Source organism: Homo sapiens, chromosome 8 (assembly GCF_000001405.40).
Source record: "Homo sapiens chromosome 8, GRCh38.p14 Primary Assembly".
In the NCBI taxonomy this organism is placed as follows: Eukaryota; Metazoa; Chordata; class Mammalia; order Primates; family Hominidae; genus Homo; species Homo sapiens.
In genome coordinates this window covers 105,108,548-105,252,726 of record NC_000008.11, presented here as the reverse complement: position 1 = coordinate 105,252,726, position 144,179 = coordinate 105,108,548, and the positions used below count along the sequence as shown (strand labels likewise).

Sequence of the window (144,179 nt, the reverse complement as noted above, 5' to 3'; positions counted from 1 at the left end):
AGACCTCAAACCATGAAACTACTATAAGAAACCAACAGAAAAACTCTCCAGGATGTTGATCTGGACGAAAAAATCTTAAGTAATACCCCATAAGCACAGTCTACCACAGCAAAAGTGAACAAATGGGATCAAGTTAAAAAGCTTCTGCACAGCAAAGGAAACAGTCAACAAAGTGAAGTGACAATCCACAGAATGGAAGAAAAGATTTGCAAACTACCCATCTGACAAGGGACTAATAACCAGAATGTATAAGGAGTTCGAAAAATTCTATAGTAAAAATTCTAATAATCTGAATAAAAATGAGTAAAAGATTTCAACAGACATTTCTCAAAAGAAGATATACAAATGGCAAACAGGTGTATGAAAAGGTACTCAACATCATTGATCATCAGGTAAGGGCAAATCCAAACTACAATGAGATATTATTTCACCCCAGTTAAAATGGCTTTTTATCCGGCCGGTTGCAGTAGCTCATGCCTGTAATCCCAGCACTTTGGGAGGCCAAGGCGGGTGGATCACTTGAGGTCAGTAGTTTGAGACCAGCCTGGCCAACATGGTGAAACCTGTCGCTACTAAAAATACAAAAATTAGCTGGGCATGGTGGTGCGTGCCTGTAATCCAAGCTACTCAGGAGGCCGAGGCAGGAGAATCCCTTGAACCTGGGGGGGCAGAGGTTTCAGTGAGCCGAGATCACACCATTGCACTCCAGCCTGGGTGACAGAGTGAGACTCTGTCTAAAAAAAAAAAAGGCTTTTATCCAAAATCAGGCAAGAAAAATGCTGGTGAGAATGTGAAGAAAAGGGAACCTTTTTACACTGTCAGTTTGAATGTAAATTATTACAACCACTATGGAGAACAGCTTGTAGTTTCCTCAAAAAACTAAAAATAGAGCTACCATATAATCCAGCAATCCTCCTGCTGGGTGTATATCTAAAAGAAAGGAAATCAGTATACCAAAGAGATACCTGCACTGCCATGTTTGTTGCAGCACTGTTCACAATAGCCAAGTTTTGGAAGCACCCTAAGTGTCCATTAGCAGATGGATGGATAAAGAAAATGTGTTACTTATACACAATGGAGTAGTATTTAGCCATAAAAATAAATGATATCCTGTCATTTGTAACAACATGGATGGAACTGGAGGTCATTATGTTAAGTGAAATTAGCCAGGCACAGAAAGACAAACGTTGCATGTTCTCACTTATTGGTAGGAGCTAAAAATAAAAACAATCAAACTCATTGAGATAAAGAATAGGATGTTTATCACAGGCTGGGAAGGGTAGTGAAGTATGAGGGGAATGTGGGGATGGTTAATGGGTACAAAAAAATAGAAAGAATGAATAAGACCCAGCATTTGCTAGCACAATAGGGGGACAATAGTCAGTAATAATTTAATTGTAATTTTAAAAATAACTAGAAGAGTATAATTGGATTGTTTGTAACACAGATGAGAAATACTTGAGGAGATGGTTACCCCATTTTCTATGATGTGATTATTAAACATTGCATGCCTATATGAAAATATCTCACATACCCTATAAATACATACACCTATTATATACCCACAAAAATTAAAAATTAAAAATTTAAATAAAAGAAATGACTGGAAGAGAGATGACTGGAGCTGTATTGTTCCACAAAACCATCAGAGCGTTTATTTATTATAAACTAACTAGACCTAGCAGACATTTATAGAAATCCACCCAACAAACTATAAAATATCCATTATTTTTAAGTGCACATGGAACACTCTCCATAAGAGACCAAATGCTGGGCCATAAAACAAGTCTTAACAAATATAAGAGGACAGAAATTATACAAAGTATGTTCCTCGTTTAGAATGGAAAAAAGCTAGAAATCATTAATAGAGAGAAATTTGGAAAATTCAGAAATAGTGGAAACTAAACAATACACTCCTAAATTACCAAAGGGTCAAGAAGATATCACAAAGGAAATTAGAAAATACTTTGAAATTTACGAATGTGAAACACAACACACCAAAATTTATGAGATGTAGCTAAAGCAGTGCTAATAGGGAAATTAATAGTGATGTATGTCTATCCTAGAAAAGAATAAAGATCTAAATCAATAACTTAGCCACTTACCTTCAAATACTGGAAAAAGAAAAACAAACTAAATAAAAAAAAAACAGAAGGAAGAAAACAAAGATTAGAGCAAAAATTCATAAAGCAGGGAAAGCTACAGAGAAAATCAACCAAATCAAAATTTCATCCTTTGAAAATGATAAAATTGAGAAACCTTTAACTAGACTGACTATAAAACGATGAGAAAAGATTCAAATTAGTAAAATCAAGAATAAATGAAGGACATAATTTTAAACCTTACAGAAATAAAAAGGATTATAGAATACTATGAATAATTTTATGCCAAAAAAATTAGATGATTCAGATGAAACAAATTCCTAGAAAGGCACAAATTGCTGACACTGACTCAAAAATAATAGAAAATATAAAAATGCCTGTAACATGTAAAGAAATTGAATTAGTAATTTTAAAACTTCCTATGAAGAAAAGCTTAAGTGTAGATGGCTTCACTGGTAAATTCTACCAAACTTTTAATGAAGAATAAATTCTTCACAAACTCTTCCAAAAAATGGAAAAGGAGATAACACTTTCCAATTAATTCCACAAAGCCAATAGCACTCCAATGCCAAAGATATGAACAAAAAAGAAAGCTATAGGCCAATACCTTATGAATATAGATATAAACTCCATCAACAAGATACTCTAACTCCAAATCAAACAACATATAAAAAGTGTTATATATTATGACCTAGTGGAATTTACCCCCAGGAATGTGAGGTTGGTTTAATATCCAAAATCAATTAATATAATGTGCCATATTAATAGAATGGAAGACAAAGCCGAAATTGTCATTTCAAAAGATGCAGAAAAATCATTTGATAAAATCCGACATCCTTTTATGTAAAACAATCAACAAACCACGACGAGAAGGGGACTTCTTCAAGCTGCTAAATAGAACCTATAAAAAGCTTTTGACACTAAAAGACTGAAGTTTTCTCCTTAAGATCAAGAACCAAAACAAGGACGTCCACTCTTGCTACTTCTACTCAGCATTGCACTAGAGGATGTAGCCATTAGGGAAGAAAAAAAAAAAGGCATCCAGATTGGAAAGAAAGAAACGAAACTCTATTTGCACATGACATGATCTTCTATACAGAAAGCATGAAGGCATCTAGAAATAAATATCTATTACAGCTTAATACACAAATTTAGAAAAGCTACAGGATACAAGAACAATTATATTTCTATATGCTAGCAGTAAAGCATCTGAAAATTAAAGTCAAAAATCAATTATGTTTATATCAATTATATCAGAAAGAATATAAAATATTGCAAAGACTGGTGGAGAAGTCTTTTCAACATATGCTCCACTTATCACTGCCTGCTCCCCTCAGTATAACCAGTGTTCTTCAGTACTTTGGCAGTTTGAGAAGAAAAAGGGTGATACATTTACTTATATACATTGTACTAACAGAAAGTATAAAACTAATTATAAATTTCTCAGAAATTCAGGAATGTCTCATTATATCCTAATAGATAATAGGAACTTGAAGACTACACATACTCCAAAGTCATGGCATTTTGTATTTACCTTGGCTTACATTCTTTTAATAAAATACAATGGTAATGGCCTTATGTTATTTATTCATTATTTTTAATGTTTCTATTTATTTACTATATTAAATTAAGTGTTTTTTACATTGTATTAGTATGGTTTTGATTAACAAAAGAGAATCCACTCTAAATATTTCAAGAAGGAAGGGCTTTAACACAAGTATTAGATGCTAATAAAACCTTTGGACGTGCTAGAAGATGAGGTTTGTATTAGTTTTCTAGGACTGCCATAACAAAATACCACAGACTGGGTGGCTTAAATAATAGAAATGTATTTTTTCACTATTTTGGAGGCTGAAAGTCCAAGATCAAGGTTTTGGCATGTTTGCTTTCTTCTGAAGCCTCTCTCCTTGGCTTGCAGATCTTCTGAAGCTTCTCTCCTTGACTTGTGGATGGCTAACATCTTCCTGTGTCTTCACACGGTCTTTTCTCTGTGCATGTACGTCCCTGGTGCTCTCTGTTTTCCTTCCTCCCTTCCTCCCTTCCTCCCTTCCTCCTTTCCTTTGACAAAAATCGGACTCTGTCACCCAGGCTGGAGTGCACTGGCATGGTCTCGGTTTATGGAAACCTGCACCTCCTGGGTTCAAGCAATTCTCCTGCCTCAGCCTCCCGAGTAGCTGGGATTACAGGCACCTGCCACCATGCCTGATTAATTTTTGTATTTTTAGTACAGACAGGGTTTCACCATGTTGGTGCCAGGCTGGTCTCAAACTCCTGACCTCAAGTGATCTGCCCGCCTCGGCCTCCCAAAGGGTTTAGATTACAGGTGTGAGCCACTGCGCCTGGCCTCTCTGAGGATTTTAATTTCTCCTACTTATAAGGACATCAGTGAGGTTGTATTTGGGCTCAAACAGCCTAATTTTAACTTAGTTGCCTCTTTAAAGTTCCCATGTCCAAATACGGTCATATTCTGAGGTATTGGGGGTTAGAGTTTGGAGGTACTGGGGGGTTAAGGATTCAACAGAAGAATTTTGAGAGGGCATAATTCAGCCCTCAACAAGGTTTGAGAAACTTGTCTGTAATCAGAAAAATAGGCAGTTGCAAAAATCGCAAGACATCGCCACCAGCAACGTCAGTTCCCAAAGCACCAAAGTGGATAATATACAGGAGAAGGCCTGACAGTCACTGCAAGACCTCATGTCTGCTTTCTGATTAAGTTCACATAGCTGCCTGCCTGCCAATGTCAGGACCAATAAAGGTTTTAGTTTTTCCTTCATTTTCTATATCCCATGCAAGCACCTTTTTATTTTTATTTATTTATTTTTTTGAGACAGAGTCTCGCTCTGTCGCCAGGCTGGAGTGCAGTGGTGCGATCTCGGCTCACTGCAACCTCTGCCTCCCGGGTTCAAGTGATTCTCCTGCCTCAGTCTCCCGAGTAGCTGGGAATACAGGCTCATGTCCCCACAACCAGCTAATTTTTATATTTTTAGTAGAGACGGGGTTTCACCATGTTGGCAAGGATGGTCTCGATGTCCTGACCTCGTGATCCGCCTGCCTCAACCTCCCAAAGTGCTGGGGTTATAGGTGTGAGCCACTGTGCCGGGCCACAAGCATGTTTTTATAGAAGATCTAAACCAAAGCTTTGCTGGAAAGGGAGTCTCAGAAACGCAGGTTCAAAAATCAAGCCTATATGATATAGGAAAGAGCTTAGAATGACATCAATAGACAATATATGACAAGTCTATTCATTTGGAAAGTCAGTATCCATAAACATCTTTCTATCCAACAATGGCAACAACACTATGCTGATGATAAGAATATTCCTTATACAAATAAAGATGCACGTACTCTCTCAACGAAAAGAAGACACAAAGTTATTAACAACCACTCTATCCATCTCTGGTTAATGATTTTTTCTCTTTGCTACTCTGTATTTTTAACTACTTTTGTGTATTCATTTGAAAGCTCCATTTTACTTTTTGATATTTGTTCAGGACTATGTTATATGGCACTTACCAACATATTTTCTATAAAATAGTAAGGGAAAGAGACTAAAAAATTGTCGAGATATATATATATATATGTGCATTAATCTGTACAGACCTCTGTAACAAAATACTACATACCACGTAGCTTATGAATAACAGATATTTATTTATCACAGTTCTGGAAGCTAGGAAGTCTAAGATCAAGGCACCAGCAAATTTGGTTTCTGGTGAGGGCCTCCTTCCTGGTTTATAGACAGCCATCTTTTCACTGAGATCTCACATGGTGAATGAATTTCCTCTGGCCTCTTTTATAAGGGCACTAATTTCATTCCTCACCCTCGGCAGAGCTCTCATGACCTAATATCTCCCAAAGGCTCTATTTTCTACCCATACCACCTTGGGGGTTAGGATATTCACCTAATCTTGGGGGAAAGATTTCCACCTTCCACCTTAGGGATTATGAATTTTGGAAGGACACAAATATTTACACTATAGCAGCATGTATATATGTATGTGTATATGTATACATGTATATATGAATTATATAATTACTAGTTATATAAACATATGTTTATAATTAATAATTTAAAAATCAAGTAAATATGCATACCTTTTATAGTTCTCATTCTTGTAGCTGAAGGTGAGAACTTAGTTGGTAGCCTTAACATCCTTCCTCCACTGCATTCCATGTTCCCATTGCCTTTAGATGATACTCTAGTTGATAATGGCTCTTTGCTTTGTAGGGTGACGAAATCCTCTTTCCAGAGGGCGTTAAGTCTTTAGTGGTCTTTCTGCATTGGGTTGTGTACAGTGTTCTTCCACTGGTATATAAGATCAGAGTCCAAAGCTGAGCAGACAGAAAGCAAGACATACTTTTAGGATTGGTCAAAAGGGTTAGTACTGAGAGGAGGCATTCCCAGTTCCACTCTTTGTTTAAGGACCTATGTATCATGAGAAAAAAAATGGCATCTGATATTGGTTACTTGCTTGGAGTATATTTTGCATATTGTAGGAATGAACCCCAGATAATGTTGTACTTCACTTGGTGTCATAACTGAGTGTTCAATAATATATTCCCCCATTTTATTAAGCCAGTTGCTTATAGGTATTTGAATCCATGATAAACAAGTCAATCCTATAGATATAAACCCATTAATACACTTTTTTTCTATAAAAATAAGTTCCTTGATTAGGAGGCAATGTTGAGTGGGATGTCATGTCAATGAATAAAATTGTATGTGTGTCTATAAAGAATGACGCTGACAAAAGTTCTGTTCATGGGAAAGTCAACTTTATATAATATAGTAAAGGTCTATTTTGTAATGGGGAATAATTGCTGCAACCTCCATGTCAGACAGGATACAATGTAATTAATCTAGGTATACTGGCTGGCCAGTATACCTAGGGAATGACATCTTATTGGGGATTTAACATTGGTCTCTGAGGCTGGTAGGTTGGTTACTCATCTAATGTGATTGTTAGCTCATCCTTGGTGAAAGGACACCCATGTTACTGAGTGCATGTCACTTTGTTCATGAACTCATTAATTTAGCTCTGTGATAACTGGGGAGAAAGACTGACTGACATGGGTGAACTGCTCCACAATGAACTTTCATATGAGACACAAATATCCTCACGCTCTGGCCATTGCAAGAGATCACAAAATTTTTCCCGGACTTTCTTATTGTTTCATAATTTGATGAAACCATTAATGTGTTGATTATAATCAGAAGGTTATGATCTGTTCTTGATAGGTGCAGTATATGTATATGTGGGATCTGAGATTGAGGAATTTTTATTCCAGTTTTCACTTAAAATCTAATATGACATGTTTTGTTCATTTTTTGTAACGTACATATAAATGGTAAAAGTAGTGTTTTGCTCAGTACTGATGGAACAGCAGCTATGTATGCAATAAGAAAGTGCATCAATTGTTGCATCTGAATGCCAATTCAAACACTGCTTTATTCTAAGAAAGGTTAAATTGGCCACCAATGACATATATTATTGCCTGAATTCAAAGTTAAAAACAACAGTAAAGTAATTAACAGTGAAAGTCATTAAAATTGTTAATAACTAATATTATTAACAGGGAAATTTATTAATATGAAATGATGGGCACAAATAATCTGTCCTCTCAATTAACTTCCCATTTACGTGGGCAGTAACGCAAGGCATGGTTATTTCATATTGAATAAAATTATCTATCAAGTATAAAGATGATCAGAGGTAAAGGATAAAATATAAACATTTCATCCAAAGTCTACATTATTCCAGCAAAAAACCACTTTCATTACTTCAAGAAGCTTTGTCATCAGTGCAGTCAGTATTTTAAAAGCCTAAACCTATTATTACTTGATATTACAAAATATCATGCTTTCTAATGTTGAAAATATTCAGGCTTTATTACAAGACTAACCTGCTGTCATTTAAAGTGAACATGAACATGTACTCTACTAGTATCATGCAGTATAATATCAGGTTTACTTAAGAAAGAAAAGTAGCAGCGTTTACATGATCCCCCCAAATTCCATTATTCCACAGAGTGTCATAGTTAGGCACTTAGGTATACCTGGACTAAGAATACCAAACAATGGGCTCCAGGAGATGACCACCCTCTTGTAACAGGTTACATATTTTGAGGCACAATGGAGCAGGAAATATCTGGGCATCTATGTGTAGGAAATTTGGAGTATTTGGGGGCTGATAAAAAAAATGATGATGAGGTGACAATAGCACACACAAGCTTTAGCTGGGTGATACTTTCATAGATTTGCATGTGAGAAAAGTCCCGTAATACTTCTAGGGGATATAGCTCAAGAGAGGACTGCCATCCAGAAGGGGAGGAGGTCAAGGGAACTTCCAGGGGGGAGAGGGATCAGATAGGTGGTTCTATGTCTAGGTGATGTCACTTGGCAGCATGACAGAGTATCTCTAGGTCAGAGAATTCTGAAGGGCAGCAGCAGCTTGGGGTTTTCATAGCCCCAGAGTTTGTCTTATCTATAGCTAGCAGATGGCGAGTATGCTTCTTTGTGGGGTATTGAAGCTCTAGATGGCCATAGTTCTGCTTATTTGGGCTATGTTTAAAACAACTGCATGTATAAAAATTTAAGTTTGATGGTGTTGGCCAGTTTTTGAGCGAACTGTTCATAGCCTGCTGTGAAGAAGTAAATAACCTAGGGACCAATATACAGAGGCTGCCTTCGGCTTATTTATATAACACTGTATAATAATAAAGAGGTGGTTGACTGAGAGAACCACTTCCTTAGAAAGCAGTAGCCTCTGGAGTGCAGTACCTGGTGTCAGCATGATTTTCAATTGTCCTCCGATCTGCCAAACCAGCTCTTAGACCAAATTAAAGTCTGGGGCCCACCTAAATTAGATCTTCTCATGCTTGCTTGCCCCAGTTTGACTCTTTTCCAACACAATGTTTTCTTTATTAGTTTAAGAAAGAAATTGTTAATATACTATTGATCACATTCAAAAACCCCATTCAAATGTTACAACAAAACAAAATAAATTATTTCAAGATCATAATGTAATAGAAGAATGCAGTAAGGCCACAATAAGTATTACTTGAACAAAGAGAGTAGTAAATTATTTGTTGCTATTTCTTACACTGAAACATTCCACTATCTAGCTTTTGAAAATGACTTACATAATGGGGTTGCAGATTTACTCACATTACTACTTAGATGTGTAAATCTTTAATTACCAATATGAGTAATTATATATGAGCATATATTGAAGATATATTTATATATTAATATATGTAATGTATATTTATATACTAATATATTTAATGTATATATTTATGTTTTATATATTTTAATATTCAGTTTATTATATATGTTACATACAAATATATATCACTATAAAATACTGTATATATTTTAGTATTTAACATGTATTTTATGTATTTCCCTTTAAATTAATTATAGAGAGAAAACACATATTTTTCTGTAATTGCTCTGCTCTTGCTCCCTTTCTATTGCATAGGAAAAAAAAAGAAAAAACCCTCCAAATGTTGATATCTTATCCTTTTCCAATTCAAAGGGGCTTTTAAGTTGTAAAAATGATATAGTTCATATTTATTCAGTAAATAATATTTAAAACTTTACATATTTACTAAATGTAGAAATTATTAAATTTATTAAATATATAAATTATTAGTCACATAATAAATTTATTAGATACTCATAAAATATATATTTTATCTATACCATAATCATACATACTATATGACTATATGCTTTATATTTTATATATTTTAATATTTACTCTATTTTTATATTTAGAAAATATATATTTCTCCATAAATTACAGAGAGAAAAATATCCAAGTTATTATAGAAAAAGTAATTATAGAGCAATTATTTAATTATAATTAACTAGTTAAGAAATTATGAATTAAACTAAGAAATTAATTAATTATAGAGAAAAAATATTTTTCTATAATTGCTCTACTTGTCTCTAACTGCTCTGTTTCCTTCATATAGCACAAGGAAAGAAAAAGCATTTCAAGTGGACTCTCTTCCAGTTCAAAGGGACATTTTAAGTTTTAAAAAGTCTCTACTGAGTAACAACTTAGTAAGTTCAAAGTACAGCTCCTCTTCAGACACAAGTCTCCACTGGCCCTCCTTTTCAAGATGTGGTCTATAGTCACTGGAGATGCTGGTTCTTGTGGCTTTCAGCATGGAGAGCGTCATATCTTGTGCTTTGTCCTGCCATCATATGTGGACATCTCCATCCCATCCTCTTCCTTTTTGGGGTGGCATTGCCCAGCTCTCTTCCCTGGGTCTTCATCCCATTTAAGTACAGATAGAAATGGTCTACTCATTGGGGAGTATCCAATAATGTTCCTTTTTCATATTCTTGTAAATACTGCATCTGGCAAAGCACTGAAATAAGTTTTTTTTTTTTTCTGGATCTCCTTTCAACCCAAAACTCCAGAAATAAAATACTTGCTACAATTATTGACATTCTATATCTGATTTTCAATCTATAAGATGTAATGAGTAAGAAAACAAACTGAGTCTAGGTGGAACATATTTCAGATGGGTCAATCCTTATTCCCTGAGCCTAAAACCTCTGTTGGAGTGTCCTCCCTAGCACAGACTTCTGGTAGTGGGGAGGAGTCTTCCCTTCATGTATCTCTAGTCCCCTACTTGTCTAGATGGCTGCTGCATGTGGCATCCTCCATAGTCATCAAAGCAATTTTTCTAAAAATTTTAAAACATAAGTGGCCTCCTTTGAGAAGTATGAAAGTGCTTCTCAAATTTGTAGCTTTCATGAACAACTTCATAATCATTAGCCATATATGCATAGCACCAATTTTAAGCAAATTAAAAACAAGATTAATTACATGTTTTTATAATAAAATTAGACAATGTAAAGACAAATTAATAATAATTATTTCATATAATTAAGAAGACAGCTATTGTTTGCACTCTTTCACTGAATTATGTACTTTGGCTCTAATAGGGTCTGCTAGTTGTCCATCCAATATTCATTCTCCCTTATTCTTCACTAACACAAACCAGATTTTGTAGAGATGGCAATATATTCAGCTATAAGAGTTACATTTCGCAGTGTCCCTTGCAGCCAGGCGTAACACTGTTCTGATCAATGAGATGTTTGGTGGGTTTTTGGAAGGATCATTAAAAAGGTGGCTAGCTCAGTTAGCACGTACTCTTTTCACTCTTTGAAATTCATTCATTATGTGTGAAAGTTGACATTGTGGCAGCAGCCATCTTATAAATGCTCATGAATAAAAGGCTAAGAAAATATAAGAGAACTTAGTCCTGAAACCCTTAAGCAGGATTATACTAGCTCTGGCCAAGTTAACTTTAGATTCCTGTTCTGTGAGAGAAAATTAAGCCCCCATTTTGTTTTGTCTACTGTTATTTAGGTTTCTTGTTGTATTTGGTCAAACACAATCCTTAACTAATACAGATTCTATGAAAGATAGGTTAAGACTTTTGGGTCCCCTTTAAAATTGATTCACTGGGGACTACCTCTTTAGTTTTGAATCCTAAAGAAGGTGAAAAGACAGAAGATGGAAGGTGTTTGGAGCTCAATGGCCTCAATGGTCTCAAACCACTACTGTATTAAAATTCTTCAGTAACAAATACCTGGGATTAGGGTGGCTGTCCCTATGAAGCTTTAGCACTGAATTCCAACTTTACTTTGGTTAAACATTAAATTAATGTTTCCTAAAGAAAGGTAGTAGGGTACTCTAGGAGAGGTTCATATGTCATGACTGTGTGATTAGATCTAGGATGCATGCAAACAGTGGTGTTGACAGGGATACATTCCAGCCTATTTAAATTACTGGCCTAATTTGGTTAGCTGTGTAGAACATAGAGAACTTAAATGATCATCTCAATTTATTTCCTGTGAGCTGACATCTACAGGAGAGAGAAGCCTAACATTGATGATAGCTGATGCCTCTTACTTCTGAAGCTGTACCATCTAGATCTCCCAGACTAAGTTTAGAGCTTTAAGGTTAATTATGATTTAAAAAATTTTTTTAAAAAGATGAAAAGGCAACTCCAAGATAGGGGTACCATTTTCTTTTTCCATGAATGAGATGAGATTGCGTTTAGGATGAGCAGCGTAAAAGAAATCAAAATATTCCTTGAACTTTAAGGGAAAAGAGGTCTGGAGAAGTTCCATTGTCCCAATTCAAGGCATTCTGAGACCACATTAAATAATTTCAAATTAATGGCATAATTTCTAAGTCCTAGAACCTAGAAATTTCCCCAGAAATCAGGCAAAATGCAACTTTCCATTATTACATAGCCCTACATATACACATAAAAATTGGTTTTCTATAAACCAAATTCATATTCCTGAGATTATTTCAAAAGCCAAGAGTAGTTTTTGGATCAGATTTCAAAAAGTAGAAATTATCAAATACCTAGGCTTAATGAGAACACATTGAATAAATGTCTTCATGTGCCTAAAGATAAGGGCTGATTTTATAAGGCTGCACATATCAGGCTAGAGTACCCACTACAAATAGAGATAGATCCTGACAGGATTTCTACTCTCATCACTTGTCCTCACAATTACAGAATACAGAATACATTTTTGAAATTTAGTGGTTTCCATAGGAGCTTTATAAAGAAATATTTCCAGATTGTTAAGATACTCAGTGACCATGTTAGGTTAGGAGTTGGGCATTGCAAGTAAAATGGAGGAAGCTCACAGTATAATAGGAATTCAGTGTTCCCCCATCTCTATTCCCCTTAGCTTCTTGAGATATTCAGGAAGATGTGGAGGAAGGCCTCTAACCTGTTGGTGCTTTAGTGGATTACATAACCCCTGCCTCCCCTTGGCTGATTCTTGCTTTTCATTATCTATAAAGCTGCCACCTTTGACTGCCTGAGGGCAGTAGTCTGTCAAAACAAGGAGAGGGAGCACAGGGTGATATCTGCTGCCAGGTGGGGTGTGTCTAGGGGTGGCATTTAGTAGTCTATTTACAAAATAGATTTCCTGGCCTTAAAATGGGTAGTAACTGATAAGTTTTGGGACTATGTATATGGAGTGTTTTTTAGAAGTGTGGGTTGACAGCAATCAAATTACATATGTGCTCAGAACAGATAACATAGAACAGGCTTGAGTTGCCATAATAGCTCACCAAGATTTTGTCATTAATTACCGATAAAGTTGCAGCAACAGAGAAGCGTGTGTACTTTTCTTCTGACCCCTTCCCAAGGTCATTAATATTATCTTCAGGGATCTAGTCATAGTCATTTGAGGAGTCTCAAAAAGATAGTGCCCATTCTAAGGGAGGAATGGATGTTAGCTTGGGGATGTCTTCCAAGCTGAGCTTATTATAGCTGTCAATTGTGTCACCATGGGCAATTTGTCACCTCCTTAATTGGGAGTGAAAGTATAGAGAAAGGCACAATGACCTGACCATGGGTTAAAGGATGTTATAAAAGGAAAGAACCAAGGACTTTTGTCTGAAATCATCAGGTTTTCTTGGAGGGCATTTACATGTTGCTGCAAACATGATGAGAGCTGCTCAACTGAAGGTTACAGTGACCAGAATAAGGTTAGTAGAAACAATTAGTGTTGCCCCAGTGAGAATATTTCAGGGTGATGGTGGCTCCATTGGCAGGCAAAAGAGTCTAGAAAGGCTCCAGAAAATTATTTTTTCAAGATAGCAGAGGACATGAATTCCAAAATGTAAGACTTTTCAATGCGTTGTGAGCATATGATGTAAGGGTTCTGTACGTTGGTGTAAGTACCACAAATGAGCAGATTAAAATAGGAAGCCTCCTATAAGGTATATTGGAAATATCCTGGGAGGCAGATTAGTATCTGGTCCAGTAGTTCTCAAACTTTAATGGGCATCAAAATCATTTGGAGGGCTTGTTAAAATGCAAAATCTTGGGTACAATTTCAAAAGTTTCTGTTTCAATAGATTAGAAAGAGAGCTTGAGAATTTGCATACTTAAGAAATTCCTAGGTGATGCAACTGCTGACTCTCCATGAGCAACAACTTGATGATCACCTGTCTAGATTCTTGTGCCACAGTTAAGTGAATGGCCTAAAATATATTTTAAAATATTCTGTACTTTAAAATCCTTGTTTTTTTTTTCTTTTAAGGGGGAAAGAAGTCTTGAGTAAAACCTATTCAATCTTAGAAGTCTTGTGTATTGTATAACTGCATTCATTACGGCAATCTTATTGGCAAAAGTATGGAAAGTAACAGTTGATCTCTTAGCATGGTCTTTGCACACATTTTGTCTTCACAACAACCCTGCAAGTTGAGTACTCTTATAATAAGTGCATAGGAAAGGTAATATAAACAACTTTCAAAACCAGTTTGATCTTAAAGTTCAAGTTTTCTTCCACTGTGCTACTTTATTTCCTGGATTTAGAATGTTATATATTGAATGTGTGTCTGATCAAACTTTTCTAAGTGTGTACCATCATTTCCACCATTGATTATTTCTCTTATTTGAGAGTTTTATATTTACAAAAAAGCAACTTAGAGACTTCTAGTTGTGCCAAGATGGAGTATCCCCTTCCTCCCGTGTCCTCCCTCTTTTACCTGAAGAGGTATAACAAAACCAGAAATAACAAAAACCATATATAACGAAACAAACAAGTATAGGAAGTCTCAGAAAAGTAGAAAAAGAAGGTGGGCTTCCTAGGGACCTTTAGATTTGAAGAATGGCATGGCAATGAGTTCCCTGTTTTTCCGTATTTCCTCTCATATATCTCAGGCAGGATGCTACAGAAGATCCCAACTCAAACTTCCAACAATAAACAGCCGAACAAAAAGTACAAGGACAAATGCCAACACTGAGATGATTCTGATATTGGAATTATCTGCTAATAATTTCAAAGCAGCTATCATAAAAATGCTTTAACAGGCAATTATAAATTCTCTTCAAATAAGTGAAAAAATAAAAAAAAAAAATCCGAGTAAGGATATAGAAATTATTTAAAAATTAAAATTATAGAACTGAAAAATACAGTAACAGAAATTTAAAAAAAATTCTTACTGGATAGTGCTCAGTAGTAGAGTGGAGATGACTTGGAGTGGAGATGTACTTGAAGACAGAAAAATAAATTAACCCTACCTGAATTACAAAAAATATACTGAAAAGAAATAGAGTTTCATGAACCTGTAAGAAAGTGACAAAAGAACTAAAATTTATATTATTGAAATTCCAGTCAGAGAGAAATTAGAAAGTAGGGTTTAAAAAGTATTCATAGAAATATCAACTGAAAATCTCCCAAATTTGGTGATAGACATAAACCTAGAAACAAGTAGCTGAGCAAACCCCAAATATGATAAACACATAGAAATTTATGCCAAAATGGCATCATAATTAAACATCTCATAACTAAGAACAACAACAAAAAAAAAACAATGAAATTAGCCAGTGAGAAAAAAAGCACTGCTTACAGGGCAGAACCAATTCAATGATAGTGAGTTCTCTGAAGCCATAGAGTCCAGGAGGAGGAAGTTTCACATTTTCAGTTACAAAAAGAAAAGAACTGCTAACTATCAATACTATATCTGACAAGAATATCTTTCATAAGTGAAGGGAAAACAAAGATGAAGGAAAACTAAGATAATTTGTTCTTAGAAAACCTACCCTTAAGAAATGGCTAAAGGAACTTCTCTGAAGAAAAAGAAAATGATAAGAAGGTTTAAAATTCCAGAAAGGAAAGAAGAACCCCAGAATAAGTAAAAACAGGGTTAAATAGACTATCCTGCTTTTTGTGAGTTGCTTAAATCATATGACTGAAGCAAAAATTTTAACATCTGATGTGGTGCTTAATGTATGTAGAAGAAATACTAAAGACAATTATATTTTAAAAGTGGGGAGGGTGAAGAACCTAAATGGAAATAAGATATTGACCCTTCATTCTAAGTGGTGGTAAAACATCAACACTGGTAGTCTGTAATAAGTTACATATATATATTGTGATACCTAGAGCAACCACTAAGAAAACTATACAAAGCAATATACTCAAAAACATTATACAAAAATTATTACGGAGTCCTAAAAATACACTCAAACTATTCATAAAAAACGTAAAAAAAAGAAGCAGAGGAATAGGAAACATGTGAAATATATAGAAAATAAATAATAAAATGGCGGAATTAAGCCCTAACATATTAGTAATTACCTTAAATGTATATGGTCTAACTACATGTATTTTTTAAAATAAATTTGGATGACAAATTAAAAATTTAAGATACAATAATATGCTGTCTAAATGAAACTTGCTTCAAAGATAATTACATAAGCAAATTGAAAGTAAAAGGATAAGAATAATATACCAGGTGTACGTTAATTTAAGAAAAAAGCAAGGGGGCTATATTAATATCAGTTAAAGTAGTCTTCAGGGCAAAGAAAATTCCTAGAACAAAGAAGATTATTACATAATGATCAAATGATCAATACACCAGTAAGACATAAAAAATCTTAAATGTATACAATTCAAAGAGTAGCATCTCAAGACCCAGGAAACAAAAACTGCCAGATTTGAAGGAAGAAATAGACAAATCTACAATTATAATTACAGGTTCCACACACCATTTTTAGCAATTGACAGAAGTACTAGAGAAAATAAGCAAAGAAATAACAGAACTGAACAACACTATCAATCAACAGTACTTAGTGGAGATATATATATATATATAGATATAGATATAGATATAGATATAGATATAGATATAGATAATGATATATCTCCAGTGTGTTAGTTTGTTCTCTGTTCTCACAATGCTATAAGGACATATATGAGACTGCATAATATGTATGTATATATAACACTCTACCACCAGTAGTATAACATGCTACTGTTTTTCAAGAGTGTATTCATCAAGATAAACCAAGTCCTGGACGATAAGATAAATCTCAACAAACTTAAAAAAAAGAAAATCATACAGAATGTGTTATTTAACCATATGAAATTAAACTAGAAATCAAGAACTGAAAAATAACAAAAAAGTCTCTAGACGTTAGAAAATTGAAGATGAGTATTCCAAATAATATAAAGCTCAGAAAGGAAGTCTCAAAGGAAATAAAAAACACATATTGAATAATAATGAAAATATATCAAAATACGTGGGGGCACAGATAAAGCAATGATGTGAGAGAGACTTATAGCATTAAATGCTTACATTAGACAGGAAGAAAAGTCTCAAATCAATACACTAAGTCCCTGGCTCAAAATGCTAAGAAAAAACAAAATTATCAGAAATCAAGAAGAGAGGAAATAATAAAGATAAAAACAAACATCAATAAAATTGAAACCAAGAAAAACAATAAAGAAAATAAATGGAACAAAAAGTTTATGTTAAAAGCTAAATAAAATTCATAAATCTATAGGAAGACTAATGCAGATAAAAATAATCAATCTCAGGAATGAAACGGGATAGCACTACAGATTCTCAAACCATTAAAAAATAATGGAGTACCACAAACAACTTTACTTCATAAATTTGACAACTTAGAAGAAAGAAATCAATTTCATAAAATTGCTACCTAATGAACAATCAAAAAACAACTTGAACAATTACATAACCATTAAGGAAATTGCATTTCCAACTTAAAACCTTCTGGGAAAAAATCTCTTGGCCAAGACAGTTTCATGAGAGAATTTTACCAAATATTTAAAGGAGAATTAACACCAATATTATACAATCTCTTACAGAAAATAGAAGAAAAAGAAACCCTTCTTGCTTCATCTTACAAGGCTAGAAGTATCCTGATACCAAAACCAGAGACAATACAAAAAAGAAGAAGTAGGAGAAGAAGGAGGAGAAGGAGGAGGAGGAGAAGAGGAAGAGAGGAAGAGGAAGAGAGGAAGAAGAAGAGGAAGAGGAAGACTACAGACCAGTACATCTCAGGAATTTGGACATCAGAATTTTCAATAAGATATTACCAAATCTTGTCCAGTGTGTTAGTATGTTCTCTGTTCTCACAATGCTATAAGGACATAATGAGACTGCATAATTTATAAAGGAAAGAGGTTGAATTGACTCAAAGTTCCACATGGAGGCCCTCAGGAAACTTACAATCTGGCAGAAGGGGAAGCAAACACATCCTTCTTCACATGGTAGCAAAAGGGAGGAGTGTGCAGTGAAGGGGGAAAGGCCCCTTATAAAACCACCAGATCTCATGAGAATTCACTCATTATCATGAGAACAGTATGAAGGTAACCACCCCCATGATTCAATTACCTCCCCACCACCAGGTCCCTCCTATGACACGTCGGGATTATGGGAACTACAACTCAAGATGAGATTGGGGTGGGGACTCAGCCAAACCATATCATCCAGCAATGTATAAAAAGAATTACCTGCCACGACCAAGTAAAATTTATTTCAGGCCTGCAAGTCAATTTCAGGATTTGAAAATCAATCAATCATATGGTCATATTAATTGATAGAGAAACAGAATTTGACAACAATTCAATACTCGTTCATGATTAAAATTCTCAGCAAACTAGGAATAGAGGGGAACTTCCACAACTTGATAAAGAGCACCTACATAAAATATATAGCTTTCATTGTATCTAGTGGTGAAAGACGAAATGCTTTGTCTCTAAGATTGGGAACAAGACCAGATGTCCACTGTAACTACTCTTATTCAATATGGTACTGGAAGTCTTAGTGACTGCAAAAAGGCAAGAAAAAGGAAAAATAGTATAGAAATTAGAAAGTAATAAAACTCTCTCTATTTTCAGATGAAATAATTGTCTACATAGAACATCACAAGGAAAAAAATGAAAAAATAGAACAAATAACTGAGCTTGGCAAGATTGCCAGGTGCACATTCAACATACAAAAATCAACCACATTTCTACATACTAAAAGTAAACATGTGGAAACAAAAATTAAAATCACAATGCCATTTGTAATCCCCCAAACATCAAATACTTGGGTATAAGGTTAACAAAATATGTGTAAGATCCGTATGCTGAAAATTGCAAAAATGCTGACAAAAACAATCAAAGAACATGTAAATAAATAAGTGATATACTATGTTCATGGAATAGAGGTCTCAACATAACAAAGATGTTAATCCTTTTGAAATTTATAGGTCCAATTAAATTACTGTCAAAATCCCCATAAATATAGGCATAGACTAGCTTATTTTCAAATTAATTTGGAAAGGTTCAGTCCCCAGAATAGCTAAAATCATCTTGACAAAAAATTAAGTGGGAAGATTCACTCTATCTAGTATTAAAGCCTAATACTTAGCAACAATAGTTAAAACAGTGTGGCATTTGTCGAGGGATAGACACATAGATCAATGCAATGGAACAGAGTACAGAACCCAAAAATAGACTTACACAAATATGATCAAATTACTTTTGACAAAAGTGTAAAATAAATTTAATGAAGGAAGAAGAGTCTTTTCAACAAATTGTGTTGAAATAATTGGGCACCCGTCAGCCAAAAGTAGTCTTTGACCTAAACCTTATATCTTCTAAAAATTGACTCAAAATAGATAATGGACATAATATAAAATATAAAACCATAAAAGTTTTAGAAAACAAGATAACTCTTTGGGGATCACAGGATAGACGATGAAATATTAGACTTGACATCAGAAGCACAATCTATGAAAGGAAGACTTGCTAAATTGGATCTCTTCAATATTCAGAACTTTTGCTCTATGCAGGATCCTGCTCAGAGAATTAAAAGGTAAATTACAGACTTGGAGGAAATATTTGCAAACAATGTATCTGACAAATATATCTAAAATATATTTAAAAATTCTAAAATCTCAACAGTAAAAAATAGTTAGGAAATTGGCAAAGAACCTGAATAGACAGTTCACTGATGCAAATAAACACAGGAAAATATGTTTGATATAATTGGCTGTTTTATACATAAAAATTAAAACCACAATAATGTATTTACACACTTATAAGAATGGCTAAAATAAAAATAATATTACCACCAAATGCTGGCAATGATATGGGGAGGCTAGATCACTCATCTGTTGCTGTTGGAAATGCAAAATGGTTCCTGGGGAACTATTGTGAAGGAAACAGTTTAAATGCCCAAGATCCATGTTAGAGTCTTTTCAGTCAAATATAGTTTTAATATGAGTAGAAACTTTGCCTCTTATTCATCAAATAATCTTATTAATTCACATTTATTTGAACACTAACTATAGCCCCTTCAATAAAGTCATAATATTCTCCAGTTCCATGATATCATAAGCAGAAATGGTGTGCATCCTTTCCAGAGTTAATTTCCCTAGCAATGCTGGATCCTAACCTTTATGTCTTTTTAGGTGCTTCACTTCATCAATTATCCACTATCTCTGGTATTTTAAATTTCTCCTTCTCTAATAGCTTTTAACCTACAACTTATATATTTACTGAAACCTCTCTCTAAATTTTGTATCCTTCTCCAGTTACTCCTTCTTTCCTTCCCTTTTCAGTCAAGCCTTTAAGAGAATGGTCTACTATCACTGTCACACATATCTTACCTTAAATTAACTGTTTAACCCACTGCAGTCTGGTTTCTGCTTCCCAACACTCCATTGAAACTGATGCCTCAAAGGTCACCTATAATCTCTTAGTTGCTAAATCCAACTCTCCATTCTTATCTTACTTAACATTTAACACTTACTTAACAGCAGAATTTGACCCATCGACCAATGTCTCTTTCTTTAAACTCTCTTCCCTTAGCCTTTGGGATATCTCCTTTTCCCTTTTTCTCCTTTTTTTCTGCCCTCTTTGGCCCATTCCTTCTCTGTCTCCTTCAAAGGCTCTCTTCATTTTATTCTGTTAAATATTGGTGTTTCCCAGAATTATTTAATTACTTATGAGAATTATTTACTTATGAGAATTATTTAATTACTTATGATATACTTTCTTGCTCTCCAAATTCTACTTCCTTGTCTCACTTACCCCACAACCTTTGTCTCACTTACCCCTCAACCTTAGACTGTCATTTCTGCTGGTGGTTCCCAAATTATCTCTCCAGACCAGCTGTCTTTTGAGCCATAAACCCAAGTACAATTTTGATGTTCCTTGAGGATTTCAAATTCAAAATCCCCAAAGTGAATTCAGGCTTTCAACTACTCTTCCTCCTGTATTCCCCATTTTGCCATTCACTCCCTGACTCCTTCCAAATATCTTGGAAATGACATATGATTTCTTTTCCTCTTATTATAAAATCCTGTTGATATAAATTTCTTAGTGTCTTTTGGACTTCATCCCTTTATCTCAAAAATTAGTCTTTTAAGTTAAACTACCATTTATTTCCCTTAGTTTAGTTCTTTCTTCCTTAGTTTAGCCCTACCATTTTCTGAAGCTTATATGTCACAGTGTCCAGTGTTAGTTTTCTACAATAAAACTATGACCAAATCATTTTCTTGTTTTGAAACCTAAAATAATATCATTTAATATAAAATTCAAACTACTTAGTAAGTGAGGTATACCGAAAATAGTAAGTAAAGCATACTTTGTGATCCTCTGCTGCTTACTTCCTATGCCATTTGGGAACACTTTTAAGTGATGGAAAGTCTGATTTAATAAAAATCAAATATATAGGCATATTTTATTCATCTAATAAGAACTCTGGAAGTAGGCAATGCTGATGCCACTCAAGAACGTCATCTACTATGCATGATCTTTTTATCATTCTCCAGCTATAGTATGTTGCTTTATTGTCTCATGGACACAAGAAGACTACTTTAATTTCAGGCATAATATCTGTATTAAAGGCTGAAAGATAAATGGAGAGGGATGTGCTAGCTACATTTGCTCACTTTATCAGAAAAAGTAATTGCCTTTCTAGAGGTCCTTAAAATACTTCTACTTGTTTTGTATTGACTATAACTGGGTCACATGGCAACTCTTAGTTGAAAGAAATCCTTGGGAGAAATCATCTCTTTAGGTTTTCTAGCCTCGAGGTGGAGGCAAGCTAGGAAACAGGGAATCAAAAATTGTGCAGGCAATCAATTTCTTGTTTACCAAGTAATGTTTCCCCAGCACTCACCTTTCTCCTACATGCATATCCTTACATTCTAGTCATATTTAAATATTTGAGGTTCTTGGAAGCATTTTTTTTTCACTCTGTCTGCTTAGAAAACACTGCCATTTTTTCTGCCCCTTACTTGGCTAACTCATGCTCAACCCAGTTGTCATTTCCATATATCAAATAATTTCCCTGGTACTTCCAGTTGGCTTATGTCTCCTATAGTTTCTGAGAGTAGCATTGTGCTTTCTTGTAGCATTGTAATCATGTAGGTAATTATTTTTTTCCCCTTGGTAAGTCCAAATTCCTTGAAGGTAAAGACGATTTATTTTAAAAAATGAGTATATATATACACACACACATATATATATAATTTGTGATTTTAACCATTTTAAGAGTACAATTCAATAGCATTAATTACATTAAAAATTTTGTGCATTACCACTCCCTATTCTGAAGATTTTTCATCACCCCAAACAGAAACTGTACTGATTATGCAATAATTCTCCATTTCCTCCTTTCCCTAGTCCCTGATCACCTCTAATTACTTTCTGTCTCTATGAATTTGCCAATTCTAGATATTTCATGTAAATGGATCCAGAAACCATCTGTTGGTTGGCATCTAACTTTCTAACTCATTGCACTTCACATAATGGATTCAAGGTTCATCCATGTTGTAGGATATATTGGAAATTTATTCATATTTATGACTAAATGGTACTATAAATCACATTTTGTTTTCCCCATTCATCTCTATTTCTTTTCTAAATCTTCTATATCTTAATATCTTAGCACATTGCCTAGTGCCTAGTAGGTACTCCTTAATGTTTGTTGAATTAGTGAATGAATGCCAGATATTATGCACCTTTTATTTATTGTCATAAAAATATGTTGAAAATCAATATTATGTATAAGTTTGCAGTTACAATTTTATAGTGAGAAAACAGGGAGTGAAGTAACTGGTCATCTACACCATTTCTTTCCCTAAAGAGAGACAGGGAAAGGAGCAATTGACTAGAACATGCACAGTTGCCTGAGGCTTGCTTTTATGATACAGCTTTGATCTATTGCACAGGTAAGAGGATAGTGCTTAAAGGGCAAGATTTAAGATAAACACAGGTTATAGAAGCTTTTGATACTGTTGTTAAAGAGTTCAGACTGTTTTATGGAAAACAGGTCAATTTTAAGTATTTTGAGGAAGTGCGTTATATGATATGGTGTGTATTCTAGGAAATTATGGATCATATATACAAGGAATTAGAGCTGTAATTCATATTAATATGTGCATCAGTCTGTGCATGGTGATTTTCTACCTGAAGAGTTTTACAGGAGCAGTAGTTAATAGAGAAGTTCTTAGAGACCCACTAGTAGAATTCCAAGTGATTTTGATAAATTCTGTGTTTTCATTTTCTTTATTATTAAGCCAAATCAGTCTTCTGAAACCATGCTCGAACTGAGTATGAGACTCATCGGCAGGACCAAAGTGTTCTGTCAAAAAAAAAGCAAATAAGTACTTCTGGTGCTCCTTTCTGTTATTTAATCAAATAGTAGAAATATATATGCATTCTATTGATACAGGAAATATTTATGTTATATGTGTGTTGCTTAATTGCTTGAATACTCTGAGTGTGTTTTAGTATGATGGCTTATATAAGAACTAATTTTTCTGAATAATAAATAGTAGGCCTATAGTAACTTAGAAAAAAATATAGCTTGTACATCTGAGATTTTGCCAAAGAAAAATGAAAATTTCCAGGGCTTTCCCTAATTTCAAAGTGTGTTGACATTTGTAGCCAGGAGAATGGTGTGTAACACAATGGAACACTTGACTATTTAGATTAGAAATGACTTTCAGATATCATTCCCTGCTCTAGATATTTCCAAAATATGTTCTTCAGAGTAATAACTCTGAGCAATACATCCCGTAAAAATGTCCTACTGTCAATTATATGAGAAAGTGTAGGTTAAGATTTATGTGAAGACAAACCACCGCCAAATCTCTTACAACAAATGTTTACTTTTAATTCACATTCCATGTTTATGGGGGGTTAACTGTTACTTTGCTCAAAGTCATCTTCACTGCATGGCACACACTGAAAGCAGTCCCTATTTGGAACACGGTTGGACTCATGATGAGCTACATAAGTGGTTCTTCAAGTTTAAGCTAATAAGTGACAAGGATTTTTAGCTGTTAACTTACGATTGAAGCTCTTTTCCACAAGGAAGAGTTGTCACTGAGAAATGCTTCTATAGTCAAGAACTATAATAATACATTTCTGACTGCATTTTTCAATAAGATGCAGTTATTTTACTCAGGTCTAGGTGAATGATGGAATATGAATGGTAGTGATGTGTATCAATACATCACCTATAAAATCTCTCATGAAGTAATCTCCGTGACCACTCTCCTCCCACTTGGACATCAACTGGGTTTGATGTCCAAATTGGAGAAGGAGAGAGGTCATGGAGATTACTTCATGGAAAAACCGCAGATTGAAGATGCCGAAACCTCCACCTGCACAGATATTAGAACAACTCCCATCCTTGACTGATGCCAGACTTGTTTCTTGACTTGCTCTGACCAGAAGTGATGTGTGTCACTTAAAGACAAAACCTTAAAGAACCAGTGACTACAATGCTATACCACCTTTTAATTGGATGGCTGACTCCTTTTCTGGTAACATTAAGGACACCATGATCAAGAACTACATTTTTATTTTGTTAAACTATTGCAGAAATGACTCTAAATGAATTTCCTTCCTCTAGCCTGACCTCCTGTACATTATGACATTGCTACTGGGGTTTCGTCATGTGGATACCCAACTCAAAAACGTATTTTCCATTTCCTGTACAATTAAGAAGAAAATCACATGTCCATTATTACAAATGCCCTCTATTTGGCCACACTAATGAGTACCTTTCATTATTTATGCTGAAGAATACTTCACAGTGGTTATTATTCTCTACATCCTTTCAGCATGGCCTTTTAACTGAAGCAAGCCCCCAATTCTCTATTCTCATAATCTCATAGCTTGATGATGATACCAGAAGCTTGGCCTTTATATTGTCCAGGCTATGAATCTTAACTCCCTGATGAGACCATAGGCTCTTAAACAACAGGAAATGTAGCATGTAGATCACCTAAAATCTGGCAGGCTTATATCTCAGAAAATGAGCAATAGAAAATTTTCTTTGAGACATCCATTCTTTATTCAAACATAGTATCATGTAATATCAATAAAATGGCTTATCAAATATAGAAGAGTTGAAAATAAAATGAAAAATTAATATTATAAAATATTTTATAGTTTTATTAAATATCTTATAAATTCATTTATATGTATATTTGAATGTGAATCTAGCTTGTCTCCTTGTTCCTACATTGTCACACATACTACAATTTGAAAGTGCAGAGGAAATGTAATTCCTTTAATTTTTCTGCAACTAATCTGGCCTTTCACTTACAGTCCACCTTTCTGCAGATTAATGGGAAACAAAAATTAACTAAAACTTTCATCAAGTAACTAAAACAGACTTTTCAATCAATACTTACCATTTTATTGAATAAGAATACCCAAGTTCTCAGATAAACCTCTGTATGCCACTTCTTTCCCCAAGATGATGTCCTGTGTAGGTGCTGGAACTTGTGACCTGGCCACTTGGTATTTGTTTGGACCTAATAGCCTTCCTGTCTGACTTGAACTGTCTCAGTCTTTGCTGACAATGTAGACCTCTCTAGAATGTGGCTGAGATTAAATTGCTTCCTAACTCTTCAACTTTGGTATTAGGTGCCTTATTCTCACTCTCACAAACCTCTCTGGCAAGCTTTTCATAGTTAATTCTGGAAAAAAGGGTGGCTCGGGAAGGCAACATTTCAGGATCTCCTTTTGACTGACCATACTGTCCAGGCAAGTTGACCTTAGATTGGTCTAAGGCAGTCTTCAAAGGGACTTCTTCCCAGACTCTCGAATAAGAAGCAGAAGTTGAGAGGTGAAGGGTTCCCTTTTACCCTATGCATTCCTTTTACTTATGTATACAGCCCAGAGAAGGGAAACATCCATGTACCTTAACTATACTTCTTTGCATTCCTATATCTCTATTCTTTCTCCTTCCACTAGTCTCCAAAATTGAAAGAGGTGGGCTTTTCTTCTATTATCCTTCCTTTTCCAAACTTCAGCTAAGCCATAATGGTGGCCAGGAATATCTCCTTGACCATGGGAGACTTCTATAAGCATGGGTTGTACAGGTCTGGCTGTTAATGATAAAGTGAGAAATAAATCTCGGAAGTTGTCTTTCAAGATAATAGTCTTTCTGTTTAATTCTATTCTGACTATCACAAGCTGGGTGTGTCATAAACTTTTGTCTTTCTCTTTGAGTGCTTCTGCAACATTTCTAACATCTTCTGTCTATCTGGATCATTCCTCACATGCAAACCCAGAGAGATGAATGCCTAAGGCCAAGAAAGTGAAGGTCATGTAGCCAGCAACGGGAGGAAATTACATTAAAATTTACAATTATTTTCCTTGTTTGAAAGGACTTAAACACATAGTATATAGTTTCATTTTCCCACTTTTAAGATTGAAATTTTCCATACTGTACTTAACTCTGAAAACACTCTCCTATTTCATGCCCATTATTCAAAATCATCTCCTCTCTCAAATTTCCCCTTAAAACTTCTCTGAATCCTTTAAAAAAAGCCTGAAGGTTCTCTCTAAAGACAAGAAAGCAGGTTGAATTTAAATAAAAGACATAATAAGATAGACCAGGCGTATGGGAAGAAAAAAATTAATAAGTTCACCTCTTTCAAGTAGCTTTCTCCATCAAGTTTTTACATTTTAACTCCTTGTTTTATTTTTATCTCTAGTGTAGAAATATTCTTCATGGATTGTAATGCTTTTCATTTTGAAATACATCAAATTCATTTCAACTTCTACTAATAATAGTAGTAAATTTAAAACAAAATGCCAGTAAATGTCACATTGAATTTCCTTCTTACTCAAAGGGAGATAATAAAGCCTTTTCCAAGACCTTCTCAAGGAATCTATGAGGATAAAATGGATAAAGTTTTAGGATGATTTAAGCTTATTAGGCAAACAATATAAAATATAATAATTCACTTCTCCTCAGAGTTCACACTTCCCTGGACTCATTTCTAATTCACTACACTTTTAGACTTTTGGGGTCTCTCCTGTTATATCTGTATGCAAAATAAAACCACATAAATTGTTTGGGTTGTAAATAGGTTTATTAAATAGTTAATAACACTTAAGCAGAAAGTAAAGCAAAGAAATACAAAATTAAGGATTGTATGATCTTTGAAACATTTATTTTTATTGCAGACAAACATGTATTTGCTACGAATGTAATTTATGTGATATTCAGATTTTTCTCCTTTTAAGTTTTAATAAAATTTTTAGTCCAGAAATAAATTTCTACATTACTGACATGGTTTATGGTACTATTTTTAAGTAAGTCCTTGGCTTTCACAGCAGGTTGTACTGGCTCTGAAGGCTACTAATATCAGGTTATAAAAAGGCAAAGGTGTTTTTCAATTTCAAGTTTGTTAAATCATGGGACTGAACATGAATTACATCTTACTTTTTTATAATAGAGAAATATAGGCAGTTAGCATGGTGTATTTTATGATACACCTATTATGCTGTATCCCAGGGAGTTTTAAATAACTTAAAAATAAATAATGTTCTTTTTACATTTTGAAAAATTAAAAAGCATTATAATCATCACTAAAAATGATGCAAGATGCTACACTCAAATGATACTCCAAGGAACACTTTGTTTATAGCAGATTCTAAACCAGAGCTCTAAAAATTACACATCTTTTAAAGTCCCAAAATATACATCATATGAAAGTTTTCTTTTTGTTTTTGTCTTCTTGGGATCTATTTAACACTTGTTTTAGATCGAAGTCAGTGAGGTAAATGTAGATCTGCCATTTATCCCCCATGTTAGAGAAACAAGGTGTTAAAAATCTCCCTCTCTTTCCCTGAATGGTCACACTTTCAGATAAAATAACTGACTCTAATGTAAAAATATTGGCAGCTCCCAGGGTTGTGCTTCAAGCCGAGTCTGCTGGGCGTGGAAAGAAGTATGCAAACCTTTCCAAGTGAGCCTGGAGGGGCTTGTTTGGCAGGATTCAAATCTCTGGCAAATGACTGGCTGCAGCTCTGATCAAAATAAATGTTAAGCAAATCCTAACTTATTTAGAAATATGTGTCTGACTTTTCTAACACCAGTGTCTCTGTACCTCCAACTGCTATGAAAATGTCCCTACTGCTAAAATATCAGACAACACTGTATTCACTATTACCTTCCTTTCCAGCAAAACCTTATGATCTAATACATGCAAACTGTGTGCTCACAGTCCTCACAATGTATATTTTGGCAGCAAAACCAAATAGCCATTATTTATGTGTTAATTACCTCCTTCCAAAAAATTCTACAAAAGCAGGGGTTCTTTATTTTATTTATTTATTTATTTATTTATTTATTTATTTATTTATTTATTATTTATTCATTTAGAGACAGAGTCTTGCTCTGTCGCCCAGGCTGGAGTGCAGTGGGGCGATCTCAGCTCACTGGAGCCTCTGCCTCCTGGGTTCAAGCAACTCTTCTGCCTCAGCCTCCCGAGTAGCTGGGATTACAGGTGCATGCCACCACGCTGGCTGTTTGTATTTTAGTAGAGACAGGGTTTCTCCATGTTGGTCAGGCTGGTCTTGAACTCCTGACCTCAAGTGATCTGCCTGCCTTGGCCTCCTAAAGTGTTGGGATTACAAGCGTGAGCCACCATGCCTGGCCAGTTCTTTGTTTCTTAATTTGCTTGGGTTTTCCACATAAAGCATTAAAGAGTCATATTTAAAGTATAATAATACCTAAATACCCCTCTCACTTGCATACTCTCTGTTCTTTTCCTTTTCTCCATCTCTTTTGCTCTGCTACAGACGCCCTAGTCTACTTCTCACCTCAGAGCTCTTGTACTTAGCTATTCTTTCTGTCTAAAATGTGCTTCCCCCATATTAATTCATTCAGATCTCTGTTCAAATGTCACCAACTCAGAGACATATTGCCTTCTGATACTGTGTTGCTTTTCTGATCACCGTGTTGCTTTTCTCCGTCCCTGACACTGTTTATTTTCCTTTACAGCATGTGTAGCTGACACTGTATTTATATAACTTTTAGTATACTTTAAATTGAACTCCCACTTTCATTGAAATGTAAGTTCCCTGAGGCCAGGGACTTTGTCTATTTTATCCATTACTGCATCCACTGTGCACACTGTAGATGCTTCATAAATTACAGTCTAATAAAGGAATGCTCATTATTAAAGTAGAGATAAACTGGATATGAAAAATACAAAAACTGGAACTATATAAATGTATAAACAATAAAGAATATTGTATATGCTTTTAAAATACTTATTAAATACCACAAAAAACCCACAGACTTGCCCTGTAATGCTAGTTGTAAATCCATTCTAGTTTTTCTTTCTTTCTTTTTAAATGAGTTGTATGAGTACAAGATGAATCTGTACTCATCTTGTACTCAAGATACAAGATGTACCTTGTGTTGGATTCTACTTAGAAAAGAATATTAAAGCAAATATCTAATGCATCCAGCAAGGAACTTGTAGTTTTGGAATAACATCATTTAAAAATATTTCTGTGAATTGAAGTTCAAAATTCTTTCGAAAGCCTTGAAGTGTTTTCCCGTTTAAGATGGTATAGAGGTAACTAGTGCTATGTTCCTGGGCGAATCTTACCCCTACTGGTCTGTGGATAGCATAGGATCATCAGTGATGCATATGAAGGCAGATGTTATTACTAGTGACATGGCTGGCCTGGCAAACACAGCAATGTTTATAATATGCCTTGAGAAGGATCAGAAGACTTTTTGTTACCGTCGTTGTTCCCCTCCTCCCTATTCTCACTTCTTTGGGGACATAAACTTAAATCATCTTCAGTTTAACATTTTAGGGACACAGTCAAGGGTCTGTTTTCACTGAAAAGCACACCAATACTCAAAATATTTCCATCAATTCCCAGTGCTTACTCACAGAATGTTTTCTTCATTTCTGTGGCAATGCATATACATGCTGCTACAATATTGTCTTTATGGGACATTTACTGTGTAGTTCTGCTTTTCAGAGGCACTTAGAAAATGCCTTTTTGATGATCATTAAACTGTGATTACTTGGCATGCTAAGATTTATGAGATTCGCTCAAGTAGGTTATCATCAAGCATTCTCTATTTTTTAAGTGTTCTTATATTTGTCAGTTCAAGGTTATTCAGAAAATGCAAATGACTCAATGAGATTTATTGGTTAAACTTGCAAGAAAATATTCTGTGTGGAGTACTACTCAGACAAGTGCATGCATATAGTGTACAAAGACTTAGATAATTGATTATAGATATCAGCAATACCATTTTATTTATATATTTGAAGAGTGAAGGTCATATAAACTTAATAATGAAATTATTGAAAAATGGAAAAGTTGCCCAGAATGTCACTCTATTTAAATATTATTGTTAGCATGTTGGTGTTTTTCTTCCAGTAATTGTGTGATCATTCTATCTGTTGACAGCATATATATAATTTCATACCTGATCTTACTTATCACAACATGAGTGTTGTGATACATACGTGTTGTTTCTACATGTTAGTGTTTTAACCTTTGCTTTTAGTTAGTGTATTCACTTTGCTTTTGGAATAATATCACATCAAGGTGATGTACTTTACCATTCCCATCATTGAATATCCAGATAGATTCTTATATCGTGCTATTAGTACATGATAATAATCACTGCATATTTAAGCAATAATTAATATCTTTATTCTTGAAGATATTTCTCTGCAGTTTGCATTGCTATTTCCTTTGGATAGATCCCCAAATAGGGTATTATTTGGTCATTAGTTAGAGATATTTTTATGAAACATTATACAATGCTTTTAAATAATTTTATGATAGCAGCAACGTTTACATGCTGATTTTATCATGCTTTTGCCATACTGATTATTATCATTATGGCTTATTGATATATTAATTTGAATTTTTTTAGGTAGAAGGAAAATTGATAAGACTGAACATCTTACATATGCTTGGTTTCTAGTACTTTTTATGTGTTATTTATGTGTTACATGTGTGACATGTCCTTTGCTTATGTTATTATGATTGTTGTACTGACTATATTATACATATATTGCAAATTTTTGAATTTCTACATTAAAATCTCTTGATAAACACATTATCAGAAAGTAATTTCTAATCAATTTCTATAATCTCTTCATATTGATAAAAAGGTAAAACATTTGTCCAATAACTTCCCAGATAATTTTTCACTTTTTGTTTCTATTATTTTACCTAGAGAAATTTAAAATGTTTACATATTAAAAGATTTTCATGAGTAATTTGCTATCACCTTAATTTAGAAAATGTCAATGCTTCCAATAAGTGTTTATCTTCTGTTTCATTGCATTTGAAAGAGAATTATTTAAAATGTACCTAAATTTTTTTCTAGCATACGTTATAAAGTGAGAGCTTTTAAACATTTAAATATTTCGAATCAGTTCTTCCAACATAATTCGTTTCCCATCAGTTTGCCTTGCCTTCATTATCAGCTATTAAAAACTTATGAGCCAAAGAATCTTTTTAGCCAAAGAATCTTTTTCTTGCCTGTATATCCTATTCTACCGGTTTCATTTCATATTCCTGTGCTAGACCCCCAGTTCTTTAACTCTTGCAGTTTATAATAGTCAATATCCTCTATTCTCACTTTTTTCAGGTTTTTCTCTTATAATCTCTCAAATTATCTCTCAAGTAAAACTTAGAACCTTTTAAAATTGTTGTACTTTACAAGAATAGAATACTGTTTTGTGTGTGGAGATAAATTAGATGTCTTCAACAACAGTGTATCCTATTCTTTGTGAATTTAAACATTTTGAGATACATTATTCTTGTACAAGAGAATACAATATATATATGTATATATATATAGGTGTGTGTGTGTGTATATATATATGTATGTATATGTGTGTGTGTATATTCCCAACTCTTTTTAACCTGAGCCCTTTTTTTCTTTTTCTTTTTTTCTTTCTTTTTCCTTTTTTTTTTTTTTTTTTTTGAGATGGAGTTTCGCTCTTGTTGCCCAGGCTGGAGTGCAATGGCATGATCTCAGCTCACCCCAACCTTGGCCTCCCGGATTCAAGCAATTCTCCTGCCTCAGTCTCCTGAGTAACTGGAATTACAGGCATATACCACAATGCTCAGCTAATTTTGTATTTTTAGTAGAGATGGGGTTTCTCCATGTTGGTCAGGCTGGTCTCAAACTCCTGACCTCAGGTGATCTGCATGCCTCGGCCTCCCAAAGTGCTGGGATAACAGGCGTGAGCCCCTGCGCCTGGCCTCTGAGCCCTTTTTTTCTTTCTCCAACCAAATATAAACATATTTTGACTTTTGTTACACCAATTTCTTTGCTTTTCCTTATAGGTTTATCATCTAGGTTTGAAATATTAAAAATATGTTTTAACTTTTACTGTTTTAAAACTATATATACATTTTCTTAAGTCTTTTTTAACTTAATCTTAGGTTTGAGAATTCCATTCGTGTGTCTGCAACCTATGTGGCTCACTCATTTTCAGTGCTTTATACTATTCCATTTAAATAAATAATTTATTTATCAAGTCTATTTTTGGTACAATTTGGGTTGTTTTTTCATTGTAGCAATTATAAACAGGGCTTCTCTGAACATTCTTTTGCATGCCTTCTGGGGCACATATGAAAGTATTTCTCAGGAAGGTACAACTAATAAAGAAATTGCTGGGTCACAGAATATGATTAATGGTTATTGACAAATTGTTCTCTAAAGCATTTGTACAAATTTACATCTCCACTGGCAAATTTGTTGTTTCTCTTTTCCTCAATAATGTTGGTATTCTTAGACTCTTTATTTCTCTATCTTCTATATGAAAAACAAAATGATAGCTCATTGTGGTTTTAGTTTTTATTTCACTGATATGAAGTTACGAATAGTTTCATGTTTTTATTGGCCCTTTGTATTTTTTATGCAAAGTATTTATTCAAATCTTTTTTTTTAAAAAATTGATTCTTATGAATTCTTTATATATTCTAAATGTTGGTCTTTGCTAGGTACGTGTAACTGGTGACATTTGATGAACAGATCTTCATTTTAGTGTAGATACTTTATCAACCTTTTATATTAAGGTTATTGCTTTTTAAAATTGCTAGTTAAGAAATTATTTCTCACTCCTAAGGCTAGAACATTAATCTACCTGAAATTAATTTTTGTTTAATTAAAAATGATTTTTTTTCCCTAGAGCCATTTAATGCAAATACTTTCCTTTAATCAATACTCTTCATGCTATCTTCATCAATTATCAATTGGTCTGTTTCTGGGCTCATTTTTTTCTGTTTGATTAAATTTTCTCTCTTTGGGTTAACATTAAATTTTTCATAATTTATATTGACTTAGGGTAACTTTTGATATCTTCTTCCTATTTCTGAATTCTTTCTTTCCAAAGTATCTATCCTATAATTGGCCCTTTGCCTTTCCATATAAATTTTAGAACCTGCTTGCAATTTTCAAAATAATTCCACAAACCCCTCAAAAAGTAGAAGTTTGATTGAGATTATATAGAATCAATATGTGTGGTATAGATTTTCATTTTATGATACTGAGTCTTCGAATCTAAGAGCAAGCATATTGCTCCATTTATTTACGTCATCTTTAAGGACTCTTGAATCTAGTTTTATAATTTTTTCACAAGAGTCATGTACATCTTGGCAAGGAAATTGCTAGTGAAAGAAGTGAGAAATGAGCAGATTCTGCATATACTTTGAGGATACTCCGATAGTATCTCTACTGGGTTGAATGTGGAGATTAAAAGAGATTTGAGCCTAAACAACTGCATGGATTGAGTTGACACTAACTAACATTGGGAAGGCTATGTAGAGATGGTTTTTGAGGAAATTCCACCAGTTCAGTTATCTGCATGCTAATTTGATAATGTTTCCAAAAGAACTTCCAAAAGGAAATATCAAGTGAGTGGTTTTGTATACAAATCTGAGGTTTATGAGAAAGGTCATAGCTAGAGATACAAATGCATGAGATGATTTCAAGACAGAGTAAAACTACTATTTTTATTTTTTAATTTACATTTTTATTTTAGATTTGGGGGTACATGTGCAGGTTTGTTACAAGGGAATATTGTGTGATGTGAGGTTTGGGCTTCTATTGATCCCATCGTGCAGCTAGTATCTAATAGCAAGTTTTTCCGCCCTTGCTTCCCTCTCTCTCTTCTTCCCTCCCTCCTTTTCATGTCCCTGGTGTCTGTTGTTCCCATCTTTGTGTTTATGTGTAGCCAAGGTTTAGCTTCCACATGTAAGTGAGAACACGTAATATTAGGTTTTCTGTTTCTGTGTTAAGCTACTTAGGATAATGGCCTCCAGCTACACCCATGTTTTTGCAAAGAAAATGATTTTGTTCTTTTTTATGACTGCATAGCATCTCACAGTGTATATGTACCACATTTTCCTTATGCAGTCCAGCAATAATGGGCACTTAGATCGATCTCATGACTTTGCTATTATGCATAGTGCTGCAATAAACATAAAAGTTCATGCATCTTTTAGGTAGAATAATTTATTTTCTTTTGGATATACACCCAGTAAAGGAATTGCTGGGCTCAACAATAGGTCTGTTTTTAGCTGTTTGAGAAATCTTCAAACTGCTCTCTACAGTGGCTGAACTAATTTACATTACCACCAGCAAAAATAGACACATAGACCAATGTGACATAATAGAGAACCCAGAAATAAAGCTGCAAAACTACAACCAACTTATCTCCAATAGAGTTGGAAAAAATAAGAAATGGGGAAAGGTCTGCCTATTCAATCAATAGTTCTAGGAAAACTGGCTAGCCATACACAGAAGAATGAAACTGGGTACCTACCTATCACCAGATAGAAAAAATTAACACAAGATGGATTGAAGACCTAAATGCAAGACCTGAAGCTATAAACATCCTGGAAGAAAACCTGGGAAATACCTTTCTGACAAAGAATTTATAACTAAGTCCTCAAAAGCAATTGCAACAAAATAAAAATTGACAAGTGGGACCTAATTAAACTAAAGAGCTTCCACACAACAAAATAAATGATCAACAGAGTAAACAGACAACCCACACAATGGGAGAAAATATTTGCAAACTACGCATCTGACAAAGGGCTAATATCTAGAATCTATAGGGAAACTAAACAAATCAAGAAAGAAAAATCCAAATAACTTCATTAAAAAGTGGGCAAAGGAGATGAACAGACAGTTCTCAAAAGAAGACAAAGTAAAAGTACTAATTTTAAAAGTTATAGTGTTTAGGGAAACTAAAGGGGACAATTAGCATCCAGGGGATGGCCACCGTGGACCCTTGGAGGGGGCCTAAAGAGGCAAGAGAGGGAGTAGTTGCTTGAATCCTGATGAGAAACATATCTAACATCTACCTATCTATCATCAATCATCTATCGCATATCTATAATCTATCATCTACCTACTTATCTCATGGTTTTAGTGTTATTGATTGCTGATTGCAATTATAGGTTGGTTGTATCTCCTTTGCACTCCCTTCAATGGGAACCAGTATTTATTGAATATTGGGGTTGAAATAACCCCAGTATTTTAACGTAGGTTCTTTTCTGTTTTCCCTAAGTGTCGGCTGGTCTGAGAAATAAAGAGAAAGAGTACAAAGAGAGAAATTTTACAGCTGGGCCTCTGGGGGTGACATCACATGTTGGTAGGTTCCATGATGCCCCTTGAGCCACAAAACCAGCAAGTTTTTATTAGGGATTTCAAAAGGGGAGGGGGGTACGAACAGGAAGTAAGTCACAAATATCACATGCTTCAAAGGGCAATAAAAGATCAAAAGAGCAGTAGGGCAGAGCAAGATCACAAGGCCAGGGAGAAATCAGAATTACTGATGAGGTTCCATGTCTCGCTGGGCACGCATTGTCTTGATAAACATCTTAACAGGAAACAGGGTTAGAGAGCAGACAACCGGTCTGACTAGAATTTGCCAGGCTGGAATTTCCTAATCCTAGCAAGCGTGAGGGCACTGCAGGAGACAAGGGCATATTTCATCCCTTATATTCAACTGCATAAGACAGACACTCCCAGAGTTGCCGTCAACAGACCTACCCCTGAGAATGCATTCCTTCCCCAGGGTTATTCCTTGCTGGTAAAGGAATTCAGCGATATTTCTTCTATTCACTTTCTGCAAGAAGAGAAATATGAGTCTGTTCTGCCCGGACCCGCAGGCAGTCAGACCTTATGGTTATCTCCCTTGTTTCCTGAAAATCGCTGCTAACCTGTTCTTTTTTAGGATGCCCAGATTTCATATTGTTCAAACACACATGTTTTACAAACAATGTGTGCAGTTAAGGCAATCATCACAGGGTCCTGAGGCAACATACATCCTCAGTTGACAAAGATGACAGGATTAAGAGATTAAAGACAGGCATAGGAAATTATAAGACTGTTGATTGGGGAAGTGATAAATGTCCATGAAATCTTCACAATTTATGTTCAGAGATTGCAGTAAAGACAGGCATAAGAAATTATAAAAGTATTAATTTGGGGAACTAATAAATGTCCATGAAATCTTCAAAATTTATGTTCTTCTGCCACGGCTTCAGCCAGTCCCTCCATTTGGGGTCCCTGACTTCCCTCAACACTTTGTATGTATCTCTTCCTAAACCCTTTTCTTCTCTTTACTTTTGCTTCATTTTTTCATCTTTATTTATATTATTCTCTGTCACCTGCTGATCTTTCCATGATTTTTCTTTGTGCTCTTTTTAATATACTTCTTATTTCCTAAATGATTTAGCCTGTTACTTCTTTTTTTTTTTTTTTAACTGAATTCTGTTAGCCTTTTTTCACATTTTCCTGTTATGTGGTCATCTTTTCTCAGAAACTTTGTATTTTTGTATTTCATGTTCCTGTTTAGCAGTGGTTATTTCACGTTTTTATTTTCTTTTGTTTTTAACTCAGATTGGAATGTTTCATCTTGCTTTTTACCTCCTTAGTAGAAACATTTTACCGATGAGTTTTTATCACATATAAGAAATATATATTGCTATTTTCCTTTGTTTAATTTTTTTTTTTTAGTTTAGAGGCAGATTAAATTTATTTTCTGTAACTTATATTTGAATAAGATGCATTTTTGTAGATTACCAAAGAGTAATAAGGAATAAGTACGGATATTTCTTCAAGATATAAAATTGTGCTAGTTGTCTCCCCCTACTCAGGACATTTTCCATCATTCTCCATTCCGCTCTCACCCCCAGCATGTTCACCTGCATTGACTTTATCAGTAACCTCCCTTGAATTTGGTTACTAGTTGGATTTAGCCAATACAGAGCTCCAGTAGGAGACTGGAATGAGGAAGAACAAAGAGGCCAATGAATTATTCCCCTGACTGCTTCCTGTGGAAGTCACATTTCATCTCAAGGCAGCTCTTTCTACATGTCTCTCTCTTTCAAATTCTGGAAACTCCTACCATTAGTTGCCCCTTCAGGCCAAGGATGATAACAGCTGTTGTAAATAGTCCACACCCTTGAAAATAGTTCCTTGATTAAACTCTCCTCATGTTACCCATTTTGAATAGGAACCTTGCTGACCCTTATATTTGAATAGGATGCATTTTTCTAGACTACCAAAGAGTAATAAGGAATAAGTATGGATATTGCTGATACAACTCTAGTTCTCATTCCTACAGCAAATAACTTAAAATATGTCCCTTTCCTTCATCTACTCATTCCACGTAGATACTTTATGCCCATTTATGATTTTCTCAGTTTCTTTAACTATATATTTAGTTCCCACTATATATATACACTATATATAGTACCCTATATATATATTCTATATATATATATTCTATATATGTATTCTGTATATATATTCTATATATATTCTATATATATATTCTGTATATATATATTCTGTATATATATTCTGTATATATATATTCTGTATATATATTCTGTATATATATATATATATATAGTACCCTAATAGCATCTCTAGTTCATCACCTGCTTTCTTCCATTTTGCTTAAATTCCATTTTGCTTGAAATAGTCATACTCAACTTTCTTTGCTTGCAACAAATGAATATTAACTTTTGCAGTCAATGATAGTACATTTTCTTTTTGCATCTAATAACGAGGTAGAACAGTAAGTGAGATTTACAATTCCATAGTCTCAGGAAACAATGACTGCTATGTCACAGAACTTAATACTGAAATTTTTAACCAGTGCAATATGGTTAAAAGAGAAAAATATTAATTATACTCCTTAGGATAACGCTGCAGAGATTTTTTTTTTAATGGGGTTATTGCATTCACTATGACCACATACTTGGTGTAACTCCACTTTTTTTGAAATGCTGGATGGTAACATTGATAATAATAGTAAAAACTCAATTTTTATCAGACACATCAAAACTTTTATAATGTTATTGTACTTGAGTTCACTATATATCATTAGACGTATAAGACGTGGTCCATTAACATTTGCTAGATTTTGAATGTCCCATCTTGTTTGCAATCTTTCAAATATAGCCTTACTCACATGTGGTGAGAAACATTTTCAAAGTTTCACTCATTTTATTCTCAATATATTTTCCAGTCTTAGACTAGTTTTTTTTCAGGAGAATAAGAGATTCCCTTTAGGAAAAAATGTGCTGGTTAAAATTAACTGGTTCAATATTTTAGAGGATAGTATTATATTCACATTAATTCTTTAAATTCAGACTCAGGCAAAAGCGGCTAATATTGCCTTCCATGTAATTAGTTATTAAGGCATGATAGAGTGCATCAAAAATACCAATCTGAAAATTATCAATGTAATTAAAATGGTATGGATGTAGGGTATAAGTAATTTTATTTTAAAATGGTGAGTTTTGAAATTTTTAAAGGAAATATTCTCTGAAACTTTAGAAAGTATTACTAAGTATAGTTCTAAGTGTTCTTTTCTTTGTGCCACGAACTATAAATTTCAATTTAAAAATTTTTAAAAATTTAATATATATGGTATTTATATACAATAGAATTGTAGTCAGTAATAAAAAGGAATAAAATATTTACACATACATATAACATAGATGAATCTTAAAATAATTATGCTGAATGAAAGAAGCCAGGTTAATAAAAAGAGTACTTATTGTGTGATTCTATAGATGTAAAATTCTATAGAATGTAAATTAATATATATTGACAGCAGATCAGTGATTGTCTTGAAGAAGGAGAAACTACAAAGGGACACAAGAAAACTTATAAATAATTGTTTTATTTATTATATTGATTTTGGTGATTGCTTCCTGGAATATTCAAATATTAAAATTCATCAAATTGTACAGCTTAAATATGTATGTTTAGTGTTTGTCAATCATGCCTCAATAAAGGTGTTACAAAGAAAAAATACAAAAGAAGGAATTCCATTAGTAAACACAATGGTATCGCTGATATAAGACTAAATCTCTTGCTGTAATAATTTCTATCAGAGTTGGATAAAATATATAAAACAAGTGTTTGCAGGTACTGAGAAACATCATTGGGAGAAGGTCAGCATACACACTAAGCTTCACATTCACCCCACTTGTCTCCTTGAGGGAATTGCCAAAATATGACCAAAGAAATAGAATACAGCAGCTTTACTGAGTGGATGATACACATACTGGATTTTGGGGCTGCTAAAGCAGTTGTAATTTTAAGGGCAGAATACGGAGAGGATGAAGCCAAACTATGCAAAAAGTTTCTCCTTGCATCATTGGTAACTCTTAAACTGCACATACCAAAGATGAGACCCATGTGAGACCTAGGAGCAATGTTTGCTATGAAGTTGAGAGCTAAGCAGAGACTTCAGAAATCACATGTTTTGGAGAGACATTGAAGATCAGCTCCAGCGAGTATAGAGACCTTGATGAAGAGCCTAAACATTGAGGTGAGATCCCAGAAAGGTCATTCCCTATGATTAAGGGCTACACAGTAGGAGTAAGGGAAATAGAACCACTATTTCAAATCCCCAAACCAAACTTTGACAGCATCAATGTGATCTACTAGTAATTGATCTACCACCCAGAATAAAAATAAACACTCTTTAGTGGAAAATAACATAATCCAGAATTCTAACATGTAACATTAACAATGCCTAGCACACAATTTAAAAAGGATCAAGTGAATAGTCTATAACTGCTAAATACATCTGACATTGAGATGTTTTTGAAAAGGATTAAAAGCATAATAGAGGAGAAGACAGAATTAATGGTCAAGGACAGATACAGAAAATACCTAAAAAAAAAAAAAACACACATATAACTGAATGTAAAAATGAGGTAAAACTTAGGTAAAAGGTCTAACATATGTGTACGCTTACTTTCAAGAGGTGAAAAGAAAAGAAATGGAACAGAAACAATATTTGGCAAAATAACTGCCCCCACTGCATCCCCGCAATTTCCAATTCTGATGAAGGCATTAACTCATAAAATGCTCTGCAAATCCTAATCGTCATAAGTAAATATCAAATTAAATTACTAAAAAATAAAACTTAAGTAAAAATATTTAAAATGACCATAGAACAGAGTCATATTTTCTTTAGAGGAAAAAAAAACTAGAAAGAAATAATTTTCTTAACAGAACCTTTGGGAGCCAGAAGATGATGGAATTGCCTCTTTGAAATGCTGAAGAACCAAAAGGAAAGCAAAACAAAACCAGAAACCTTAACTTAAATTTCAATATGTAGTGAAAAAATTCTTTACAAATAAAAGCAAAATAAAGATTCCCTCAGACAAAAACTGAGGAAATGAAATATTAGCAAATTTGCACTAGAAAATCTACTGAAGAAAGTTCTTCAGTTGAGTAAAATGATTCCAGAGAACAGAATCTACGTGAAAAAAAAATAATAGCACCAGAAAGGGTAGATATGTGGAAAAATATATAAGATTTCTTACTGTCTAAAGCAATGGTAACCACAATCTCTAAGGGACCTAAAAAGTATGAAAGTAAAATACATGGCAATAGCCTAAGTGTTTAAAAAAAAAAAAAAGGTATGTTTAAAAAACAAAGGTAAATAGATCTAAACAACAATTTAGTAAGATTCTTTCTTAGAAATATGATAAAAATATAAATTTATAGAAGTTTTTTAAATAAAGTAAGGAAACATTAGCAATTTCTAAAGAAACAATAAAAATACAATAATAAGACAAAAGACATAAAAAAGCTAATTTAAGAAATAAAATGGCTTTGGGAGGCTGAGGCGGGTGGATCACGTGGTCAGGAGTTCAAGACTAGACTGGCCAATATGGTGAAACCCCATCTCTACTAAAAACACAAAAATTAGCCAGGCATGGTGGCATGCCTGTAATACCAGCTACTCAGGAGGCTGAGGTAGGAGAATCACTTGAATCTGAAAGGCAGAGGTTGCAGTGAGCTGAGATTGCACCACTGCACTCCAGCCTGGGCAACAGAGTGAGACACCATCTCAAAAAAAAGAAAAAAAAAGAAAAAACAAATAAAAATGGAATACAAATAAATCACTGATTTTAAAAGGAAAGAAATAAAGAAGAACAAATAATAGATGGTATAAATTAAAACAAAATTATTAAGATAGTAGACTAAAATTCAACTATATCAATAATTGCATCAAACATATTGATGGAATATGTCAATAAAAAGACAAAGATTGCCACATTAGCCTTTTTTTTAAAAAAAGATCCATCTATATGCCATTTACAAAGCATGCTCTTTTTTTTTCCTTCAACTTTTAAGTTCAGGGGTACATGTGCAGGATGAGTGGGTTTATTACATAGGTAAATATGTGCCATGGTGGTTTGCTGTACAGATCATCCCATCACCTCTGTATTAAACCCAGCATCCATTAGCTATTCTTCCTGAGGCTCTACCTCCCCCAGCTTCCACAAGCTCCAGTGTGTTATTTACCCTCAATTGTCCATGTGTTCCCATCATTCAGCTCCTACTTATAAGTGAGAACATGTGGTGTTTTGTTTTCTGTTCCTGTGTTAGTTTGCTGAGGATAATGGCTTCCAATTCCATCCATGTCCCTGAAAAGAACATGATCTCATTCCTTTTTATAGCTGCATAGTGTTCCATAATGTAGATATACCACGTTTTCTTATCCATTCTATCACTGATGGGCATTTAGGTTGATTCCGTATCTTTGCTATTGTGGATACTACTGCAATGAATATATGCATGCATGTATCTTTATTATAAAATAATTTATATTTTGGGGGGTATACACTCAGCAATGGGATTGCTGCGTCAAATGGTATCTCTGCCTCTAGGTCTTTGAGGAATTACCACACTGTCTTTTACAATAGTTGAACTAATTTACACTCCCACCAACAGTTTAAAAACATTTCTTTTGCTCTACAAGTACTCCAGCATCTGTCATTTTTTAAGTTTTTAATAATAGCCATTCTGACTGGTGTGAGATGGTACCTCATTGTGGTTCTGATTTGCATTTCTCTAATGATCAGTGATGTTGAGGCTTTTTCCATATGTTTGTTAGCCACATTTGTGTCTTCTTTTGAGAGGTGTCTGTTCATGTCTTTCGCTTAGTTTTTAATGGGGTTGGTTTATTTTCTTGTAAATTTGCTTAAGTTCCTTGTAGATTCTGGATATTAGACCTTTGTCAGATAGATAGATTGTAAAAATTTTCTCCCATTCTGAAGGTTGTCTGCAAAACATACTCTCTAAATATAAATACAGACAGTTTGAAACATAACTGATGGAAAAGTTGTGCCATAAATACATTATTCAAAAGAAAGCTAGTGTGAATATATTATCAGTCAACATAGACTTTAAAGCAAAACATATTAAGAGAAATAAAGATATTTTATAATTATAAAATATTTTATAATTATAAAACATTTGAATCAATAGGAATATTTAACAATTTTAAATTTGCAGGCACTTGAAAACTGCTTTAAAATATGTAAACCAAAAGTTAAGATTTAAAATGATAGACAATCCAAAATCTTAGTTGAAGAATTTAACACACCTCTCTTAATAACTGATAGAATAGGCAAACAAAAAAAGAGCAATAAGGATGTCAAAGTTTTGAATAATACCATTAACCAACTTGATCTAATTGGCATATTCGAATATGCCAATTAATTACAGAATATACATGTTTTTCAAGTACATTTGAAACATTTATCAAAATGGATCATAGAGCACTTATGCAAGGCTTATACATTTCAAAGGCTTGATATAGTGCATTTTTTTTTTCTGCCACAGTGCAGATTAATTAGAACTTAAATTATAGGAAAAAACTTGGAAAATTCATATTATGGGACAGCAAATATTTCAAAAGCAAAATAGAGTTCAGGACAAATGGAACAACATCTTCACAGTGCTGCTAATGAAAAGCTGTCAAACTAGAATTCTGTAATTTATACTCATTCAAGAATGAATAAATAAAATAAAAACATTTTTGCCGAGAAAAATATCAGGATTTTCAAAGGACATATGTTAAGAGTTATAAAAATTCCCCTTGAAGGAAGAATTTTATGCCAAATTTAAAAAAAAATCATGAACATTCTTCTAGCCTTCCACATAGGAAAGGGGAAATACACAACTCCAGCCCACTCCAGCCATCCTGCTCCACCTAAGTGGCAAACAAAGCAGCAATAGAAAACAAAAAAACCTGAGAAATAACAGTGAAGTTTACAGACCAGGGGCACAGGCTCACCAAAAGATGGAGAATTAATCATAAGATAGACTGATAAGATTCATGCCAGAGTCAGATATGGCAGGAATGTTGGAATTATCAGGCCAGAAATTTTTTTTTACACTATGACTAATGTGCTAAGGGAGTTACTGGAAAAAGTAGATAGCCTATGCAACAACAGAATGAAAGCAGAAGATAGAAATTCTAAGAAAAAAAAAAAGAAGTGCTAGAGATTAAAAAAAATGTAATTGAACTGAAAAATGCTTTTGATGGGCTCATTAGTAGACTGGACACACCTGAGGAAAGAGTCTTTATGCTTGATGATATGATAACGGAAACTTCCAAAACTGAAAGGCAAAGAGAAAGAAGAATAGAAACAGAAGTACAGAATATCCAAGAACTATGGAACATGTACAAAAAGTGTAATGCATATTTAATGTTGATACCAAAAGAAGAAAGAGAAAAAGGAACAGAAGCAATATTTGAAACAATAATGACTGAGAATTTTCCCCAAATCAAGTGGATGATTGGATAAAGAAAATGTGATATATAAATGTGGTGTGTGTGTGTGTGTGTGTGTGTGTATATACACACACATACATATATGTTAAAAAATAACAGATGTTAACGAGGATGTTGAGAAAAGGGAATGCTTATACACTGTTTGTGGAAATGTCAATCAGTGCAACCTCTATAGAAAACAATTTGGAGATTTCTCAAAGAATTAAAAATAGAACTACCAATGGATCTGTAAGTTTCTTCATCCAATCATCCAATAATGGACACTTAGGTTGATTTCATGTCTTTGCTATTTTGAATAGTGCTGTGATAAACATATGAGCACAGGTATCTTTTTGATTTAATGATTTCTTTTCCTTTTGTTATATACCCAGTAGTGAGATTACTGGATCAAATGATAGTTCCATTTTTAGTTCTTTGAGAAGTCTCCATATTGTTTTCCACAGAGGTTGTACTAATTGACATTCCCACCAACAGCATATAAGCCTCCCCTTTTCTCCATATCCTTGCCAACATCTATTAATGTTGACTTTTTAGTAATAGGCATTCTGATTGTTATAAGATGCTATCTCATTGTGGTTTTAATTTGTACTTCTCTGATGATTAGCGATGTAAAGAATTTTTCATATGTTTATTAGCCATTTGTATGTCTTCTTTTGAAAAATGTCTACTTCTGTCCTTTGCTCACTTTTTAATGGAGGTATTTGAATCTCTTTTGTAAAGTTGCTTGAGTTTCTTTTAAATTCTGGATACTAGTCCCCTGTCAAATGCATAATTGGCAAATATTTTCTCTCAGTCTGCAGGTTGTCTGTTCATTCTATTTTTGCTGTGCAGAAACTTTTTAGTTTAAGTCAGTCTCATTTGTCTGTGTTTTGTTGTTGTTGCATTTGATTTTGAAGTCTTAATTATGAATTCTTTGTCTAGACCAATGTCCAAAAAAGTTTCCCCTAGGTTTTCTTCTAGTATTTTTATAGTTTCATGTCTTATATTTAAGTCTTTGATCTATATTGAATTGATTTTTGCATATGGTGAGAGATAGGAGTTCAGTTTCATTCTTCTCCACATGGCAATCCAATTTTCCCAGCACTATTTATTGAAAAGGGTGTCCTTCCTCATTACATATTTCTATTTACTTTTTCAAAGATGAGTTGGCTGTGGATATGTGGCCTTAGGAAAAAATCATGAAATTCATATGGAACAAAAAAAGGAGCCTGAATAGCCAATATACTATGCAAAAACAACAAAGCTAGAGGTATCACATTACTTAGTTTCAAATTATACTGCAAGCCTATAGTAACCAAAACAGCATGGTATTGATATAAAAATAGACTGATATAAAAATATTCTGTTCCACATCAATGGAACAGAATAGAGAAGGCAGAGGTTAAAAAATAAAAGAAAACAACCTTAGCTGCAGATAGGCAAAGATAAAAATTACATCTTACTTCTTAGAAATTATGAAAGCAAGAAAAGAGTGGAGTGAAATATTTGGCATTAACAGAGAAAAACCACCAACCTAGAATTCTGTACACTGCAAAATTATCCATCAGAAGTGAAAGAGAAATGCTTTCTTAGATAAACAAAAATTGATAGAACTATTGCCAGTAGACCTGCCTTGTGAGAAATGTTAAAAAGAAGTTCTACAGAAATAACCAAAGTAATATAGATCAGAACTTCAGGCCCACATAAAGAAAAGAAAAACATTGGAGAATGAATAAGTGAAGGTAAATAAAAACTTTTACTTTATTTGTCTTATTATTGGTTGATATAACAGATAACAATTTTTGCAAAAAATAGCAACAATATGTACAATTATGTACGCTTATGTACATGTATACAGGCATACGTCTTTTTATTGCTTCCCTTTATTGTGCTTTAAAGATATTGTGCTTTTTACAAACTGAATGTTTGTGGCAACTATGTATTGACAAAGTCTATTGGCACCATTTTTCCAAGAGTATATACTTATTTTGTGTCTCTGTGTCACATTTTGGCAATTCTTGCAATGTTTCAAACTTTTTCATTATTATTTTATCTGTTCTTGTGATCTGTGATCGGTGAACATTTATGTTACCATTGTAATTGTTTTGGGGTGCCACAAACTGCACCATATAAGAGAGTGAAATTTATTGATAAATGTTGTGTGTGCTCTAATTGTTCCACCAACTGATCGTTCCCTTGTCTTGTCTCTCTCCCTTTTCTTCAGCCTCTCTATTCTCTGAGACACAATATTGAAATTAGGCAAATTGTTACCTTACATGACCTCTAAGTATTCAAGTGAAAGGAGGCATTTCACATCTCCCACTTTAAGTCAAAACTTAGAAATGATTAAGCTTAGGAAGGAAGGCATGTCAGAAGCAAAGACAGGCTGAAAGCTAGGCCTCTTGCACCAGCTAGTCAAGTAGTGAACACAAAGGAAAAGTTTTTGAAGAAAATTAAAAGCACTACTCCAGTGATCCCAGGAATAATAAGAAAGCAAAACAGCCTAATTGCTGATATGAAGAATGTTTGAGTGATCTGGATTGAAGGTCAAATCAGCATCAACATTCCCTTACATGAAAGCCTAGTCCACACCAATGCCCCAACTCTCTTCAATTATATAAAGACTGAAAGAGGAGAGGAAGTTACAGCAGGAAAGTTGGAAGCTATTATTGATCGATTCATGAGGTTTAAGGAAAGAAGCCATCTCCGTAACAAGAAAGAGCAAACTGAAAAAATGATAAAGTATAAGAGGCAAGTTATCCAGAAGATCTAAACAAAATCATTGGTGAAAATCTAAACAATAGATTTTCAATGCAGACAAAACAGTCTTCTACTGGAAAAAGATGCCATCTAGGACTTTCATAGCTAAAGAGAAATCAATCTGGCTTCAATGCTTCAAAGGACAGGATGACTCTCTCATTAGGGGTTAATGCAGATGGTGACTTTAAGTTGAAGCCAATGTCCATTTACTGTTCCAAAATTCTTAAGGGTCTTAAGAATTGTGTGAAATATACTCTGTTTGTGTAACATAAATGGAATGACAAAGACTATATGAGAGAACATTTATTTGGAGCATGGCTTATCCAATATTTTAAGCCCACTGTTGAGACCTACCGCTCAGAAAAAAAGATTCTTTTCAAAATATTATTGCTCATTGACAATTCAGCTGGTCATCTAAAAGCTTGGATGTAGATGTGCAAAAAGATTAATGTTTTCATGCCTCCGTAAGAGTGTTTTCATGCCTGCTAACATAACATCCATTCAGTAGCCCAGGGATCAAGTAGCTTTCAAGTCTTATCATTTAAGAAACACATTTTGTAAGATTATAGTTGCCATAGACAGTTATTCCTCTGATGGATCTGGACAAGGTAAATTAAAAAATTTCTGGAGTTTACCATTCTAGATGCTACTAGGAACATGATTCATATAAGGAGGTCAAAATGTCAACATTAACAGGAGCTTGGACTAAGCTGATTCCAATCCTCATGGATGACTTTGAGGGGTTCAAGATTTTAGTGGAGGAAGTAATTGCAGATGTGGTGGAAACAGCAACAGAACTAGAATTAGAAGTGGAGCCTAAAGATGTGACTGAATTGCTGCACTCTTATGACCAAACTTGAATGGATGAGGAGTTGCTTCTTAAGGATGAGCAAAGAAAGTGGTTTCTTAAGATTGAATCAACTGCTGGTGAAGATGCTGTAAACATTACTGAAATGACAACAGAGGACTTAGAATATTACATCACATATTTGATAAAGTAGCAGCAGGGTTTGAGAGGATTGATTTCAATTTTGAAAGAGGTTCTACTATGGGTAAAATGCTTTCAAATGGCATTGCATGCTACAGAGAAATCTTTCATGAAGGAAAAATTAATTAATGTAGCAATTTTCATTATCACCTTATTTTTAAAAATTGCCACAGCCCACCCCAACCTACAACAACCATTACCCTGATCAGTCAGCAGCCATCAACACTGAGACAGGAACTTCCACTAGCAAAATTATTATGACTCACTGAAGGCTCAGATAATTACAAGCATTTTTAAGCAATAAACTTTTTTTTTTTTTTTTTTTTTTTAGACAGAGTCTTGCTCTGTCGCCCAGGCTGGAGGGCAGTGGCGTGATCTCAGCTCACTGCAAGCTCCACCTCCCAGGTTCACGCTGTTCTTCTGCCTCAGCGTCCTGAGTAGCTGGGACTACAGGCACCCGCCACCATGCCCGGCTAATTTTTTTTTTTTTGTATTTTTTAGTAGAGATGGGGTTTCACCGTGTTAGCCAGAATGGTCTCGATCTCCTGACCTCGTGATCCGCTCGCCTTGGCCTCCCAAAGTGCTGGGATTACAGGCGTGAGCCACCGCACCTGGCCTCAATAAACTATTTTAATTAAGATTTGTACATCATTTTAGATATAATGCTATTGCATACTTAATATACTACAGTATAGTGTAGACATGACTTTTAAATGCGCTCAGAAACCAAAAAATTCACGACTTGCTTTATGTGACATTTACGTTGTTGCAGTGGCATGGAACTGAACCTACAATATCACCAAGGTATGCCTGTATATATGCTTTTGTATGTTCATGTATAAGTAAAATAAATTACAGCAATGATACAAGGGACAGAAGGGAGAAATTTGAGATTTTTTTTAAATTACAAGGCACTTGCATAACCCATGAAGTGGTATAATGTTATTCAAAAGTGGACCCGGCCAGGCACGGTGGCTCACGCCTGTAATCCCAGCACTTTGGGAGGCCTAGGTGGGCAGATCACGAGGTCAAGAGATTGAGATCATCCGGGCCAACATGGTGAAACCCCATCTCTACTAAAAATACAAAAAATTAGCTGGGCATGGTGGCACGCTCCTGTAGTCCCAGCTACTTGGGAGGCTGAGGCAGAATTGCTTGAACCTGGAAGGCAGAGGTTGCAGTGAGCCGAGATCATGCCACTGCACTCCAGCCTGGGGACAGAGTGGGACTCCATCTCAAAAAAAACAAACAAACAACAAAAAAGTGGACCTGTATTAGTTGTTGCAAAAGTATATTGCAAACTCTAGTGCAATGACTAAAAAAATATAAAAAAGTATAATGAATATTTCAAGAAAGGGGAGAAAAGGGAATAATTTAAAATGCACTTAAAACCACAAAAAGAAAAAAAATGTGGAAGACAAAAATAAGAACCAAGAACAAGTACAACAAATATTAAAGTGCAAAAAGTACAATAGATATTAATACAAATATATCAATAATTATCTTAAGTATCAGTGGCCTAAATACATCAAAGAAAACACAGAGATTGCCAAATTGGATCAAAAACAAGACTCAACTATATGTTGTCTGTAGGAAACCCACTTTAATTATAAAGACACATATAGATAAAAAGTAAACAAAGATATGCCATGCTAACAGTGACCAAAAGAAAGAGTAGTTTCAGACAGAGCTGACTTCACTGCAAGGAAAGTTGTCAGGGACAGTGGAGCATTACCTAATGATAGTTGGGCAAATACTTAAAAAAGACATAATGATCCTTAATGTGTATATGTATGCACTTAACAATAGAACATCAAAATACATGAGGCAAAATCTGATATAACTGTGTAGAGAAATAGATGAATTCACTATTATAGTTGGTGACTTTCACACCCCTTTGTCAGAAATGGACAGATCCAGCAGGCAGAAAATAAGGATGGTCTAACTGAACATCATTGTTAATAAACTGTATTTAACTGAGGTCTATAGGCCACTTTATCACAAACAGGAGATTATCTTCTTCTCAAGTTTACGCAGAACATTCACCAAGACAGACCACATGCTGGATAAGAAAATAACACCTTAACAAGTTTAAATGAATATAAATCATACAATATTCTGTTCTACCACAGTAGAATTAAACTATAATTAATAACAGAGTAGCATGGAATCTATGAATTGCTTTTGGCAGTATGGCCATTTTCACAAATTGACTCTTCTTATCCATGAGCATGGAATGTTTTTCCATCTGCTTGTATCCTCTCTGATTTCCTTAAGCAGTGGTTTATAGTTTTCCTTGAAGAGGCTCTTCACTTCCTTTGTTAGCTGTATTCCTAGGTATTTTATTCTCTTTGTGGCAATTATGCATGGGAGTTCATTTATGATTTGGTTTGTCTGTTGTTGATGTATAGGAATGCTTCTGATTTCTGCACAATGATTTTGTATCCTGAGACTTTGCTGAAGTTTCTTATCAGCTTAAGAAACTTTTGGGCTGAGTCGATGGGGTTTTCTAGATATAGGATTATGTCATCTGCAAAGAAAGATAATTCAACTTCCTCTCTTCCTATTTGACTACGCTTTATTTCTTTCTCTTGCCTGATTGCCCTGGCCAGAACTTCCAACATTATGTTGAATAAGAGTGGTGAGAGAGGGCATCCTTGTCTTGTGCCAGTTTTCAAGGGGAAAGCTTCCAGCTTTTGCCCATTCAATATAATATTGGCTGTGGGTTTATCATAAATGGCCATTATTTTGAGGTATGTTCCTTCAATATATAGTTTATTGAGAGTTTTTAACATGAAGGGATGTTGAATTTTATTGAAGGTCTTTTCTGCATCTTTTGAGATAATTATGTGGTTTTTGTCTTTAGTTCTGTTTATGTGATGAATTACATTTACTGATTTGCATATGTTGAAACAGCCTTGCATCCCAGGGATGAAGCTGACTTGATGGTAGCGTATAAGCTTTTTGATGTACAGCTGGAATCAGTTTGCAAGTATTTTATTGAGGATTTTTCCATCAACGTTCATCAGAAATATTGGCCTGAAGTTTTATTTTTGTTGTTTTTGTTGTAGTATATCTGCCAGGTTCTGTTATCAGGGTGATGCTGGCCTCATAAAATGAGTTAGGGAGGAGTCCCTCCTTTTCATTTCAGAAGAAACAGTACCAGCTCCTCTTTGTACCTCTGGTAGAATTCAGGTGTAAATGCATCTGAACCTGGGCTTTTTTTTGGGGGGTTGGTAGGCTATTTATTACTGCCTCAATTTCAGAACTTGGTTTTGGTCTATTCAGGGATTCAACTTCTTCCTGGTTCAGTCTTGGGAGAGTCTATGTGTCCAGGAATTTATCCATTTCTTCTCGATTTTCCAGTTTACTTGCAAAGAGGTATTTCTGCAATCTATCCATCTGACAAAGGCCTAATATCCAGAATCTACAAGGAACTTAAGCAAATTTACAATTTTCTTGTAAATTTTATTGAGGATTCAATAAACAACTCCATTAAAAAGTAGGCAAAGGACATGAACAGACATTTCTCAAAAAAAGACATATATGCAGCCAACAAACATGAAAAAAAGCTCAGCATCACTGTTCATTAGATAAATGCAAATCAAAACCACAATGAGATACCCTCTCACGCAAGTCAGAATGGGGATTAAAAAGTCAAGACACAGCAGATGCTGGCAAGATTGCAAAGAAATAGGAATGCTTTTACACTGTTGGTGGGAATGTAAATTAGCTTAACCATTGCTGAAGACAGTGTGGTGACTCCTTAAAGATTTAGAACCAGAAATACCATTTGACCCAGCAATCCCATTATTGGGTATATACCCAAAGGAATATAAATCAGCCTATTATGAGATACATGCACGCATATGTTCAGCGCAGCACTATTCACAATAGCAAAGACATGGAATCAACCCAAATGCCCATCAATTATAGATTGGATACATGTGGTACATATCCACCATGGAATACTATGCAGCTATAAAAAGAAATGAGATCATTTCCTTTGCAGGCACATGGATGGAGTTGGAAGCCATTATCCTCAGCAAACTAACACAGGCACAGAAAAACAAACACCACATGTTCTCATTTATAAGTAGGAGCTGAACAATGACAACATATGAACATAGGGAGAGAAACAACACTCACTGGGCCTGTCAGGAGAGGGTGGGTGGCAGGGAGAGCATTAGGGCAGAGAGTTAACGCATGCTAGGCTTAATACCTAGGTGACGGGTTGATAGGTGCAGCAAACTTCCATGGCACACGTTTGCCTATGCAACAAACCTGCACATCTTGCACATGTATCCCAGAACTTAAAAATAATAATAATATCGAAAAAAACAGAAAGTTATCTGAAAAATCTCCAAATATTTGGAGATTAAACAACACACCTCTATGTAACCCATGGATCAAAGAAGAAATCTTAAGAGAAATTTTAAGATATGTTGAACTAAATGAGAATGAAAATACAATTTATCAAAATGTGTGGAATACAATGAAATGAATGTTCAGAGGAATATTTATAGTATTGAATACATGTTTACAGAAAAAGAAAAATGTAAGATTAATCACTTAAGCCTCCACCTTAAGAAACTAGGGGAAAAGGTTTAAATTAAATCCAAAGTAAGGAGAAGAAGATAAATAATAAAAATTAGAGCAGAAATCAACGAAATTGAAAAAATAAAACCAATAGAAAAAAATCAACAAAACTGAAAGCTGGTTCTTTGGAAGCATCATTAAAATTGATAAGTCTTGGGTGGGCATGGTGGCTCACACCTGTAATTCCAGCACTTTGGGAGGCCGAGGTGGGCAGATCACAAGGTCAAGAGTTTGAGACCAGTCTGGCCAAGGAGTTCGAGACCAGTCTGGCCAACATGGTGAAATCCAGTCTCTACTAAAAATACAAAAATTATCCGGGCACGGTGGCACATGCCTGTAGTCCTAGCTACTCAGGAGGTTGAGGCAGGAAAATTGCTCAAACCCGGGAGGCAGAGGTTGCAGTGAGCTGGGATTGTGCCACTGTACTGCAGCCTGGGCAACAGAGAAAGACTCTGCCTCAAAACAAAAGAAAAAATAAAAAAAATCGATAAGTCTCTAGCCAGGCTAACAGAGAGAAGGGAAGAGGGAGTGGGAGAAGAGGGAGGCAGAGGGAGAAAGTAAGAGAGAGAGAGAGAGAGAGAGAGAGAGAGAGAAGACACAAATTACTAGTATTGTAAGATCACCACAGATCCTATTGAAACTTAAAGGATAATAAAGAATTATGAACAACTCTATACCCACAGATTTTATAACCTAGATGAAATGAGCCAATTGCTGAAACATATAATATTACAAAATTTAATCAAGAAAAAGTTGACAATATGAGCATGGCTAATCTAGTAAATAATTTGAATCAATAATTTATTGCCTCCCAAAATAGAAATCACCAGGTCCAAACTGTTTTATTCATGAAGTCTACCCAACATGTAAGGAAGAATTATGCCAATTTTCTATAATCTATTCCAGAAGATGATGCAGAAAAAGTATTTTTGAACACATCCTGTGACACCAGCATTACTCAAACACCAAAACAAGACAAAAGGCATCACGAGGAAAAAACAAACACACAACCAAGCTAAAGACCAATATTGCTCATGAACATATATGCAAAAATTCTCAACAAAATATTAACAAATCATATCCAGCAATGTCTAAAAAAATTGTACACCATGACCAAGTGGGTTTTATACCAGGTATGCAAAGCTGATTTAACATTTAAAATAAAATAATGCAATGTATCATATCAACGAACTAAAGAAGAAAAGCCACATGATTATATCAACAAATGCAGAAAATGTATTTGACAAAATCCAACACCTATGCGTGGTAAAAACTCACAGCAAACTAAGAAAAGAATATTTACAAAAAATCTACAGCTAACATCATATTTATTGGTAAGAAACTTGCAGATTTTCCACTAAGATCAGGGAGAAAGCAAGGATGTCTCCTCTCAGCACTGCTTTCTACTATCATACTGGATATCTGGCTAATGCAATAAGACAAGAAAAGGAAATAAAATTGGAAGGAAGAAATAAAACTATGGTCACAGATGAATTGATCATCTATGTAGAAAATCCAAATAATCAACAAAACTCCTGAAACTAATAAATAACTAAAGTAAGATTGCAGGATACTAGGTTAACATACAAAAGTTAATCACTTTTCTACATATAAACACAGATGCAAAAATGTACAAGTGAAACTTGAAATTAAAGACACTTTACCATTTACATTAACACCTCCCAAAGTGAAATACTTAGGTATAAATCTAACAAAATATGTATAAGATCTATGTGAGAAACACTGTGAAATTCTGATAACACATATAAAGAATAACTAAATAAATAAAAAGATATACCATGCTCATGCATAGGAAGGCTTAATATTGTCAGTTCTTTTCAAGTTGATCTATAGATTTGATGCAATCTCAATTTTAAAACTCAGCAAGTTATTGTGTAGATAACAAACTGATTGTAAGGTTCATATGGAGAGGCAGAACACCCAGAATAGCCAACACAATGTTAAAGCAGAAGAACAAAATCAGATGGCTGACACTACATAACTTCAAGATTTACTATAAAGCTACAGTAGTCAAGACAATGTGTTGTTGGCAAAAGAATGAACAAGTAGATCAATGGAACAGAATACAGGGCCAAGAAATAGGCCCACATAAATATGGTCAACTGATCTTTTGCAAAAGAGTGAAGGCAATACAATAGAACAAGGATGGTCTCTTCAACAAATGATGCTGGAACAACTGAACATCTACATGCAAAATATAAATCTTAGATACACACTTAACATCTTTCACAGAAATTAACTCAAAATGGATGATCAACATAAATTTAAAATACAAACTATAAAACTGTAGAAGATAAGCTAAAATAAAATTTAAATGATCCCGGAAATAGTAATGACTTTTTAGATAAAACACCAAAGGCATGATCCATACGAGAAATAATTGATAAGTTGGACTTCATTAAAATTAAAAACTCCTGCCTTATGAAAGACAATGGCAAAAGAATTAGGATAAGTCACAAGCAGTGGTGACTGAGGTGGTTGGGGCAAGATGCATGAGGAGGTTGCTTGGAAGGGATCAACCAGGGGACATGGCATCAGTGGCTGGAGGCAGCACTTGAGCTTGAAAGATGGTGCTTGTGAAGACTCTGGCTGCTTCTCCCCTCCCCACCAGTAGTAATTTCTGGAGAAAACACATTCACAGTTAGTACTTTCTACAGATGCTAACATTTGGTGAACAGTTGCTCTTGGTCACAAGATTTAGAAGACACAATATCCATCCTCCTAGATTGGTTCTCTTTTCATATGGATCTTCTGTTTCTATGATTTTTTAAGAGAACTTTTTGGGAAACATTTTGGATTACAATTGTTCATCCTTATCTATGCAAAGAAAGTAAAGCTATTGTTGGGATTTTTAGGAGCTTTTCCTAAAATGATTCTCATATACCTTAGAAGTGCTTGAGGAAGAGTAATGAAGGCGGCATGAACCCTTAATCTCATGGCTGCATGCACAGTCATTGTTGAAGCAAATGCCTACATAATTTAACACTCTTGGTGTGTTAAAGAAAATAAGTTTGCAAATAAGCATATTAAGTCTACTGATGGAGCCTGTGGGCAGTGAATACATGAGGACTCTGATCCTAGAGGCAAACAACAAGATGCAGAGGCTGGAAAGCATATAGAATCAGGAAAAAAGTTGTCTAAAATGACCCACAATGTTATGAAAAACGTTAATGTGATTGGCTAAGGCCTGAAGGATCTCTTCCAGCACCAGCACAGGAGGACATCAGTGTCTCCATACCATGTGCAGCAAATTCAGGCCAATCCAGAACCTGAAATGGATCTGGAAAGCCAGAATGCATGTGCTGAGACTGATGGTGTCTCCACCCACTCCACAGCTCTGAATCATGTCCTACAGAAGATTAAAATGCCACCTTAGATGAAGAGAGGAACAAGCCTGCGTAGTAGGTAGGACAAGCCAGAAGCCCCAAGGGAAGTTCCCAAATCAGGAAATATGGCTAGGAGATGACAGCTGTTATGCAGTCAGGTCAACCCAGGTCTTCATCCACAGCTGATGCCCCTATCAGCTTCACTATAATGGAAATAACATGTGCTGCTGCTGCTGCATGTCTGCCAAGAGAGGAGGGAACTGCAGAGTGGATTAAGTGGTTGGAAGTAAGCAGCCTCACTCAGACATCCAGTGCAGTGGTCTCCAGTACTAATGACAGCATTCACACAGACTCCATGGATGGAACAGCAGACCCTCAGTGAAAAAAAAAATCCTGCTATTTTTCACCTGCAGCAGAAGATCCTGATGCTCACATAACAGATCAAGATTGCACAGCCTGGGATGACAGCATTGCTGAGTACTTGAAGCTTGCCAACAGCTCGGACAAGTAGTAGGCTGGCTGAATCAAGCAGGACTTCGAGAAGAAGAACCAGAAATCTGCCCAAATCATCCTCCAGGTACAAAAGAAGCTTGAGCACTACCACAGGATGCTGTAAGAGGTGGAGTAGAATGGGATCCCCCAGCAACCAAAGGATGTCTTTAGGAACATGCAGCAGGGTCTGAAGGATGTGGGAGTGAAGGTGACTGGCTTCAGTGAAGGTGTGGCAGGTGGTGTCAAAGGTAGATTTTCCAGTTTCTCTCAGGCCAGCTATTCAGCAATAGGGACCATGGTCTCAAAACCCAGAGATTTTGCCTCAATGATTTGGAACAGATTTGGCAGTACAGACGACATCTGTAACCTAAAGTACTGTTTAGAGGTAGGGCAAGTGGATGATGAGGGGAAGGCTTTGGGAGTGATTTTGAACTTTCAGTGATGCCCACAATATGGCAGTCAGGAAGATTGTCCTAGGACTATTTTAGGCTCAGTGGGAGTCAACAGCACCACTGGTGGCATAACTGTAGGAACATCCAGCTCCAAAAAGAATACCCTGCACATACAAAGCCTGGGGTTTGATGCACTATTACATGAGATCCAGGAGATCTGGGAAACCCAGGCCAGGCTAGAGAAATCCTTTGACACTCTCAAGGAACATTACCAGAGGGACAATTTGTTAATAATGAAGACCTTATGGGAGGAGTGAAATAGATGTGAATGATTAGAAGAAGAACGAAATGACCTAAAGGAGCTTCGCCAGAATGAAATCTTGAACTTGAAGAAGGAATGACCTAAAGGAGCTTCACCAGAATGAAATCTTGAACTTGAAGCAGGAACTGGTCAGCAGGGAAAAAATTTGCATATCAGGATGGGCCTGGGAAATCCAGGAGGCATGCCAGACCTGCGTTTCTAAGATGGAGCTGGATATTCATGATGCAGCACTAGCAGGTGGTGGAGCTAGAAGGGCTGGAGAATGCCACTGCCTGGAATCTTCTGGACAAAGTCATCGACATCCTCCTTGCTGTCATGGCAGTCCTTTTGGTCTTTTTCTCCATGGTAGCCAACAGTGTGGCCCCCCTCATGCAAACTTGCAATGCGGTGTTCAGTACTTTATTCCCTGTGGTTTTCATTGCCTTTCTCTGGAAGCACCAGGCTGCCCCCTTCAGCTATGTGAAATGATTCTTTTCATCCCCAAATGATGCTGGCACAGAAGGCATTGTTCACTTTTCTCTGGCAAGTGCATGCAACAGGAAGTTAGACAGCAACTTACCGACTCTGAAGTTTTCTACAACCAAAGGGTTGAGTGAATCTGTTTACATATAGAATGATGTTTTATTCACAAGAGACACAATTACAATAGTACTTTTTATATTTTATCCAATAATTTTTTAGGGCGAAAATCTTGGATAATTTTTGTGTAGCATGATTTTCTTTGGAATGTGAATCTTAAACAGTTACTTAACATGAACCAAAAATCTGAAGTATACAGCTGTGTCTACGTCCATACCACCCTGAACACACCAATCTCATCTGAAGTATACTGCTGAAAGAAAAGAATGTTAATGAGCAATAAGTAATTATCTGAAGTTTCAGAGTTCACTGGTAATAGTAAATACACAGAAAAACAGAATATTATAACATCATAAACTAGTCATATCTTGACTAGAAAGATAAAAGGGGAACCAATCAAAAATAATAACTACAACAACTTTTTAAGACATAGACAGTACAATAAGATATAAATAGAAACAACAGAAAGTTTAAAAGTGGGAAGATAAAGTGTGAAGTTTTTATTAGTTTTTCTTTTGCTTCTTTGTTGGTTTCTTTGTTTATACAATTAAAGTTCAGTTGTTATTAGTTTAAAATAACGGGTTATAAGGTATTATTTGCAAACCTCATGGTAACCTCAAACCAAAAAACATACAACGTATACACAAAAAATAAAACAAGCAATTAAAACATACTATCTGACAAACTCACCTTCACCAAAAATAAGACAGGAAGGAAGGAATGAAGGAAGATAAAACTACAAAAGAAAACCCAGAAAACAAATAAAATGCAGAAGTTAGTCATTACTTATCAATAATAACATTGAACACAAATAGATTAAACTCTCCAATCAGAAGACATAGACTGGCTGAATGGATTAAATAAAAATGATAAGACTCAACGGTTTGTTGCCTACCAGAAACACACTTCACTTACAAAGACACACATAGACTGAAAATAAAGGGATAGAAAAATATATTCCATGACAATGGAAAACAGAAAAGAGCAGGAGTAGCTATATTTAGACAAAATAGATTTCAAGACAAAGACAATAAGAGAAGACAAAGAAGGTCATTATGTAATGATAAAGAGGTAAATTCAGCAAGACGATACAATGGTTATAAATATATATGCTCCCAACACTACAGCATCCCAACATGTAGAGCAAATATTATTAGAGACACACAGAGAGATAGACCCCAATATAATAAGAGCTGGAGACTTTAACAACCCACTTTCATCTTTGGAGAGATCTTCCGGACAGAAAATCAATAAGGAAATATTGGGCTTACTCTGCACTGTAGGATAAATGAACCTAATACCAATTTACAGAACATTTCATCCAGTGGCTATGGAATACATATTCTTCTCCTCAGCATAAGGGTCAGTCTCAAGGATAGACCATATATCAGGTGACAAAACAAGACTTAAAACATTCAAAATTTTGAAATAATATCAAACATCTTCTCTGACCATAATGGAATAAAACTAGAAATCAATATCAAGAGGAATTTTTGAAACTATACAAGCACATGCAGATTAAACAATATGCTTCTTAATGACCAGTGGTCAATGAAGAAATTAAGAAGGAAAGTGAAAAAATTTTTGAAACAAATTTTAGTGGAAACAGAACTACTGAAATCTATGAGATATAGCAAAAGCAGCACTCGGAGGAAAATTTATAGCTATAAGTGCCTACATCAAAAAAGAAGAAAAACTTCAAATAAACAACCTAACAATGCATCTTAAGGAACAAGAAAAGCAAGAACAAACCAAATCCCAAATTAGGAGAAGAGAAGAAATAAGAATCAGAGCAGAAATAAGTGAATTTGAAATGCAAACAATATAAAAGATCAATAAAACAAAAAGTTGGTTTTTTGAAAATATAAACTTGACAAACATTAGACAGAATAAGAAAAAAGAAAGCACCTAAGTAAATAAAATCTGAGATGAAAAAGGAGATATTACAATTGATACTGTAGAAATTCAAAGGGTCATTAGTGGCTACTATGAAAAACTATATGCCAACAAATTAAGAAATCTAGAAGAAATGGACAAATTCCTAGACACATAAAATCTAGCAAGGTTGAACCATGAGGAAATCCAAAATTTGAACAGATGAATGACAAGCAATGAGATTGAAGCTGCAATAAAAAGTCTCTCAGTAAATAAGATCCCAGAACCCAATGGACTGCTTAATTCTGCCACACTTTTACAGAGGAACGAATACCAATTCTACTCAAATTGTTCCAAAAAATAGAGGAGGACAGAATATCTCCAAACTCATTCTATAAGGCTTGTATTACCCTGATACCAAAACCAATGACACATAAAAAAATGACAGGCCAATATCTCTGATAAATATTGATGCAAAAATACTCAAAAAATTACTAGCAAACTGAATTCCACAATACATTAAAAAGGTCATTCATCATGATCAAGCAGAATTTATCCCAGGGATGCAAAGATGGCTCATCATATGCAAATCAATGTGATAGATCATATCAACAGAATGAAGGATAAAAACCATATGATCATTTCAATTGATGTCGAAAAAGCATTTGATAAAGTTCAACATCACTTATTGAAAAAAACCATCAAAAACCTGGGTATGGAAGGAACATAACATGATAAATGCCATATGTGACATACCCACAGTTAGTATCATACTGAATAGAGAAACTGAAAGCCTTTTCTCTAAAATCTGGAAAATGACACAGATGCTCACGTTCAACAGCATTCCACATAGCACTGGAAGTCCTAGCTAGAGCAATCAGACAAGACAAAGAAAGAAAGAGCATATAAGTTAGAAAGGAAGAAGTCAAATTATCCCTCTTTGCAGATATGATCTTGTATTTGGAAAATCCAAAAGGCTCCACCAAAAAACTATTAGAACTGATACATTCAGTAAAGTTGCAGGATACAGTATCAATATACAAAAATCAGTAGTATTTCTATATGTCAAGAGTATAGAATATGTAAAAGAGATCAAGAAAGTAACTCCATTTGCAGTAGCCACAAATACAATTAAATTTCTAGGAATTAACCAAAGAAGTGAAAGTTCTCTACAATGAAAACTATAAACACTGACAAAAGAAATTAAAGAGGACAAAAACATTGAAAGATATTCCATGTTCATGGAATGGAAGAATAAATATTGTTAAAATCCCCATACCACCCAAAGCAATCTATAGATTGAATGCAATCCCTGTCAAAATGCCAATGATATTTTTCACAGATATAGAAAAAACAACCTTAAAATTTATATGGAATCACAAAGGATCTAGCATAGCCAAAGCTATCCTGAGCAAAAATAACAAAACTGGAGGAATCACATTACCTTACTTTAAATTACACTACAGAGCTATAGTAACCAAAACAGCATGACACTGGCATGAAAACAGACACATAGACCAATGGAACAGAATACAGAACCCAGAAATAAAACCACACACCTACAGTGAGCTCATTTTTAACAAGGTGCCAAGACATACATTGGGGAAAAGACAGTCTCTTCAATAAATGGTGCTGGGAAAACAAAATACCTATATGCACAAGAATGAAACTACACCTCTATCTCTCACTGTATACAAAAATTAAATCAAAATGACTTAAAGACTTAAATATAAAATCTCAAACTATGTAACTACTAAAAAAAAAAAACCTTGGGGAAACTCTTCAGGACATTGTACTGGGCAAAGATTCCTTGAGTAATACTCCACAAGCACAGGCAACCAAAGCAAATGCGGACAAATGGGATCACATCAAGTTAAAAAGCTTCTGCACAGCAAAGGAAACCATCAACAAAGTGAAGAGACAATTTTCAGAATGGGAGAAAATATTTGCAACTATTGATAAGACAATGGATTAATAACCAGAATATATAAGGAACTGAAATAACTCTAAGAAAATATCTAATAATACAATTAAACAATGGTCAAAATATCTGAAAAGACATTTCTCAAATAAAGACATATAAATGGCAAATAGATGTATGAAGAGGTGCTCCGCATCAATGATCATCAGAGAAATGCAAATAAAAACTACAGTGAGATATTGCCTCACCCCAATTAAAATAGCTTGTATCCAAAATATAGTCAATAACAAATGCTGGCAAGGATATGGAGAAAAAGGAACCTTTGTACACTGTTGGTGGAAATGTATATTAGTATGACTACTATGGAGTACAGTTTGGAGGTTTCTCAAAAAACTAAAAATAGAACTACCATAGAATCCAGCAGTCCCACTACTAGGTATATACTCAAAAGAAAGGAAATTAGTATATCAAAGATATAAGATGTATCTGCACTCCCATTTATTGCAGCAGTATTCCAATACCCAAGATTTGGAAGCAATGTAACTGTCTATCAACAGATAAGTGGATAAAGAAAATGTGGTACATATACACAATGAAGTACTATTCAGACGCAAAAAAAAAAAAGACTGTTATTTCTGTCATTTTTAACAACATGGATGGAACTGGATGTCATTATGTTAAGTGAAATAAGCCAGACACAGAAAGACAAACTTTGCCTGTTCTCACTTATTTGTGGAGGCTAAAAATGAAAACAATTGAATTTATGTAGATAGAAAGTAGAAGGATGATTATGAGAGGCTGGGAAGGGTTTTGGGTAGGGGTGAAGCATAAAGGATGATTAACGTGTACAAAAAATAGAATAAATATGATCTAGTATTTGATAAAACAACAGGATGACTACAGTTAGCAATAATCTATTGTACATTTAAAAATAACTAAAAGAGCATAATTGGGTTGTTTGTAACACGAATAAAGTATAAATATTTGAGGTAATGAATATGCCACTTATTCTGATGTGATTACTATGCATTGTATGCCTGTATCAAAATATCTCATGTGCCCCATAAATATATACACATGCTACGTACCCACAAAAATTTAAAAGGAAACAAAACAGAAAAAGACAAATCACAGACTATTTTGAATTGATTTCTGTGTTTGGTGTGAGATAAAGGTCCAATTTCTATCTTTTGCATGTGAATGGCCACCTTTCCCAACACCATTTGCTGAAGGGACTATCCTTTTCCCATAGTGCCATCTTGACATCCTTGTTGAAGGATGTCAACAATGATGACATCTTGACATCCTTGTTGAAGGATGTCATGCTTGTTAATCATATATATGTAGATTTATTTGTGGCCATTCTAATCTGTTACACTGGTCTATATGTCTGTAATGCCAGTCCCATATACAAATTTTTAATCACTATAACTTCGTAATACGTTTTGAAGTCACAAAGTGTGAGGCTTTTTTTTTTTGTTATTTTTTCTCAATTTTACTTTGGTTAGTTCGGCTCTCTTATGGTTCCATATGAGGTTAAGGATGCTTTTTTATTTGTGCAACAAATGCCACTGAGATTTTGATAGGGATTCCATTGAACCTATAGATCTCTTTGGGCAATATGGGCATTTTTACAATCTTGTCTTTTAATCTATGAACATGGGATGTCTTTCCATTTATTTGTGTCTTCTTTAATTTCTTTCAGTAATGTTTTATAGTTTTTCAGTGTAGAAGACTTTCACTTCTTTGGTTAAGTTTATTCCTAAGTATTTTATATTTATTGATGCTATTGTAAGTATTGTAAGTATTGTAAGGATTGTTTTCTTAATTTTCTTTTTGGATATTTCATTGTTAGTGTATAGCCACATAAGTAATTTTTGTGATAATTTTGGATCCTGCAATGTTGCTGAATTTATTAGTTCTAACAGGTTTTTTTTTGTGGAATCTTGAGAATTTTTTGTGTACCCATGTAATCTACTAATAGAGATCATTTTACATCTTCCTTTCTGACTTGAATGCCTTTTATTTCTTTGTCTTGCTTATTTGCTCTAGCTAGGACTTCAAGAACTATGTTAAATAGAAGTGACAAGATTGGGCATTCTTGCCTTGTTCCTGATTTGAGAGGAAAATTTTTCAGTTTTTAACTGTTGAGCAAGATGTTAGCTATGGGCTTGTCATATATGGCTCTGAGATAGCAAGATAAAAACTAGTCCTCTCAGATAGGCTGCCAAAAGCCAGAAATTTGGTTGCTGGTTTTATTTCTTTTCCTCTCCAGGAGGAAGCAAGGAGTTAGAGGTTTTCTTCTACTCTTTATTTACTGAGCCAGAGGAAGCGACCATGGCCAGTGAAGGGTCCAAATTTTTGCCTTTGTTCTCAGCAGCTCTCAACTTGGCACCCCTTCCTGTCAGTGTTCTTCTAGTCAGGACATAAACCAGTCCCTTGGGCAGCTCCTGAAAAAGTCTCAACATTGGACATATGTTTCAGTCTTCTCTTTCCATTCCAAGGGAGAAACTGAGATCTGGGAGTTTTCTCTCAATTGCATTGCACTGAGGAAGAGGGCCTATGGTAAGTGTTTGCCATGAATCTTCCTACTGGCATTGGTGCAGCTGGGTTTGTGTTTGCCTGGGATGCTGGAACCTTTTAGTTGGTTTCTGGATTTCTCACAAAGGGAAATGGTCTGTATTGTTGTTGAATTGCTTTCTCCTTAGAGGAAAGAGAGGCTAGGGCTCCCTATTCAATCATCTTGCTGATGTCCATTTAATTCCTCCAAAGATGTTTGTCTTGTAGCCCACTAAATTCCTATTCTAAGACTGCCAATTATTTTCTGTGTTTACCAAACGCTGTCATTCTAGAGTCTGTTTTCTTTAGCTTCCAGGGTGAATTTCCTCGCTTCTTATATTGCACAATTTGTCTTTCTTAGTTTCTGTTTCTGTTTTCTGATTCATTATCACGAATGATATCATTAAGAACCATCCTCAGAAAAGGAACATGAGAGGTAAATTCAAGATTTGAAAGCCTTAAAATATTTTATTTTGTTTTTACTCCTGATTAGTATCGGGCAGGGTTTAGAATTTTATATTCTGAATTTTGAAGTCTTTTTTTATTGTGTGATATCAACAAATGGTGCTGATAAGTCAAATTATAGATGGAAAATAATTCTAAAGGAAGTTTTAGATTTATCTATTTGTTGTACTGAAATTTCATGTCTCTAGAAGTACTTCTTTTTACATCTATTTTCTTATTTTCCTATGGACCTTCTCTTTAGCTTTGGGGCATCGACATTAAGTTATAGGTTAGTTATGAGTTGATTACTCGTGACTGTATGAAAAATAAAATTTTAAGCAGAATATGCTTTCTAAAATATTTGTCTATAATCTGCCAAACATCCTTTTTGTTATTCAATATTGGTAATCCAGAATAGATTCATATATGTTCTATCACGTATAAGCAAACATAAACTAAATACAAGAAATACTCTTGGAAATAAATAAAATAACCTAAGTGTCCTTTGATAAAATAATTCAAGATTAAATCGTTGTAGTCTATTATTCAATAATACTAAATTTACCATTCAGAAAAGGGAACAAAATTGCTCAGAAAAAAATTGAGCTCTTTGCCATCCTTATACGCAAAGAAGAGGTTTATGGTTCTTTAGTCCTCGTAAGAAACATATGAAATTGTATTTTTAATTTCCTAACAGGGAGCCATTGGTTAACTTATTTTTAGCTTGCAATTAGTAGAAGAAAATATCTCATATAGCAAATATTACAGTGTAATCTGATTTTACCTCTTGCAGAGTTTAGTAAACAAATAAACCCCACAACAATGACAACACAACATAAAAAAGTTTGGCTTTAAGCAAAAATACATCTATATTATTATCCTACAACATGGTATTCAAAACTTACATAATTTTGCTTCCATTTTTTCCAAAGATGCTAGATTATATGCTTTTACCATGCCTCAGCCATTTGGAAATAGACAGATAGTGCATAAAGATAAACTCAGTGTTAATTCAAGAAGGAAAACAGGAATCTACTGAAATAATGAAAAGCATCCAAGATCTCAGAGAGAATGCTGGCAAAAATCCCAATGATGGCATCTGCCTGACAAAAGTAAGTGAAGCCTCAGTAAGTGAGAGATGCAGAGAGCTGCCCTATATGACTCACCTTTCCACTAGGGATCTGAGCAACCCAAGGGAGAGCACTTTGTTTCTCTCAAACCCTGAAACTAACTTGAGGAGAGGCTTGGAGATGCCATGAGGGAAAGACAGTGGGAAAAGCTTCAGACATTTTCCTAGACCTGGGATTGAGAGGAGGACAACATTTTTAATCTGGTTGCATGATCTGGTCAGCCATTCTTTGGTAACCTGGCAGCATGGTCACACAGACATTTGAGTCTCAGGCCAGACATTGGAGTGCCTGCTCTGGGGCCGGGTTGTGGCCTCCACAGCCAGAACTGTGGAAAGCACCTCAACAGTAGGCGCTGGAATTGTGCTCTTCCTTGTGACAAGTCTAGGGTGGGGAGAGCTTCTAAAGCTGCAGTTTATCCTAGGCAGTGAGACTTGCAGGTAGAGCCAGTTCAGTGACCTGGAACCAGTCTGTGGATGCCATTGCTGGGTGCCCCAGCCTGCTTCCCTGAAATCACGGTGAAATGGGGCCATCTCCACTCCACCCCCAGGCATATATCCAGGCATTTAGAGCACCTGATTGCCTGAATCATCAGCATGAGCTGTCTCACCCTTCATGAACATAGATCAAGGTGCAGTGGGGCCCTCTCCACTCCGTGCCCAGGAAGATATCCAGGCATTTAGAGCACCCATTCACCTAGTTTAGCAGCTTGAGCTGCCCTGCCCTTCCTGGACCTAGATTGTGGTGCAGCAAGTCTTTCTTTGCTCCATGTGCATGCAAATTTCTAGGTATCTGGAGTACCACCTCACCTAACTGAGCAGCCCGAGACAAACTGCCTTTTTTGAGCAAAGAACTGGGTGCAGGGTGTCCTCTATGCTGTAGACTGAGGCAGATCTTTAGGCATGGAGGGCAGCCACTTGTCTGGAACAGCAGCCTGTACTGCCCCACCCTTCCTGTGCAGAGATTCTGGTGAAAGGGGGCCCTCTCTGCTACACACCCAGGCATATCTCCAGGTATCTGGTTCACCCATTCTCATGGATTAAAAGTTGGGATGCCCCTCATCCCCAAGTGGAGAACTTGGGGCTTAGGTTTACCAGCTCCATGCCTAGGCACACCTCTGGGCACTTGGTAGCCACCCATTGGCTTCTCCCTTAGTGCTGGTGCTTCTCCCTGCCACTGGAGAAGCACAGGGAGGCAGACCTACCTGCTAATCTTGGCCCCTGCTCCTCCAGAACTGAGCAAGGAGCTAAGATCACTGTGAACTCCACAAATAAGCCCATTGCCTGAGGTAACAGAGAGCTTCTCCTGGTAAACCAGGAAAAGTACATAGCCAGCCACATTGACTGAAGCCAGCTCCTCCCTATAAGTGCCATCTGCTAGCTTATAGGTCAAACTGAACGGCCCAGTATAAAAGTTGCCATCAGAAGTGCACAGGGCTATAGAAGCAAAGCCAAAAGACCCTACCCAGCATCTTCTAAGTTCACACCCTCTAGGGAGGGAAGAAAGGGAAAAGGAAAGAATAAACAAATAATAATATTGTATGGAAAGAAAGAAAAATAAAAATCTATCATGCCAAAAAATGCATACAAAAATTAGAAGTGCCAGCATCTCCAGATGAGAGGGAATCTCCACAAGAATTCTGGCACCATGAAAAACCTGAATATTGTGTCACCACCAAAGGATCACACTTGCTCTCCAGCAGTGGTCCCTAAGGAAGATGGAAACTCAGAACTGATAGATAGAGAATTCAAAGTATGGATTGCAATGAAGCTCAAAGAGATCCAAGACAAAGTTGAAAATCAACACAAAGAAACTTCTAAAGCGATCCAGGAAATAAAGGAGGAGCTAAACATCCTAAAAAGCAATCAATTTCAGTTTCTAGAATTAAAAAACTCACTTAAGGAATATCAAAATATACTTGAAAGCAGACTGGGCCAAGCAGAGGAGAGAATTTCAGAGCTTGAAGACCACTCCTTTGAACTAACTCTGTCAGACAAAAATTTAAGAAAAGGAATTTTTAAAGTGAAAAAAACTCTTCAAGAAATATGAGATTATGTAAAGTTACCTAATCTATGAATCATTGGCATTTCAGAGAGAAAAGGAAAAAAAGGAAACAAGCTGGAAAACATATGGCAGTAATTCAAGAAAATTTTCCTCATCTTGCTAGAGAGATTAACATCCAGATAAAAGAATTCCTGAGAAAATTGGCAAGATACTACACAAAACAAACATCATTAAGAAATAAAATCTTTTTCATACAATCATGTGCTAAGGGAATTTGTTACCACTAGATCAGCCTTATAAGAGATACTTAAGAGAATTCTAAACTTGGAAACAAAACCAAAAAATACCTGCTACCACAAAAACACACTTAAGTACCTAACCCACAGATCCTATAAAGCAACCACACAGTAAAAACTGTAAATAACCATCTAACAACTTAGCAACAGGATCAAAACTTCACATATCAATATTAATCTTCAATGTAAATGTTTTAAATGCCTCACTTAAAAGGCACAGACTGGCAAGTTGGATTAAAAAAAAAGACTCATCCACTTACTGTCTTCAGTAGACCAGTCTCACATGTAATGATACCCACAGGTTCAAAGTAAAGCATTAGAGAAAGATCTACCATGCAAACAGAAAATAAACAAAGAGCAAGGTTTATAATTCCTACATAAGATAAAACAGACTTTGAACCAACTACAGTAAAAAAGACAAAGATGGGTGTTACATAATGATAAAGTATTCAATTCAACAAGAAGGCTTAACTATCCCAAATATATATGTACCCAACATTGGAGCATCCAGATTGATAAAATCAGTATTTCTAGACCTACAAAAAGGCTTAGACAGCTACAAAATAATAGTGGAGGGCTTCAACACCCCCCTGACAGTATTAGTTAGATCATCAAGGCAGAAAACAAACAAATTCTGGATTTAAATTGGACACTTGACCAACTGGTCCTAATAAACATCCAAAGAATACTGCACCCATCAACCACAGTATTATATTCTTCTAATTTGCACACACAATAAACTCCAAGATCAAACACATGCTTGGTCATAAAGCAAATCTCAATAAATTCAAAAAAACTGAAATAATGCCAACCATATTCTTGGACCACAGTGGAATAAAATGGAAACCAATACTAAGAAGATCTCTCAAAATTATACAACTACCTAGAAGTTAAACGATTTGCTCCTGAATGGCTTTTGAGTAAACAATGAAATTAGGTCAGGAATTATCAAATTCATTAAAATAAATGAATAGGGAGACGCAATGTACCAAAATCTCTGGGACGTAGCAAAAGCAGTGTTAAGAGGAAAGCTTATACCACTAAATATATACCTTAGAAAGTCAGAAAGATCTCAAATTAACAATTTAACATCACACCTAGAGGCAGCAAAAATACAAGAACAGACTAAACCCAAAGTTAGCAGAAGAAAAGAAATAATATTGGAGTAGAACTGAATGAAATTGAGATCCAAAAATCCATATAAGGAATTAACAAAACCAAAAGTTTGTTATTTGAAGGGATAAACAAGATCAGTAGACCAGTAGATAAATTAACAGAGGGAAAAAGAGAAGAACCAAAAAAGCACAATTGAAAACAACAAAGATGACATTACAACCAATCTTATAAAAATTAAAAAAAGACCCTCAAGATTATTATGAACATCTCTATGCAAGAAACTAGAAAACCTAGAGGAAGTGGATAAATTCCTGGAAACACACAATCTCCCAAGATTGAATGAAGAAAAAATGGAAACACTAAACAGAATGTGTTAGGCTGTTTTTGTATTGCTATAAAGAAATACCTGAGACTGTGTAATTTATAAAGAAAAGAGGTTTAATTGGCTCATGGTTCTGCAGGCTTTACAGGAAGCATGGTGCTGGCATCTGCTCAGCTTCTGGAGAAGCCTCAAGAAGCTTACAATCATGGCAGAAGGCAAATGGGAAGCAAGCATGTCACATGGCCAGAGTGGGATCAAAAGAGAGAGAGTGGGAGGTGCCACACACTTTTAAATTATCAGATCTTATATGGATTTAGAACAATAGCTCACTTTTCACCAAGGGGATGGCCTAAGCCATTAATAAAAGATGTATCTCCATAATCCACACATCTCCCATCAGGCCCCACTTCCAACATTAGGGATTAGAATTCAACAGGAAATTTAGGCTAGGACAAATATTTAAACTATATCACATACCAATATCAAGTTCGAAAATGGAAGTAGTAATAAAAAAATCCACCAATCAAAAACACCCTTCATCAAATAGATTCACAGCCGAATTCTACCAGATGTACAAAGAAGAGCTGGTACCAATTCTACTGAAACTATTCCAAAAACTGAGGAGGAAGGACTCTTCCATAACTCATTCTACAAAGCTACCATCAACCTGATAACAAAACCTGGCAAAACACAACAAAAAAATAAAACTGCAGGCCAATATCCCTGATGAACATTGCCACAAAAATCCTAAACAAAATACTAGCAAATTGAATCCAACAACACATTAAAAAGTTAATTCACCATGATCAAGTGGGCTACATTCATGGGATACTAGGTTGATTCAATATTTGCAAATCAATAAATGTGATTCACCACATTAAAAAATTAAAAACAAAAACCATATGATCATCTCAATAGACATGGAAAAGGCTTTTGATAAAATCCAACATCCCTTCATGATAAAAACCCACAAGAAACTAGGCATCAAAAGGATATAATAAGATAATAAGAGCCCTCTTACTATCTTATTAAAATAATAAGAACCATCTATCACAAACCTACAGCCAACATCATACTGAATGGGCAAAAACTGGAGGGATTTCTCCTGAGAACTATAACAAGACAAAGATGCCCACTCCTACCATTTCTATTTAACATGTACTGAAAGTGCAAGCCAGAGTAATCACCCAGGAGAAAGAAACAAAATGCATCTGCATAGGAAAAGAAGAATTCAAATGATTTCTCTTTGCAGACAATATGATTCTATGCATAGAAAACACCAAAGACTCCACCAAAAGGCTCCTAGAACTGATAAATGATTTCAGCAAAGTTTCAAGATACAAAATCAACTTACAAAAATTAGTAGCATTTCTATACACCAAAAACCAAGCTGAGAGCCAAATCAACAATGCAACCCCATTTACAATAGCCACAAAATAATAAAATACCTAGAAATACAGTCAACCAAGGAGGCAAAAGAGATTTACAAGGAGAACTACATGACACTGCTAAAAGGAATCATAGATAACAGAAACAAATGGAAAACCATTCAATAGTCATGTATGGGAAGAGTCAATATCATTAAAATGGTCATACTCTCCAAAGAAATCTAGAGATTCAACATTATTCCTACAAAACTATCAATGTTATTTTTCTTTAAGTAGAAACAACTATTCTAAATAGCCAAAGCAATCCTAAGCAAAAAGAAAAAAAAAAAAAAACAGAAGGCATCACATTACCTGACTTCAAACTATACTATATGCCTATGGTAACCAAAACAGCGTGGTACTGGTATGAAAACATACATGTAGACCAATGAAAAAGAATAGAGAACTCAGAAGTAAAGCCACACACCTATGACCATCTGATCTCTGACATATTTGACAAAAATAAGCAATGGGAAAAGGACTCTCTTTTCAATAAAGAGTCCTGAGATAGTTGGCTAACCACATGCAGAAGTATGAAACTGGACCCTTACCTGTCACTATATACAAAAATTAACTTCAGATCGATTAGAGTCCTAAATGTAAGACCTCGAACTATAAGAATCCTAGAAGAAAACCTAGTAAACACCATTCTGGACATCGACCTTGGGAAAGAATGTATGACTAAGTTGTCAAAGTCAATTTCAACAAAACAAAAAATGGACAAGTGGTACCTAATTAAACTAAGGAGCTTCTGCACAGCAAAATAAACTATCAACAGAGTAAACAGATAATTTACAGGATAGAAGAAAATATTCATAAGCTATGCATCCAACAAAGGTCTAACAACCAGAATCTATAAGGAACTTAAACAACTCAACAAACAAAAAACAAATAATCCCATTGAAAAATGAGAGAGATATGAACAGATACTTCTCAAAAGAAGACATACTAGTGGCCAAAAAACATGAAAAAATGCCCCACATCACTAATCACCAGATAATTGCTAATCAAAACCACAAATGAGATTCCATCTCACACCAGTCAGAATGGTTATTAAAAAGGCAGAAAATAACAGGTGCTGGCAAGGGTGTGGAAAAGGAGGAATACTTATACACTGTTTATGAGAATGTAAATTAGTTCAACCACTGTGGAAACCAGTTGGAGAGTTCTTTTTTTCTCAAAGAAATAAGTTTGGAGATTTCTCAGAAAGCAGAACTACCATTCAAACCAGCAATCCCACAATTGAGTATATATCCAAAGGAAAACAAATTGTTTTACCAAAAAGACACATGCACTTGTATGTTCATCGCAGCACTATTCATAATAGCAAAGACATGGAATCAATCTAGGTGCCCATTAACAGTGGATTGGACAAAGAAAATGTGATACATATATAACACTGCATACTATGCAGCCATAAAAAAAATAATAAAATCACGTTTGTAGTAACACGGATGCAGCTGGCGGCCATTATCCTAAGCAAATTAAAGTAGGACCAGAAAAACAAATACTGCACATTATCATTTATAAGTTGGAGCTAAACCTTGGGCACTCAGGGACACAAAGATATAAATATTAGACACTGAAAATTGCTCAAGGCAGGAGGAAGAGAGGGGGACAAAGTTTGAAAAACGAACTTTTCAGTAGCATGCTCAGTATATGGGGGATGGAATGAATTGTCTTCCAAACCTCTGCATCACGCAATATACCCTTTTAACAAACTTGCACATGTACCCCCTGAATCTAAAATAAAAGTTGAAAAAAATTTGCTCCTAAGCATATATGATTAAAAAAGAATAATTGATCATGTTAATTAATGTGGTCATCTAAGCAACTGATTTACTTTATAAATGAAATTTATCACAGTGTCAAGACAGAGTTATAGAGTGAGTCTTTGCCATAATCCAAAGTTAAAAAAATAATAAAAAAAACCACTTTTTCTCTACATGTATATCCCTAGACTGTATAGACTCCACAACTGTAGAATAGCTTCTAAAACACCTTTTACTATGTTTATACAATAGAATGCATAAAATGATTAGACAGTAATTTAGGGAACTTCAGCATTCCTTTCAGGCAAAACTCTTCTTAAATAAATTGTATGACCCACCACTCCCAGAAAGCTGTGCTGATCTTGATCCCAATGACTAAAACTTCCTTGGTCAGAGTTGGAAATTTTACCCAAATTCGGTCAATCAAGTTTTCTCTATGAGAAATTTTAAACTGAGGTCTTTTACTTGCAATTACCAAATGTGCACTGAGCACTGGAGCTTGATAAAATATAGAGTGAATGCCTGGGTGAGTGCCACGGCAGCCAGGTGGGTAAAGAAATGCATGGAGGCGCATGCCTATAATCCCAGCTATTTGGGAGGCTAAGGTAGGAGAATCGCTCGAACCTGGGAGGCGGAGGTTGCAGTGAGCGACGATCGCTCCTTCGCACTCCAGCCTGGGCAATAAGAGTGAAACTCCATCTCAAAAGAAAAAAAAAAAAAAGAAATGTACAGAAAAGACTGGTGATCAGAAAATAGAAAGGGGAAGAGATGGGATATTTTCACCAACCCCCAGCCCACTGGAATCATATATGCATATGCCCTTCCTGTAGTAACCTGCTAATATGTTGTACATTCCCATATAACAGGAAACAGGGCCATGAGGGTATATCCTTCCATTGCCACTCATGGAAATTCTCCTCACTTTGACAAGAAGCTCCCATTCGCTAGTCGTGCTGACCATTTCCTCACTCTTCTTCCTCAGAATCTGCTTTTTCAAATGACTCCCAAGCATTCAGAGAACTGAGTAGTGGGGACTTCGTCTTCTCATAGACCTATTTTTTTTTTTTTTTTTAGATGGAGTTTCACTCTTGTCACACAGGCTGGAGTGCAGTGGCGCGATCTTGGCTCACTGCAACCTCTGCCTCCCAGGTTCAAGCAATTCTCCTGCCTCAGCCTCCTGAGTAGCTGGGATTACAGGTGCCTATGACCACGCCCGGCCAATTTTTATACTTTTAGTAAGGACAGGGTTTCACCATGTTGCCAGGCTGGTCTCAAACTCCTGACCTCAGGTGATCCAACGGCCTCAGCCTCCCAAAGTGCTGGGATTACAGGCATGAGCCACCATGCCCAGCCCTCATTGACATATTTTTTTTTTTTCCACAGCTCTATTCCTAGCTTTCACTAGTGAGGCTTGGGTTAAGTAGCCAGTTCACTTTCGAGTAGGAGACTGTTTGGATGCGTAACATTGGTAGGACCCAACTTCTCTCTGCCCACAGACTGGAAATGATTCCCAGTTGGAGTGGTAAGATATAGAGAGGTTGTATAGAAGGAGAAAGGTCAACAGGCCTGAGATAAGATGACTAGACCAGAAGACAGAAGCCAAGTTAAAATCTAGAAAAATCCACCTCTACTCAAGCACCCACTAGAGCAAGATTCATAATTCAACAGCATCTAGGAGCATATGGACCACAGACTATGTAGTTTCTATTGAGTGGATGACTTACATTATCTTCACTGAGGTGCCATTAGCTATTCTTCTTATCCAGTCAGTTCTGTTCCCTCAGTCTATTCTCAACACAGCAGCCACTGTGATCCTTTTGGATTATGTCATTCTTCTGCCCAAACCATCCTGTGGCTTCCCATTACACTTAGAATAAATCCAAAGTCTTTTATTACCTTCTCTGACCTCATCTTCAATTACTCTTCTGCTCATTTATCTCTCCAGCTACCTTGGTCAGCTTACTGTTCTACGTACCCTCTTCCCTCAGGCTTTGCGCAAGCTGGTCCCTTTGCCTGGAAGACTTTTCTATCATGTCTTACTGTGATTTACTCCTTCATTATGTTCAGGTCATTATTCAAATGTCACATTCTCATTAAAGACTTCTTAGCCACCCTGTCTAAAACTTCAAACTCCACCCATATACACAAGTTTTGATCTTCTATTTAAAACCTTTTAAATTTCATACTTCTTTATGCTGTTTATTTTCTCTCTCCTCTAACAGAATGTAAGTCTCATGAAAACAACTATTTTTGTCCACTTTATTTACTATATATACTCAGCTCCTTATAAGCAGGAAGAGCTATATAATTTATGGGGCACAGTGCAAGACGAAAATGCAGGGAACCATGTTCAAAATTATTAAGAATCTCAAGACAGTAGCAGCTCAGCATTAAATTAAATGCAGAGGTGGCAAGTTCATGAAACTCACCCTGTCTAGAACCTCTCAGAGAGAAGCAACCCATTTCACATTGATCATCCAGCAGACAAGACTGTATTCCATTGTCTTTCAACTGAGCCTCTGAGGAAAGTACCCAAGCTGCCAACAGCCCAAGATTCTCATAAGTCCCTTTGATAGAGGGCAGGACAGCGACTGTCCAGAGATGTGGCAGTAGAATAAGGAGCCTCCTACACAACCTCCTCACATTTTTAAGGGCAGAGAAATCATCAGGCAATTCCTTCCACTTGCAAAACTAATAATAGATACAAAAAAAAAAAAGTCTCCCTTACATTGTAAAAGACAACCAAAAGGGTCTCAGGTGAAATAATTTCTGTAAGAAATAGAAATTATTTGTATGTCTTCAAAATTTTATAATGGAACTAAAGTGCCTTTAAAGATACTAAACTATTTTTAAAAATTAAGAACAAAAGGAATTAAAATATCTACATTAAGTAAACCATATTTATACATTTTTATAATGTAACATGGCATTAAATTATGCATCCTTTGTAACAGAACAGCGTTTCTATGTCTTTTCTCATGCAGTTACTACATAGTAAGAATATTTCTGAGTCAGATCTTCATTTTCAGCACAGCATCAAATATATTCCAATATTTTGTCTAACTTCCAGGATATTCCAAAATTCTCATTTTTCAAAAGTAAATTGTAGCAAAGAGAATAACACAAATTTAATGTTTTAACGCTTAAAAATGGCAGTTTCCAAAATACGTAATTATTTCTTCTTAAAAAGTTTACCTCACAATTTTTAGGGTGAGTTTATAGTTGCCATTAATCACATTCACTTAGAATAATTCTGGTTTTCTTTATTGTTTTATTTGAGAACAATTAGGTTTTTTTTTATTCAAAACTTCCCTTTGACAGCCACATAGCCACATGTGGTATAAACCTCTAACAGCAATACATAGAATAAGATCCCCAGAACAAGTTGGATGCACAAACTTAAGTCCTCAAATAAAGATATAAAAATTATAAATCAGTACATTGTTGTGTTACTTTGTTCTTAAGCTGCAGAATCCTCAGGAGACTTACAATCAAGGTGGAAGGCACCTCTTCACAGGGTGGCAGGAGAAAGAATGAGTGCTGAACAAAGGGGGCAGCCCCTTATGAAACCATCAGAGCTCATGAGAACTCACTCACTATCATGAGAACAGCATGGGGGAAACCGCCCCCATGATTCATTATCCGCACCTGGTCCAGTCTTGACACATGGGAATTATTACAATTCAAAGTGAGATTTGGGTGGGGACACAGAGCCAAACCATATCAACTGTGTATTTTGAAAACACTGCCTGTGCACCAATGTATAATTTTTAGCCATCCATAATTCATTCTGCGGGTGATGTCTCATCAGACCCTTTGATTCACTTAAGACATATGAAACAAAAACATCAATACATAAATATGCTTGATATTTTCTTCTAAATTAAGGGTTTCTAAGACAAAAATAGAATTGTTCCCCACATAACATTTATTAACATCTCAAAGAACACCAGTATTCCCTGAAACACAGTTTTGGAAATGCTGGCCTGGAGAAAAGCCCAAACCGATAGCACAGTGTTAGGTAAAAGGAATAGAATTTGGAATTAGGCAGACCTTTGGATTGAGATCGGTTCTGTCATTTAGTTTGCTGGAATATTGTGAACTTTACTGAAAAACAAAAAGTAGCAGTACTTAGCTTTACATGGTGGGGACAAAATAGTTGCTTAATAAATATTAGCATGTTCTCTTCCATTCCCCACCCTACTGTTTCCTCTTTGGGGGCTGCGTCAATTGGATTCTTAGTTACAAGTGAAAGAAAATACAACTCAACTCAGGCAAAAAAGGGAACTTATTGGCTCACATAAAATGAAAGACTGGATTCAGGGCCCAGAAAATATAATTAGGAGTTGGTTTCTCTCCATCTCTTTACTATGCCTTCTGTCATACTGGCTTCAGTTTAAAGTGCCACGTGATAGCAAGGGGTTGCTTGGAGCTCCAGCCCCAGTATTCTCCAGGCTTCAGGCCTAACAGAAAAAAGTGAATACCTCATCCCTGGAAATTTACCAAATAAGTTCTGCTTTAGTTCTGATTAAGTCACATGCCCATGTCTTGACCAATTACAACCGCTGAAGGCATGAACAGTAGTGGTTGGTCCAAGATCCTGTGCTCCCCTCAGGAATGCTGAGAGTGTGAGTGTGCATGTATGTGTCTTTGTACATGTGTGTACAAGATATGTGTCAGATTCTACAAAGCCAAAGGGACCAGAAGTGGGGAAGGAGCTAATTCCCCAAATGGAATGGGGTTCAGGTTAATGTTCCCTGAAAGAAGGTTAATAGACACTGGACAGTAAAAACAGCTGATGGCCACTACAGCTCCCCTCTCATCAACCCAGAATCACACATGCTGCAAGCAAAACTCTGTCCTACCCACTAGAAATAATGATATTCCTAAAGTACTCTGCCTCATTGCCCCAGAATCTCCCAGAGATCATATCCTATCAATTAACGTTACTTAAAATCTCTTTACTTTTTCTACTGGAGTTTTTATCCTTTAGACTCCATTCGCTTATTTCTTGATCCTAACATGTTCCTTTACCAAATCTTCACTCCCATCTAGTAATTGTCTTCTTTCTGAGCCCCCAAAGCTTTCTGGACATCCTAGCACAGATCACATTGTCCTATATTGGTTCCCTGGCTTCTTGTGTGTCTCTCCTCATCCTGTGTTCGATTCACTCTGGTCCTTATTGTCTAGTATAAAAACTACCACACGGCTGGGCATGGTGGCTCACGCCTGTAATCCCAGCACTTTGGGAGGCTGAGGCGGGTGGATCATGAGGTCAGGAGATCGAGATCTTCCTGGCTAACATGGTGAAATCCTGTCTCTACTAAAAATACAAAAAAAAAAAAATCAGCCGGGCGTGGAGGCACATACCTGTGCCTGTAGTCCCAACTACTTGGCAGGCTGAGGCAGGAGAAATGCTTGAACCCAGGAGGCGGAGGTTGGAGTGAGCCGAGGTCACGCCACTGCACTCCAGCCTGGGTGACAGAGTGAGACTTTGTCTCAAAAAAACCCACACAAACAAACAAACAAACAAAAAACCAAAAAACTGCCACACAAGAGACACTTAATGGAGGTTTGCTAAAGGGATAAATAAATGAATCAAATACCAGTGAATGGATCCACAAGTATCACAGAAAGAAACCTCCAAAATGTGACTCTCTTGATTTATGTCATAGACAATTAACTTCAGTTACAGTGTTAGATAAGTATTATTAGTAAAGGTACATATTTCAGTCCATTTTATACTCCAGATTGTTTTTCCTGGAATACAAATAGCTACATTGGCCTTACAGAGTTGAAGTGAGTCAGTCTGTTTGTCTTTGTCTCTTTGTCTGTTTCTCTCTCTCTCCCTGCTCCTTCTTTCTCAGATATAGACACAGACAACACCCCTACACACCTATAAAACTAAATTTCCATAGAAATATGATAATTCGAACATGACATAATTTTTTTGTCATTTTGACAGCTTTTATTTTACATGGGTTTTCATATATAATCCCAAATGGTGAGCTACTTTGAGAAGGCAGTGGCCACATTTTTACTACAGCAAAATCTCCAGATTCAGCAATTTTTCTGATAATTTGTTTGACTACAAAGTATCTAGCTGGCTTCAGAGGGAGGAAAAAATCATCTAGAGTTTTTAACAGAAGGAACTTCTAAAGGTAGATGAAGCCAGTGCATTTCAAGGAAAAAAAAAAAAAAAGTAGATTAGCCAACGGTGAAATTTCTACAGTCCCAGGAAGATTTCTCCTTCGTTGAATTTTGCTGAAGCAGGATTTTCATCAATTATTCCCGTGAAAATTTAAAAGTGCTGTGAGTAGATACTTCCAACTCTTAAAGGCAAATGTTCTTTTTTAAATATAATTTTAGGACATATTTTTAAAGAATACACAAGCCATGCATGAGTGCAATTTTATCATAAAATATGTAAAAACCTACATAAATATATAGAATTTTAAAAATTCTGATTGGTCTATCTTTTTCCTTCTACATTAGTAATTGCTTCTAATTCTCATCTCTTTCCAGACACTTTTAAAAATTCTCATATATTATTCTATGTAAAGTCTCCCTAGTTTCTTTTTGGTGAATTTCTGCTTTCCACTATTGATGATGTTGGCTAGAGACCAATTCCTACTGCCTGCCTCCACCATATAATCTGTGCCTTCCTACAAGGCCCTCATACCATGCTTCCGAGACTCTGAACTGTACGTGAGAGAAACAAGAAATCTAGAAATTTTGAAGGCCAGAACCCTCACAGTAGCAGCAGTAACAGAGGTGATGACAGCAGCAGCAGCTGTGGCAACATACTGACCAGGCTATTCCTGCCTAAGTGTGTTGCAATGTTTCCTGCTTCCTGAATTCCTTCTGAGCTTCCTTTTTTCCTGGTGTTCCCAGTCGTCTTCTTCCTGCTGTCATTGACTCTGGGAGCTGCATCCTTCCAATGTCAGGTAGACTAAAATTCCATAAAGCCCATTGTGCCTGTTATTAAAATTGTAGAACAACTTTCTTTCCGTTATTTTCCTAGTATTTTTTTCATCTATTTAACTCACATTTTCTCAATATATTCCAGATGTCCCCTTCGTAATTATATACTATTCAGTTACATTCTATTGATTTTTTAAAAGGCAAATCTTAGAATTTCTCTTTGTAAAAATTCCTTTGATCCGAGTAATCACATTTGTTTATTTTCTATTTCCTGCGTTTTCCTCCTTATTTATATAAACTGTGATAAGTCAAGTGAGCATGTTAAACACTTAAATTAAGCACTAAAAGAATACATAATAAAGTCTACAAGTGTTGACCAATTGTCTATCTCCTTCAGAAAAATCTGAGGATATTAGAATGCTTTAATTTCAATCTCCTTTGAAATAACTGAGTTTTCTGACCTTTTCTTCTGTTTTTAAAAATACCCAAATAGTGTTACATTTTTATAAGCCAGTGCACCAACATAATAAAGGGCATTTATGAAAACCCTGCAGCTAACGTAATGAAAGATTCAATGATGAAAGACTGAAAACTTTCTTCCTAAGATCAAGAACAAGATAAGGATGGCTTCTTGAACACTGCTATTCACCATTACACTGGAAGTTCTAGCCAGAGCAATTTGACAAGAAAAAGAAGTAAATGGCATCCAAATCTTTTAAAAAACAAGTAAAACTATTTCTATTTACAGATAGCATAAGCCTACAAAAAGAATATCCCAAATAATCCACCAGAAAGCTACTAGAGCTAATAAACAAATGCAGGAAAATTATAGGGTACAAGATCAATAGACACAAATCAGTTGTATTTTTATATACTTGCAATGAGCACTCAACAAAGAAAACAAAAAAATTTATTTACAGTAGTATCTAAAAGAATAAAATACCAGGGAATAAGTTTAGCTAAGGAGGTGAAAGACTCGTATAACGAAAACCATAACACGTAGCTGAAATAAATTGAAGAAGACCTAAAATAATGGAAAGATATCCTGTGTCCAGGAACTGAAAGACTTAATGTTGTTAAGATGTTAATATCTACCTCAAGTGACTACAAATTTAGGGCAATCTTTATTGAAATTGCAATAGCCATTTTGCAGAAATGGAAAAATTGACTCTCAAATTCATATGGAATTGCGAGGAGCCCTCGATAGCAAAAACAATATTAAAAAATGAAAAACAAAGTTGGAGAACTCATACTTCCCAATTTTAAAACTTACTACAAAGTTACAGTAATCAAACCAGTATGATACTGGCATAAGAACAGACATGTAAAACAATGGAATAGAATTGAGAGTCCACCACAAAGACATAAGAATGAGGCATTGGACTTTGGGGACTTAGGGGGAAAGAGTGGGAGGCGGGTGAGAGATAAAAGACTACATGTTGGATACAGTGTACATTGCCTGGGTGATGGGTGCACCAAAATCTTAGAAATCGTCATTAAAGAACTTATCCGTATAGTAAACACCACCTACTCCCTAAAAACCTATTGAAATAAAAAATAAATTTAAAAAAAGAATTGAAAGTCCAGGAATCAATCTATAAATCCATGGCCTATTGATATTTGACAAGGTTGCCACATCCATTCAAAGGAGAAAGAATAGTCTTCAACTAATGGTGCTGGTACAACAACCTAAATGCAAGGGCTAAAAATTGTAACTCCTAGAAGAAGTTATAGGGGAAATCATGACCTTAGATTTAGCGGTGGAATCATAGATACAGTTGCTGATTTGAACTCTGCTATTGTTTTGGGTTTTTTTTTTTTTCTCTCTTGGTAAGTAATTTCCTTTCTGTTCCTGACTTGGATGTCCTGTAGTTGTTGTTGTTTTTAGAGGAAGATTTCTTATTATAGCCATTAGCTCACTGGAGAAATGGAAAATTTGCTAAAGGTGGGAATCATTTAAAACAACAATTAGGCCTGCCTTGGTGGCTCACACCTGTAATCCCAGCACTTTGGGAGGCCGAGGCCAGTGGATTGCCTGAGGTCAGGAGTTCAAGACCAGCCTGACCAACATGGTGAAACCCTGTCTCTACTAAAAAATACAAAAAGTTAGCCGAACGTGGTGGTACATGCCTGTAATCTCAGCTACTTGGGAGGCTGAGGCACAATAATCACTTGAACCCGTGAGGCAGAGGTTGCAGTGAGCGGAGATCATACCATTGCACTCCAGCTATCTTAAGCATTTAATTTATACTGTTAGGAAATGTTTTAAAATAGACGAGTCCCTTCGAGACAGGCCTACTGGTCTTATTTTTATCTTATCTTTCCTTCATGAACTACACACATTATGCATCATTATGCATTCTCTACAATTTCCAATTCCAGTGTCTCTACAGTGAATGCAAGAACCTAAAAGACATTATAGGAAGCAGTTGTGTTCACCATATTCCAGATATTTATGACTTTTGACTTCCTTCCAAAACCTAATTTTATAGCTGCTTTATTTAAGTGGCATACCTTTATGGAATTCTCCCAAAACATTCAATTTAGTTTTTCTTGACACAATTTTTTCTTTTATGTTGATATTTTATTGGTCTGGATAATAAAAATAACATGTGCAACTCTCCTTAACAGTTACAGACAAAACAGAACTGAATTTTTAAAAATAGAATTCAAGGCTGGGCGCAGTGGCTCACGCCTGTAATCCCAGCACTTTGGGAGGCCGAGGTGGGCGGATCACGAGGTCAGGAGATCGAGACCGTCCTGGCTAACACAGTGAAACCCCATCTCTACTAAAAATACAAAAAAAAAAAAATTAGCTGGGCATGGTGGGGGGCTCCTGCAGTCCCAGCTACTCGGGAGGCTGAGGCAGGAGAATGGCATGAACCCGGGAGCTGGAGGTTGCAGTGAGACGAGATTGCGCCACTGCACCCTAGCCCCCAGCCTGGGCAACAGAGTGAGACTCCGTCTCAAAAAACTAAATAAATAAATAAATAAATAAATAAATAAAAATAGAATTCAACTGGTAGGAGCAAGAGTGCACTGATGTACTATATAGTGACTTCCTAGTTTTAAGTGTGAAGTACACTATAAGAACTGGCAAGAGAGAATGGAAAAAACCCACTGATTGGCTGAGTCTCTGAGTAAGTCAAGAGAACTCACTCAGTGAGGAAGATTTCTGCTCTATTTCTCTTACTCAGAACTCAATCTGAATAACCATGTCTTTTTCAGTTCTGGATATTTGCTGCTATTTTTTCCCAAAGATATTTCTTCCCTCTCTATTCTCACACACACAAACTTAGATGAATGCTTAATATTTTCATTTTATTGTCCACGTCACTTAACTGTTTTTCATGTGTCCAACCTCTTATTGCTCTTGGTTGCATTTTAGGACTTTTTCTGAGATCTGTCTCCCCATTTTCTCACCCCCTGTTTAGCTGTGCCTGGCTATCACTTAAGCAGTCCATTGCATTTTCTATTTTAATTTTATATATATATATATATATATATATATATATATATATATATATATATATATATATATATATTTTACTTTCAGATGTTCTACCTTATTTGTTTGAAGTCTGTCTAGTATTTTTTGTGGTATCATATTCTTTTTTTTTTTTTTTTTTTTTTTTTTTGAGACGGAGTCTCGCTCTGTCACCCAGGCCGGACTGCGGACTGCAGTGGCGCAATCTCGGCTCACTTGCAAGCTCCACTTCCCGGGTTCACGCCATTCTCCTGCCTCAGCCTCCCGAGTAGCTGGGACTACAGGCACCCGCCACCGCGCCCGGCTAATTTTTTGTATTTTTAGTAGAGACGGGGTTTCACCTTGTTAGCCAGGATGGTCTCGATCTCCTGACCTCATGATCCACCCGCCTCGGCCTCCCAAAGTGCTGGGATTACAGGCGTGAGCCACCGCGCCCGGCCGGTATCATATTCTTTCGTTAAGATTTCTATTCCCTCTTATGTATCTTCAATCATTTAAAAATATTTAAAATAATAATTTATTTTAAATTGTTTAGTTTTCTCCTGGTTTTGAGAGTACTATAATTTTTGTTGCATCTGCTAACTCATTTCAGCCTGGGTTGTTTTCATAAATGATTTAGGTAAAAGTCTCTGGAGCCAGACTTGTTAGATTTTTAACCTGGTCATGAAATTCTATACAACTGTTATAATTTAGTGGAAAAGTTATCTCTCGGCTTCATTTTTATTTCTCCCCCAAAATAAGAGATATAGTTGGTTATATGGCTATAAATTTTATAAGAAAAAAAGCAAATTTATGAATTAAGGATAAGTGAAACTTGAAAACACTTTTAGGTTTTTAAATCCTGCCTCCACCACTTAAAATATAGATGGCTAATGCTGTAGATTTTGCCTCCAAGCCCTTACATTAGAGTTTTTTTCTGTTCTTTTCTTTCTTTCTTTCTTTTTCTGACTACACTGAAAAGACAGAGTTCTTTGGATACTTTGAAAGGACAAAATGGATAGAGTTTTTCTTATCCACTTTTCCTAGGGCTCCCCTTTTCAGTTGGAAGTGTTATATCAGAATCTTTGTTCCAGCCCATTGTCTCATTTAACCAGAAGTTAAGTCTCCTGTGCATTAGAGGGAATAAAAACCTCAGTGCTCCCAGATCAAAATTCATATGAGCTATTATCTACTTTTCATGCTGGATTTTCAGTTCTCTTTTTAATTTTGGAAACTGAGGCTATCTTATTTCACTTACGTGCATGCGTATGTCTGTGCGTTTGTGTATGTCTTTCTTTTTGAACTTGATTATTATGCATTTGTTATTTTGTACTAGCACGGTTTTTTATCATGTTTTTCTGAGGGGTTTGAGAGGTTAAGGGGACATCCACATTTGTTCCACATGGGGCTAAAAATCACCTTAGAATAGATTTCTAAAAGTAAAATTTCTAGGTCAAAAAGCCTACACTTTTAAATTTACAGTTTTGAGGTGCTTTTAAATTTCTCTCCCTCAAAAGATGAGTCATTACTCCTGCCTTCTCATGGTGTCTGAGGGTGCCTACTGCCTCATACTTTTGGCTATACCATATACTACAATCTGCGGAGAAAAATTATCCTGTGTTCTCTAATTTTACTTTTGCTTACTACTAATGACTTTGGGAAACTGCATCTATATTTGCATTAATATTTATTCTGTGATTGCCCATTCACACACTTTTTAAAAGGCCAATATCCTTTTTAATCTTCTAATTTATGTACCTCAATGGATGAGCAATAAATAATAATTAATGATGTCACGATATCTATCTCACTCTATAGCATATACTTAGTGAGAGGTAAGCAGCCCCATTTCCATTGTATAAGGATGACTATATGTTACTATATGTTAGAGATAGAAGTTAAGTAATTTGAAAATTATATCTAAGGTCACACAATTATGAAACTGAAAAATCAATTTTTGAATCAAATCACCCAGGAGTATGGTACCTGTGTTCTAAAAACGCTACACTGTTTAGTGAAGCCACCCTTAAAGCTCATCCCAAAATAATGTCTAAAGAAACATACATATAAGATACAGCTTTAAACAATAAACGACAATTCTGAGTCAGCGCTAAATACTCATAGTGGAATGTCAATATCATCCCCTCTCCACAGAGAATTTTACTATCTGAGAAGCTGGTGGAGCCTAAAGACCTGAGGATTTCTTCCTAGCTGCAGCAGAACACGGTAAACTAAGGGAGTTTGATTTGCATTGCTCAGTGTTATTTAATGAAAAGTTTGGATTAATTGGTTACTATCTCCCAAGAGACTCCCTAAATGAAAAGTCTACTGGTTGTCCATATGTTTTCTAGCAATAATGATTACCAGCCATACCTTAAGTCCTCTGAGGCTCTGAAGACTACGCCTTGGTTAGTATGAGAATTTTGGCAGCGTGAGGTACTAAACTGTCTAAATAAGTGAACTACGGGGATGACTTGTACTGACAGCTAAGAAAAGCCTCTTTGCTCACCATTCCCTTCTCCAGAATATTTCATTAATTTTTTCAATAAATATTTATTGAAGCCAGAACATAAAGTGGATATAAAAAGACCATACCAGGTGGCAGGTTACGGCAGTTTAAAAGGACGGATGAAAGGGGGTCCCTTGGTGCTTGGAGCAGCATCCGTTGTCATAATTAGCAAAATGTTAGCTTGAGAGCTCAAAATTTAAATAGAAAATGATCTTTCTTATGATGACCTCTGCCCCTATCTTTTGAAGGTACTCTTTGAGTCTGACCACTGCCAGGCATTAGTTACACCAATTGTCTCAACCTTTTCAACAATCTTTTCACTACAAGGAATTCACAATATGCCTTTCAGGTGTGGAAAGAAAATTCATACGCAACCTGTAAAAACCTAGCAGATGGTACAGTAATTTGTATATACATACATGCATACAGGATATATTCCTGGAGAATGAATCAGATTCATGTTACACCTATTTAAATGTTTCATTATATTTAATTTTAATTCATTTATTCATAATTTTAACCTCTGTAAGGACACGCATTATTTAAATTAATAGACAGGTAAACTGCATCAACAAAACTGTAGCATTTAATGTTGAAGATAACTGACATGCATGAAGTCATTGTATTAAAATATTGGTTTATCTATGGTTTTGCACAGATGGAGCTAGTAATTAATATTAAGCTATTTTTTTCATCAGGGGATTCCCTGTTAACAAAATTCACCTAGTATACAATAAATTGCTACATTATACCATCTGAGTAGGTGATGAATTGTTTATAAACTTATTAATACTAATACATTTTTCTCAGATGCAAAATATGTAATACTCCTACTGGCCAATGTATTATTGAAATTAATAAATTTAATAAGTTGGACAATATGGTCTACTCTGAAAAAAAATTCTTAACTGCATATTTGATCATAGATGTACAGAAAATATGTTCCATGCCATCTGGATTCTGAGAACAACATCAATTTCAAGATATAGAAGTTATTTGAATAATTAAAGGTAGCCAGGAGCAACACAGCCTACCACTTTAAAAAGGGCCTTCTGAAGGGAAGTATTTTTCCTGAGTGGCCAATAGATACATTCTTGGCCATACCAGAAATGTCAGGGAACCTAAGCAGCATGGTTGCATATAAGCAGGAAAGTTTAAAAAGAGTTTAAAATGCTCTCTTTCTAATCAAGGGCTCTATTTAGCATAAATCCTCAATAAGCTCACTTGTCACATGATGAGGAAGGACAGTTCTATCACTTCCATCTGAGTAAGTCATTCAGCAGGACACTCAAATTGAGGCCTTGGGAACATATCTGAATTTTACTAGCACCTCCTACAGAGGGCATCAAAAGTGGAAAATTGATGTTAATAAATCTCTCCTTATGCCTCTTTCAGAGGGATCAAAATATAACAAGCTAGTTTCATTTCTAAAGGATTTAAAATTATCATTCCTTATTTTTAAAGTGCCATGAAAATGCTGTTGAAATTACATTCAACTCTCAAACAGTAATTTACTGACCAAAGAATGATCTATTAGGAAACAAGATTTTCAAAGTAAGGAAACACTAAGGTAAATAAAAGGTATCATTTATTCCTATGTTTGACCCTCTAAAATTAGGATTGGGTTAGATCCGCTATGAAACCCTTCCAATCTTTTAATGACACATCCCTGGTTCCTCTCTGCCAACAGTCCTGGTTCTTAATACAAAAGCTTGTCCATTTAGTAGACTAGAATACAATGACATCCTCAAAATCATCTCTTTGGAAGGGAACCTGAGAGATACTAATATTTCATATTAGTCACCGGGTGTCACCATTCCAAGTTCATCATTTTTGTTTTATGAGGAATCAGACCCATATAGTTTAATGTGAGGGAACTTAACACATGAGTTTCTCTTCTTGCGTGAGAGGCAACCCTGGCAAATGACTATAGCCTAGAATATGTCTGGATGCAGAGTTACAGCACAGGCCTCAGTGGCCGGGAAGACACAGAGTTGGAAATAAATTGAAAAAACTGGAACACTGTTAAAAAAAAATCAAGGAGTCACCAATAACTGTAACCTCACTTTTGAGTTCTAAACATTGATGTTGATTTTTATAACTCCTTGCAGAAATGCAGCTCAATCATTACTCCTGGCAGAAAAGTGATGCTCATTCATAGATGGACCCAGATCCTTACTGGTCTCAGAAATCCTGAAGAATCTCCTTTTTTTTTTCTTTAAAATCTTTTTTCTATCCTCATCATGAAAAGAATCTCAATTCATTTTCATTTGCAAACTAAATACATGCTATACCATATGATGCTACTTAACAAAAATCAATATTGTGAAACATAATTACAAATATCCATGTCCTGGCTTTCTGGTCTCTTTCATTATTAATAAACTGAGATCTTGGCATTGTTTGCTTTGGCAAAAAAGCAAACGTGATTGATCCCTTAAAAATCCCCTGATTTGAGAGTTGGCTAACAATGTATGAAATTTCAGGTGAGGACATTAAAATTCAAGTTGTATATAAACCTTAAAACACACTGTGAAAAAATAAGCTATGTCAAAACTAATAAAAATACCTTGTGCATTATAAATGTTTTCTTGACTGGTAAAAATACGTTTTAGGTTTATCATTTAGAGTTCATCATTAAATGATTAAAACATATTCCTAACTTTTTATATTATGTATATGTGGAATACAAGTCTCACTTATAAATGAATATATAGAATGCGAGTGCCACTTATAAAACATCTTGTATTTGTCAATGATATTTGGTAATACAAAAAAGTCTATATTTCACTTGATATGCTTTATGGGAAGAACGTAGCAATACATTCTACAATCAATGTAAACTTTGTTCTGATAGTAAAGCAGTTATAATTACATAATAAGATATATGTTTCTAAATTAACTTTCATATGGAAAAATATTTACAATAATAGTTATAGAGTAAGGTGCTTCAAAGATGTTTGAAAACGTTTCTGCAAGCTATAATATTATAAATAATCTATGGATGTCTTTCGTTTTTTGTGTTAGAATAATATGGCAAAAGGACAAGCTAAGAGTAGGGTTGACTTACATGTGAAATTGGACGTGTGGGAAATTAGGATAGAGTTTCTAATAATCCAGGAATTAGAGCTCAAAGAAATATATTTCAGGCAAATCTCCATTGTCCATTCTTAATACATCCACCTTTATATATTCACTATGGGTCTTCATTTCAAATTTCCTGATAGTGCCTATTGATTGCATTTGGCTTATTCTCTTACATTAATAGGAAAACTAGTTTATTAACCATTTTATTAATCATGGCTTTTGCTTACATACTTACTTTGCTGACATTTCTCATTCTCTGTTTATTCTTACTTAGATTATGAAACTATAAATTATTCTTAAAATTTTTGTTTTCAAAACTTCAGGGGACTTTAGAAGCCATCCAAACACTTCAGTTTCCAAAAGAGAAAACAAAAGTGCTTTGCCCCAGTTTCACACAAATCAGTTGCAACCAGCAACCATTCAAAGCCCAAACACCTAAGGCCCTCCAAGTGTTAGGCTGTATATTCCTTAGGGGCCTGGAATATAATTCACATGCCTTGGTTTTACACGTATTTGTAGAGCATGAGCTCATTAAGTGGCGAAGAAGGAAGGAAAAAAGAAGAGAGGGAGAGAGGAAGGAAGGAAGAGAGGAAAGGAAGAAGGAAGGAAAGAAGGAAAGAAAAGGGATGGATGGATTGTTACAATATAGTTTAAAATATGACACCAAAAGACATCTAATACATTAAAGGAAACTGTTGAGCTGAGGTCAGGATGGGGTAAATGAACCATTTCCCACTTCATCCCAGCTCAGATATTCCACTAAGCCTTCATTGTTTACTTGTAATTGCCTACACATACATACATAATTATGTGTGTGTATGTGCACATGTGTTGTTTTTAAGGAAGAGCAGATGTAGGATCTAGGAACTATTTGGGAAACATAAGAAAGAATAAGGGTACATTTTATAATCAAACTATTAAAAATTGATGCTCTGATAACTTTTTATAAACTATAGAAAATTATAAAAACAAAAATACAGAGCAATGGAATTTGAATTATAAACATATAAGATTAAATATATTTACATAATAAAATCATTCATTTTTTTATAACCACCATGTATCTTGTCCTTGTCTAGTTATTATCTTATTGATTCTCTAAGTTTTGTTTTTGTCAACTGTATTATTGATTTTCTCTAAATATTTAATTTGTAAAATCTACAAACAGGGAGTCAAAACAACACATGGTAAAAATGAACACCAGAATTTATGAATATCAATAACCTGTATTTCAGTATTTTTTAATACTCAGTGCAGGGCCCTAGAACCATGCTGCCTGAGTTCAAATATTGACTCCTTCACCCACCAACCATATGACACTGGGCAAGTTATTGAATCTGCCTCAGTTTCTTCATCTGTAGAAGACAAATGATAATAGTACCCATTCTCCATGATTGTTATAAAGATCAAATAAATTATGACAGATGCAGCACTTCGAATATCACCTGCCACATCCTGCTATCAATATGTGTTAAAAATTGATGTTGTGATATAATTATACTACAATGGTTGTTTGAATGAAGTAGTTTAAAACGTTAATTTATCATGAATTCAAGTTAAAGTAATGGGACTTGGTTAGGTGCCTTAAATAAATATGAATAATTGTCTTAAAGAAGGTTGGTCATATTAATTTTTTGTCTATTAAAAATACCTAGCGATAATGGCTAAGGTGTATGCACAGAATATATTTAAAGTGAAGAATAATACATTTTCATTCAAACTTACCATGTAATTTCACCCTATTGAGCCAAAATTGCCTTTTCATTAAAGACATAGCCTTGAATCTCATAATTTGCTTTGCATTTGAACTCTTCTTTGCCTAAGTTAGAAGAGAAAGTCATAAAATTGGGTATTTTCCTTCAACAAATACTTATTCATTGTAATCTAGTTGAGTTGTGTTTCAAAAAGTCTTTCTAAGAAATAACAAATTTTAATGATCAGTTTATCTATACTGAAAATACCAGGTAAAGCTAGAGTAAATGTATTTATTCAAACAAAGGGCAATATAACAATACTGCCATTTTCCTTGACCTTTTGAATTTTATTCTAGGACATCTCCCTTTGTCTTCTCTTTGGTTGTCTTATACATCTCCATTAACTACTAACATGGTGAAAAGCAGAGTAGTATTATTGTAGTCAGCTCTGTTGATGCCCCCATTCACTCTGAGGTGGCAGTGAGTTACTGCATCCCCCAATCCACTCTCTGTAGGGCAACCAATGGCCAGTGACTGAGTGGTACGGGGCACAAAGATTCAGCTCCTTGTGTAAAGGGCCAGCAAACTCTATGGTGTAACCTACACTGTAGTGCTCCCTTTGGGCTCAGGCTGAGTCTAGGTTTCTCCAGACACCACCTCCTTGTTGAACTTCTTCCCCTTTTCTGTTTTGCTTCCCTCATTCCAGTACAGATTTCTCCCAGGAGCACAACTTAATTCTCCAGCACATGAGTCCAATTCTCAGGTTATTCCTCTAGGACACTGGTCCCCAGCCTTTTTGGCATCAGTGACCGGTTTTGTAGAAGACAATTTTTCTATGGACCTGGGGGTGTCGGGATGGTTTTAGGATGATTCAAGTGCACTATATTTACTGTGCACTTTGTTTTTATTATTACATTGTAATATATAATGAAATAATTATAGAACTCACCATAATGTAGAATCAGTGGGAGCCCTGAGCTTGTTTTTCTGCAACTAGACAGTCCTATCTGGGAGTGATGGGAGACAGTGACAGATCATCAGGCATTTAGATTCCCATAAGGAGTGCGCAACCTAGATTTCTTTGCATGCACAGTTCACAACGGGGTTAACCCTTCTATGAGAATCTAATGCCAGACTCAGGCAGTAATGCCAGCAATGGGAAGCAGCTGTAAATACAGATGAAACTTCACTCTTTTGCTGGCTGCTCTCCTCCTGCTGTGTGGCCCGGTTCCTAACAGGCCACTGTCCATGGCCTAGGGGTTGGGGGCCCATGCTCTAGGAAACCCTTCTAAGCTAAGTACATAAAGATTGAGCAATGCATTGAGTCAAATATCCAGTGCTGGATAAAGAAAATGTGGCACATATACACCATGGAATACTATGCAGCCATAAAAAAGAATGAGTTCATGTCCTTTGCAGGGACATGGATGAAGCTGGAAACCATCATTCTCAGCAAACTAACACAGGAACAGAAAACCAAACACTGCATGTTCTCACTCATAAGTGGGAGTTGAACAATGAGAACACATGGACACATGGAGGGGTACATCACACATTGGGACCTGTCAGTGGCGGGGGCAAGGGGAAGGAGAGCATTAGGACAAATACTTAATGCATGTGGGGCTTAAAACCTAGATGATGGGTTGATGGGTGCAGCAAACCACCATGGCACATGTATACCTATGTAACCTGTACATTCTGCACATGTATCCCAGAACTTAAAGTATAATAAAACATACACACACACACACAAATATCCAGCACTGCCAGTTTAAGAGTGAGACTTTAGAAAAATTGTTTACCAGTATAAGCCTCAGTGGTCTCATCTGTAAAATGTTGATAATGATACTTCATCTCCAATGCATAATTGTTGCGATTCAAAAATGTAAATTAAGATACTTAAGAGGGATGTATTATTACCCATGTGAGCACTTTTACTTAGCACTTCTGGAATAATTTTTTATTTTCTTTAAAACATAAAATATTTCTTGATGAAAAAAAATTACACCCACTCCCACTCTCAATTACTTTTTCTATGTCTTAATATATTGTTGAATCTTGTTTTTTTTCTCCTCTGATGAAATTGTGGTTGCTCCAAAGCTGAATTGCCCCAAAGTTGAATACAGGAGAATTTAAGTCACACATATTTTAAAAACTATTACTAAGCTACTGAAAGCTGGAGCCAGAACCTTCCTCACAACTCACAGAAGATGCAAAAGAACCAGCCCACTAACACAATCATAATTCCCTCCCACCTACCACCTTCCAGACACAGAGAGAGTTCTCAGAGTGACGAGCCAGGGGAGTGAGCGCAGAGTTTAGCTGAGAAGCTTTTTCCTGCCCTCTTCTCCTCCTCTTTAATGGTACATTATCTCCCACAAAGAGCAAGTGAAGTAGAAAATTCTAGAAGGTGGTACTGTGCCTTGGTCCTTGTCTGAATGTTTGTCTTTCTGGGTCTTGACTCCATTAGAAGGGAGCTGAGCATGGGGAGAGATAACTGAGAAAGTGACATATGTTCCCTGTCTGGATAGTCCTAAAAGTAGGAGAGATGCTGATAGTGTTGCCATAGGAGGAGGGGGAACTGCAACGCAGTATAGGAAGGTAGAAGGCCCTTGATGCATGTGGAGGGGCCCAGAGAGCAACAGGAGTTGTCCTCTCACCGTTACGGGAGTAAACCACATGGAATTGCTGGCAGAGACCAAAAGGAGAAAATGGCTTTTAGAGGGAGATTTCAGTGATGAAAGGTGCTGGATGATCTAAAGAAATTATACAACACATTAGCCCTAAGCAGAACCTGAGGGAGGCAGAGCCAGGCAGAGGAAACCTCCATATTGATGATGTAGCTTTCAGCTACCAACTGTGTAGGAGCTGGGCCCAAAAAAAGACTTTGTGGGCCGGTTGGGGGAGGAGGCGGAGAAATAGTAAAACAGAACTGCCCCTCCAGAATCCTATCCTCTAATGACAAACTTGATCAGCATGGGGGAGAGGAAAACTCTGGATTGAACAGGAAATGTATAAAGTAGACTGGATTAAATTTTAATAACCAAGAATGACCAGAAAGTTAGGAAATCTGCCCAAGAATTCATTAAAAACACAGGACAGGGCAATTCCACGGAGTACAAGTGAAAGCAATGATGAAAAGGAAGCAAATCATTTATACCCTACTGAGTTCAAACTCCTCAATCAGCTAGCTACACATCAGTAGGTAATTTGACCTGCAAATTATCCAAACTGAGTAAGACTGCAAAAATATTAAAACCAAAGCACATGGGTTGGTACTAAAGAATTTCAATGCAGTAAGGGAGTCCATTGAGAAGCTAAGAGCATGGGTTTTGGTGTTAGACCAAACTGAGTTGTAATCCCAGTTCTCCACTTATCAGCTGAGTGACCCTGGGCAAGTTTCTTAGACTCACTAAGCTGTGGTTTGCTGATCTGAAATTGGAAATTATCTATAAGTTTGTTGTAAAAATTAAATGAAATAACAAATGTAATGTGTAATGTGCAGCTCGTGGTAAACATTGAAATAGTAGCTACTATGATTTATTTACTATTATTTGTAAATCTAAAATAAAGTTATAGGTCTTTTTTATTTTCAAACTACATTATGCAACATTTAATTCTTCAGTGGCTGGCATTGCACAAAAGCCACCATAAAAAGACAGAAATGAGGTCATTAGTAGAGAATTCGACCTTTTATAAATTAATAAGAGATAATTTCCCAAATTGAATTTTATTGGCAAAATAGCTCATCCCTCACCCCCTTTCCAAATACATCAAATATTACATTCTGCAGTTTGGTGAGGGGCTTCAGTTGTACCATCTTGTATATTTATTTATTTATTAAATTAGGAGTTTGTCTACAGTGACATACTTGTCCCTGTTTGTCTACAGTGACATACAATAAACAACCTGCTTATTAGTTTTCCCTTAAGCTTCTGAGAATTGCACCCCCCTTTTTGATTTGCCCAATTGTCAGTACTTTTTCTTCTCTCCTTTCTGGCCCATTATCTGCTTAGTAATGGATCCCTTTAACCCAAACAGCAGGTTTATGTGTTCCCCGTTCCAAAGAGACAAGCTGACCCATCAGAATTCACCAACATCTGGCACCCAAAGGCTGCACTCTGGCTCCGTCCTCTATTGATGTGAGGGGATTTTTGTTTGGTTTGGTTTGGTTTGGTTTTCTTAATAAACATAGTTTCAAAAATAAGATTTCCCTTCAGCTGATTGTTTTGCATATTGTGCTGGCTCAGGGTTTAGAGAGAAAGACATAAATGATTTCCTAAAACACATTCTTTAGAACAAAGACTATAGCTGTCCTTGCCTACAGACTGAATCTGGCATACTTCATAGCTCTGAAATGCTCACTGGGTTCTAGCCCTGCAGGAGTCACCAGAGATGCAGGGCTGCCCCTTCTAGCTGGTCTGACAAGGGTAGTGAGGGCTGAAATTCAGTCTGTGTGCACCTCTCCATGCCTTTACCTTTGCAAGGCTGTGTCTGACCAGAGGGGGTAGCTTTAAAGGGCTGAATGGGGGTGACCTTGATAATTGTACTAAATTATGTATAAAATTACAGACTGCTGAGTATGAAGATGTGTTCAGTGACCCTCCTGTGACCCTTGAAGGAAGAAGTAGAAGTATAGAGATAAGTGGGATTTTGAAGATGCAGCATAACAGGTGGGAGAAAAATCTGGAAAAGAGGCTTCCAAGAAAGAGCTGCATATGGCTCTGTGAAGCATCCCACCCTGTGCCATCAAATAAACCAAGCCTTTAAAAAATAATTTTTCACCATATCTATTAAAAATCTGACATATATGAAAATGTTTCTGGTATCATCAGGATATTGTATATCTTTTTGATAGAGTATGGCACCTGCCACAGTGACAATCTTTATTTTTGAGTCAACATAATTGGTCACTCAGGCCTCTGAAGTTCTCAATATGGAGAAAACAGAGAAAGCAGAGTTGTTCATTATTAATACTTTAGCTTAACCAGCATAGGAACAGGATGATGTTGACAAATGTAGATAAATGTTGTTTCTTAAGAAAGACATATTTACAGAAGAGATGAATTTGTAGAGCAAAAATGGCAATGTTTACAGATGAGAAAATAAGGAAGACTGAGTGACTTATTTATCTAGAAGAATTTCGACTTGAAGAGTGATTTGAATAAAAGTATGAATTTCTATGCCATAGACAACACATATGATAGAGAGAAAAATGTAGTAAAGAAGTATTTCCTTAGGGAAAAAAGTAGAAAAGGAATTTTGAAACAAGTCATTTGTATTTATGCACTTAAATTTCAATCCATAGGATACAATAAATAAAGAAATATAAAATGCTATCTTTAAGAAGGCAAAAATATGGTCTTCATTCTAATGATGATATTATAATTAGAAGAAATTTCTCATTGAATACCTCTTCCTCTGATATAGGAGGTCCGGCATAGGTAAACTCTCTGAAGTTAGCTATTCAGTCTTTCTCATATTTGTATTTTCCTTGTGTTTTACAACAGTAAATACATGTTTCATATTTATTGGAGAAAAATTAGATCATGATGCAGAAGGTCGCACAGAGAGTGATAAATAGTCCTTGGAAGAAGATAAAGGACAAAGAAGCACAAGCAAGTTACATTATCATTCTTAGGGGTATCAGTGCAGCAGATTGCATTTTCTGAAAATGGCCACAGAAATATGTCCAGTTTCACATGATCTTTCTCAAATGCTCTTCCAGAACCTTATAATCCTCTCAGCAAAGAATTGGATTCTATCTCTCTTCCCCTTCTAATTGAATGACTCTTTGTAGGTGTTTTAATTATAAAATGTAGCAGAAGTGATCCTGAGTGACTTCCAAGGCTAAGTTATGAAAATTAACATAGCTTTCACCTGGCTCTTTCTCTTGGATGCTCACCATTGGAGCCCAGCCACCATAGTGTGAGGAAGCCCAGACCACATGGAGAGGTCACATGCAAATATTCCAGGCAACAGCCACAACTAAAGTCTTATACAATGACTAGTATCAACCACTAGACATGTGAGTGAGAAATAAGCCTTAGGATGATTATATTACCCATCCTTCAAACTGCCCAAGATGTTGACAAATGGAGCAGAGGTAAGGTACTGTCACAGACTCCTACACAATTTGCAGATTTGTGAGCTAAATAACCCATTATGTTTTAAGAGAGTTTGTTACACAGCAATAAATAAGACACTCATAAGAAGTATTTGGCTAAGCAGGAGAGTAATGATACTTTCTAATATAGATTATAATACTCGAACTGTTTAAAAACAGTGTGTAGGATACAGGAAACTTGTATTTTGGATAAACCATTGTTTTAGCACAATGCTTACCTCACAGTAGGAATTGGAAACAACTTAATTTACTTGGAAACCACATTCTGATAAAGCAAGGCACCTGAACTTGCTGTGCTATACTCTCAACCAGAAGATTAAAGAGTCAGCGTGAGTAAAGGAGATATCTCTTATCTTAGCATGCGACGGCATTGTTTCTCCTTTCTTTTGGTGGTAGCACCCTATTGTTCTTTATATGCAATTAATGAATTTCTATATCATGTTCTTTGAGTTGGGCTGTCACTAATGGTGCTTTAATCCCTGGCTACATGGGTAAGGTGATGATTCAGTCTAGCAAAGAAGAGTGCTGCATCCCCCCATAGTACAAAAACTGGCTCAAGGACGGGCAAGTCACCTAGGCAGAACTAACCAATATCTTCTCTGACTTGGAAAAAGAGGGTGGGTCGGTCGGTCTCTCTCTCTCTCTCTCTCTCTCTCTCTCTCTCTCATCTTAAGCTGTAAGAGTACCAGGAGCCATCTTCCATGCCACCTGAGAAAGCCTGACTGAAAATGGAGCCTGGGTAGGGGAGTGGAGCCAGGTCATGAAAAGAGAGAATGAGCCCTTGATGCTGACATCAGAGCCAAGCATGCCTGATACTAACCTCACCCCTCCTCTTTCCAGTTAGGGAGCCAAATATTTCCTTTGTTTGCTAAGATTTTGGTTACTTGTCATGAACAAGTCCTAATTCATATTGATGGAGACTGTTCAACCAACATGAATCACTTTGAGAAGTACTCATGATAGAAACATGAAGAGACTTTACCATGATGTTTTCTTAAAGGTCAAAATACTGAGAAAAATACTGGGTAAAGTTACATTGTTCGGATCAAACTATAGCAATAGTTTCATAGCCAGCATTTATTTAGAGAAACATAATTCAATAATGCTAGAAAATTCTAAATCAAATAAATTCTAACTATAAAATCACAAATACAAATAATCTCAGTATTAGAGAAATGGAGAAGTATCCCCCCAAAATCTGATTCTGTTCCCTGATAATACATTAGTTACCATCTGTTTTGCTACAACACAATGGTTTCATTTCCCCTAAACTCTTAGCTATCAAAAATTGTATTGCAAAAATAATTGTTTTAGAGACAATAGAAGAGGTTAGGCCCTAGACAGTGACAGATTCATCATAACAAACTTTTTTCCTTGCAGATATTTCAATGATAAATGGATTATCTAGCTAGAAGTATATTTTGTACTAAAAGCTAAAATAATAAATTGGTTGATCAAAAATGACAAAACAAACCCAAACACTGAGAAAATCCAAAAGCGCATTGACCAATATGAAAGTATTTCTAGATCACTAAAATACATTTCAACATAGGTCTCAACTGTAAATAATATAATGAAGTATTAACTGAGAAGTGGCCAAAGTAGCTAGATTTTTGATTGAGCAAAGCAATAGTTTCTTTCCTGTGTGAATACTGTAACATCTGCAAAGGATAATGCAAACCATCTTTCCTAAACAATTAGATATGTTCATTGAGTTTTAAAATAGAGGAAAGCTCTTAAAAATGGACATTTGTTTGCCTGATTCATTATGGCTATCTCTGACACACTGGGACTTCAAATGATAGCAATAAAAGATGGAATAAGAGGCATGTACACACACACAAAAAATGCATTCCAAAAACGTTGTATGAACAACTAAGGATTGCCTCAAGAAAATATAAAACCAGAAGTAGAGAGACTTTCAAAAATGCCCATTCTAATAATAATAGTGCAATGCTAACAATAATAGAGACGTCCTTTTTACATACATCTGGGGCAAGAACAAGAAGGAATCGGTCTGTCTCATGCAATAGACAATGTAAAGTTAATGAATGAAAGAAAATGAATGCACTTCTATTTTACTCCTATTTTCCATCAAAGAGAATGACTTTTAAACTGAGAAAGGTATAACAAACACGGTTGAAGGAACTGAAACCTAAGATAGGTGACTAGATAGCCAAGTGCCAAAATGCTGTAAAAAGGAGTTCCAGTCTCTCAGCCTAGAAAGACACAATTAGGAGGCTGAGGCACTTTGAGCAGAGGATTGCTTAAGTGGAGGAGCTACAGATCAGCCTGGGCAACAGAGTGAGACCCTATCTCTACAAAAAACAAAAACAAAACAAAATTAGCTGGATGTGGTGGCACACGCCTACACTCTTAGCTACTCGGGAGGTTGAGGTAGGAGGATTGCTGGAGCCCAAGAGCTTGAGGTTACAGTGAGCTGTGATTGCGCCACTGCACTTCAGCCTGCATGACAGAGTGAGACCCTGTCTCAAAACAAATAGATAAAATAAAATAAAATAAAACATTTAGAAAAGAAAGCAATGATCATTAGGAGTCAGCAGAGGTTCATCATGAATAAGCTGTGCACCACTAATGGAATTTCTGTTAGCACGTAAATACTGTAGAAAAAGGACAACAGTATATTTCAGTTCTTTCAATTCCTAATTGTGTGACTGTGTGCACAAATCCAACAGACCAACTTGTAGTAGATGGCCACATAATGTGAAAACTTTGAAAAAACTTGTATAAAACAATTAAAAGCCTCATGGAGGATTAAGGGAATAGAAGATGATGAATTCAAAGAATAGATTCTGGAGCTAGACTGTCTGGTTTTGCCATTTACTGCGTGACTTTGGGCAAATCACCTAATTTCTCTGTACCTTTTAATATAAAAATGAAAAAATAATAGAACCTATATCATGGGTTTGCTGGGAAGATTAGATGAATCTTCCTATAAAGAACTTAGAATAGTGTCCGGAGCAAAGTTAGGAGAATAAATGTTAACTTTTATTATCGCCGTTAACATGTCTCAAATTAGGACAAAGTGGAGAAACAAATTTTAGGAAACTACAAATATGTATACAGATGTTCCCCGATTTATTATGCAGTCCCAATAAACTCATCATTAATTTAAGATATCCTAAATCAACTTACAATGGGCTTATCTGAACCATCATAGGATTAGGTGCATACTGAATGCATATTGCTTTTACACCATCTTAACGTTGAAAAATCGTAAGTTAAACCATCTGTATTTGTGTGGATTGAATGAACACAAATAAATAAGTAGTACTGATTAATGAATTACTATCAGCAATATCCATTCATTTATTTAAATAAATGTTAACTGAGTACATAGCATGTACCAAGCCCTGAAGTGGGGCACAGAGATGGAAAGATAAAAGGTCTCAGTATAATGACAGAGGCCCTGCTCCTTTCAATGTTTTTATCACTGACTTACATGCAATATATGGCACACTTTGAGTACTCCAGATAGAACAAAGCTAGAAGGAAATACAAATATGTGGGATGGTAAGTCGAAAGAGAAAAATATTTTGACAAATGGAACAAATGACCTAAATTAAAATGATACAATTTGAGAGCTCAAGCTAAATACTATTTATATTTACAAGTATAATTTTATTTTAGAATAATATATACTTATGTTGACAGATCAGAAATTGGAAAAGCAAAAATAAAAAATGAAATATCATCTTTAATTCTACTATAACAATATAGTCTTTGTATCATATGTATAGGTCTGAATATCTTCATAATACATACACATATGTATACATGCTTCATGTACAATTAGTACATATACATGTGAACATATTTTTAAATGAAATTGAATTATGATGTTAATCTGTTTTGTAACATGCTTATTTAATCTAAAAATGAATATAGTTTCATGTCATTAAATTTCCATCAACATAGCATTTAGTACTACCTAGCATAAATTCAGTTATACTCTCACAAACAGCTTATGTATGACAGAGACTGACTGAGACTGACTGCTGCATAATACCTCCATTTCCTTTTCTTCCTGGGCACACAGCTAGCTACATTTCTTTGCAGCTAAAGGCAGCTCTGTGACTAAGTTATAGCCATTGGAAAATGAATGAAAGAGATGAGAGTGTCCCATGTGTGATTTTCCATGCACTTTCCTCTCTCACCTTGGAGTAATTTTGAAAATCTCAAGTTAAAAATGATAAAGCTACAAGACTGAAAGATCCTGAGACCTGAATCATCAGTTAGAGAAGGGACCTTACATGAATAAGAAATAAATTTTTTTCATCTTCTCATCATTGCATGTTTTTTTGGTTGTTTATTACAGCAACTGGTGTTACTTTAAGTAATACAGAATTAGTGTACCACCATTTCACTTTTCATATTCAAAAATTAGACATTATGCCTTTTAAAATGTTACCAACTTATAACAGCTGTTAAATTGTTTCTTCCATTTGAATTCTTTACATTAGAAAAGATGAACTAGGGATGGGTGGCATGTCATAATTGGCCAACAGTTTCAATGTGACGAAAGACCCAAGGGATTTAGTTAATTAATAGTGAAACATAAACCAAAAACATAATCAACATGCAAGTGGCATGGGATACTGGTGCTTAGAACAGGGGACAAAATAGCCTCATGAAGTTGTCCAGTGGTCAGACCAGACCTGAACTTCAGTTCTGGACAGCATCCCTCAGAAGTGAGATGAATGAACTACAGTTCTCAGTGAAAAGGACTGGGATATTTTTCCTGGAATATAGATACCAAAAAGAGGTGGGGCTGGCATGACAATAACATTAATGAGGATAACACAAATAGGCACTTCTTTTGGGGTGGGTATACTAATAATTACCCCATCACGAAAACCAGCCAAGTTACTTTTATTTGGGACATTATTATTTAAAACTGAAGAAACACAGAAAGCACAGCTTATTGAATAGATCTTATCACTCTCTAAATGTTTGCAGTTTGCATGGGTCCCCCTATCCAATATATCACAACACACACCAAAAAATGCATGTACACACACGTGCAAACACACACACAATCACACCTATTAGCATTTATTGGAAGAAGTTGACATTTTAAGGGCAAAGGCTAATAATAAAAGCTAATTTTATTAAGTGCATAGTGTATGTCAGGCCCCATTCTAATTGCTTCATATGTATGAAATGATTCACAGCAATTCCTCACAATTCTTTAAGGTGCATTCCATTATTATCTCTATTGCATAGATGAGAAAACAAGCCCAAAGAGAGGTAAGTAATCTGCCTGGCATCACACAGCTAGTGCGTGGTACAGCTGGGATTTAAACCAAGCAGTCTGGCACCAGAGACCATATAGTTAAATCACAACTTTAAGACTGAGAATTGAAAGCATAGAAGTAAACTAACAAAAGAAATAACACATTTTCAGGGAAAAAAATTGGGGGAAAATTGCTAATGAGATCTCAAATTTTGCAAAGTGAATTTTCATATTAAGTATTTCAATAGGTATATTGAATTACTTGTAGGAATGAATTTTTTAAAATAAAACATGCACATTTATTTATCTTTAGTTAAAGCAACATACTGTAAGTCTAGAAGCTAGGAATATTTTCCTAATACTTGGACTTTTTTTTCAACTATGCAACAAATAAATACATTGTAATGACAAGAATACTTTTTCATCTGTAAAATGGGGTTATGTGTGTTTACTTTCCTCATTTAATGTTAGAAAATTATGTGGTTTTATTTTCAGTCTTCAAATTAAATCTGTTAAATTAGCCTGTCACTTAAGTAAAATAAAAGTCTATGCCCATATATTCTTTGTCTGCTGTGGAATCTTTCATTCAATTATCTATCTCAGAAGCATTACCTTGTGGTTGCAGTGCGGAACGACCTTCGAATCCCGATATTGGTACTGACAGTCTGACAGTGCCCCTGCTGCCGGCCTCCAATCTCTACTCCTTCCTATATCCAAAGTGAAAATAATTTCTTCAAATCTCTCGCTCCCTTTCAATTTTTCCCAGGCATCAACTTACATATATTCTATTGTTTCCTTTACCCAAATGTCTAATATTGGTTTAAGGTTCTAGCTAAGAACCACATTCCCCCAGTCTTTCTCCCTCTATGCATTCTTACTTATGCTCCTGTGTATCCATGCCATGGCTCTTTCTTCTTTACAAAAATTCAAATCAAAATGTACCTTTCTGGAAAGACTTACTTTTATAATTCCTGTTAGCCATTGTATTAGTCTGTTCTCACGCTGCTAATAAAGACATATCCAAGACTGGGTAATTTATAAAGGAAAAAGGTTTAATGAACTCACAGCTCAGCATGGCTGGGAAGGCTTCACAATGACAGTGGAAGGCAAAGGAGAAGCAAAGACGCGTCTTATATGGCGGCAGGCTAGAGGGCTTTTGCAGGGGGACTCGCATTTCTAAAACCATCAGATCTCGTGAGACTTGTTCATTATCAGGAGGACAGTATGCAGGAAACTGCCCCCATGATTTAATTTTCTCCACCTGGCCCCGCTCCTTGACACATGGGGAATATTACAATTCAAGGTGAGATTTGGGTGTGGACACAGCCATACCCTGTCAGCCATGACCCTGTCTTTACTTTGTATTACCTCAACATGGACTAGGTATTTTTGTTTATATTGATCAAGTTTTATTGTCACAATGTCATTGTGATGATGATTGTGGATGGACCAAAGAGACTCAAATGTTGGTGAGTGGTCCACCTCTTTCAAGTAAGACTCAATAAAACCCAGAGACAAATATAGAGTGAGGTGGAAATGGGATGCAAATTCCACAATATTTCAGAGCAACACATGTCATTAAAGTTGGAATTAATTTGTGTTGTCATGGAACTTGGAAATCATCATATTCTCCCTATGGTATAATTAGATTATAATTATTTATCTTCAGAGATTTCCACATGGTAGTTGCTCATTAAATAAGTTATTAATTAATATTTTAATTGTTTTATCATAAACATTTAAAATAAAAAATCTATTATGTTGTAGTTACATATTTTTAAGAAAATAGTGGTTTCTGATGTGGGTCCTAATAACAAGAGGTTTCTATGAATGTAACCAATCTTTATAATAATCTGGGCCAATAAGTATGTAATAATAATATATGATATAATCAGTTATAAAAATAATAATACAAACCAAGAACTAGAGGAATCTTAATTGATCATTTCCTTAATAAGCCCTTCGTTGCATGTGAATCAAGTATTTACAAATAAAAGCATGCATTTGTTGTCTTTTGCAGCAACATGGACAGAGATAGATAGCGGAACTGACAGGAACAGAAAACCAAATGCCGCATGTTCTAGCTTATAAGTGGGAGCTAAACATTGAGTACACAGGGACACAAAGAAGAAAATGACAGACACTGAGGCCTACTTGATAGTGGACAGTGGGAAGGAGGGTAAGGACTGAAAAACTACCTGTCAGGTACTATGCTTATTATGTGGGTAATGAAATAATCTGTACACCAAACCCCTGTGACATGCAGTTTACCCATATAACAAACCTGCATGTATACCCCTGAACCTAAAATAAAAATAAAAGTTAAAACAACAACAAAAAGATGCATCTGAAATTAGATCAAGAAAATGTGGTATGTATATATATACAATGAAATACTATTCAGACCTAAAAAACAAAGGAGATCCTGTCATTTGTGACAACATGGATACACCTGGAGGACGTTATGTTAAGTGATATAACCCAGGCATTGAAAGGTAAATATCACATGATCTCACTTACATGCAGAATCTAAAAAAATTTTAACTCATAGAAGCAGAGAATAGAATGGTGGCTACCTGGGGCTAGGGTTAGGAACCTTGGGATTGGGAGAGACTGGGCAAAGGGTACAAAATTTCAGTTAAACAGGAGGGATAAGTTCAAGAGATCTACTTTATATCCTGGTGACTATAGTTAACAACAACATACTATGTATTTGAAAATTGCTAAAAGAGTAGATTTTAAGTGTTCTCACCACAAAAAATAAACATATGAAGTGATGTATATGTTAATTAGCTTGATGTAGCCATTCCACAGTGTATGCATATTTCATAACATCATGTTGTACACCATAAATATATACAATTTTAATTTTTCAACTGAAGTATTTTTAAAAACAAAAACCATGCATTAGTTTTGCTTTTATTTTTACACAAGATAAGTATTTATTTAAATGTGTACTTTTCTAAAATATAAATGAACATTTTAGAAAATAAAAATGATTTAGCTTATATTTTAATTCTGGACTTCTTACAATGACACATCTTTTTAAACACTAGTTTTTCCTTAATAATTCCTTCTCGTATCTTTCAAAATTATATTCGTAAAATATATATGATTCAAATTAACTATTTACCTGTACTCCAAAATCACAGTTTTGATCCCGAATTCCAGCCTACTGCTATAGAGGTTACAAATTAAGAACCAGAAGTTCTGATGACAATAAGTCGTTTTATATGAAAGCAGTAGTGTCAACAAATTATTATTTCTTCTCTAATTTTTAAATATTTTATGAGATTTGCATTAAATATAGAGAGACTATTTTAGAAGATTACACTGGTTATTTAAGTACCTGAAAAAAACAAAAAAAAATTAAATTTTATTTCTACCAAGTGTTTGAATAGAAATACCTAATATATGTAAGACAGAATACAAACACACACACACACACACACACACACACACATATTTTTTTCAGCCCCTTCTTTTCTTCCAGTAGTAGGTCTCTTATAAAATAATGACCAAATGTCAACACATAAGGATACTAACTTCATGACAATGCTTCAGGAAATATACTATTATTGTCACTCCTGGATGTTGGTATTATTTTTGTAATTATAAAAGTGAGGAAATCAAGCCCTATTATTAACATCTTAAAGATGATATATGATCAGTCACAATTAGAAACAACAGCTGTTTTTCTTTAGTTATTTCCTTAGTAGAGAAAAGAAAACACCTAAACTTCTTTTGATTAATAAAGACTGCAGTTATTACATAAAAGGCTGTGGAAGATTTTCCAGGGAGATTTTGAAGATAGGGGAATGTTATTTGGTTTAAGTATCATTCTCCAGCCCAGGTATCTGGGAAGGCCTTTCTGTTCCAGTTGCCCTTTTTTTTCAAGCACAACTTGATGTTCCCTGAGTGACTCTAATTCGACTATTTTTAAATATAGATGTCTATACTATACGTGTAAAATTTTGGGTACGTGATATCAATCAAAGATATGGTTAAGCTGTTTATACTTGAGAATTACCAATTTGGAAAATGTCTTCAAGTATCTTCAAAGAAGTGAACTCTAGATTCATATGAAAGAATAATTGGATACGAATAGAATGTATCTTGTTAGAGTTAACCAAAATGTGGACATTTTACAGCAAACTGTTGCCCAGGAAAGACCACTTAATGCATTTAGGCAAGTAACAAAATTATGATCCCTCTTTGGTGCCCAGAGCAGTGTAAGGATAAATAGAAGATTCTCAATGGCTACTTTAGATTGATGAATGCCAATATTCAGTGACCCATGGTGATAGCTTTTGAGAAGCTGGTGTGAGGAACAATATATTAGAGAGTTTGGCACAAAATATGAACAATTAAAAGCACTTTGAACCTTTTTTCCTTATCAAAAGAACTACCTGATCTGAGAGGAATTAACAGAAAGGGGAAAAGTGTTCAAGTATGTTTTCTCCAGGACTGAGTAAGTTTAAACCTCTTGGAGTTAGAGCAAGAAAAGGCAATGGATAAAGAAAGAATCATTAAATATTTCATTTTTGAAGATGTACATGATAACTCTACATCTGTGAGAAACATGTAATTGACACATCTGGCTCTTTGATTGCAAGTGTAGGAGAGGTTTAAGTTTTAGAATAGGTGGCATCTGATGAGAAAAAAGCCAATTTAGAGGTGGTAAATAGTTTAATTCCATCCAATTACAAAGAAAAGAGGAAGGAGAATGGGAGTGATGAAGGAATCCATCCATCATGCACAATACAAATAAAGGCCTGTCACTCATTTTCCTAATGTCGAAAAAAGAACTATTTAGTAATTTTTGACACCAAGGAAACCATTTGTAATAGCCTTCTTCACTTTTCAATTCATCCTTAAATTTAAAAGAAAGAGAAAACCCCATTTAATTGTTTCTATCATGTCAGTTCATCATTTATGAATCCGTGTCAGTGTCTTAGTTTTTTCAGTGAAATAGCTAATTCATATCGTATTTGTAGTCACCACTTCATAGTGAATCACTGCTGTTGATTTAGCCTGTCATCCAACACAGAACATCTCAAAACCATTTGCATCACTCTTCTTGCTATGATCTGCACATATGGTCATAATTAGGAATGTGATACCTTATATTTATTTCAAATACTCAGTGAATTTAGAATATAATAGTGAAAACAGCATAACTCATATGTCATAAGAAAAAATTTGTGTTAAACTACATGAACTAAGTTACAACTATTAATTATGTATAGATAAAACACCAATGATTGTGGATCAGAGCATAAGTATAAAATATACTTTGTATGAGAACAAATTTACAATTGATATATTTATAACTACCTTATATAGAAAGTTCAAAATATGAACTAAATGCATACTGTAGCATATTTGAGTTTTATATCAAAATTTTCCTTTTCAAGACAGAATACCCGGGAGAAGTTTCCTTTCCCTAAATATACCTGCAATTTTCAAGTCCTTTTAATTCACGCCTTTAAATGAAAGGGTTGAGTATACAAGGTCAGTGAAATTGTTATTTATGGTTGAAATGTTTTTGCTACATCTATTTTAAGAAGGGTCATATTTTTCATCTCATTTTTAAAATTGGTTTAAACTGTTTAGCTGACTATACAAAATTACTCAATGTGAAACTAGCAGTTTACTCCATTTACAAGCCTAGGTAGCATAGGAATTATTTAAGATTTTACAGTTAAGATGATTAAGTTAAAATTATATAATTTGATTGTTCTTATGTTTATAGTAATCGTCATTTTTTAAATTATTTTACTATTACTATAAAATATTTTCCTCTTAAATGTGTTTCTTACCTCTTTGTTTTGGTTTGTTTCTGAGGAAAAACTACAATGTCAATATTTAAATTGCTCACTAATAGACAGACCTTTGCACATCAATGCCAATATTTTATGTTAAGATGACCTGTAGTTATGGAGATCCTTGTTTTGTAACCGAAACAAATATCTTCAAAGAATATCACTGCTTACTGCTTCATTTTCCCTAGGAAATGCATCACCCAACTTAGTTGGTATTTAAAAAATTAGTATTATTTTCTCTTTTGAAGTTCTACTGAATTCAAAATGAATAAAAACTACTTAATGGTGAATATTTTTAGATATTCAAATGCACATTTTCTATCCTGGTCAATATTAGCAACTCTTCTCTAAGCTAAGAAAGCACGTCAGCCTTGTCATGCAGACCAGCATAAACTGCAGATTTGTGAGCATCTAACCGCAGGAAGAATGCATTGCTGAAGCTAAACTAGACTATTAAGAACACTTTCAGTGCTGGCCAGTGTTCTAGTCCAGGAGTTAGAGAATTAACATACAATATATTTATTTCAAAATTTTAAAAGAAGGCATTAACAACTAAGCAAGATTTAATTCTATCTGGAAATTGCAAGAATCCTGGAAGTGAAAGTTCCTATATTTGTGATTTTTTGAACTGCACACTTGGTGGAATGACTCCCACTACTGACCCTTTTCTAAGTCAAAGGGGATTTCAAAGTGTAACTATTTACAAGTTAAAATGAGAAGGAAGCAAGTCTCTAAAAAATAAAAGTTTATCGTAAGACTGAGGAAAATAGTCAAAACAATGACTACTGAGAAAATATTATGATTATTATATTGTTATTATTTTTGCCCAAGGTCTCTAGGCATTTGAAGAAGAAAGATTAAACAAAAACAAACATTTCATTTGTAGGTAGACTCAAAAAAATAACTGAGTAACCTTGACCTCCATCAGCACACAAAATCCTACATAGCCAATGACAGACTTCATTGTTTAAAGACTACTTGGGAATGATTAAGAAAAAGATGATGTAATCTAATATGTGATAAAGAGAGATATAATATTCTCTACTGGAAGGCATTCCTATCATGTCATATCAAAGTCTAGCAAAACGTTGAAAGTTAGAAATGTTATCAAGCATTAGCAGGCATTTAAAGAACGTCTCTTGAATATTTCTAGCATAAAAAAGTATTTCATGTGATGTAAATGAATGGTAATTTTCTGACTTTAAAAGAGAGCTGTGCCAGTACATTTCAGCGTTCTGGACCCAATTCTGCAAACATGGAGACGCTTTCAATTTGCTCTGCCTGCCTTCCCGCCTTAGATGGCTGCGATTGCAGCGAAATTAATCCATTTAAAAATCTGCGGCTTAAACTTAAGGATTTTCAGTTTTTTCCCCCTTCTCTCTTTTTTTTTTTCTTAGAATATCAATAAGTTCCAATTGAAGAGCGGATTCTTTTGCAATTCAGGCATGTGCCGGCGATAACGGGCGAGTTGGCATGAAGAGAGGCAGAGATGGATTAATTATGCAGAGAACATGGAAATTCTGCTTATCATCGGCTAGCAAAGGAGCCCGGCTCACATAATCAGCAAACGAAGGGAGAGGAAAAAATAACAATGCAATGGCACCTTCCAGCCCATCATCAGGATTTTTTCTACCCCCTTGTAATTAAAAAATAACATACACTTATAGCCCTATCTCCTGTGCAGGCAAGGAGTGGATGTCCACAAAATAATTGCACTGGGATATTAGAGCTGGCGACACGGGCTGTCCATTCCGGCTTGCTCTCCTGCTCACCCTCTCTTTCTCTTTTGGCCTCTCAGGCACTTTGCTTCTGAACCCAGTCCAAATCAGAGAGACGTCTCAGGTGACATTCAAGCTCGGTTTCCAAAAATCCCAAATTGGTACCTTATCATGATCCAAGCAAACATACATACATATATGATAAATATTTGGAGGGCTGACTCTAGAGGAGGCTTTGGAACTGATCACCTGTGGACTATCTGGTCAGTTTCATTTTTTATGAAACATGTCCAAATAGCCTTCATTTTGCAAAGTGGCTGGATTAAAATGGTGGCTGTGCAACGGCTGTGCTATCTTCTCAAATCATTTAACTTACCTACAAGTTTTTGTTTCTATTCCCTTTGCCAACTCATTTTATAAATGTTAAGTTAATGATTGCAATGTCTGCACCTCAAAATCAGAATTCGCAATTCTGTATTGTCATTGTAAAATCTGACAGCTCAATGCCTTGTATTTCTCTAAATGCCAAAAGACTACAATAAACCTAGTTTATTGCTTTAAAGAAAATCGAATTCAATCTTACATTTGTATCCATGTGATTTCTAATTCTGAAAATTAAAATGTAAACACATATGTTAAATAATGATACTCCTGACTGGATGCCATGGAAGTTGGTTTTGCTGTTTTAATTGTCACTCAAATAATTTGACCTAATTACAGACATAAGCCCGAACAAGCTCTCCGGCCATGAGAGAGGCCATTTCTTACTGAAGAGTTATTGGTGAGCTAGAGAAACAGAAAGATAAATATAAACCTGGAAAGACAAAAATTATACAACACATAAAGGAAAGATGTTCCAAAGTGCAGTAAACTGAATTAGAAAGCTGGCAGACTCTAGAAATGTAATTTATTCATAGAGTTCCACCAAAGCAGGGAACCAGTGTGGGGCGCAGTTTACACGCTTGTGGGAATGTTTTAAGTGACAGTGACTATAATAGACTGATTTTTTAAAACTAATTATTTCCATGTCTATGCATATGGACGCACATACACTAGTATATATGAATATTATCAAAAACAAACACTGAGTAAAGGATCGAGCAAATGTTTAGAGATATTTGTGATTAGGGACTTTGTTAGTTTCTGAGAGTGGAGGAAAAATAAAATCAGAAAAAAAAATACTCGAATGGGGGCTGGGTTAAGGGTGAAGAAAGGGAAAGAAAAGAGAGAAAATCCCACTAAAGAGAACAAGAGAATAAAAATATGAGGAAGAGAAAATTGTAATTGTGACAGTAGAAATTATAATTATGTCTTGTTATTGTATAAATGTATACATGTAAGATATTAAATATATATATATATAGGAACCTACAGAAAATAATTCAAGTGTATGTCCCTACACCAACAGTTCTCCAAATGCATAAGGAAACCACAGATTTCTCAGAGCAGAATATAATTTACTAGGGATTTTGGAGTACAGCCACATGAAATAGGGGAATACAGTTGGGATAATTTGGCCATCCAATACTATTTAATTTCTACCACCTTCCTACCATTTAGTCCCCAGAAAACGTATTTAGCTTCTCTTTGACCTAGCTTCTTAAATGCACTCCTACTATGATAAAACCTACCCCTTTGAAGTTCCTAGATAAAAGATACTGAGGAGCTGGATGCCCTGGCTTATGCCTATAATGCCAGCACTTTGGGAGGCTGAGGCAGGACAATCACTTGAAGCCAGAATTTCCAAACCAGCCTAGGCAACATACAAGACCTATGTCCACAAAAAGTGAATAATAAAAAAAAAAAAATAGCCAGGGGTGGTGGCATGTCTCTGTAGTCTGAGCTACTTGGGAGCCTGAGGCAAGAAGACTGCTTGAAGCCAAGAAGTTCGAGGTTACAGTGAGCTATGATTCCACCACTGCACTCCAGCCTAGGCAACAGAGCAAGACCCCGTGTCAAAAAAATAAAAATTAAATTAAAATGAATAAATGATATTGAATAATCCATGAGCAGTGATGAATAATTCTTGCTAGGACAAATTATCAGACCAAATCTGGTGATTTTTTTATATTAGAAGGAGAGAGATATCAGAGCTAGCTTCCCAAGATGACCCTAAACTATTATATAAAGTTTCATTTTCTTAGCAAAATAAATTACTGAGAACTCTTGGATTCCTGAGAAACTGATATTCTTCTAGGATCAAAATATTAAGAGCTAGTTCAATTCAGTTAGACACTAGAAAACAATTTATTCCAGGCTTACAAGATGAGCAGAGGGTCATCTCAGTTAATATCCAGAGCGACAGGTGGTTCTTTAGATGTGGTTCTCGCTGGGTGGTCCAGTGTTTTTTAACCCTGGCTGCACAATAGAATCCTCTGGGAAGCTTTTTAAAAATACTTATGCCTGAGCCACACCCCAGATATATAATTTTTTTAACTTCCCAGGAAATTCTAATGTTCAGCCAGAGTTGATGAACAGTCTGGCTAGGTTCATTCATTGCCCTCCATCGAAGTCCATTGAAAGCCCCAAATATCTTCAAGACTAGGGCAGTCATCAAAGCAAACTAGGCTATGAGCAACGTGGGGCAGGAACCATGCTGCTTTTGGTCTCCTGCCTCCCCAGCACCTAGCCCAGTGCCTGTTACGTAGAGGGTTCTCAAAAATAATTTTTCATTGAAAGAATAAAGCAAACAGGAGCCAGAAAGACAGAAAGCTTTACATCCACCTGTCATCACAGCTGTCTTCTCTGCCCTATATCATGCCCCATAAGTCTTGATAATTTGGGAGCTCTCTCAAGGTTTTCTGAAAGCCTGTGCTGAAACTTTATAGATGCAGCATACTTCTGTCATCTTTTATACTTTCCTGAAAACATGTCTTAACATCTTTTACAAGAGAAGGTAGATAATAGAATTCTCAGTAACCATAACTGTAAATGGATTTGTAATCTACCCATGATTAAAATTATTTTCATCATGAAGTAGAATTCTCATTATTGTTGCAATTTTAATATTATCAACTCCAAAGTGTCTTGGTGATTGATAATATAGACAGCGAAACCCTATATTATAGTAATTAAATTTAAAATGAATCAGCCATCCTTATATGTCTCAGTATAGTACCTGATTATTTGAAAACAATTATCTTTGCATGTCACCTAATGCCAGACAGCACTTGGAGCTGCTCCCAGGGATTGTTCTGGGTCACAATGCTGCTGCCTAGTCTAAATACACAGATACTGTGTCTTATGTGCCACGATGAATATTTTCTCCATTAAAATACGTGACCACCACAAAAGTGAGCTCTAACCCAGAAGGAATGCAGGCCTGAATTAGGAAACTTTTGAACAAAACCTTCAGGCTGAAATGAGCATTCATCGTAGGTAAGTCTCACGGACTTTAAAGCAAGCCCGTTCTCTAGGAAACCCCAGAAACCATGGGCCTAAGAGCATGTCTGACTTTGTGGATGAGGTTTTTCTTTTCTGATCAGAGCCAGGATGTAATCCATAATGCTTTGATTGGACTAATTGCCTTTCAAAGGAAATGTCTTTCTTCATACATTCAATTAAATAAACTATTACTATATTTCCCAATGTTGTCCCTTATTTCCCTAGTTAAGATGTTACAGGAACATTCATTTCTCCACTGCAGGAAGAGATTCCTCTGCTTCTCTTAATCTTACGCTTTTTTGCAATCCTTTTTAATGACAAAACCCCCCTTTACTGAATGCTCCATCCCACCACCCTCCCCACACACATTTTGGAGAAAAAAATTAATACAAAAAATTCTTCCATACTTGGTTCATTTGCAGATTTCACCAGGCTTGCAAAAAGCACACCTGTTGTGCTGTCTGGATTTCCTTTTCTGATCATAGGCTTCTGACAAAGAGGGGGGGAAAAGAAAGATTTTTATCAAACGCTCTTCACCGGACAATGAATTTTCTTCACCATTTGAATGTATCTGTGGAATGCCTGAGTGATTCATTACAGCAGATTCTGAAGTATGACAATGGGCCGCAGAAATGACTGATGGTATCTTTTTCCTGATTTCATTTCCCTGATCCTCTTCATCCCTTGGCCTGTGTACCTCGATTAATTAGAAACCAGGGATTTTCACTCATCAGCTGATGGGTTTCATGCTCCACTCTGTCACAAATCTGCTGCCTGCACTATCTCTCTTACAGCCGGTGGCTGCTTTAAAAACTTTCCCTTCTTTTTCTTTCTTTTTTTTTTTTTTTTTTTTCCTTTTTTGAAGCAGTGCTTTGTGACTACAGGTTTAGGTCTTTTAAAGATTCAGACATATTTTTAAAAAAGAGATTAAAATTAAAGTAGAGAAGATTCAAAATCTCTGATTAAGTTAATCCCTATCCAAATGATACTTGTCCAAAAATGAACTTTTTGAAGAGATAATAATATAAATGTTTCATAGCTCTCAGCAAGTTCTTTTCTCAAGATATAATAATTGAAGTATTATAAAAAGACTGAAAAATATATAATTTTTATGTGTGAGCCCCAAAGCACTTGTGTTTATTTCTCATGCGTTTGGGGGTACTCATGCTATATTTTAAAACTCAATTTCATTCAAATTCTAGTTGAATAAACCATTTAATAACAGATATCCTGAAATAAATCATTGAATCACTATTGTTTCTGGAGGAAATATTTTATAATTGAAATATGCTCTCCCTTAGGGTAGATACCAAATTAAATCACATGATGATATAATCCCCAAGGAAGCAAATCATAATTAAATAGTATTTCAAATGCAGGATACTTGATAACAAAACTCTCTAAAATCTAAAATAATGTGTTATTCAAAGGTAAAAACATAAATTATTTTTACCCAAGAAAAGTAATAGCTACCTGATACTACAGGATTATTTACTGGAGTATTTTTCTCCATATTAACTTATTATTTTATTTTTTGAGATGGAGTCTCACTCTGTCCCTAGGCTGGAGTGCAGTGGCACGATCTCAGCTCACTGCAACCTCCGCCTCCCGGGTTCAAGTGATTCTCCTGCCTCACCTCCAGAGTAACAGGGACTACAGGCATGCGCCACCACACCCAGCTAATTTTTGTATTTTTAGTAGAGACGGGGTTTCACCATGTTTGCCAGGATGGTCTCGATCTCTTGACCTCCTGATCTGCGAGCCTCAGCCACCCGAAGTGTTGGGACTACAGGCGTGAGCCACCGCGCCCGGCCCCCATATTAATTTATTTAAACATCAGTTTTGAAAGGAGTCACAGAATTAAAAGACAATTTCTCCATTTTAAAATGCCAGACCCATCAGACATAAAGAGATAAAGTATATGTTTGATATATATCAAATGTATGTATGATATATATGTATACTTTGTCTACTTATCATGAGGAGAAGTAATATACATTTCCATAGTTTTGCCCACAGTAAAAGATTTAGCATCAGAGATTTCATTCTGCATGTCAGTTTTTCATCAATTTTGAAAGTCATAATAATAAGAAAAAAATAGGAGCTTGTAGAGAATACCTAACCCTTGCCATCTGAAGATCAATGTCCTTCTGTCCACACTTGCCAAGAAAAGACTGTACTCTTGATAACTATTGAATGACCAACGAGAGCCCTGATCAGTTTTGAGGGTAAGATTTATCTGTCATGACTACTCCAAAGGAAACCAGCATTCAACTTAGAAATTCTTTTATTCGGGGTTGATGGCAAAACAAAACGGACAGCAGGAAGAGCTACCATGTTTACGTTTCAGAGATATAAGAAGGGATACACCCAACTATGCTATTAAATCTTTGCAGCACATTTATTTACATATATAGGAATCCAAATTACCACTGCCGTGGGTTACACAGCTCTAGTCAATAGTGCACCACAAAATTGATTTTTTTTCCAGGTGCAAGACTAAATTTTTCTTGTTGTTGAACTGGTCTACCATAAAGACTTATAGATTTGAAGTAAAGGGGATTTCATAGGATTCAGATCAATTTCTCTTCCTGTTGTATTTTTTAAAGCCTTAGTAAGATTGAAGAGAGACATGAGAGCGGTTGGGAAAATATGTCTTCAGCTTACCTAGATGTGAAGGGAAACCCAGCACATCTTTGAAGTTATTAATATCTTTTTTTAAATCATACCTGGCTGTGAGCATTCTTTGAAGAAGAAGAAAAACAAAATTTTAACAAATTTCAAGTAAACCTCATTAGAAATTGGGAAATGGGTAAAGAAAGTTGCTTAATTTTAAATAATTTCTGTTTTATGAATTAATATTTTCAGTATAGTGTCATCTGTCACTTTTACCTGGCCTTTAAAATAGAATAAACCACTGTCATTATAATAGCTGGGCTTAAAATGGAGCCTATAGAATACCCTTTTCTTCAACAGTAATGCAAAAGAGCTATGGAAACAGTTGGAGAGTATTTTATTTAACAACAACACAAGTGTGCTGATAATCTGGAGTATCAGGCCCATCTGTAAATTTTCCTAATTTGCTATTTCTTTCCCTAACACCACCAATATTGTGATAATGCCACTTGCTCTTGAGTACTTGCTAATGCCAGGCACAGGGACTACCAATCATGAATAGACAGGATGAGCTACATAGGCCTATAAGTCTGTGGACTATAGCATTGCTCCAATTCTAACTTTGGCCATCCCAAGATTTACATGTGACTATCAAGGAGAGGCACCAATTTAGATGGTGTGTGTATAATCTATTATATTAATTACATCTGTTAATTCCTTTCCATGGAATATTGCTTCTATCTATATTGTTTCAAAATAATTTTCATAGAATAAAACTTGCCATTTTATGCATAACCCTGAGAACCTGGAAGGTTTTCTTCTTTTCTTTTAATGTAGCCATTTAGAGATGAAGAAACTGAAGCATTCTTATTACAGCAAGTGATTTCACCGAGCTTTGTTGCCTAACAAGCAAGTGTAAAGTAAAACCAGAGATTGCTTCAAATTATGATTTCTGATCAGAATAAGAAGGCTTTGCATTCATGGAATACCAACGTAACATCCATCCAAAGTGCTTTAATGAGCATTTGTCTTATTCTTGCAATGCCTATTAAGGTGACTGAGTAGCAACATAATGGGTTCAGGTGCTGTATGAAACTACTCAGATATTAATCCACATGGAGCAGTGTGCCAATGGAAGACAGTCTACATTTCCCGTTTGAAATATTCATTGCTTTCCTGGATTACACAGTTCACACAGGAAGTATGTACTGAATAGACACAGTGAGTGCCATATATGTTGCAGTGTTTGTAATATGACCCAAGTATGTTAACCAAAATTAGACACAATGTGTAAGAATATTAACTGTATATCTAAGGTAGGGATGGCAGTAATCATTCTCTCCTTATTTTTCTTACTCTAATATTTTAGAAATTATATTTATAATCTTTCATTATGTTTCTATCATGCTGACAAAATATTTCCATTGTTAAAAAGATCGGATTAAATGGAACATCAACTCTTGGTCTGGAATTTGAAGATTCTTTCATTTAACTATGCCTTTTCAACCTTATTTTCAAAGCTCCTCTCTAAGTATCCACTGGTGTGGGTGTAGCAGGGGTATCTTAACCTGAGCAGAACTTTCTTCAGTTATTTCTATACTGTCAGCACATAGAAAATATAATCCACAGTATTACATTTTGTTGAAACAAAAATAAGCACAATTCCATTTGAATCAGGCTGGTCTGTGCTCTACCTATGAATCCCTGTCTGGATTATTTACCAGGAATATGTTTCTCTCTTCATCCTGCTTACTTATTCATTCCTTTTTTAACAGTTCACTTCCAGTTAATTCCCCAATCTTCATTATTTTCCATGCTATCATAATTCATTCTTTTAGACCTATATTTGTCAAACATTTATCCAATGGCAGTCCAAGTTCTGTTAGATGAATTGCGGGCCCAAGACTTGAGGAATTTATGTTCATTCCACCCAACTTAGGGCTTTACTTGCATGGTATCATCTTGACCAATAACATTCAATACATATGTATAGGTTTTCATCCCCTATATAGATTATAAGCAACCTGAGATTAGGGAACAGGGATCTCTTCTTACCCAGCATCTCTGTGCATCTACCTCACTGCCAAGTAGAGAAAACAAATGTTCTATAAGCTTGTCTATTGATTGAATTCTCTTCTAAATTCTAAGAACATATTTAGAAGTTTATCACCTTTAAAAAATAAATTCAAACTTGGACACTGAGTATGACCTTTCTATTAATTATCATATTTACTCTCATATTTCTCTGCTATTCTCACTATAACTTAGACAATGGGAATCTGCCTAGCATCTGGATTTTCCACCTTTGCTAACCCTCATTAATCTTTGTGATTATGTTCCTCATTTACTAGAAGCATCCAAAATTATAAACCACAATTACTACGAATATTAATTGGAAATTGAATTTTTTACTTTGTCTTCCTTTATTTGCAAGGCCTTAATAGTTTAAACACAGAATTACTTTCAGAGTGGCAACCACTTCTCAGAAAATGACTAAAAAATAGTAGAAAATAATGTTCAAGTAATCAAAAGGAACTTTCATTTTACATTTACGGATTTGTTTTTATTTCTAGTCTCAGGCTCAGATGTTAGACAAAGCTTTGTCCAAAAAAAAAAAGAGAAATATGCTACCATTCCAGATTGTGGTACCCCAAAAGTTGAAGTTTCTCTGGAGACCACCTTGTCCTGACTCAGGCAACCCAAGGATGTAATAGAGGTATAAGAAAGAGGGTGATGTTTAAAACAGCTTAGCTGTTATGAAGGACAGATGCACACTTGCTTTCATTTTTCTTTACCCCAGCCAGTGGCAAGCCATTGCTACAGCTTTTATTTCCCTTTTGTTGGGCCTGAGGAGGATATTATGTTTTTCTTAAGAGATCTCTTAAGGCTGTTTCAAGGGAGAAAAAGAGTAGTGACTGAGAGATAAGCATTATAATAGAAAAAGCATTTTCCTTTATCTTTTATATTTTCAGTATGTTTTTGAAAAATGTAAAAGAGAAGAGAATACACAAAAATTTCCCCTAGAATATAATTTTGGATCATTGTTGCATTTGATTACATATTTCTTTAACCTCTGCGTTCTTGATTGAAGAAAAAACATTCTTATATTTGTATTTTTAAAAAATGGAAGCATATGCCAAAATTTGACTCAGGTTTGATAGCAGGAGTGAAAGTATGAGTCAATTCTAAAACTGTGAGCTTCGTACATGCCGTCCACTTGCAAAATTTGTCTAAATTTGAGACATTAAGCACATTTTTTTCTTGATGTTATATTAAATTCTTCTTAGTTTCCTTTTCTGACCTGGATGCCACATGTTTAGATTCAGCCAGGAATGGCTGGATATGAGTAGCAGGAACTTAAGGTTGGTGTGGATAGAGGCAGAGAGTTAAATCAAGACCATTGCAGTGGGCCAGGAACCCAGAAGAGGCCCTACAGGAATGGAAACTGAGTCTGGCAGAAAACACGTAAGATCCAGGGAAGATTAACTCAGGGATCCCTAGAGTGCTACAGGACAGGTTTGAAATTGAGGAGGAACAGAGTAGACTCACAATCTGACTCTAGCCTTTACTTTTATTTGGAGTTCTGTTAGACTGCATATGAAAAAATATAATTCTGTTGCAACAGAAAGAGGAAGAAGGAGGAGGAGAAAGAGGAACAGGGGGTAGAAAGGGAAAAGTGGGAAGGGGAAGGGGAAAGGGAAGGAAAATAAGTTATTGTTCTTGATGATCAATATGACAAAAAATTAGTTTCCTTGACAACAGGAGCGTCTGGTTCACAATACATTCCCCTGTGTTACATAGTGCTTGGCACGTGGTGAGCATTCAATACATATTTATTAAACAAATAAATGAATGAATAAATAAATGAAAGAGTGTCACAGATCAGTTGGTAGCAGATGGGTAAAGACCATGCATTAAATATCTCAATCGATAAGCAGAGTACAACAGTTAATTAATGGATGGCTCAAAAGACAGGAGGCAGACATGCAGTGTCTGGAAACTTGTTGACGGGAAATAAGTCCCTAGTCATTGGTGCCTAGAAATCTGGTGCCTGGGGATTGGGTAGAGGAAGGCACGACCTCAGTCCTAAAGGAAACCTGGATACCTGGGTGGGCATTAGAAAGGAATCTACATGACAGCAACCAAAGCAGAAATCTGGCCTGGGGCTTTGGAGCAAGATGGGAACGTTGTTTTCAAAGGTAACAACGGGTTAGGGACAGTTTCAGAAGGAGGACTCAAGTAAAGTCTGTTCCTCCTGGTTCAGATCAAGGTCAGTTCTGGGATCTGGGGGCAACTGGCAAGTAACCGCAACATGATTCAAATTTGGGGGCAGAAGCAAAAATCCAGATTGTGTTCACAATCCTTTCCCCCCAAGTTAGCAGGTTTTTCCGTTTGTTTAGCAATTTCTTTGATCTTTAAAAAGGTTTGATTAGGGAAAAATCACATCTGGGTAAGGGAGAAGGTGACTTACAGGTAAGAGAAAGGACTGGGGGAATTCTAAGAGGCATCCCAGATAGATGATGCAAAAGTAATTGTGGGCCATTAAAAAAATAGCAAAAACCGCAATTACTTTTTCACCAGCCTAGCTTCTATTATGTAACCTCTCCACGTTCACATTTATCACAAGTGAATGAAATAAATTAACTTACTCAACCAGAGGTATATCATACAAAACAAAATGTTCTTCTCCAGAGTGCCTTGAAATAGGGAGATTTCCCAGTGTTTTACTACAGCATTTACTGAATTCAGATTATGTTTTTTATTTAATTAATGTTTATTATTAAATTGTACAAGCCCATAATAAAGTATTTAAGCAGTGTAGAAATAAAAGTAAATGTGGTCTTCCCCATTTATCCAGTACCATCCATAAGAATGTTAGAACACATCTTATATACATATAGTTTTAGAAATATTCTACATATATGGAAATGTATTTGTGTTCATACTTTTCTTACACAAATGGAATCATGACACACTAAAAGTTTTGCAATTTGTTTTTTGCAAATAATATTTCTTAAACTTCTTTCTATGAAAGCACCTATACATCTATAGAGCTACCCTGTATTATCCATTAGGCTGCATATTTCATTTTTATGCATACGATATCGCAATGAGAATTTTTTAACATATTATTTATGTCCACTTATGTGAATATGCCTGTAAGACAGATTTCTAAAAGTGAAATTGCTGGGCCAAAAGGACATAGACTCCTATTCATGGGTACCATAAAAAATGAATAGCATTTTTGCTTCTATTTACTCAATAAAATGACAAAATATATTATTTTGTAATATGTATAAATGTGTTAATGCTTTTTAAAGTAGTCACTCTACTTATAGTATTAAAACAGACAGTACCATAGCTAATTAATAAATTTGACTTCTTTACTAAGGTAACATACAGTATGATATATACTTTGAATTCCACCTCACAACTGCAGAAAATAACAGAGGAAAAAATAGACACTAGTAAAGTAACATCTACTCTTGAGAAAAAGATTTATTTACAGTTGAAAGTGGTAATCAACTTTGAAGGTTAATGCTCTTAGAGGAAAACAATTGCCTTCACTCTTTTTAAGTCTATAAAAGTCTCTCCTTCTCTCTGTCTTTCTTAAAGGGTGGATGTGAGGCCAAATCCAAGATACAAGATGGGAGAAATCTTGTTCCAGAATGGAGGAGGGACAAAGGGAGTGGAAAATAACTTGAGAGACTAAATCCAATTCCTTTGCAAATGTGGGGTCTCTAAGCTCTTACACTTGGCTTCAGTCAAGCCAAGGAGAGGTAGCCCCAGCTCTGTTTCAATACAGTCCTGTCCCTGAATGAGTCACATAAATAATGATGCTTGGTTAAAAAAGAGACTTCCCTATTTATCCCCAGCATGGAAAAGATGGTGCCATCATCTTGGGAGTTCAGGAAGTTTCTGAATTCAAGGAACAACAAAAATTTCCTTGATAGTGTACAGCAGCAATCTCGAACGTGGTGACAGTAACTCAAAGCAGCCATAGAAAACAAGTAGAAGTGAAGAACTGTCCCATGGAACCCCAGTGTTGAGATCCTAAGCTGGGCCTGGTGCTGCACAGTTCACAGTGCTGACAAAAGCAGGAAGTTGGAGGGATGGATTTCAAAGACCTGCTAGGAGCACACTGCCCTGGGATACTGGGAGCAGGCCAAGGGGAGAGAGAGGATTTAGGCTTCTAGCACTCGCACTGGTAGTGAGAAACTATTGGCTTTGTTGTGATTCGTGAAAAATGTACCTATAACTTTCTCTAACTAGGCTGGGGGTTGGGGAAACGAGCCTTAGATGCACTATGCATAAATATTATATTTTCATCACACATGCATATACTGCAAAATCTTTGACAACCATGGTTTTGAGAATTCACATATGAAAAATCCAAACTTTTAATATATAATGATTCAGGGGTGTGTTCTTAAGTAAGTGAATATAACGATATTGCCCCTCCCTCTTCTCTCCCCAGTATACCACATGGTGGACATGAGTGCCAGGGCAGATAAAAGAGAATCTATTTCAATGATCAGAGGCCTAGGGTCCAAAATACTGTGTTCTTAAATACTATATTCATGTATTAAAAAATATTGAATTTTGTGAAAGAAGAGAAAATGGGATACGAAAAGAAAATTACTATTATCCAAAATCAAATCCATCATTAAGAGACAAAACCTGCCACCAGTGAACATGATCAGTATGGTTCAAATAAGAGATTGATTACTAATAATTAAAAATATATCTCCATAACAGATTTTCACTTTGGTTTCTCTGAAGCATTAGTTTTGTTTCCAATCATGAATATTTCATTATGACATCTTACACCAGGGCTTCCCTGATTCTATTCCTTAGGATTTATTCTTTGTCATATAGGCTTTAGAAACTAGAACCTTAGTGAAACTGAGGTCCCCTTGATCTTTTGTAGTCCCCACCTTACCTTTTCTTTCCACCTTGGGTTTCACCATCTGAGTAGTTTCAGACAACCCACCAATCAACCAGAAACAAGTTCAAATATAATTGTGACAAATGCAAGGTTTGGAAACCCTGCCTGGTAATTGACATTGAAAGAGACTTAAAGCTTCTTACAGAATCAAGACTATTGTAATGCAACATGTATTGGAATACCAACTCCATAACTGTCCACTCTAATTCAGAATTGAGGAGTCCACTGCACATTCTGAATTACTTTTAATACAAATGTGTTTTTACCTACTATGACAAAACTTACTTGATAATAAGTTCTCCAGCTTGCACAATATGGTGAAGAAATCCCAGAACTTGCTCAACAGTTTTCAACTCATCTGGATAAAACATAGCTTTCTGCATTTCAGCATGTGACTCTCTATAAAAGGAAATGGTGCTTTATCTCTAGTGTGACTGCTGCATGAACATTCTCCTGCACCCAAGTAGAGCTCATCATCCTTTACTGTGAATAGACAAGGCTCCCTCCTATTCTCACATTTTCAAAAGCATGTAAAATCTGTTTCAAGTGTTCATTTTAATGACATCCCAGTTAAAAATGATAGACAAATCATCCCATGTTATTCCAGTGGTTCCTTTTATTTATTAACTCCTGTTTGTTCAGAGGCTACAAAGCACTATTTTTGTATACAGAAATGTTCTTTTTCTCTACATACCGATATGTAGTTTGCTCCTGATTTTTCGTTTTAAATTAGCCATTAGTAGAACATTTCCAGAATCTGAAATTTCATGAACTCTATATCTTGGCCTTTTTTCTTTGAAGATACAGATAAGCTTATTAAGGGAGGCTTTGTGGGGACAGCGCAAATTTTGCAGACAGAAAGGGGTCCTGTTCTGTATCTCTCTAGTAGAGTGAACCTCAATGGGAAATGTGATTTGTACTTAAGATAAGTTTTACCATCCCCCCACCCCCCATTCTTTAGGTGCTTGTTCATAAAAAGTGAAACACCCAGAATTCTTCCAGTAAAGTATCTGTCTTGTTTGAAGCCTGTCTGAGAAGGTGCATCACTAGGAATGCTTCACAGGCTTTGTTATGATACAATTGCATTTTTAACACACCCCTGTGCGTAAAGGTCTCTGCTTCATTGAGTGTCTGGGCTCCATACTGGGACAGGTCAACAACATCCCTGAAGTCCTGAAACAGGTATAGTTTGATATACTAATACTACAGAGAAACAGGACATTTCCTTTGCTGGCACTGGGTAGAAAACATCAGCTTGTTTTCTTTAACCGTTGTCTTATTTATTTCACAGCCAGTCTCAGAAAATGGGCCAGCTCCTTAGTACTCCCACACAATGTAAGAGCTTGTTTCCAAAGAGCAGAGAAAATGGACTAAGATCCACAGGAGGGATGACAGATGGATTCTGTCGCATTGCCAGAGACATGAAATTGCAGGTGACACCTGATATATGATAATAAAGAGCACCCAGCCAGTAATCAGCCCTTGGCCTTTATTTTTGTGATGTCATCAGCATGCAGGTGGCTTACCTGAGATTCTGAACAAAATACTGAGCATTGTCAAGGGGCTCACGTGGGCAACTTTTATCTCCCCATCTGTGTGATCTCCAGTGTGATGAGTTTGGACTACTGCCATTTCCAACTCTATTTTGGTTTACAAAAAGTTATCAGAAGGTTGTCTGTTTATTCTGCTCTATTCTTTGTCTTAAAAAAATCTAAAGCCAATAAGAAAGTTCAACTGTGCAGTTAATTATAATATTGATACCTTTAGGACTAAATTTGCATGATTTGTAATGTAGTCAAAAAGAAATATGGAATGTAAAGGATATCCATTTAACATTAATCTGAATTTAGATGATACTCAGGTTATAAATGTCTGACTGTGTGTATTGTATTTTATAAATAAAATATACACATTATATAATCAGTGGCATATTAAAAATATGTCTGAGGAAGTGGTGCTCTTCCTGCTATATTTGGGAAGTAGGATTATTTATTTCTACTTGGTTCAGCTACCTTTTTTTAAAAAATACATGAAGTTCATTTAACTTGAGTCCTCATAATATAACAACCATACAAATGGAAAAAAATAGATTTAGAAATAAAATCAACCTCATGCAATAGAATTATGCCATGAATTATAAACAGTTTGCTGAAGAGCTAGATCTCCTAAGATGACTAGGATGACCAGGGGCACTTAAAGAGCCAGGCACAGGTGCTGTGTATCTGAGGACCTTTTGCTGGTTTGAGATTCATGAACCCTAGCTGGGTGGTTTATTTTACTATTGATAATTCATCCAATAAGGAAAGGAGGGTGTAGAGGCAATAAGTAGTCTAGTTTGCATAACTGTAAATATTAGGACCAAAATTAAACGCAGGACTCACTGATTTCAAAACAGTATTTAAGCAGTACATCATATTGCCCATAAATAATGTATACATAGAACAAGAGTGGTTTTCAAATGTTGTTATAATTCCTCCTCTCTAAAATATGAGTGATCCCCTAGTCAGGGGCATTAAAGGGAACGTGTGGTCGTTGTCCTTTCCTTCCATTATCACCCCGCACTTTCATCACCCACTGCTTGTTTTCTGTGCCCAGGCCAGTCCATATCCTACATTGATCTGGTCAGTTCCTTCCATCAGTGATGATTCACTGGTAGTCAAGAAATCTTAACTCTCTACTAGCAATTGCTCCAGGTCCCATAGGTATTATAAAGATTTATCATGAAATTATTGTTTAGCGGTAATTACACTGTTTGTTGTTTTAGTGTTTTATTTCATTTTGAGGGGATGCTACTGAATAGACTGGTAGAAAGATTGGAACATGAGGTGTTCCACAATTTCCAAGTGTGACATTTACAAAGCTGCTGGCCCACTGTATGTCTCTGTGTGTGTGCATGTGTTTCTGTGTGTGGAGGGTTTTGTAAAATGTATGTGTAGTACAGATGACTTTAATTTTTAGCAATAAAAGAATGACTTCTAGGCTGAGAACTGCATGAGAAAATGTTCACTAACTTAAACAAAATCTCTAGTTACTTTTTGTTTTATAGGATTAAACTTCTTAATTGATTAAAACAACTTATTTTTTAAAGAATTTAACTATTTTATGCACCCCCCATACACACATAAAACAAAAAGGAAATACAATTTTAAATATGAATTTTCTATATTAAGTTTAATAACTTTATAGCTGTCTTGGACATTATACGCTAATATTTAACGTGAGATAATTTCAACAATTTTTTAGATGCTAAAATTGTGTCATATTACAGATAATATGTAATACTTGAAATAGTTTTTGTCAGTTTGTTTTACTTTGGCCAATCATTACATGGGGTCCAGCACTCTGATATATTTTTGTTGTTTTTATTTGTTTATATGTTTATATAAATAACAACAAATTTGGAAATTTCAGTAGTGAGAAAAATTCAACAGATTTTTTTTTCAGAAGATGGTAAACAGAAATGTCTAATACAATAAGAGCAATGAGAAAAATTCACTAGTAATATACAAATAGCGTTTTAGTTATTGCTTTTTTCCTTCAGTAGAAGCAATATTCTCTACTGCATTTAATTTATATTCCCTATTAATTCTTTTTTGTTAAAAAGTATGGCATAGAGATATTGAATACAATGTGAAACTTGTAGGATTCCATAATTGCCCCCATGGTGCATTTGGAGATATAAACCAATAGCAAATTTTCAGATGAATTTTTAATGTCTACACATACCACAGTGGCTCATTATCCTCCATGTTAGAAATGATGCTTTTTGCATATCTCAATGTTCTTTTTTCCCAAAGTCTAACTTTAACCCATAAAAAACACAGTCATGAGAAACAATGCATGAAACGTGTGCATCAAATGATACATTATTAAACAAATCACAGATGATCCATGCTGTGTATTGTGAAGAAATCCAAATTTCCTAAAATTCACGTAAGTACTATTCAGCCTAGAAATTACCAAATATATAGAGTAGGAGTTAGTTCACCTACAGAAATAATTATTGTGGTGTATGGTTGGGCAAAGAGAATACAGATTTTCAAGCAGATTAAAGGAGTTAAATTTTGAGAACTTCTAAATGTCTAATTGTAAACAGTTCATTCTGCCCAGAGTGACATGATTATATCTACAAATATGACTAGCAGATTTTCATCAAAGTCCCAGAAATTCTTCCATAATGCCTGTTGGAATACAGCATGATGTAATGTTGGCTAAGCATGAGATATGATTTTCTATCTATGGAACTTTCACAAGTGGACTCTTAAGAGCATATTATATCACTTCCTAATGATATTTCTTATCAGTTTGGTAAGTCATGCAATAGTCTCTAAAATAAAAATCAATACTCTTCATGCAGACTGCCTTGATTCTGATTTAGCACAGTCCCAAATGAGTGAGAACTAAGCTCATAGGTGAGATTGTGTTTGGCTTAACTACAAATACGTTCTCTACTCTAGCTTTCATCACATATGTCTCCTATTAAGTTTCACAACTGTTGCCCAGTGTGAAGTTTGTGAAACTACACACTGATCAGATCCTCTATTGAGTGCTTATTAGTATATGCCTAAATTATTTCAAACATTTTAGTGATTATATTTTAAATCAATCATTGAAATCAGTGAATAAAATAGAAATAGATGAGAGTATATTTACTTAATTTGGACATTTGACTGCTCTAAACAACAGAGCCCCAACTTTCCAAAAGATAATACATAAACTAAAAATTAAAATACAGATAGAATAAAAAACTTTAGAAAAATCTTTGAGAAAAACAAATGGGCATACTTTTGATTTAAAAATTGAAGCTTGATTTATAACTTTTTTATTTTTATTTTTTTTGAGACGGAGTCTCGCTGTGTTGCCCAGGCTGGAGTGCAGTGGCGCGATCTCGGCGCACTGCAAGCTCCGCCTCCCGGGTTCACGCCATTCTCCTGCCTCTGCCTCCCGAGTAGCTGGGACTGCAGGCGCCTGCCACCACGCCCAGCCAATTTTTTTTTTTTTTTTTTTTAATTTTTGGTAGAGACGTGGTTTCACCGTGTTAGCCAGGATGGTCTCGATCTCCTGACCTCGTGTGCTGGGATTACTGGCGTGAGCCACCACGCCTGGCTTATAACTTTATTTTTAAATTAATATTTGGTAATACATTTCTGCTGGAGTACTGAACCTAGAAAATAAGCGGTGAAATACTTCTAGAAAAAGATAAAAAATATATTACATGATCTTATTTTACCTTATTCATTTTACATTTGTGTGTAATACCAAAATTATGTAAAATATCTTATTTCCCACATTAAAACTATGTGAATCTTTCTGCCTCTTATTAACATAACCATATATCTCTTTGTTCTGCAGATGACCCCTAAAAATCCACATCCTCTATAAATCCATCTAGATTGATCAGAAAGAGATTAATGATTTTTACTGGACCCAATTTATCTCAACCTCGAAGTTTAAGCTCTACTCCTCTTATTCTTCAACCCCCAGCAAAAAATTTACAATTGACTTCTTTCCAACTTGCAGATGACCAGAATATCCTGTGAATAATTCTATTGCCCCTGGATGCATCTGTGCAACATTCTTATTCTGTTTTATACAGTAGTCCCCTTATCCACAGCTTCTCTGTCCATGGTTTCAGCTACCTGTGGTAGACTGTGATCTGAAAATACTAAATAAAAATGTTCAGAAAGGAATAATTTATAAGTTTTAAATTGGGTGCCATTCTGATATTATTATAGTTGTTTTGGCTTATTATTATTATTATTATTATTAATCTCTCACTGTGCCTGATTTATAAACTAAACTTTATCATAGGTATGTATGTACAGGAAAAAACACAGTACATATAGGATTCAATACTATCTGTGGTTTCAGGCATCTACTGGGGGTCTTGGAATGTATCCTTCATAAACAATGAGAGACCACTGCAAATCTTTTGTTTTTCTGTATCACTGTAAATTTATTCAGATTGTAAACCATTGGAAGATATGAATCCTCAGACATTACAGCTACAGCATCATGTAATAAGACTCCATCCATTTATTCATAAAACATTGAGCACCTCTTATGTATCAGAAATTGAACAAGAAGTTTGAAATACAAAAAATAAATGAGACATAGTGCCTGCCCTTAAGATGTTTACTTTAATAGTACCAGAGGGAAATATGTGCACACCTATGTATTATCTTTCATTAGATAATGCTGCAGTTATAAAAAATCCTCAAATCTCAGGATCCTACTTTATCTCTCACATTAAATATTGACTGTATTGGCTATGAATTGGCCATGGCTTTACCCAACATAGCTTTTTCATTCCAGGATTGAGACTGAAGGACAAGGCTCCACTTGAGACATGTCATTTTTGTAACATAACTGGAGGGGGAAAAAAGGCTTTTAATGCTTCTTTGTGACACATGTAACCTCCACACAAATTTCATTAACCAAAGCAAGCCATGTGGCCAAAGCTGATAACAACAGAGTAAGAAACCCACCCCATAGAAAGGCACTGAAGGTTGTGGGGCAAGAGGTAAGCATGAAGAATTAATTCTCTCACAGGGAGGAGATTAAAAAAATGGAAATAAAAACATAACTAATTATAAATAGAAAACAAGGTGAGCAAATATAAACTGTGGTCTGAATAACCGCAATGGGGTCATCCAAATACAGCGTTTGGTGGTAATGAAGGCGGGGGTAAGTGGTACTTGAGCTGGGTCTTGCAAGTTCAGTAGGAGTTTGTCAGGGTGATAAAATGGGAATGGTATTCTAGATAGAAGATAAAGATAAGCATTTGCAAAGACATAAAGAAAGGAGAGAGTCCATTTTGTTCAGGCAATGGTGGGCTGTTTAGCGCAGTTGTGACATTAGATTGTGATAATAGTGGTCTGAGGTTAAATGCAATCTAAGAAACTTTGACCTTATATGCTAAGAATAGAGTCCTTATGGAGGTTGATTTTTGGCAGCAGACTGTCCCTATATAACCAATTTTGGCCAAGTCAATTAATTAATGGCCTAGGATCTCTGATTCTTAATTTATAAAGTGGAATTTAGGGGCCAAATTACATGTCAGTTTTTTTCCAGCCCTTATGTTTTATAACTCTATAGTCTTTATTATCCAATAGAGATGATTTTCATACTTAATGAAAATATTTCAAGATTTCATTTCAAGATTTGCATTTCCTAAAATTTCAAACTTAAAGGAAAAATTTTCTCCTTTCTCATATAAGGGAGATATAATAATTACTCGATAACTACTGACATGTCCTGATGTATGGTTAGAAGTGCAAAATATAAAAAACAGATTTCAGAATAATTATATTTAGAACCCTACTAAGTCATTTTTAAACAAAATATAGCAGTGAAAAAAATTTATTTAACCCACATTTTCTCAGATTAATGACTTGGGTTTTTCAGTGTTTATTTTCTACATTGTAAAATCTTCTATTTTTTAAATTCTAAATGGTGAGCATATTTACTAGATATTTATTTACTATAAGTGAGATATAAGTGAAAACATTGAATTAGGTAAGATAATTCAAGATTGACTAGACTATATTGAAGTAACAATCTTCAAAATAGAAGTGTGTTTTTTTTGTTTTTGTTTGTTTGTTTGTTTTGAGACGGAGTCTCGCTCTGTCACCCAGGCTGGAGTGCAGTGGTGTAATCTCGGCTCACTGCAAGCTCTGCCTCCCGGGTTCAAGCCATTCTCCTGCCTCAGCCTCCCTAGTAGCTGGGACCACAGGCACGCACCACCACGCCCGGCTAATTTTTTTGTATTTTTAGTAGAGATGGGGTTTCACTGTGTTAGCCAGGATGGTCTCGATCTCCTGACCTTATGATCTGCCCACCTCAGCCTCCCAAAGTGCTAGGATTACAGGCATGAGCCACCGCGCCTGGCCATAGGTGGTTTATATACCAAATACTTATTTTTAGCTTACCCAAAGACTATTTCTAGTCCAGGTAGTATTCAACAGCAGACATACACATGGGTTGGTTCAGCATTTTAGGTGGCTTTAAATTTCCAACACCTCTTATCAACACACATTTCACTATCATATTCACAGAGTGAAGCATAAACTAGAGTGTGGAATATTAGCAATTTAATGCTTCTATCCAGAAGTGATATATGGCATTTCCACCAACCATCACATCTACCCACATTTCATTGCCAAAAGAAGTCATAAGGCCTCCCCTTGCTTCAAGAAGAGGGGGATGTGCTGTGTTTCCACCTTGCCTAAATTTAGGGAAAAAAAATCAGATTTCTGCTAGAGAATAGCACCCATACCTACCATCTAATATAAAGTAATCAAAAAATTAACATTTGTTTACTATCTACCATGGGCCAGAACTATGTTAGAATCATTCTCGTTTGTTAACTTAGTAGACGCTCACAAAATATTTTTGACATATTATAGTATCTCCATCTTTCAAAAGCAAGCAAATAAACAAACAAGCAGCAAAAAATGAAACCGATACCCCAAACCCGTCCCAAAGAGACAGGAGGAATTTAACTTAGGGATTTTTATTACAAGACCTGTGTTATTTGTATAGAATCATGTTGCCTTTTTATAAATAATAAATGACCAACTATTATTCTTGTTTATCACCTAAAAAGTCAAGTAGCAATTGTGTCTTGCAGTTATAATTTTCTTCTCTTGAGACCGTGGTTAAGAAAAGCATTTTATTAAAGTAATTAAATACCACAGATCATCTGATTCACATGTAATTGAGGAAATCTCCATATGTCATTCTAACTTTTTGAGTGTTCTGAATCTGCTTTTTCAGAAGTTATAAATATGAGACTCACCGGCTACAGATTTATCCTTTTTTGTGTGTTTCATCCATCAATGGCCATAGGAATTAAAAATGGAGTCCAGTTCAGCATAAAATGTGAATCTAGTTACATGAACCTTTTAAAAAACTCAATGATAAGTAAAGTGTATTCATACCCATTGAATATCTTATCACAGTGTTTCAATGAGGTAGGATGATGGTCTTGCAAGAGAGATTATTCAACATGGTCTATAGATTTTATTTTTAAGTTGAAAAAGTAACCTGCAATATGGCAAGGATAATGGTTTCTATACACTCTTAAAGGCAGTCAATAGTTCTATAAAAAGGCCATGGAATACATGCCCCTTTCTTCCCAAAGTGACTATTATAATTGTTTTTTAAAAACCTGAAGTGACAATGGATTTAGTTTGCATATATTAATGTTCAACCAAATTGTCTATTTTGGATATTAAAAAATCAGGATAGGATTTGTGCATATGAAACAAGTTCTTTCTGTGTTGTTGAAATTATTGAATAAGTTCTGCTGACTATACCTACTTTTCTCTGCATCAGCATACGTCTAGGAGATGTAAAGAAGCAAAGATGATACAAAATTCTTCTCACAGAGTAAAAATACAATTTAATTTAAAACTTTAGAAGATAACCTCTCTCAAATTAAAAAATTACTAAAATTTAGGATTTGTAATTGTGTTTCATCAGCATTGATCTTATAGATATGTTGTCAATAAATATCTTGTAAACAAAATATACTCTTGTGAGGCATAATTATTGATATCCAAAATCATGAAAGAGATCAAAACAGACAAATAATTTTTAGGATAGCAAATATTCATAAGGAAATTTAATAATTTTTTAAATTGTTAAATTTAATAATTTTTTAAACTGTTAAATTTAAAAAATTTGTTAAATTAAAAAAAGTAATTGTTAAATTGACTGACCAGGTTTAGATAACGTTAGCAATTCACAAGTTCAATATTTGATGGAATGCACAGTATGTAGACTATTTCCACAATTAAATCAAGATATTAAGCTTCTCATCAAAGGCTATGAAAGATTAATTCATTACAATAACACAAAATTAAAAGATTTAATCATGTCATTTCAATAGAAAACATTATTCAAAAGAAACTAACATATGCTAAAAGTTTCTTAATTGTTTTCTTTGAATCACTGGATTGTCTATATTTGTATAACTTATTGTGTGCTGAATAGTTACCAGGCATGATTTCTAATCTTTCCAAAAACTCTGGAAGATAATCATTATTATCCTCACTTATAGATACTATTTAACTGAGACTGAGAAACATAAACTATTATGCCCAAGATTGACGGTGGTACAGAGATCCAAACCTTCTTCTGAGTGATTCTAATTCAGGGTTTTTCTGAAACATCAGATAATGGCTTCCTGATCACCCAAGACATGTAGCCAATCACTTGAGACATAGTATAGAGCAATTCTTTTTAGTTCTGTTTTTCTCTCTAGAAATCTCTTGCATATATGTATCCTCTTTTATCTATTGACACTAATTCTGACCTAATTTAGACACTTGTCATATTTTGCTTCAACTTAATTTATTGTCATCATACATATATCAAATGTTTAACAATTTATACTGTGTTGTGTACTGAGGGTAAAATATAATAAGGCGTTTTTTCAAAAATGGCCTAAAATTCTTTGATACTCCTTCAATTAAGAAGTGGAGTCTGTGTCCCTTCTCCTTGAATTCAGGCTCTGTAACTGCTTGGCCAACAGGATATGATAGAAGTGACTCTGTGCCTGTGTAACCCCAGGATGTATGGAACTGAGAGCTTCTACTTCCTGTCTGATGTGAGAAAGCCAAGGTCACATGGAGAGGCCATGACAGTTCTAGCTGAGGCTCAAGTCAACAGCCAGCACCAACCACCAGACTGTGATTGGGAAAACCTTTGAAATGATGCCAGCCCCAGGTTCCAACTGAGAATTGTCCAGGTGAACACAGTCAACCCCCAGAACTGTGAACGATAATAATAAAGTAATTGTTACTATTTTGTCACTAAAATTTAGAATGACCTGTTTGCAGCAATAAGTAATGAACTGACACCTAAAAACCAAAAAGGCTTAGCAACAGTCTAGTAGAAAATAAAGATATAAAATAATGAAAATGACATGGGAAATTTTTCACTCATCAAAATGACCTCATGAGAAAGCCTGACATTTGTCTGGAAGAAATGAACTTGTTAGCTGATGGGTGGACATTCGAGATTGGCATATTGTGAGGATAGGGATGTTATGATCACATGGTTGGGGGCGGGATGGTGCAGTTTTACTAATTATCACTGTTGGGAAAATCCTAATGTATTTTGGTAGGGAGGAGCACTTCTTAGGTTCCATCCATAGCTACTAATACCAGTTTAACTTACTTTAAATTATTTTTGCCTGATTCTTTTGTTTTTCAAAGAATCTCTATTCAGAGGAGACTTAAAGTTTCTGTTTTCTCTAGGCATTTTATTCCTCTTAGGCTAATGATATGATGGGCAGGAGAAAAAGGTGGAGAATTCTAGGAATGAAACCAGGTGTCACCACAGGAGAGGACAATGCCAAAGGAATTTCTTTGGGCTGAGTTGTACCTGTCAGTGGGGGATATGGCACATTCTTTTAGACAACTTCAAAATATCCCAACATTGATTTCAAACAAGTTTGGGGAAGTATTTGGCCTCCTAAATAAAACCGTGTCTTCTGTGACATTGCTGTTTTCAGAGAAAGGAGATTTGTGCCAATGCAGAACATAGAAAAAGTAGTGTATTAAATATCTTGACTAAAACTCTGAATCAAAACTTCAGCATCTTACTTTAGTCTAATTTCTGTCTCATCCCGATTGCTTTACTGATCCAAAAAATAAAACATAACAACCCCCCGTCCCCCAAACCTGCATATATCAGATTAACTACTCATTGCCCCAGCATATCAAACAACAGAAAATGTGCTTTTCTAGCAAGCTCTAGGATCTGAGAAATAACTGGTTACTATTGTCACAGAAAAGAAAAACCGCATAAAATAGATTAAACAATAAACGTGTAATTGCATTTTAAATTAAATGTGAATCTTGAAAATATAAACAAATTGGTAAGTGCAGTTTGTTTCACATTTTGCTGAAAGCATCCAGATACATGCCATATTCCCACATTCATAAGAAAGTCACATACTCTGAAGAAATAAAACTATATAAAAATTCAAAGTAATCGTTTATGTAATTATATGGCATCGGAGAGGTCCTGTTACTTTGTACATGGCTGGGAAAGAGACCTTATGTAGTACTGAAATGAAACATTATTGCCATCTCACTTACTCATTCTTGGAATTGGTTTAGTGATTACTTCAACATTGACATCAGTGAAAAACATTTGACATCTGGCCTAGAAAATCAGACAGTCGACCACAGAGACTTTGATTAAAAAACTTCATGTAATTTTCTCCAATCAGTAGCTTGGCCTGTTCTTTTATCAGAGTGAAGGTTGCTCTCATCACCTGCAAATTTATACTAAGGCTTTAAACAAACAAGTATGAAACTTCTATGTGAAAATCCCCTCCTGAAGGAATACTTACAGAGGAACTTGATGATTAGCTGTACTGATTTGATTCCTTCAGTGTGAAATAAGCCTGGAATCTTTTGTATATATATTTTTATCCCAGTTGCATATATGCATGTATATGTGTACTTTTAGCTTTCATCTCATAAAGGACTTTTGAGAAAACTCTACATTAGGTGGTATTGCTTGCCAGGCCAGGGGAAAACAAAAACCAAAAAAAAAAAAAAAAAAACAAAAACCAAAAAAAACAGCTTCTTTCACATCATCTGTGTGCCAGGGACTATTCTGAAGTCAGTAATCATGCAAGCCACTAGGGTTCTGTATGTTTAACCTCCTATAGAGCAGAGCCATTCCCATTACTGAGAAGAATGAACCCTCAGGGACACAACAATAGAGATCCTGAAATGAACTGTATTGCAGTATCACCATGAATTAAAGTCTCCATCAGAGGCTGTGGCTCTTGGCATTAGAGAGCAAGGGCTTCAGTGAAGTCGAGCAAGGGATTCTGCAGTAATGAGCCATCCTACTGCCTTTTCTCTGTGAAGACAATTTATATAATGAAACTTGATAATTAACTTATGTCCAACAAACTAAATCCAATATATCTGTTTTCAGGTCAGAGGCAGTGGCTGTAGTCTCTTGGAATATGCTACCCCATCTACCAGTTCCTTGACAAGGACACAGTCCCTGCTAATACAGTGTCACAGTAAATTTGCTTATCTCTTAAGAACAACGAGGTGTGCTGTAAAATATGTATGTACTATCAAAACATTCATAATAAAATCCTAATAAAATTAGAAAGTTGGAATAAAAGGAAATAATTGTCTTCAATTGTATGTCTTGAAATTACCTTCAATAATGGCTGATGCATTATATATGGGGTGACTATTACATACATACATACATATATTATATATATGTGTGTGTGTGTTTATATATATATATATATATGTGTATATATATATATATATATATATATATATATATGTATGAGAGAGAGAGAGCTTCCGCCCATGAGCACAGAATTAGTTTTTCAGGTTCAGTTTTTAAGGAAAGAAGACAATATGATGAAATAAAAACCAACTTCTCCCAATTCTACAACTTTATCTTTCACGGTTTACAAATTGCCATTGCACTATTATACTCTGGAGAATATGAAATCTACTCAATGATTAGAGATTGGAGACACAGTAAAAAAACAAACAAAACACACACACACACACACACACACACACACACACTGTTTGATACTACCTGAAATAGCAAAGTGAAAAAAAAAAAAAAACACAGAAGGTGAGAAAAGGAAACACTTGGATCATTTTTCAAAATGTCAATGTTTTATTTAAACCTGCCTGGGGCTGATCTCTGCACTCAATCCATGTACATGGCATGGTGTTGGAATTACAACTCTCAGATGGAAAGAAAGAAGTACGAGGCAGATTTTGCATCATAAGTTGTGACCATTTTTGATACATACTACAACAGTCATTTACTGGTCCATTGGCCTATATCCTCATGAAATCAGACTGTATTTTTGGAAATCAGGCAGAGAAATAAAATCTGATCTCAAAGATGGATATCTATTGGGAAACACTTTCATTAAGCATCAAGAAGTATTCTGCCGGAAAAAAAGTGATTTGTTCCATGGAAAAATGTTTCTAGAGGACATTGATATTTAGTTACTCATATCAACGACCATGCTTATAAAAAAATTTCCACATCTTTGTCATTTAAAAACATTACATTATTAATCTTTCTAGATGTATTTATTTGTAAAATACCAGAGGAAGCTTAAAATTGCCTATCATTTATTTCTTTAAAAATACAGAATTTTTTGCTGATAAATTATTTTACCTCTGTTTCAAAATTTCAGGTTAACCCATTAATGTGTTAGCAGTAGCTAAATTATGCTAAAATAGCTTAATTTATGCAATTTTCTTGAAATTATTTTTAAATGTAATTTATAGTTATTTTATAAGAATAATAAAGTGAATAATGGTTGGCCTTGTTTGGCATATTAGAAGGGGACTTAAACCATATTCTTAAAGGAGAGTAGATATTAGGACAAACTAGAAGTTACACATATGTCTTCATTCTAAATCCACATTCATGGGATTTTTTTTTTTGTAATTAACCAACTGAAATACACCTTTTCCAGGTGATGGGGCCCAAAGTGAGAAGTACTCTTACTGTGTTTGCCAGTCTGTCATCTATTTTTAATTGATGTTCCTTGTCAACTCATACATTTAATCGTTTACAAGATGAGCCCTTAGGGCTAGACAAAGCTTTACATTTTACATCATGCTTTCCTACTGCTTATAAACCAAATGTAGAATTTATGAAATTGATAGCGTGCAAAGATACTGAATCCTATTGCCTGGTGTTTAAAATTGTTCATTTGAAAAGTGTCTGTTTTTAATAAAAGAAGTTGAGTTTAAAAAGCTGTTTCTGTCTAGGGGAAAAAGTTCCATGACAGCAAAGTTTCATTTTGTTCTCAAATGAATCCTAAGCACCTAGAACAGTGCCTAGTATATAATAGTGCTCAATAAATAAATTCACAATTTCTTCAGTGAGTGAATGCATTGTAACAAAGACAACCAATGCTACATATAAAGCAGGCTTTTAAAATGAAATTGTTTTCCATTTTATGGTGACTGTGAAATAGAGATTTATGGAGAACAATCCTTAATTGTGGTCTTTCGAGGCAAGATGGCCCATGACTGCTGGTTGCCTGTTACTGAAAACTCTGGGGTATATAAATAAACAACCAAAACTTTTGAAAAGTCTTAAAACATGGAAATTAATCAAGTGCTAAATTTTGTGGTAGATAAAATTGGAATAAATGAAAATTTAAGGAAAAATAAGTTCATGGTGGCTTGGAGAAATCATTTATTTAATAAGAGTTCATGTTTAACTAGTGCCTACCAGGGGCCAGATGCTTGCACACAGTGAATGCAGGGGTAGCGATACCCATGCAAAGCTAGAATTACAATCTCACCCCTACTCTCATGGTTATGTGGTACATTTACCACACTCTTCCTGGGAGCCAGGGAAAGCCTTGCTGAGAAGCTGACATCTAAGAAGCATGTGACCATAAAGAAGGGACGGGCCAAAATAGGCAAGGCAATTGGAATGACAACTGACCAACATGGAGAAACTGCGTCTCTACTAAAAATATAAAAAATTAGCTGGGTGTGGTGGCACATGCCTGTAATCCCAGCTACTTGGGAGGCTGAGGCAGGAGAATCAATTGAACCCAGAAGGTGGAGGTTGAGGTGAGCCAAGATCGTGCCATTGCACTCCAGCCTGGGCAACAAGAGTGAAACTCTGTCTCAAATAAAAAAAAAAAAAAAAAAAAAAAGTGGGACAAAAATACATGTTTCAGAGAAGCAGAATTGGGACCTCAAAAAATGATTGTCTGCCAGGAATAGATTTTATATTACTTAGGACAATTAAGTTTCTGTTACAAAGGAACCCCCAAATAGCCTGATTTAAACAAGATTAGGTTAATTCCTCTTTCATGCAATAAGCTGAGCATAATCAGTTGAGGGCTGATACGTTTGTGCAAAAACAGGCTTCTGTCTCTTGTTGCTTAGCCATTGTCAGCACATGGCTTTCGCCTTGTGTTTTAAGATGGCTGCTGCAGTCCCTGCCATTACATCTACATTTCAGTTGGTGGAAAGGAGAGGGGGAGAAGCAGAAAGCATGCACTAACATCCTCCACAGAATACACCCATTCTTTCTTTTCATCCCAATTCCTTTTTGCTTCCAAGCAAAACTTCTCTGCCACCCTTCCTCCAGTTTCTAACCCATGTTTTTCACATTTTTCCTTCAGGACCAGGAAAAAACCTTGGAAATGTAAATGCCTCTAAGGGCTCAATTAGGAACCTCAACTCTTGAATCACTATCAGATTTTCATATGCTTGACTCTTTCACATCGCCTTCCTCAGAGAAATGTGATGAGAACTGTGCATAATGTGAAGATCTTTGACTGAAAGATGCTAACTAAATGGGGACACTATGATCATTTATAGGGAAAGGTCTTCAATTTATAGCCCATTGTCGCCAACTTGCTCCAGCTTCATTAGGGCTAGAAACAAAACTCCCAATGAACTACACTCTTCCTCCTCTTTAAGTATTACCACAGTCGGGGGGTGTAATTAGAAATGGCAGATTGAAATCCCTCCTGTGGCACATGCAATGCTAGCAGGATGCAGCTGATTGACAAAATCACCTTGGTGGGGCCAGTATAGCTCAGCTGAGGAAGGGCTCTCTTCTTGCCTACCTTGCACCTTTGAAGAAAATTGGCAGCTAAAGTCTTACTCCAGGATCTTTATTATTCGAGATGATGTGTTAGTCAGCAAGATGCAGTGTGACTTATACACACCAGATGGGACTTTCAATGGGGAGAAGTTCGAACTAGAATTAATTTGTTTTCTACCTGGAATGTATGTCAGGGATTGAAAGGATATAGGAAATGTCTCATGACATCAGTCACCTTTGTTCCTTCAGGCCTTGCCTTTGCATGTTCTGAAGTTAAGAACTGGGCCTCTAGAAAGGCTGCTTTGTTCCAGTAGGTAGAACTTACGGGAACTGTTTCTAAGACCAGGCACATGGTAGAACAACTCTTTTTACCCTGTAGTTTCTTTCTTTTAATAAGATATCACCCCAAAGAAAAAGTGGAGTGAAACATTTTCTAGCTTTCAAACTAAGTAGAAAATGTCATTACTTTTCTTTTTTTAAAACAAAAGAACAGTTTTATTTTATATATTTTTGTCTCCTCCCAAAATCAGGCCGTCTCACAGAAATATTGAAAAGCAGATAAATTAGACATCAGAAAGAAATGATTTCTTTCCTTTGACTTCAGCTAAGGGGTATTTATAAGTGCGTAGAGTCGACAACACTAACAGAATTCAGCTTATGTTCTAGTAAAGAACAGAAATATCATTTGAAACAGAATTATGTAAATTGGTGACAGAAAAATAATTAAATTAATTTCAAGTATTAATTTAGTAAATATAGCCTTCCAGAGCCCTCCTCTATAGTTTGGTGTCTGTCATTCACATCACTTACTCTGTTTTCTATATTGTTAGGCTCCAGTTCTTTTTATCCTTATTTCTTCCAATTCTTTGTCCACTATTTTTCCTAAGGTCTGTTTTGCTTCTTTCTATTGCTTTTTATTGTTTTGCTTTATCATTTGTTGAGGATCTGCTGTATACTATCAAAGGCTCTTCTCCTCTCTTTCCTCCTCCCAGTCTTTTTCTGACTGTCTCTCAAATGGTATCTTCTACTATGCCACTCCTCTCCCTCACTTATCTCAAGCCTCCATTCTCCCTCCCTAAACACGTATGCACCTTCATACATAGACACAGTCATACCCATTCTCCCTTTTCTTAGTATCATGGCTTAATTGGCATTGAAACAAGAAAGGGATGGCTGAGACCAGAAAAATAGGCAGATCTGCTACAACTGACCAATAGAAGGTAATAGAAGCCCATCTGCAGCAGCAGCTGGATGGAGAAGACTATTTGGGAAACCCCAAGAACAGAGAGGAGTAATCAGAGACTCTTGTGGATTAGAATTTCAGAGAAACATGGCCTTAGGAGAGTCAGCTGGGCCTAGAAAGGCAAAATGGCAGCCCATGAAGATCCCACAGGCGGAAAGTATGTGGGATCCAGCCACAGAGGTTATACTATTCTCCCTGTTATCCTCTGGAAAAAGTGTCAGTAAAGAACCCCAGTTTAGAGAAATCAGGTTCTTATACAGAAACTAAATCAAGCATAAGGAATAAATGAGGGAAGCACAGGTGCATGAATTGGATGATTAGAGCCAGGTGGATGGATCCAACCAGCCCAGTGATGTTTAGTCACAAAACTCTGTTTTCTTCTGTCTCTAACCTTGAGCACAGTAAAAATCTGAGTCATAGGTGGGGGGTAAGTGGTCACTTTACAGAAATCAAAGGGGTGCTTTCTCAGTACACAGTCATCAACATATCTCTCATCTCCTCTTCCATCCTTGCTGCTTTCTATTCCCAGGGCATATCAGCCTTGTTTCTAGAGTAGCCATCCAGAAGTTGGATTTTGTAATTAATATATGACAAAGTAGAGGAATTGCTGACAAAAGGAGATTCTTAACAAGAATAAGGAATATCTCCTGAAACCTAGAATTGCCAAATTCTTAAAAACCACTGTGACCCAAATTTCTTATAGGAACCATTTTTTCATAAAGCATCAGGCTTTATCTCTATGAGATTTATAGGTTGACAGTGATGAATAAGAAATGCCTGATTTGTGTAGATATAGGGATTTAGGTGGTTGGTTAGACTCAATTGTGAGCTAAATTAATACATATAATATACCTTTGAGTGGGAAATATGCTCTTATGTCTTTAAATGTTGGAAATACCTATTGTCTTCAAGTGTCCACCTGCCCTCTTTGAATCACCTAGACTTACCATCACATGCATGCAAAGAATGCATAGAAACTGAACTGAGGGTGTCAGCCTCTTTTATTTCCAGAATTTGCCCAGCCTTTGCCATTCTATGCACCCACTCCCAATACTCCTTGTCATCATTGCCCTCTGGCTCTTTAACTCCTGCTTCACCTTAAAAGCTGGTTTCTAATTTTCAATTAAGGCCTTTTTTTTCTTTTTTTTTGGAGACAAGATCTCACTCTGTCACCAAAGCTGGAGTGCACTGGCACGATCTCAGCTCACTGCAACCTCCGTCTCCTGGGTTTAAGCAATTCTCATGACTCAGCTTCCTGAGTAGCTGGGACTACAGGCGCGCACCACCACCACACCTAGGTAATTTTTGTATTTTTAGTAGAGACAGGGTTTCACCATGTTGGCCAGGCCAGTCTTGAAATCCTGACCTCAAATGATCTGCCTGCCTTGGCTTCCCAAAGTGCTGGGATTACAGGCGTGAGCCACTGCTCCCAGCCCACTTCAGTCCTCTAGTTCTGATGACTCATTAATGTAGAGGACTCTGGCCCAACCTTGGCCAGGACACTGTGCTCTCCACATCACACACTTTGTGACTTTAGGAAAGAGACATTCCCATTCTTCTTTCTACTGGCTGTTTGGTATAAACTTCCTTGGTCCACTCTTTTTCTGCCATCCTTGACATAGAAAACATTTTTTCAATCATACTTTACCTTTAGCTCATTGTGGTAGCAAGATATTTTGTTACTACAAACATGTACTCTGGTTGTGAGGGCAGAGTGATAATTAGAAAAAAATACCTCTACAGGTAGGCAAAGGAAAGGACAACTAAAAATGAATCACAACATTTTGCATAAAGTAAATAATATAGAATATATTCCTATGGTTTGATAATATGATGAATGCTATCTATTGATATTCAATATGATTAAATATCTGATAAATATATATGATTATATGAATAGAAATACAATGTGATAACATCAAATAGTGTTCCTTATTCTTATCTCTCATCTATTGCTGGTGGGAATACAAATGATACAGCTACTTCAGAAAAATCCCTTTTAAAGTTAAACATTTACTTACCATATGACCCAATAATTCTACTCCTAGATGTTTACTACTGACAAAAGAAAACGTATGTCCACACAAAGATGTCTATGCAAATATTCATAGAAGCATTTTCACAATAGTCTCAAACTGGAAACAACCCATATGTCCATCATATTTAGACAAAATATGATGAATATTTGGGCACATATAAAATATTCCATATTTGGATAAAATATGGTGAATATTATGAACAGCCATACAATAGAATACTACTCAGCAATAAAAAGCAACAAATTACTAATACTGCAACAATATGAATGAATATCAAAATTATTTTGCTAAGTAAAAGAAGCCAGACATGAAAGGTATCATACCATGTGACAGTTTATATGACATTCTCAAAATAAGAGCTCCATACTGGAATTTTAGTGCTATGGAGATTGTGGTATCAATTCCTTTGAAAATAATTTTCTAAAAAGAAAAATTATGAAATACAAAGCTTATAATAAATATGAACATTTACTGAGGTCAAAATATGTGGCAAACCAACACAATACATATTTATTTCCTAAATATTTTAGAATCCCAGAACGAAATATTAGAAATGTAAGGAATCTCAGCGATTAGCAAGCCCAGTGCCAACATTTTAAAATTCAAGAAATAACTGCATATAAATATCAGAAGACTCACTTTTTTGTTTGTTTGTGTTTGTTTTTGTTTTGAGATAGGGTCTCACTCTGTTGCACAGGCTGGAATGCAGTGCCAAGAGCTAGGCTCACTGCAACCTCTGCCTCCCAGGCTTAAGCGATCCTCCCACCTCAGCCTCCCAAGTAGTTGGGATCTCAGGCTGAGGCCACTGTGCTAGGATAATTTTTGTATCTTTGTAGAGAAGGGTTTTCACCATGTTGCCCAGGCTGGTCTTGAACTCCTGGACGCAAGTGATTTGCCCATCTCAGCCTCCTAAAGTGCTGGGATTACAGGCATGAGCCACCATACCTGGCCTGGAAGACTCACTTTAAGTCTTAAATTTGCAAATATTCTTACTTTAGGGTATAGGCTTTGATGAAATAAACATTCAGTTTATTTTCAGGAAGGGTCATACAATAGATTTCGAAGTAGGGTTTTCAGTAGATTTTATTTTTGGAGGTGATTCTAGTTTCAGTTATGGTTGCAAAATTTAACTTGGAAGCACAGTTTATACGTGATACATATTATGTGTGTTAGGATTCTCCAGAAAAACGGAACCAATGAGACAGACATATAGATAAATTAATAGATAGTAGATATAGATATATGAAAGGGAATTTATTAGGGGAAATGGCTCGTGTGATTAGGGAGAAGGAGAAGTTCCAGGACAGGCCATCTGCAAGCTGGAAACTCTGGGATTCTGGCAGCATGATTCAGTCCAATGATTGAGTCTAAAGGCCTCAGAACCAGGGGAGCAAATGGTATAATTGTAAGTCCCAGGCAGAAGGCCTCAGAACTCAGAGGGCCACTAGTGCAATCCCCAGAATACAAAGGCTGGAGAACCTGGAGTTGAGATATTCAAGGGCAGGAGAAGAAGGGCATCCCAGTAGTTCCAAGAGACAGAGAAACAGGGAGAGGGAGAGAGGGAGAGAGAAAGAGAGAGAGAAGAGAGAGAGGGGAGAGAGAGACAGACAGAAAGCGAGTACAAATTTGAAAACAAAATTGCCTTTCCTCTGCTTTTGCGGGGTTCTATCTGGGACCTCAGGCAAATGGATGGTGCCTGCCCACACTGGGTGAGGATGGATTTTCCCTACTCCGTTCACTGATTCAAATGCCAGTCTCTTCTGGAAATAATATCTCACAGATATACCCAGCAATAATGCTTTACCAGCTATCTGAGTATCCCTTAATCCAGCCAAGTTGACACCTAAAATCAACCATTACACAAATAACTAATGAAAAATGAAAATGACTCGCTTGAAGAAATAATTCTTGATTTCAAACCAATGGGATGCCAGCATTGCATAAAATCAACCATTACACAAATAACTAGTGAAAAATAAAAATGACTTGCTTGAATAAATAATTCTTGATGTCACATGAATGGGATGCTAG

The 144,179-nt window shown here is 35.5% G+C and overlaps 1 long non-coding RNA gene and 1 pseudogene across 1 annotated transcript, besides 3 other annotated features; both read left to right on the top strand.

Annotated features, from left to right (window-relative positions):
* Nucleotides 43,792-44,086: a silencer, noted in NCBI's record as "tiled region #5201; HepG2 Repressive non-DNase unmatched - State 24:Quies". NCBI's record gives its function as "represses a minimal TATA promoter and a strong SV40 promoter by Sharpr-MPRA in HepG2 cells {active_cell/tissue: HepG2}" and the evidence as "EXISTENCE:reporter gene assay evidence [ECO:0000049][PMID:27701403]".
* TMCC1P1 (transmembrane and coiled-coil domain family 1 pseudogene 1) lies at nt 55,222-58,027 on the top strand (annotated as a pseudogene).
* On the top strand, nt 63,932-109,867 carry LINC03084 (long intergenic non-protein coding RNA 3084). The gene is made up of 3 exons (NR_187537.1): nt 63,932-64,191; nt 85,238-85,309; nt 108,980-109,867. It is a non-coding gene; the product is annotated as a long intergenic non-protein coding RNA 3084 (long non-coding RNA).
* Nucleotides 68,019-68,219: a silencer, noted in NCBI's record as "peak7138 fragment used in MPRA reporter construct". NCBI's record gives its function as "represses an SCP1 promoter by STARR-seq MPRAs in K562 erythroleukemia cells {active_cell/tissue: K562}" and the evidence as "EXISTENCE:reporter gene assay evidence [ECO:0000049][PMID:32103011]".
* Nucleotides 128,552-128,846: a silencer, noted in NCBI's record as "tiled region #12644; HepG2 Repressive non-DNase unmatched - State 24:Quies". NCBI's record gives its function as "represses a minimal TATA promoter and a strong SV40 promoter by Sharpr-MPRA in HepG2 cells {active_cell/tissue: HepG2}" and the evidence as "EXISTENCE:reporter gene assay evidence [ECO:0000049][PMID:27701403]".